This window comes from Triturus cristatus, chromosome 3_1 (assembly GCF_964204655.1).
Source record: "Triturus cristatus chromosome 3_1, aTriCri1.1, whole genome shotgun sequence".
NCBI lineage: Eukaryota > Metazoa > Chordata > Amphibia > Caudata > Salamandridae > Triturus > Triturus cristatus.
The window spans coordinates 1082055865-1082200043 of NC_140583.1; the positions used below are offsets into that span (position 1 = coordinate 1082055865).

The 144179-nt window shown below is 43.4% G+C and overlaps 1 protein-coding gene across 1 annotated transcript; it reads right to left on the reverse strand.

Annotated features, from left to right (window-relative positions):
* Window positions 1-17171: 17171 nt before the first annotated feature.
* LOC146861562 (indolethylamine N-methyltransferase-like) lies at window positions 17172-100385 on the reverse strand. The gene is made up of 3 exons (XM_085645949.1): window positions 100217-100385; window positions 29462-29669; window positions 17172-20212 (listed from the first exon to the last, which is right to left on the reverse strand). The coding sequence occupies exons 1-3, from the start codon at window positions 100359-100361 to the stop codon at window positions 19777-19779; spliced, it is 789 nt and encodes a 262-aa protein (XP_085502075.1). The 5' UTR covers window positions 100362-100385; the 3' UTR covers window positions 17172-19776.
* Window positions 100386-144179: the final 43794 nt, after the last annotated feature.

A 144179-nucleotide genomic window follows, 5' to 3' on the forward strand; every position in this document is an offset into this window, starting at 1 on the left:
ATAATGAGAACTTGCATCTTCTTCAATACTCTTGAAACTTCCAAGGATGCTTCTCCAGTTAGCTTGTTGAATTGTATTTTGTTCTCATGCTCCACTGGTAACATTAGCAAACGATGTAAGGTGATTCCTTTTATGTTATATGCTGCTAACCCAGTTGGAGCAGTAACCACACAAGACAAAGTAGAATCCGTTTTTTGCTGTAGGTAGCTTCTGATGACTTTTATTAGGAAACTTTTTCCAGTTCCAGCTTGTCCGCTTACATACATCCTGATTGGATGAAATGATGTGCATGAGCACTCTTTTTTTACATGTAGAAATCCGTGATCAATTTTGTTTTTGATCTCTTCATAAATTTGTTGCTGCTCTTGATTCAGTTGTCTTTCCAAATTTTCTAAGTCTATAAATTCTTCTTGAGCTTGATTCATAGCCGTTTCCACTTCATTCATGGCTATTGATGCTTCATTTTCAATGATTGGTTGTCCTAGGGGATCTTGACTGTGTGTTCCTGAACTTTGGCTGTCCTGAGAACTGTCTCTAGCTATTTCTGCTGCAATTGTAGTTTCCTGTTCAATTTCTTCATTTAACATTTGCAGATAAGTTGTGAATGTATTGCATTGTATGCTGTCTTTGCAAGCATTAAATGAATCTTCATAGCTTTGAAATTCTCCCAGTAGTTCATCCTCTGTACGCCATGGTTTAAACAACTGTAAAAGAGCCAAGTAGTAAAATTCTTTCTTGTCAGTAGTGTCGCAACTCAGCTTCCGGTGATTTATCAAACTTCCTTTTGTTTGCTTCACCAAACATCCTTCTTCACCAACGACTTTATATTTTCCATTATTGATGTCTTCTGTGGCTTTCCTTGAATAAATGTAGTTCTGCAGCACTTCATAGAGACACATGTTCTCCAGATGTTGACTTCTCTTGGGATAATATGTGTCCAACATGTTTGTTTTCAATATATCTGTACTTTCTGGGTCATTCTCGACCAAATATTCAATTTCTCCTACAGATTTCAGTACCCGATTTCTCATTGCTGCAAGGCCTAAACTTGCCCAAATTATTCTTCTTGACTTCGAGTAGAGACTTGCAGAAGATAACCTATCTGAACATTCGTAGGATCCAATTTCTCGATGCGATAACATCTTCAAACTGAAACTGTACAGCTTCTTACTGACAGTCTTCTCGTGAGAAATCTCTTCCCACATTTCCTTCAATTCTGTTTTTTCTGATTTCGTAATGTAAGACGTTACATATCGTGCAACAGCAATGGAATTGTCAGCTACATACTGTATATCCATGTTAGCGTTCCACATGGATAAAATGACTGGGTTGTAGTCATTTATATTTTTTGATTCTTCTTTTCTTTTAAGGTTGTAGGTATTCTTAGGTGATTTTCTTGTGATAGTATGTCTCACAGCTGACATAAAACTGTTTACTCTTCCATTTGAAAGAACAGGTCTAGGAAATCCAAATCGACATTTAGTGTAGTATTTTTCTTTGCTCTTGTATTTCCGTCGACAGTATTTTCCACACCGATGACTTTGGAAACGTAAAACTTGCTCCTTTAACTTGTTCTCTTCTGTGCTTTTTGGTATAGCACATGTTGCATATTCTTGAATGTAAGATAACACTGCTTCATCAGCATCTGTTCCAAACTTTGGGGCATCCTTGATCCACAACAGCATATGAATATGAGGAGCACCTCTTGCCTGGTACTCTTTTCTCCAAAAGAAATCCACTACTTCTCCAAGGGGTGGATTTTTTTTTATTGCAGATGAAGGACATCATAGCCTCAAATCTATGATTGAAATATCTGCAAACATTAACCGGATCCAATGAGCACAGTTCTCCTGCTGTCTTGTATTCGATGTTTTTAATGTTTGAATTGGCCTCTCGTAGAAAATCCAGTAAATCATCCCAAGCGTACTCGGCACAGCTTAGGGTAAGGAACCATGTTGGTGTTCCTAAATTCCGTAACATGCATTTTAGTTCACCATGGCGTCGGTACCAATATTCATTTGTCCCACGCTGACAAGCCATCAGATTGATCAGTTGTGTTTCCAAATGATCATCTCGGTGCTGCACTTTCTCCATAAAATCCTTAGCAGACACATTTTGTAAATGTACTCCACTTTTTAAAATGTGATTTACTGCATAAGACAGTGCAGACAAGTCGCTTTCAAATAAAAGATGGAACAAATAAGGAATACTTTGTCGAAATCTGGGATCTTCAGCATATAGTCTTGTAGTCCGATACTCTGAAGCTGGAATCTGTTCTGGACGTTCATCGTATCGTCCTCCTTTTCCTTTAGGAAACAGCTGAGGAAAACATCGAGCTTCCAAGCTCTCCTCCCATACACTCACAGGAGTTCCTTTTGCTTTCTTCATCTGAAAGAGATCAATATTGTCTCCCATAACTTCTTTCGAATGAAGAGGATGTATGCTAAAATGTTCATAAATTTCTTCTTCCTTTGACTTGTCCACTTTTTCAATTTGTCCAGTTGGTGTTTCTGTGTCTTCTTGAAAATCTTCTTCTTCTTCTTCTTCTTCTTCTTCTATATAAATTGATTCATACCATTTGTTATTTTTTTTCAAATACAAATTTGCTCTTTGTACTTTCCGCACATCTACCAGCTCCTGCCAAATCTTCTTATTCTTTGTAGGTACACCATTAACCAGAATAATTAATGGTTCAGTTTCCAAAGTATCCGCATCAATAGTTTCCATATTTTTTTTCAAATCCAAGGGCAAATACACCACTCTACCTTTTAAACCTCTCAGTAAATCTGAAGGAGGTAATTTACCAGTTTTGGGCTCCATACGTACTATGGTCTGGAACGGATGAACACATTGAATGAGTATAGACTCATATGTATTTAATTCAGAAAGTTCAGCAGGAATAGCATCCAATTCTAAATTATTATGTACAGCTCTGGTCGGCATTCTATTTTCCTCTAACTTGTTGTAACAGTATTTACAAATACGCTGATCTTCACCCAATTCAAAACAATTTTCTAGAAATATATATGTGGCAAAATCCTTCCACTTATAATTATCTTCATTTTCACTCTTTCTGTAGAGATCAACATTCCTAGTTTGTTTTCTATAATGAGTTCTGCGGCAACAAATACAAGTAACATTTGGTCTTTCATTAGAGACTATTGCAAATTTTGTTATGTGATCATTAAATGTCTTACTTACAGAAGGTTCTACATTCTCTTCCACTTCTTCCTCATTTACTGTGTCCTTCTCTGCACTGTTTTGTTCAGGACCAAAGTAACAAAACTGAATTTCATCAACAACCTTCTCTACATCTGATACCGTTCCTCGGAACAGAGCCCTATTCAATTCATTTAACTTTATTGCTGGACTTTTGGCAAAATACAACCGTCTCACAAACTTTCTCATTTCAGTATGATGAACAGCCAGCATCCTAAAATGATGGAAAACACTATTGCACACTTTTCTAGATAGACAAGCCAGAGAATGACCCTGCAAACCAGTATTCTCTCTCACTCTGCATGGATCCAGACTTTGAAGCACCTTAATCTTCTGTTTTACACTTTTTTTACTATATTCTCTAAGAAACTCTTGAAATTTGTCAATAGAATCCTGACGCACAGTGCAAATACTACTACAATTCCAAGTGTACACTGGGGCTTTAGGACGTCTCCCCATTGCCTCATCTGCCATCACTTGTACCTCATCTCTTGGAACCATTATCTCCTTCTCCATTATGCAACCATTTTTCACTTCGTAAGCACGACCTCTGGTGTCAACTGCATGCAGCAAACTATTACTTTGAAAATAGCTCTCTTCATTAAAAAAAGGTTCACTACTTGAACTATGCATCCACTTTCCTAAAAACACTTTACAAAAGTTTGTTCTGTTCACTACTCTTTTGCTTTTGCTCTGTGATTTCAGTACATTAACCATTTTATCTAATGTACGCATCCTATTCAAAATTAATATGAATAGTTTCCTTTTTAATTCTAATGCCTTTGCTGCAATGGCTTCAATTTCTTTTTTTCTCTTGTAATATTTTGCCTTTTGCTTATATTTCTTCACATCCTTTATCAAATTGGACATAACTCTTCTCTGAAACATTTTTCTACGTATCTCTTTAAACGCTGTTTTTCTGTTTATGTAAATCTTTTCAGTTGCAGAAGGTATATTTGCATTAACTAAATTCTCAATTTTTTCCTGTTCTCTTCCTTTTGTAACATTCTTTCCAGTACAGACATTTTGTACATTTTTCTTTGTTTTGAATATATTTTTAAGAAATTGTTTTTTCTGCTTACCAGAAGATTTTTTCTTTTTCCCAACATGAGCATCTTCTACTAACTTTGGTCCTCCAGTTGTCTTCAAATATAGTTTTTTTTTTAGCGTTTTTTGAACTCTGGATTTTGTAGGCATCTTAAATTTTGTTCACTGCTCTTCAGCAATACCTGAAAAAAACTAAAAAAAAAATCCTTTATTGTATTTAAATATATTACTACATTTCTTTTCACAATAGTCACAAAACGAAATTTCTTTGCCAATTTGAATGCACACGAACTGCTCTTTTTTTTGGGCAAGTGAAAATCACTTTTACAAACTGTCACATTATGAAACCACTTTTCAGATTTTTTAAAAAGCCCATGTCCAGAGTGCTACACTCCAGCAAGGGCAACCAGCCTTAGTGATGCTGAATGTATTTGCATTACAGACTGAAACCTGAAAACCCCACTCGCTTGTAAATACTGTGCATGACTATACATGGCAAGCACATGGGTGTGTGCTAAGACTCTGCTTCTTCCCCCAAAAATTCGCTCCCCCTTTCCATCTAATGTAACTGTGAAATCACCAGAGCAATACGCAATAAATCTCTGCCTATAATTCCTCTCTGCACACAGAGTCATGTTTTCACATTAGTCCCAAAACGAAATTTCTTTGCCAATTTGAAAGCACACTTACTGCTCTTTTTTTTTTCGGGGCAAGTGAAAATCACTTTTTACAAGTGAAAATCACTTTTTCAGACTGACACATTATGAAACCACTTTTTTTGATTTATTTAAATGCACATGTCCAAACTGTTTTTTCAGACCACCACCATGTGTATTCTCGGTGACTGCCTACACTCCAGCAAGGGCAACCAGCCTTAGTGATGCTGAATGTATTTGCATTACAGACTGAAACCTGAAAACCCCACTCGCTTGTAAATACAGTGCATGACTATACATGGCAAGCACATGGGTGTGTGCTAAGACTCTGCTTCTTCCCCCAAAAATTCGCTCCCCCTTTCCATCTAATGTAACTGTGAAATCACCAGAGCAATACGCAATAAATCTCTGCCTATAATTCCTCTCTGCACACAGAGTCATGTTTTCACATTAGTCCCAAAACAAAATTTCTTTGCCAATTTGAAAGCACACTTACTGCTCTTTTTTTTTTCGGGGCAAGTGAAAATCACTTTTTACAAGTGAAAATCACTTTTTCAGACTGACACATTATGAAACCACTTTTTTTGATTTATTTAAATGCACATGTCCAAACTGTTTTTTCAGACCACCACCATGTGTATTCTCGGTGACTGCCTACACTCCAGCAAGGGCAACCAGCCTTAGTGATGCTGAATGTATTTGCATTACAGACTGAAACCTGAAAACCCCACTCGCTTGTAAATACTGTGCATGACTATACATGGCAAGCACATGGGTGTGTGCTAAGACTCTGCTTCTTCCCCCAAAAATTCGCTCCCCCTTTCCATCTAATGTAACTGTGAAATCACCAGAGCAATACGCAATAAATCTCTGCCTATAATTCCTCTCTGCACACAGAGTCATGTTTTCACATTAGTCCCAAAACGAAATTTCTTTGCCAATTTGAAAGCACACTTACTGCTCTTTTTTTTTTCGGGGCAAGTGAAAATCACTTTTTACAAGTGAAAATCACTTTTACAGACTGACACATTATGAAACCACTTTTTTTGATTTATTTAAATGCACATGTCCAAACTGTTTTTTCAGACCACCACCATGTGTATTCTCGGTGACTGCCTACACTCCAGCAAGGGCAACCAGCCTTAGTGATGCTGAATGTATTTGCATTACAGACTGAAACCTGAAAACCCCACTCGCTTGTAAATACTGTGCATGACTATACATGGCAAGCACATGGGTGTGTGCTAAGACTCTGCTTCTTCCCCCAAAAATTCGCTCCCCCTTTCCATCTAATGCAACTGTGAAATCACCAGAGCAAGACGCAATAAATCTCTGCCTATAATTCCTCTCTGCACACAGAGTCATGTTTTCACATTAGTCCCAAAACGAAATTTCTTTGCCAATTTGAAAGCACACTTACTGCTCTTTTTTTTTTCGGGGCAAGTGAAAATCACTTTTACAGACTGACACATTATGAAACCACCATGTGTAACTACAACAAAAACAATTTCCATTTCTATTATTCATTTCTTAAGTTACCACATACATCCCCTCTCAAACTGTAAACTCACCTTTAAAATTAGTTAGTTGTGAAAGAAATGTGACACTCAAACAGCAGATTATCAGAGCCAGGATCTCTGTTGTGTTCACCTCTCTCCTCTCAGCAGAACCAGATAATGGCAAACTTTCCCTCTATTTTTCCACACATATACTTGTAAGTTTCAAATCTCAGTGCTTCCCCCTTTTTTTCAAATGTAATCACACATTTCTATTGGTTGAAAACCAACCCTTTTCCAAAAGTACCCTTCCCCCAACTTGACTTCTGCCTAGTACCCTTCCCCCAACTTGACTTCTGCCTGCTACCATAGCAACAGCTCATGGAACACTGCTGTGTTGAGTTAGGTCAGAAGTTCGCCAAACAATGTTTCAATTCCACAGAGCAAGAGTGCTTGACTTTTCAAACCTAACAGTAAATCCATAGTACTGTTCTTTGGTTACACATTTTTTTTTACCAATACAAAACATGCTTCTATTAATTTACACATACAGCCTAGTTTTTATTCTAGAATGGTATGAAACAGCCAATCAGTTCTTTTTGTTTTGAAAAAAATATGTATGCCTCCATTTCCAAACTGTCTTTCTTTTCATATTGCCATTCTACTGAAAGACACCTCCTGAGTGCATCCAGTTCTCCTTTGAAGATGTTCACAGTGTGGATTGTAGGGCACAGCTATGTCTTCTGGAGTGAAAAGTTTGCAGAGAAAACAGGTATGGTGAGAGACCTTGCTTTGCCAAATGTAGACATTAAATGGATTGGTCAGAGAGGGTTAAAGTGGCACCAATTGATGCCATTGGTGAAATCCTTTATTCAAATCCAACACCCTGACCTCATAATAGTGCACTGTGGTGGCAATGACCTAGGCACTTTGACTGGGGTAGGTCTGGAAATGCTTATGAAGGACACCTTTGCACAACTGTTTACACTTTTCCCTAAAACTGCCTTTGTGTTTTCCAACATATGCCAAAGGCAAAAATGGAACTGGTCCAATCATTTCTGTCCACAGATTGACAAAGCAAGAAAGCACGTCAACAAATCTGTTTCTGCTTTCCTCCGTGACTATGGTATGGGTGCCATTTACCACAACAACTTGCGTTATGACATGCAAGACATTTATAGAGGAGATGGTGTGCACTTCAATGATGAAGGGAACAGAGTCTTCCTCTTGAACCTTAGACTCTGCATCGGTACTTACTTGTAGGTACCACTAAAAAAATGACTTCATAAACACAACAGCTCTTTTTAGAGCTCCCTAATATCTAAACTCTTAAATCTGCTTTTCTTTTATTTATTTTTATTTTTTTTACCGTACGCTTACCGTAAGCTTACCGTACGCGTACCCCGTGATTTTTTTTAAAATCTATAAATGTTTTTTTTGTACTTTTCTGTCCTTCTTTGACCCCCTTACAAATGTTAGGGGGTCTGTAACTCTCCTCATTGCCCCCTTTCCTTGTTTTCACTCTTTTTTTTCAGAGTGAAATACACAAAATGGCGGCCGCCGCTTCCTGGTTTCGACCGATTCGAATGTTTACTAAGATCTAAGAGCCAATCAAAATCGCGCTCGCGCACGCCACCGTACGCTTACCGTAAGCGTACGGTAAGCGTACCGTAAGCGGGCTCAGATATATATATTGATTTAAAGGCTATTTTCTCAGAATCTACTGAACAGATTTACACCAAACCTACAAAAGGCACTTCCTTGACCTAGGGACTACCTCTCTGCCAAATTTTGAGTAATTCTGTTCAGCCGTTCGGGCTGTAGCTCGTTCTAAAGGTCCTATGGAAAAATGCATGGGAAAAACGCGTTTTGGGACCCCCCTTTTATCTTAGCCCCCGCTTGACGGATCCCCCCGAGACTTTCAGGGTAGGAGCGGAGCGTAGCGCCCCACCTATTTTGAGAAATTCGCGAGGATTCGTCGACCGGCGCCAAAGTTATTCAAAATAGAATGTTGAGGTTTTCCTATGGAAACGTGGTCCTAACTATAACTACCTACTGGCGACCGCCAGTAGGTAATATATATATATATGTATATATATATATTACCTACTGGGGGTCGCCAGTACGTAGTTATAGCTAGGACCTTGTTTCTATTCAAAAAGCATTTTTTCTTTTGCCAATATCTTTGGGGCTGTTTGACGAATCATCGCGAAATGTAAAAAAACTAATGGGTCGCTACGGTCAGCTCCGGTCTTGGAAGTGTCAGGGTGATTCGCCAAGGGGGGCCAAGAAAGAAGAGGGTCCCAAAACTGGTTTTCCCCATATTAATTTCGAAAGCAAAGTTTAGACACGGCTGCAGCCCGAACAGCTGAACGGAATTACACCAATTTTGGCAAATAGGTAGCTCTTGGTTCATAAAGGGACCTTTTTTCAAATGGTGTAAATCAGTCTAGTAGTAGTTACAGAGAAATTGAAGAAATTAACAATGTATATATCTGAGCACTGAGGAGGATTCCCGACTCCGCCTGAGCACGAGCTGACTTCTGATTGGCTGCCAATACTCCAAACCACGAAGTGTTGGCAGCCATCTTGTGACTCAGTAACTGAGTCACAAGAAAAAAGGTGAAAAAAAGATTAAAAACAAAACAGGGGTCAGGGTAGAAACTCCCCTGACCTCCTAAGCCTGCTCAGGGGGTCCCACAAGGACCCCAAGGCCCCAAAAAATCATTATTTTTTAATAATTTCAGCCAAATTCATGCTGGGTGCGCAAATCTGGATGAAATTCATTTAAAAAATGAAGCGTGGTCTTCTGCGTTTCGTTTGTTAAAAAGCCCCTGGGTGACAGGTCCCTGGGGCAATACTAAATTATGGTGCGGGGGCCGTACGGGCCCCCACAGCTCCGGGGACCAACACCTCCCAGAGGCTTTATAATTTATGCCTGGGGGCACGTGCCCCCCCAGCAGTCCCAGGGACCACCACCTGGGGCATAATTGAAATAAGGGTGGGGGGCCTCACGGGCTCCCCCAAGTCCCTGGGACTGCCACCTCCCCTGGGCATTGAATATGGTAATATGGTGGCCCGTTATGAACCCTCAGGGACCACCACCTCCCGGGGCAATGCAAATGAACCCTCGATGGCCCTGGGGACCGCCACCCCCCAGGGCCGGCTCCTGCAATGCCCCGGGGTACAAACCCCGGAACATTGCTGTTTGCTATGGCAGGGCGGAAGCCATGCTCCTGCCCTGTCATAGAAAAGTCTTCTTTGCTTTTTGTTCGTGAAAAAAGCAAAGCAGACTGCTTTTGGGCAAGGGGAGCTGCATGTGAGCAGCTCCCCTTGTGCAAAAGCAATGCCGGCTCCCGCTCCCCTTTTGGCGCACTGCTGGTGGGGTGATGAGGTCTTATTGTGTCCTGAGGACCCCAGGACACAAGTGGACATAAGGCCCCAAGCAGCAGTACGCTAGGCGGTGGGTTTGCAGAGTGGTGTAAAAAGGGGGCATGGCCTTGGACCCCTCTCAGCAATCCAGCTTTTTGGGGTATACTGGAGGTACCTGGTGACCTAGTTAGCCCCAATAGACCATCTGATGGCAAGGGGACTTAATTCCACAACTTAGGGGGCGTGTTTTGCAGAGCGGTGAAGAAAGGGGGTGTGGCCTGTGTCCAACTCTCAGCAATCTCACTGTGTGAGGCTTACTGGAAGTAAGAGGTAGGCTAGTTGTCCCCAAAGGACCCCCAGCAGCGAAGGTGACCTTAATGCCCATCCAAGAGCATGCCAGGGAGCGTGGCCTGCAATGAGAACTTAACAATCCTACTGTGTGGGATGTACTGGAGGTCATAAGAGGGGTAGTTGGCTCCCAAGGATGTCCTTGGGGCCAACTACCCCTCTTGGTAAGTCACACAGTGGGATTGCTAAAATGTCTTCGGAGGCCACGCCCCCTTTCTCCACCACTCTGCAAACCTGCCTCCTGGCACACTATAGGTTGGGGGATGAAGTCCACTTTACTCCTGAGGGACTTTGGGGGCCAAGAAGCCCTCATGGTACCTCCTGTAAGTCCTACGCAGCAGAATTCCTGAGCGCTGGTCAGAGGCTCTTTCTCCACCACTCTGCAAACGCGACTACTACGTTATAGTTATAAATTAGCATTTAAAAAAACATAGAAATTCACTGAAAAAAACATAGGTTTGAGGGACGTTATAGGTAGTTGGACATTTTACTCGTACAAAACCAGAGAAATTCGGCCGTTATAGTTAGTTGAGATAACTATAACCCGCGCCCCCTAAATACACTGCTGATGATGTCACATATTACATCACTCATGACATGGTCACTGACATCACTGATGACATCTCAAATGACATCACTGATGACATCATCGAAGTGATAATCTGATGAACCTCCTCACACCCTATAACATCCCTCAAACCTATTTTTTTTCACTGAATTTCAAAGAACCCTAAGATCAGCCCAGCTCTCTTACGTCGTGGTTCCCCGCGCCAGAAAGACCAGATCAGGAGGCTGCTCCTCCTCCTTCCTTTGCGGCCAGAGCATGGAACGCCCTAGTGCTCCATCTTAGAAAGACAACATCACTCCCCAGCTTCACGAGGACCCTCAAAACCTGGCTCTGAGACAGACCCCCTCCTTGAGGGATTGGAACCTACACCTCCCCTCCTCGCTAGCACCTTGAGACCCTTACAGGTGAGTAGTCGAACTTAACAAATCCCTGATTGATTGATTGATTGAGGAGACACATATTGAGGGATCACACATACATTATTGCTTACACTTGCTTTTAAATTAATTGGGGAACATCACAGGGGACTCCTACCTGTGGAATAGCAATATTAGCTCGTAGCTCATATGACCACTTTAAGCAAGTACATAGAGATAAATATGGATGTTGGGCTATTGCTGAATTATAGTATATTACACAAAAATTCACACTATGTTCTGTGTACCGTCGCATATCTGACAATCCAGGGTTATTGTATTGGTTAGCAAATGAGTTGGTTCTTTGGCCCTCTCCTATTATATTTTGTGGGGACCTGAATATTAATCTTCTGGTGAAGTGGTCCCTAGATGATCATTATGTGTATTCTGGCAGGAAGCTCAAAGTATTTCACTCACTAAGGGGGCTCTACAAAGAGCATGTCTGGCTGGATGTTTGGTCGGCCAAGAAACCGTCTGAGTATGTGCTCTTCTAGAGGTCATATGGGACCCTCTGAAGACTGGCATTAGGGGGAAGACTCTGAAATTCACCTTAAACAGAACTATGAAGGAAACAGATACTTGAGGAGCTATATGCAGTGTTAGTTGCAGAAGAAAGGAAACTTGTCAATGCCACGCAGCAAGGCGATAAGATAGCTGAAAGTCAAATGAAGGTTGGAATTTCTAAAGCTGCAATTGTTGCAATCCGTGCAAAGAAAGCTGCAGATAAATATACGGTATGGAAGGAAAAAGTGTATGAGTGCAGCGAGCAGATAGGATACCAATTAGCCATTAAAACACGGGTAGCAAATGCAGAAAGTGAGGTAAAGGAGATAAAATATCCAAGGAGGGATTTGGTATCCGACCACAGTAGCATTAGGGCAGCTTTTCAAGGTTTCTATCAAGATCTGTATAACGAGAGCACGGCGGTGGAGGAAGGGAACATAGTGCACTATCTGAACTCAGATTCCCTGGATAAATTTAGTAAAGAAGAAGAAGAATTATTGAAAGGGCCTCCAGAAAGGATAAAAATTGGGCTTGCAATAGGTAGCCTTCCTAAGGGCAAAGCGCCCGCCACAGATTGTTTACCCACAGAGTTTTATACAAAATTTGCGTCTGTGCTTAAAGAATGTCTAGTTAATCTCCTTGGGCAAATTTATAACATGGCTCATCCCCCAAGCTCCTGGTCATGCACAAAAATTGCAGTATTCCCTGAAAAAAATAAACCTTTTGTGGAGCGCAGGCTATATCGACCAATTACCCTTATCAATGGAGACTCTAAGTTGTAGGGGCTTTGTATCATATTTTGATGGCAGAAATAATTGATGACATGGATAAGCATTCTCAGAGGTGGCAGGAGAAATTAAATGTTCCTGAGATGCTTTTCCAGAAATCCTTTTTACTAGCTAGAACAAATTTACTGAGATCAGAACTGCCAGTGTAATATTATAAAACCTCTTTTAATTTGTATAATACACCCAGTGGGATTATCAAATGGGGGTAAGGTAAAGGGACGTGATGCCCCAGGAGCCAGCTGCATGGTGCAGACAGTGTGCACATATTTGCTACTTGCTGTGCTTTAGCAGGTGTGAAAGAGGAGATTGATAGATTTTCTAAAAATCACTTGAGGTTAAATAGTCAACTAACCCCGGGACTAATACTACTAGGAATGCAAGATCGGGAGGGGGAGAAAGGGGTAGAGATCTCCTATTTAAAGTTATGACAATCTGGCAATTATGAATTGCTTCTGCTTGGCTGAATCCAAACCCCTCAACATTTCAGCAATGGCTGGCCCGGGTGCCAGCGACCTATATTTTAGAAAAAAACATATATGCAAGGTAAGGAGCTCGGGCAGGGGAGAAAGTGTTGAGGAAATGGGCCCGTCTGACTAAGTGACGTGCGAGGGTTCAGCAATATGTGGGTTAGGTAACTGCCTCTAATCAATTGAGAAGAAAAAAATGATGGTTTTGTTTTATGAGTATACTGGTGAAATATTATGGTACATTGTTGCAAAGCATTTTATTATTCATCTTATTGAATAATTTGGAAGTTTAAAAAGTCGGGGCGTTCAATGTGAAGTTTAGGTGGGTTGGGTGGGGGGGGGTGGGTTGATGGGGGAAGGGAGCTGTATATTCAAATTTAAACTGCATAATAAAAATATAATGTTTTGAGAAGGAATGCCAAAGCAAGTTCCTGCATGGCATGGTCTGTAAAGCATCACCATGGTCTGAGGTGTTTCCTCACTGCCAGCAGTTTCATCGTGTGAACACTGCTATGAGACCGCTGTCAGTGAGTAAACTCTAATTTGTTTGGCTGTGCTGCAGCGGCACAATAGAGGTCCAACGGCCGTAGTCATAATATGGCAGTCAGACCACTTGTGAGGCGGTCCCCACCCACCTCACAAGTGCACCTCCACTACCGGTTTGGAGGCCCATCGGACCTCTGAACTTGTATTCAGGCCCTGTGTCTGTACACCCTCTTCTAGTGATCGATCTTGTTACAGATGTGGCAAAGGTTTACTTTCTTCAGCATTGCAACATCCATATCAGAATTTGGATCACATGGAACTCCACTACCTCGACCATATCTCCTAGAGTACCTTGTACTCCAGCTTGTAACCCAACACCTTGCATACCACCTTGATTTCCTGCAAATAACGGATTCTGAAAACTTTCTGAGCAAACTGCGTCTGGGCTAACATGAACAGTCCTTAAGTTTTCTCTGCTTCATCTTTTGTTTATCGCTACTGTATTTTGCACACCTCAGGATCTCATCCAATGTCTAAGGTGGCCAGCAAATGACACTCCGTTGTATATGCGTACTAATCTCTTGTCTCCACCCAATAAAAAACTGAGATACAAAGAATTAATTATCACTTGGTTCAGAATACTCTCTCCCACTGTGCTGTTGAAACACCTAATACAACTGCTCATAGTAATTATGCACTGATTACTTTGGTTCTTGTGAAGTTCTTTCATCTTCACCAATGCAATATCTTTTGGAGGAAGCTTGCCTTTCAGGAAAGTAATCACCACTTCATATTTCCTCATACCCACAGGAGATGGTGCATTAGTGCTGACATCTCTTTGTGGCTCTTCACATGGCCATTGTACAACAACATAACATTCAGCCCACTAATCATTTGGCACTACGTCAAAGAAGATAGTCAAATCAATACACAACACTTTTGAAATTTTGATGAATCTGTCAACCTGTGTGTACTACTTTATGGGCTTGTCTCTCAATTTTGGAAAATTGTTCATAAATGCTGCAAGATCTCCTATGCTCCATGGTAAATTAATGTAATCTCCATCCGTTATCTCTCTCAGCGAATAAGCTGAAGATTCCTCCTCATCCTGAAACCTGTTGATGGCTTTTTATTTTTCCCATCACCTCAGATTGTTTCCTCTTCTTTCATGTTACTTTGACCATTTATTTTCAATTTTTTCAGAATCAGTCCATTGACGTATACATTTTATGAACTTAGGTATATTGGATTGCATTCCTGAAGAACACATTATTTCTATCGCGCCATCATCCAATTGAACCCAGTAACTTCTCTGCAACTATAAACTTTTTGAAAGATCGATATATCTCCTCACCAAATCAGGTCATTTATCTTGTGTAATTGCTGCACACCTTTTAATTTCTTTTTGCAGGTACATCTTCTTTTTTCCTGATACTGGTTAGAATGTTCAAGTTCTAAACATCCCCTAATGAATTCTTCCAATTACACTTTTAATTCTGTTTCCTCCTTAAATCATGGTGGAAAAATACCAACTTCAACTAAATGTGGCGCTCCTTGTGCTATTGATTGTGTAAAGACAATCCTTTTCCCTTCTCTTAATGACTGAATAATTTGCAGTGTTTTCCATTCAACAATCTGTGAATTCTGTGATTTTGGGATGAACCCTGTCACTTCTCCTAATTACTTGAGTTACTGGTATCGAGGCAACATTTCTTTGGGCAATCGCAAGTGGGCTTGGCACTGTTTGTGTTGCTACAAATTGTGCCACTTATAATGGAACAGTTACAACTGAGGCAGTAACACATGCTGTTACCACTGTCTGTGTTAACACCAACTGGTGCAGGAGCAATCTGGAATGTTTGAAATGGTCTCTCAGTCTGGAATACACTGTGCTCTACAGGGACAGTAGCCATTGTATTACTAGCTGTTGTATTATTATCAGCATTCGTTGAGGGGACCACATAAGGTGGTGGACGTGTGCAGCTAATAATGCATCCAATATGTCATCCCTTGAGTCACTATGCATATCAAGCTTCTTTTCACCTTTTTCGTCCTCTTTTTTCTGGAGTTTTGTTCTTTTTCGGCTTTTCAGATGTCTCAGTAATAATCGCTGGGTATAGTCTAGTTCCCATGACTATGGCTTTTCTTAATTTCTTTTGTTCTTCCTCCCATTGAGCATCGGCATAATTACACACTGCTCTCTGAGTCTTACTCTGATATTTCTCCTTTTCTCGTGCTGTCTTTTGCACAATATTTAATGCTTCATAGTGTGTGAGTCTAGGTGGTAGCTTCATTTCACACACCTTCTAATGCACCATATTTTGGAAAACTCAAAAGACCCTCATTCTCAGAGAACATCATTGGCAAAGCCACAAACGTATGCAGCCCCAATTAATGTGCAGGGGTACCCTCGGGAGTAGCAGCTGCAAAGAGCAATGGCAATGGGTTAAAGAATCGCAGTGTAAGAGCCAGCCTATAAAGGATGATCCAGAATACTCTAGAAACACTCACTTTTATAAAACAGATGATAATAATGCTAATGTTGCCGTCTAATGTTGCATCTTCCCCTCCTCTCGTCCAATTGGCTTTTGGTGTTCTCCTGGGAACAGAATCACTCCTCGTCTTCTCACAGACGGAAATCTCTAAGATTGCAACATCATTTTGTTAGTCTAAACTCCATATGAGACAATTCCCCATTTAGGTCCTTATTCCAACAAAAAGACTGCATCTCTGTCCTTCTAATAAATCAAACTGGATGTTTCTGCTAACACTGAAATGTGTAGAAACTGAAATATCCTGCACATGAAAAAAGTTTTTGGGACTACATCATTCTTTGGAAATAAAACAAGTATGTTAACAGAGGTCAAGTGCAGTTTAAATGCTGCATTTTAACATGTGTACTTCTTTACTTTACTAAAAGAAAACGGTTCATGAGTTATCAGTTGTTCTTTTAGGTAGGCAGACACATTTTGCAGAGTTTATGTGAACATTTATTCATTACAAAATCATGTCATGTCAAGGTCAGAAATTAAACAGTGTATGCACCTTTCAGCATTTCTAGTTAAAATACATGTTGGGCAAGGCTGTTTTCCATTTTTGGTTTCTAGTACATCGGCATGAGTACTTAGTACAATTGTAGACATTTGTAAACTTATTTTTAGTTCATTTTAAATTTGCACTTTAATACTGCACGTGTATTTTATCTATATTTTGCATTTTGCCGTAAATGGCCCCTCAGTAGTGTACTTGAACTAGAGACAATTATTGCCCTGAGTATCATTGCACTAATACAACCCTGCAGAAAGGTGGGATCTACAGCCACAGTTCTAGACCACCGTAGTGGAGCATGAACTTGCACTCCCTAATTAGGACCCCATGGTGGATGCAGTCGCAACTTAATTGGTTCTATCTCATAGTGTTGGAGAACCCTTTAACTGAGCTAATTTCTTTGGGTAGTATTATGTTTTTATGTGCTATTGAAATGCTTTTCTTTTTCTAAGAAAAGTACAGAGATGAACTGTATATTATTGTGTCTGTTGGTTGACTGTTGACCTCTGAGCTGTTGCTCTCAAGCTAGGTCCATGGAAAGCCTTGGACTGTTCGCCCTTGGCACTGAGATTTCAATACAAAAGGTGGGTACTTGCCCAGTTTGCAGAGACATTTGAGGACACTGTCCACATCCTGCTAGAAAATGTATGTGAGGTGACATGACTAAAACAATGCAAAACTACCAAAAGAAATCAATACTGAGTAATATATTAAATAACTGCAATACATTACACAAAAAAGAAAAATGCACTAACATTTGGTAGTTAAGTCACTATTTTCTTTATTGCTTAACAATTTGTTGGCAAAGAGGATTTATTATAATCTATTTGGTAACGTGGCAAAACTGAAGGCAAAAATCAAAGCACATACATATGTTATGACGGAGGATATACAGTCCTCTTTTTTCCTCCTCATTCAATGCAATTAAAGATACAAACTTTAAAGTCTACAAACTTTTTTACCATTGTGAGTTTCATTCTACATTATTGAAAGTAGTTTGAGGGAGCAAAATAACATTTGAAAAGACATGGAGTCGTTGCAATTTTGATACCATAGAAGATCCATATTCTGTCATATTCACAATTCTTTATATTGTAGCTGTCTATTCACACACATGGTAGTTCCCTCCTAACATTGAGACACATAATACTGAAAGTTTTCCCTTCATTCATTTTTAAGCTTCCATTGATGAAAACATTAACAGAATTTTACATATCAGAAGAATTTCTTCCTGCAAAATTGCAGGAAGGAATTATAAAGTTATACTTCTGTAGTGAGCACACCTTTGTAAAGGGTGATATTTTATTCATTAACGTGATTATTTGGTAGTTTTAATCTTGGAAATTAAATGAATTGGATTGAAATTTATTTTGTAGCTAATGAGCTTATGCTCTAAAGGCTAGAAGGATTGAATGAAGGGGATGGGTTCCATTTCCATTGGCATGACATTGCGTGAAAGTGCGGTAGCCTAAGAAAATGTGTACATGAACATACATGTGTATGCATATGCAAAACAGCAGTGCAGTGATCATGTAAGCAATCTTTGCCATAACAAAAAAGAAGCAGCCAGGGACAACAAATGTTATCAAAAACATCTTAATCAAGATTATTATCTATGCCTCAGTAACATCATTAGATATTCAATGGAATCATTGCATTTTTGTGGGTTATCTGCAGTAACAATGGATTAGGTCTATTGACATCTTGGCACCCTGTGACAAAGAGCAGCAGAACTTCTCCACTCCTGCAGAGGACGTTATCATGATACAAAAAGAATGATTATGTTTATTCATTTATCTTCTCTAACTTTTAGATAGGATAAAGAAGAGTTACTCTGTGGGCCATAGCAAGACACACAGAAAGGGGCATGGCTGGAGAAGCTGGTACCAGACTGTTGGAAAGAGGAAAGACATTTTGAGGATGGTATGAACCACTGGTATGGAGACTTTAGGGAATGAGGAAAGATAGCTATGATTTTATGAGGAATTTCTTAAAATTAGAAGCTCCGCCGCTAAGAAAATGACTGCTTTTGACCAATTCAATTGTATGTTTTTTCATATTTTACTAGTCTCTTCTTAGATGAGTTTGTCGCTTAAATTTAATATTCCACTTGATTTAGATTTTCCCTGAGAATTTAGTGTTGTTTATAGTGACTGTATTTCTATGCACTCAACCGATTTTTGCAGTTTGTAGTGATGCGAGGTTCGCTTTAATGGTTGCCATTAATGTGAATGATTTATTTAGTATTACAAAGTTCTACACTCATTGGAAATTAGCAGGAAACATCAAGTTTTTTTTGTGACATTAGTTTAGTGTTCTGTATTTTATCAAAGGAGATACAGGGTGCACCATGCGAGCTAATGCATATCACGTTTTCCATACGAAGTAATGACTATATAAATGATTCCAGTTTTGATAAATTAACATCATGCAGCTTACATGACAACCTGGAGTCATTCAGGCCAGCATGGAATAATTTCTGACCCGTACAGGCTGAACTTAGGCAAGAAGAATATTGCACAATGATGGACCAGTAGACCAACATCAAACAATGTATTTCATGCACTGTGGACTGCTTTACGTGCTTATTAATATGATTATTAGGAGCTGCTAGGGTGGATTGGTTCTTGCAATAAACAATACAGATGTCTGTCCTTTCCCCCCATGAAGCTGGAGGTGTCTGGCAACGGCCAGCCTGTCCCTCTGTCGGCTGTGCATTCCCCTCCCAGGCATTGCTTGTACTAGGTGCAGATATGCATCTTACAAAACCGGTCTGCTGAGCCCAGACCCAGCATTGTGAGTCCGAAAGCACCAGAATACTCGTAGCGTGGCAGAGCAATATCCCCCAGAGATACGAGAACGCCAGAACCGCCCGCAGGTGATTTGTGCAGCTCTAGTTTTCACTTATGTGTAACCTTGTCCACACTGGTTTAGGGGGTTCTTAGAAATGAATGCAAGAAATGCGACTCCTCACACGATCTTTCTCTTCACAGTTGTTTACTCAGCTTTGCAAGTGGTCGGTCGGGGTCTGGTCTGAATCACGCTGATGAGTCCCAAACTAGAGTCGAAACACATCCATGATTGTTTAAATTATTTGAGGGATTTACTTCTGTACCTGATGGCATCAACATTAATGTGGGACATTTTTAGGGGGACATTGTTGTAGTGCCTTTGCATCACTTTCTATTTGTTACTTGATTAGGTGCAGAAGCGCCTGATTATGCTTTGAGGGGGAAGGGGTAGATGAAGGACTGTTATAGAAAAAGCTTTTCTTCAGAACATAATAGCATCGCGTGAGCCAATCATCCAGACTCTTTCCTGACACATGGAGTATTTCAAATCTGTTGCCACAATCAAACAACTAAACGCTGCCTTTTTTTCTTGCAACACAGACACAAAACCCTTTGAAGTCGCAGAAGCTAGTATCAGAAGGATCCTGTCTATTCAGGGATGAAAACTCCTGAATTTCATAGTCTATGTCATCAAGAGCTTTCCTCAAAAACGGCTCATCGAAGGCAAAGCAAGGGACCGTCTGTTGGCCAATTTTGAAAAAGGTCACACCAAGGGCTGCATAGATAACTAAATGCCCTCCATCTTTTATATGAGCGACAATCTTTCTCAAATACTTTACACAGGTCTCCTCGTCAGTCCCTGAAATTTCCAAAACCCCGTAAAGGATCACACAGTCTGCAGCCGGCAAGACAACGGGGTCAAAGGGGTTGCTTTTGGTCAGATCGAATGTCAGGCACTGCTTGATGGTTGCTCGCAGGGTTCGCTCCAAGTCTAAATATTTCCCCCTGTTGAAGCAAAAGGACCAACACAACAAGCAATTATTTTGGGTAATACTATAGGGCATCAACATGCACAGTATGCACAGTATGGTTTGTTTAAATATGTCAGATGGTGTCTGAATTAGCACTGATGACTTTACAAGGCATAGATTGAAATGTAATTAGTCATTCTTTTATCACATACAAATAATTGTGTTTATGTTCATAACGAATAAAAGTAAGGGTATTGTTTATCTCACTCAAGGCAAATTGCCATTTGTCAGGTCGAACCCTGGTAGTAGTCACATTTTCACCCATTAGGGACAATCTATCTTGCCCCTGGATGGTGAAGCCCTGCCTCCCATCAGATGTGTATGAATAAATGTATGGAAACGGAACAGTAAAGAGATCACAGATATTGAATGGTCAGTATTTACTTTCAGTTCAGTTTAATAGCCTCTGGCACAAGTGGCAGATGTTCAGAGAAGTCTCAGGAATTTGACCCAAATATGTAAGAGGTTGAAAGAGAGTGATGAGAGAGGAGTGCTATTGATGCCTAATGAGGACAAGGTTTCAAGTACTCAGAATTAATCTGTTGGTCCACAAGACAGAGAACCAATGAACAGCAAAAATAAATGGATGTATGTCTCAGGCCAAAGTGAAAGATTTAAACTTTGGAGAGACATTTGTAAAAGTTGAACCAAAGGTGTTTGAAGTGGAATTGTCTCAGATGTTTCAAGATTTAAAACAATGATCAATAATATAGCTCTTACTCATGGGCACTCTCCATTGTGCAGTTAAGGTGCCTGACGTACAGGAAGATGCAGAGCTTCACATTGATTTAGCAAGGAAGTGAGGTGGGAATGGCAGGAAAGGGAACATAGGATTTAATAACTGGACCTCATATCCTCCAAATATGGTATTAGTTTATGATTTGCACCACATTAATATTACTGGAAACCTTGAGCTCAAAGAATTGACAGTACTCAGCCAAAGGCAAATGATAGAGTGATGGCATCTCCAGATAGCTCACAAAAACCAGGAGTACAGTTCCTCTGGGAAGGGAAAAGGAAGGGGAGGGGAGAGAACTTTATCTCTATATAATGCCCTCACACACCTAGCAAGGTGTCATGCTTCATCATAGGGCTATGCTCCTCGTCGGGCCGGCGCTGCAATGCCCGACAGGCTCCCGCGAAGGGGCTCTTTATCGGAGTTCTTTTTAGAGATAGCCGTATGGGTGCGTGGGGGTAAGTGCAACAACTGTAGTGAGTGTGAGTGAAGTGAGTATAAAATAGGTCTGGTATTGTCAGGCAGAGAACAATTTTATTCTGGTGGTATACCAGCCTAGTTAAAACGATAGGCTCCCGTAGGGATTATAATGTTCCCTCGGGAAGTAAGAGGGTCGACATGTTTCTTGCCGTGTGCCCAGAACGGGTCAGTGGCAATTCTTCAGGACCAGTGACAGGCAGTGCTCAGGTGAGTGAATATATAGTTTCTACTACATTTTAGGTGAAAGTAAATTTATACTTCACCATGTGTGTCCATAAGATCCCACAGGGGGGAGTCAGGGAATGGACCCACTGTTGTCACACCCCTAGGGTACAGCCACTTGCTGTACGGGTTAGCATCAAGACCGGGAGAAACGGGGCTCGCCAAATTTGGGCGCGCTCACTGCCGTTCACCTATTGTGGCTTGTGCTTCCGTGAACTGGGCACACGGCAAGAAACATGTCGACCCTCTTACTTCCCGAGGGAACATTATAATCCCTACGGGAGCCTATCGTTTTAACTAGGCTGGTATACCACCAGAATAAAATTGTTCTCTGCCTGACAATACCAGACCTATTTTATACTCACTTCACTCACACTCACTACAGTTGTTGCACTTACCCCCACGCACCCATACGGCTATCTCTAAAAAGAACTCCGATAAAGAGCCCCTTCGCGGGAGCCCGTGGGGCATTGCAGCGCCGGCCCGACGAGGAGCATAGCCCTATGATGAAGCATGACACCTTGCTAGGTGTGTGAGGGCATTATATAGAGATAAAGTTCTCTCCCCTCCCCTTCCTTTTCCCTTCCCAGAGGAACTGTACTCCTGGTTTTTGTGTATGTACCTTGGAGCGTTGTACAGGACCTCATAAAAAAGCTCTTGGTTCCTCCACCCTTTTGGAATCTCCAGATAGCTCCTCACAAGTTTCCAGACATTACAGAATGCTGCAGTTAGACTCATCCTGGACCTCCCCAAATGAGCCCACATCACCCCCCACCTGAGAGTTCTCCAATGGCTCTACATCCAGAAGAAATGCCAGTTCAAGATCCTCACGCACGCCTACAAAGTAGGGGTGGGCGGAATTCGCGTAATCGCGTTACGCAAATCTCCGCGAAACGGTAAAAAATCTCCGCGAACACGCAGAAATTCCGCGAACACGCGGAATTGCTTGTTCGCGATACTTTTTTCCTGTTCGCGATCGCTGTTTGCGTGCTCGGGGTGAAATATCTCGCGAACACGCATATTGAGAACGCGAACAAGCAAAAAATTTCGCGAAGTCGCGGAACGCAGATTTTTGGGCAATTTCGCGTTCTCCGCGGAACGCGAAATTTCCCAAATTCCGCAACTTCCGCGAACGGAACGGAATTTACCGCCCAGGCCTACTACAAAGCCCTCAACACTCTAGGAAAGGCCTACATCCAACATCAACTGAATGTCATTTTTCTTTGTTTGGAGGGTAAAGGGGATCATTATTTATTAATAATTTAGGCAGTCCTTGATGTAGACTGTTTTATAAAACACTTTCTGTGAAATTGATTGGTTTATGTCATGTAACTTTATTAGTTTCGACCTATGATACCACTTTACGTTATGGCGAGGGCATTGTTTTTGACTTCTCTGTCACTGAAAAATGTGCCTTTTCTTGGATGTGTGCCAGACTTTTTTCAGACTTGCAAGAGTCTCTGACCTTTCATCTTGTTATGTGATTTTTGCTTAGAAGACTTTCCTCGCGTCAAAGTAAACGATTCCCATGTCAGACTGTTATCTGACTTTATAATTTGACATTTGCTTTTGAACTGACGATCTGCAAATTAGACTGGCTGCTTATTTATCTCTTCTGCTTGACTTACGTACTGAGCAGGTTTATGCATGTTCATTACTGAAATATATTTTGATTAAGGGTTATTTCCCCATGACCTCTCTTAACTGGCTTTATTTTCATGCATTATTATTGCTCAGTCAAAACTCACTAACTAACTGATTCTTTGTAATGAGTCATAATTTTGATTACACTTTTTCGGTTTTGCTTTGAATATAGTCCTGTGAAGGTTTCCTTTATTACAAAAGGGCCACCATCCTTTAGGAGTCACACAGCCCTGAAACTGGTGAGTGACTGTTAGAAATGTGGGTCTCTAGTTGGCAGAGGTAGGTACCTTTGTCCAAATAGGGGTCCTTGCTTCAAGTCATGGTAAGGGGGATACACTCCTAAAATAACCCCTGCTCACCCCCTTGGTAGCTTGGCACGAGCAGACAGGCTTATCTCAGAGGCAGTGTGTAAAGCATTTGTGAACACATACAGTAATACAGTGAAAATACTACAAATGAACACCACACCAGTTTAGAAAAATAAGTAATCTTTATCTAAACCAAAACAAGACCAAACAACAAAAATCCACAATACAGTTATCAAGATATCCTTAAACATAGCTTATTCACTCAAAAAGGCTTGTAGCAACAAATAACTCCACATGGAGTTATTATGACATCGTGACAGGTTAAAATCCCAAAGAACGGTGCCGACCGTGAGGTGCGCGGCGTCGGGCCTGGCGTCGGGCCCGGCGTCAAGCAGACCCACAAAGAACAGTCCCTTGGAAACGATGAAAGCAAGGGTGGAGCACAGTGTTGGGGAGGTGATGCTTCTTTGGCGCTGAGCGGTGTCGGTTCTTTACGACCCCAGGGGAGGTGAAGCCTCTGTTCTTTACTGCGGTGCAGGGGAGGTGAGGAGACTGTTCCTTTCTGTGTCGGGGAAGTGATGTCACGAAGGCGGCTAGACGTCTGTGCCTTACGATGGTGCGATGTCAATGGATTTGGGAGTCTCCCACGTCGAGGATCGGCTCCGCACTGATGAAGCACCTGCATTGGTGAGGTCGGGGCTACGGTGCGTGTAGGGACGTCATGAGCGGCGGCGTCAGCTCCGGTGTAGGCAGCGACCTCGATGTCAGCTTCGGAGTTGATGCGGCACGGCGTCAGCAGGCGTCGAGCCTATGGTGCAAGTCGGGGCGATGCGACGCGCTCTTCACGAGTGGCGCCCACGGCTTCAGCGCAGGTTATGGCATCACTTGCCGGCGTCGGTGTTGCAATTTCCTTCTGTGGCAGCTGAAACAGCAGTTCCAGATGCAGAGAGACAGAAGGGGTGAAGTCTTTGTGTCCCTGAGACTTCAGAACATGAGGCAAGTTCAGTTTCAAGCCCTTGGAGATCTTCCTCGAGATGACCAAGCAAACAGCAAAGTCCTTTTCTCCTTTCCTTGGCAGCAAGCAGCCACTGCAGGCCCACCCCAGGCAGCAAACAGCACAGGGGCAGTATTCCTCCTCAGCTTCTCCAGCTCTTCTCCCTGGCAAAGGTATAATTTGATTCCCAGAAGTGATCTAAAAGTCTGGCCCCCAATATTTATACCATAAAATCCTTTGTTCTCTGAAGGTAGAGAGTGTCTGTACCCAGCCAAAACCAGTTCTGTCTTCACTGTTGCAGCTTCTTGGCAGGAAGTGGAGAAAGCATTGTTGTAGGCAACCAGGCCCGTTCAGGTGAAAAGGAAATCTCCTCACCTACTCTAAATGCAGCCCTGGTCTATTCAGCCCAGCCCTGACTCATCAAACGTCTGGAACCACTGCCCCTCTCCAGCCCCTGTCATCCAAAAGCCAGACATGCAATATACAAACCTAGCAGAGGCACACTGGATGGTTGGGCAAGAAAATACCTACTTTTTAAAATTGGAATTGTCAAACACAGAATGTAAAAATCACCCTCACTAAAAGATGTGCTTTAACATTCTGAGATCAGGCATACTACATTTTACTTTTCTATCTTGTTTCCAGGGTTAGTTATGTTTACAACATGTTATAAACAAACTCCCCATTCTGTCCTATGGGAACGGATAGCCTTGCAATAGTGAAAAACTAAATTGGCAGTATTTCACTATCAGGACATGCCACACACATCAGGGCATGTCCTACCTTTCATATACAATGCATCCTGCCCACAGGGGTACCTTGGGCCTACCTTAGGGGTATCTGACATGTAAGAAAAGGGAAGGGTAGGGTCTGGTAAGTGGGTGCACTTGCAAAGTCGACATGGCAGTACCAGACTGCATACAGGCTCTACAATGGCAGGCCAGAGTTACATTTACAGGCTGCTTATGTGGGTGGCACAATCAGTGCTGCAATCTCACTTGCAGCATTTGATTTACATTCCCTGGACACACATGATGCACTGAACTATGGACTGACTAGTAAATCAAAGATTCAATCATGGTAACACCAATCCATAACGGCAATTTGCAAAGGGAGCACTTACACTTTGGTAATGAACAGCGGTGGCAAAGTGCCCAAAGCATCTAGACCAGCAAAACGGAGTCCAACATACAGCAAAAACCCAGGAGGCAAAGGTAAAAAATGCAGGGGAGACTCACGACAATTGTGCCACGTCTAACAGAACCTTCAATATTGCAATGTCATTTCACATGCTGCTATGTTAAAGGTGATAATTATTTATTAATAATTTAGGCGCCCCTGTAGTAGTTTATTTTTATGCATTATTTTTGCTGATTTGAATATGGCTAGCTAACTACTGTTTGCCTTCTATAATGTTTCATAATTTTGAATAAATCTTCATTTTCTTTACTTTGAAATTGTCCTGTGAAGGTTTCCTTTATTGCATGACGTCCCTCGTCCTTTGGGACTCAGACAGCCCCAATCCTTTGTATTTGCCCTTTGGATTTATTTGTGCAAAGTGCCGACACCAAGCAGTTACTTCTTCCTATAAATCAGAGGTCTTCAAACGTTTTTGCTCTGGGACCCTTGAAGCAAAATGTTTTAAAGATTGGCCCCTGTCAAAACTTTATGGCAATAATTAGGGTAGTGGGAGAGCAGAGCTGATCGCAGGGGGGAGGGATTATAAGATGATTTCAGGAATGCTTTTCTGTAGCTCGTTATTGACACTAAGGGGCCGATTCCAATGTTGTTCTGAAGGGCTCCGAATCGGATTCGGGATTGCCGAATCTGATCTGGAGCTCTTGTATACGACCAAATCGTACACACTTCCAAACAACAAAGTACGATGCCTGGAAACTGGTAGGGCTGACCGATTCAGTTAATAAAGGCTTTCGGATGGGTCGCGTCTTTCGGAGCCATATCGTACAGCTCTATGGACTCGGTTTTCTGAGCGAGCGAGAACGATGACCGATTTGGACTACAGTGCCGAATCGGTTTCTCCGGAATGAATCGGATGCCAGAATTGGTATTTGGGGGCCCATGACAGGCCCCCCTTCACTCATTACCCTCCGAACCATGCACAGTGTGGAAGGCACCATGGGGTGCCCGCCACCAGGTGCACAATTTTCCCTAACCACCCCTTTCGTCAATGGGAGCCTGTGTTCTTGTCCGAACAAAGGCTCCCATTGAAGTCAATGGGAGCCGGACCGAATCGTATCTGGAGGCATCCAGATGCATCGTACTCGCTCGGTCAGACTCCCCTGATCCATGTTGTTCGAAAAGCATTCCAGAACCGATTCAGTCGGAATGCTTTCTGAACAAGATCAGAATCGGCCCCTAAATATGTGACTTACAAAACAGCAACAGCATCAAACAAACACAGAATTGACCAAAAGCTCGGGTCCCTGTAATTAAGGGTGCTGTGGGCCCCAATGCATTCTAAATGCTGCACTAATGATGAATGTAGTCCTTCTTTCATTCCCTCCCAACCAAGCCTGACCATCACTTCAATCTTGAAACAAGCTCTTCCTCTATTTGAGAGCAAAAATTAGCTCTAGAATGTTGCCCACATTTTTGCGTTGCCATGGAAAGGATTCCATCTACCCTATTGCAAGCAAGGAAAATTAGCCCTCCTGTCCACTTTCTAAGGTCAAACATTCATAAGTGTGGTGCAAAGAGTTCCTTAGCCCCCTGGCCAAAGTGCCACTGGACCCGCTTCACTAATGATAGCTACTGTCTTGGTAAGCAAGCTGTCTCGTCTGCACTGTGTTAATAACATGGGGTCTCACCCATCCCTCTCCTTCCTATCTCTCATCATACCTCTCCCCTCATCACTCAGATGCCCAAATCAAGTTGTCTCTTCTGCTTCATTTTTCCCCTACAGCTCTGTGAAGCAGACTATCTACTCTACCCACTCCATTGGGCCATCACTTCTAGGCCTGATGCCAAAGCGGGCTTTCTGTTGATTTCTTGAAATGCAGCAACAAAAATCACATCTTAGAAACAAGTAAACCCGCCCACCATTGCTTGGGCCCTGTTCTGTGCACAGCAATGGTGACCTGGGCCCTAATGCAAGCAAGGGACATGCACCCCAATGTCCTTTTTCATAGTAAGACAGCCCTGCTCAGGATCCAGTGGCCACTCACTGAATATAGTGGGGTCGCTGCTATGCGTTGAAGCAGAGAGAAGGATAGAGAACTAAAGAAGAAACCTGCCTTCTCATCAAAGGGCATGCTATCTGAAACAAATGTAAATGTGTGCTGTTGATTAATCATCAAATATAAAGGCTGCTTTGGAGCCCCTGTATAAATTTTAATTGCTGAAGTCTCTTGAAGCTTCATTGTGACTAATACATATACATTTGGTTTTAAGAGGTATTGTAAGTGTCCATTAAAAGGAGAGCATACTTTCAATGGACACATCAAATATTTGCCCTACAGTCCAATTGCTTATTTCTATAATGTATGTTTTTAAGGCACATGTTTCACCTTAAACACTATTTTGTAGCAGCCGGAACTCCGTGAACTCCGCCCAGGCTTACTCATAGCACTCAAACCTGCCTCTGCACTCACTGACCCTGCCCATGGTACTCAGTAGTACAGTTTACACAATCTTTTTATGCACTTAAGTGTTGCATGGTCCAGCTTCCAAGCTATCTTCATTTACAAGTAATTGCAGACTCATTTGTGCACCTCTGGGAGCACTTCAACCAACTACCGAGGTGGCCCACCCCACCATTGGTAGACCTCTGTCATAAATTAATGCAGAGCAGGAATGTCCAACATTGGTCTAAAAAGACTAAATTAATGCCAGTAATACAGAATTACCACTGACTCTCTAAATTATTTCTAATTACATTAATTGTCTGAAAGCCTGACAAGATCCAGCCTATAGTACTAATGTTGGACCCTTATTATGAAAAATTACCATTTTGCCAAGATGAAGAATTGCATTCTAGACAGTACATTGGTAGGGTAAGAACAGTTACTGAGTAAACAGAGTTGTGCCACTTAAAGAATCAAAGGAATTACAATAGGTACACATCAATTCCAAGGAAAAAGCAATGGTAATTCCTGGGCCAGCATATGGATGAACTGCACGGCTGCCCCTGAAAATATAAAGCTCTTCTTGTGAGAACTGGAGAAACGTTTATTATATTACAAGTCTATATGCTAACAAACTATCGGCTTGGTCTGGAGTTCGGCAGTAAGAGTACTCCATGAGGAACATGTCAGAGTACCATGCCTGCCAAATCATTGGCCCTCCTATCTCATTTACAGATGGGTGGACCTAAAGTTTTCCATCAACTGTTGGCACCATCAACAGAAAGATTCCTCCGACAGAGCAGCGGTAAGGACATTACACTGCCCACCCTATCTAGGGTAGCCCAGGTAATGTCTTTGCATCTGTCCAAACTGGCAGTAAGGGACATAAAGAAATGATGAACACCACACCCTGGAAGAAGGCTTCCACGATGTGGGGGTCATTAGCAAACTCCCATTGTTTGTTTCAGAAACATAAAAGCTTTTGAAAAGCTCAGTGAATTGCCATCTAAACGGACAGCAGCTGTCTACCAGACTTTTTGTACATTGAAAGGAAACCATGTGACGGTGGTTCCTTTGAACATTCAGAGATGGCTGCTGGGCTGGTGGTTAATCCTAAATTTGACACATGGTGAAGAAAAGGTTCTCTGTCACCCTGATGGAGTACAACCTGTCAAATTCTAAATCAGGCTATAAGAATTTATATTGCATAAAAGAATACACAATTTAAGAAAAAGGCTTTTGAATCCATACATACACATCGCCTTCCAGGGTACAAAAGCTTTTTATGACTGGAATCCAGTCAAATGCATCTGGCTTATTCTGCAGCCATTTCTTGCATTCTGCTTCATCAGTCTCGCTGTGGGTTGCCAAGTAGATCTCTTCGAAGTGTTCACAGGCTGGCATGACTTGCAAGAACGTCGGACCCAATGCTAAGCTGATCAGGACTTTCCCTTTTATGCCACCTGTTATCAGAAAAAAGAACATCATCGTCATAAGTCAGCAATTGGAATAAAAAGATGAATATTTATGCCACTTATCAGTTAAGCATTTTTTGTACCTAATTTAAAAATTATAAGAAGGAATGTGAGTACATGGAGAATATGTTGTGTATTGGTCTTCTGTCCATTCCATGTATCTCTAGTGTCCTCCTTTAGGCATTTTTACATAGGTAAAATATGTTTCATGTCACTGGTGGGTGACTGGCTGTTGATCTCACAAGAGAAGTAGACTAGAAGGCTAAGCAAGAAGGCATACTTCTATTTGCGAGATGTTTCTTCAAGTTATGGTCAAGTACTGTTAAATTCAAGGATATTTGGTTTGCACCATCTGGGTCCAGACTGAAACCTGCTGAGAGGGAGCAGCAGACATGTTTTCCACATCTCAGCTGCTCAACATCTAATTCACTATGTGCCCAAATGTAAGTGTCCCACGAGTGACGGATCACCCCGAAACTTTCCAGGGAGGAGCTGTGGTGAATGAGACTTTTTGGGACAGTTTCAAGAACATTCATTAAATGGGCGCAAAGTTAAAAACAAGCCAAAACATCCATTGAATATGGAAACGTCGTGTTAAGTATAACTACTCACGGGGGGCGTGGCTAGCGCCCGCGGACAATGGCGGTGTTTATGTGGCTCTCCCGGGCAGCGCCGTGATGTGAAGCCGCGACGGTACTCCTGGCGCCTCATTTTTCATGAAAGGCCATGAAGTCTGCCTTGGGAACGGCTGGGGCATGCCTAGGGTGATTTTTGGATCCTAATACTTACCAGCGGCGCTGCTTTCTTCCGATGAACGATGCGAAGTGACTCCTTCTACAGCGGCCGCCATCTTGTCTCAGCGCTGACGGAGCTCTCCCCTCAGCGCTGACGTAAATTCAGTCACAGCATTTCTTGCGCGACGGAGGTACTGGTGGACTATTCTTTAATTTTACAACCTGCTGCCTGCCTTGATATGCCCTTCTCACCTTTAGGTGCAGTTTTGGCTCTTTTTAGAGCGTAGTCTGTGCAAATTGAGGTACTTGCCTCTTATGGACTGCCCATTTTTCTTTCTTTGATGTTACAACATGTGTGGGTAGTATTCTGAAGGCACTTTTTTTTTCTAATTCATTGGATATGGACCGCATTACATGTCTCACTCCAACGTGACATGTTTTTATTTATGTCCTGAATGTATGTGGAGCCAATACGTTCGACTGTTACAGTTATCCTGCTGATGCTTTAGACTGTGCCCAATTCTTCGCAGTTTCTCGGCGTGGAGGTGGTTCTAATCGTGCTCCATGTTGCTTACTGCTTCAATTTCAGATTGTTTAGCCCTGGCTCTTTCAACTGCATTGGTACTGTATTGACTTCATCATATGTTTGGACGTTAATGTCATTTTTTTTTTTTTTTTTGCTGCTGTCCATTATTCCTCATTCTGCTGTTACTACCTTTGCTTTTGCCATTTCATCTATGGGCAGATTATATAAGGAGCTACGCAAGCCTTCTCCAACTCCTCGTAAATTTCTTCTTCAGACGGGGTCCAGGTATAAGTGTCTGGAGATGGATGACTCCTCCGATCCTTCTGCTAAGAGCTCTTCCTCTGTTGTAGCCCCGCAGATCAGTGGCGTTGCTAAGGCTTCTACCAAACGTCTCAAAAAGGACCCTCCTTCTCCTCCTAAACAATCTTCATCAGTCACTATGGATATCCTTTTGGAGGAAATTAAAGCTTTACGCCCTTTTATTGAAGACACTAAAACCACTCTTGAAGAAACCAAATCCACTCTTCAGATGCTTTCCGATAAGTGGTCAAATATTGATGGTCGCGTAACCCATTTAGAACACCACATAGACACTCTTGCTTCCTCTGTTGCTAAGGTCGATCCACTATGTGTTCAAGTATCTAATCTCCACAAACAAATTGAGAACTTGGAAAACAGAAGTGGGAGAAACAATCTCCACATTTATGGCCTGGCGGAAAATTCAGAGGGGTCTGATGCCTTAGCATTTTTTAAATCTTGTTTGCCGAAGATTCTCCAGTTGTCGGATACCACCAATCTTAATATACAACGGGCTCATCGGCTAGGTCTGCCTTCTACTGGATTTTCTACCACTCAAGCAAGAAAGCCACGAGGTGTTATACTCTATTTTTTGGAATATACTGACCTACTCATCGTTCTATCTGCTGCCAGGGCACTCCCCCGGCTCACTTGGTCTGGTAATCGGCTTTTCTTCTCACAGGATTATGCAAAATGTACTGCAGATCGGCGTAAAGAATTCCTTTCACTTCGACCACAGCTGCGATCTATGGGAGCGAGATATGGTCTTTTTCATCCCCGTCTCTTCAAGGTGACTTTCAATAATAAGACTACTACTTATGATGATCCGCTGAAATTGAAGAGCTTCCTGTACTCCCACAACGCTACTAGTATGGATACTATTGCCTCGCCCAGTTCTTAATATATGGTTACATTTACCTGTTCTGTATTAATGCTTATATGCTTATTTCCTGATTGGTCTTTCGAGATTGTTATGCTTACGCAGTTTTACTAATTGTTTGTTGTTCTGTTACTTTTGTTTCTCCTGCGTATTTAACATTAATTCTTTCTTGCCTCTTGAACAGATTCCTTCCCTCATATCACCATTCACCTTTGTGCCCCTGGAGTTCGTTGCGGTTGTCCTTCTTCCCTGCCTTCCCTTGAGAGCCCATGACTCGTCATTGCTTTATGTGGCCTCCACCCTCCTCTCCTTTTGTTTCTTCTCGACAATATGTAAGTTTATTGTTCTTCCTCTTCTATTCTCTTGTTCTTTCATGTATTTTTTTTTCTTCTTTCTGTTATTTTACTCTTTCTTTATTCTTGTTCCAGTCCTTCTATTTTTCTTCGCTCTTACCCTTGCTCCAACTATTGTTCCTTGCTCTTATTTTTTTTCTTTATCATGTAACTGGTGTAACTGGTTTTTACTTCACGGTTCATTATGACACTATTCTTCTTTATCTTCGCTGTCTCTTCTTGATATATTTATATGCTTTTAATATTTTTCTTTTTGTTTATATCTATGCTATTCCATATGCTGATTTATCGATATGTCTTTCTAATATTATTCTATGCCTTTGAAAATATTTTCTTGGAATGTTAGAGGTTTACATTCGTCGATTAAAAGACAGAGAGTACTCTCTCATCTGGCCAAACTCAATGCAGATATAGCTTGTCTACAGGAATCCCATCTGTCGGACCTTGAGTCTGCCAAATTAAAAAGGGGTTGGGTGGGTGATGTATACTTTTCTCCAGGGGATGGTAAATGTAATGGTGTTTTGATTTTATTAAAAAAATCCCTCCCAATCCAGTCAGTAACGCATTTTGCTGATGTTTCAGGTAGATGGGTGTTAGTTAATTTTAATTTTGATAATGTTCCCATTTCCATTTTAAATGTATACGCTCCCACATGTGGGGACGCCTCTTTTTGGTCCTCTTTAGCTCCGCTAATTACTCAACACTATGTTGATAATTTTATTCTAGTAGGCGATTGCAATGAAGTTTTCGACCCCTTTTTGGATAGGCATTCAGCTAACGCTTATATCCCTCATAAATCACAAAAAAATTTCACTCAACTCATTACACAATTCCAACTTACTGATGCCTGGAGACTTTGCAACCCCACTTCACGAGAATACACCTTCTTCTCACCCCCTCACCATACTCAATCTCGATTAGATTACTTTTTTCTCACACATCGCCTCACTCAGTCCCTTATTTCCTCTGACATTGGCTCCATTTTAATTTCAGATCATGCTCCAGTTTCTATCACATTAGATATATTGCAGAAGCCTATCTCCTTTAAAAAATGGCATTTTAATAACGCTCTCCTTCTTGATGCACAATTTGTTTCTTCCTTCACTTCCTTTTTTCATGAGTATTTTTTGTTTAATCACACCGGCGAAATTCCATTTCCTGTGGTATGGGATGCTTTTAAAGCGTCAGCCAGGGATTTCATCATCAACTATGTTTCACGTAAACGGAAGAAAGCCCAACATGACAATAATGCTATCCTTGCTAGAATCAAACATTTAGAGCACTTATATTATACTTCTAGATCAAAAGATTGTTTAAACGACCTCATTTCTGCCAAACTTGAATTTAATAGGGAGTCTACATTCAACGCCTCTAATTTTCTTTTAAAATCAAGCGCCAAGTTCTACGGTGGACAGAATAAGGCTGGTAATTATTTAAAGGTTAGACATAATAAAGTCATCATTGAATCTGTTTATGGTCGGGACGGCTTGCTGAAACGTAACAGTGAAGACATCTTACAAGAATTCTTACTTTTTTATCAAACCTTATATTCTTCCGAAGCTTCTTCGTCTGAACAATCCATTTCCCAATTTCTTTCCACCATTTCTTGTCCTTTTGATACTCCTCCGGACCTCTCCTCCTTAGAATCCGATCTTACTCATAGGGATCTCCTTCAGGCTTTCCACACTCTTAAGCATGACAAAGCTCCGGGGCCTGACGGTTTTACTGTTGAATTCTTTTCTTGTTTTTTAAATTTGCTAATCCCCAAATTGCATTTGCTTCTCTCTAATTTTCTTCAAACTGGTTCTGCTTCTTTATCTTTTTCTGATGCCCTTATTTGTATTATCCCGAAACCGGGTAAAGATCCACACTATTGTAAAAATTATCGTCCTATTTCTCTTGTAAACATTGATTACAATTTTTTTTCTAAAGCATTGGCATTGCGTTTAGAATCCTTACTCCCCCAGCTCTTAGGGAAAGAACAATCTGGCTTTGTTAAGGGTAGATTGTTATCAGATAACACCAGGTTATTTTTTGACATCCTTTCTAAATCTTCTCATCACCCTCATTCCCTTGCAGCCATAGCTTTGGATGCGGAAAAAGCTTTTGATCGCGTTGAATGGCCTTATTTGTTTAAAACTCTGAAGTGGTTTGGTTTTGGACCAAAAATTTCTTCCTTGATCTCTTTTCTTTATTCTTGTCCTAGAGCTGCTATTTCGGCAAATGGAGGCCTATCCTCTTATTTCTCATTGGGAAGAGGGGTGAGACAGGGCTGTCCACTCTCACCTTTCTTGTTTAACTTTGCTTTGGAACCCTTTCTTTTGCGAATCCGTCAAAATGATAGTATATGTGGTTTTAATTTTCAAGATACTGACATTAAGATGGCAGCTTATGCTGACGATGTCCTTCTATTTATATCCCACCCAGTCACCTCCCTTCCAGCATTCTTAGATGAAGTTCATTCTTTTGCTCAGGTGTCGGGATACAAATTAAATAAAGACTAATGCGAAATCTTACCACTCACTAAAGTAACTTTCAAGGATGACTTCTCTGCCTCAGGTTTTACTTGGAGCCCTAACTTTATTAAATATCTGGGCCTTCATTTTCATTCTTCTCTTTCGGGTACGATCACTAAATCTTTGGAAGAATGTATACAAAAACTAACTACTCTTACTAGCAAATGGCATCCGCTTTACTTATCATGGTGAGGACTATTGGACACGATCAAAATGATGCTTTCTCCTGTTGTTTTGTTCTCAATATCCAACATACCACTTGCTATTCCCTCAAAATATTTCAAGAAGATTAATTCTATTCTCTCTTCCTTTTAGTGGGGGCATAAACAATCTCGTATGTCCTTATCTAAGCTAATGCGCTCTAAGAAGGAGGGTGGGGTGAATTTTCCGAACTTCTCTTTGTATCATAAATCCTTCCTGTTGCACCAAGCTTCTCACTGGACCGAAGGCATCTCTTCAACATCTCCTCTCTGGCTGACCTTAGAACAGTCTTTCATTTTTCCCTTTTCTTTCAAAGAATATCTTATGTTCTCTCGTAGACCACAATCTATTTCAACTCCCATTCTTAAATATACCTCAAAAATGTTGCCTTTATCTACTTCAACCTTTTTTGATCAACCTATTTGGCATAATATGTCAATTCTAATCAATAATAAGCCAATCTTTTGGAAATCTTGGAGAACACATGGTCTTATCTGGGTAAGGCAACTGTTCCATCATACTCAGATTATTCCTTTTGATTTAGCTGCCGCTTCTTTCAATCTCCCTCTCACTTTCCGAACCAAATACTCATTGTTAACGTGCGCATTACAACATGCTTATGAGGTCCATCTTGATATACCTCCTTCATCAACTCCCACACCGTCTGATGCACCCTCGTTACATTCTTTACTCCTTACACATTCTAAAGCTTCTAAGATATATGCTTTCCTTCGCACTTTGCCTCATCCCCGCATTAAAACCAGTATAGAGGAACATTGGGAAAAAGATTTTGGAACTTCATGGTCTATTGCATTATGGGATAAACTGTGGTTAAAAATTCGTAGATCCTCCAGAGCAGCCAATACCACTCAAACACTGTTTTTTATTTATAATCGTTTATTGTTTTCACCACACATTCTCAGTACTCACTTTCCAGATATCTCTGACAAATGTTGGTCCTGCTCTTTACCAGATGCAGATCTCTTCCACATGCTTTTTGTCTGTCATTTTGTTCTTAATTTCTGGAAGCAGGTTTGGTCTCAAATTAATAAGATTTTTTCCTCAACCCACCCCTTCTCTCCATCTCATATTTTTTTAGGGAGCCTATCTCCCATCTGGGAACATTGCACTTGTAACGTTAGGATAATTGATTTGCTATTAGCTGTGGCATTTCAGCAAATCACCAAAAACTGGAAGGATTTTACCAAATTATCTTATAAGGCTTGGTGGTACGCTGTTTGCTACAATCATAGACTAGATACTACTTTTGTATATCCCTTATCCTTAGCTGCTAAACGTAGAGAAGTGTGGAGCCCAGTTACATTATTTTTTGACTTGAGTGCTTGTATCTCTCTGTCTTTAACCCCGATACAGCAAGAAGTTTCTAAACCTCCATGATTTCCTGTTCCTTCTACACAAAGGTATTTCTTTAGTGTTCTTTTCCTTTTTTCAACTTTGTTACTGATTATATTGTATATTTTATATCCCCTTGTAGTACCTTATTTCATACCAATTGCCATTGGGTAATATATATACATATGTGAGTATTCCACAAGTGAGATCATTGTGCCTAAGGACCGAACAAGAGATTCAAAGAACGGACAACAAGGAGCTTATGGCAACAAGCACTCATAATCTTAGAATTCATTGAACGCAAAGCAATACAATTTATAGGTCAAGCTTCATTTTACAATAACATCCTTTAGTTTAACGTTTTTTTTGCTCAATAAGGAGTTATCTCTTACTAAACATATGTCAAAAATGGGACTTTTCAATGGATTAATAAATATTTATCATAATAATCTCCAGATCTGTTGGCTCCGCAGATCTTCTGTGGTGCAAAATATAAATTAATTTTGAGCTTTCATTTCTCTAAAATAACTGACTGGATTTACACCAAATCACAAAGAAAACACGTTTCCTGGACCAGGATCCAGCTTTCTGACCAATTTGCCGAAATTTCATTCATCCATTTTGACTAAAGCTGCGTCTAATTTTGCTATGTAAAGTTGCATGGGTGAAATGTCTTTTGGGACCTCGCCTCTTTTTCAGCCCACGTTTGACGGATCACCCCTAAATATTCCGGGAAGGAGCTGAGGTGGATGAGACCAAAAAATCTATTGCCTAACTATAATTAGCAAGTGGCGAACACCACTGGGCAATATAGTTGCACATGAATTATCTATTTTTTATGTGGTGGTGATCCGCTGCCCCTCTCCCAGAGCTGGTTTCATGCCCAGGGGACCACGTGTCTGAGGCCGAATTTCATAAAAATGGTCGGGGTCTCAATACCACCCTCCCGAGCCTCATTGATACCCAGGGACATTATCCCCTGGGGCCAAGGCTTACATTTTGAGGAGAGGGCACATAGCCATAAATTAGCACTGGGGACCCAATAGGGGGCCGCTATGAACATTGTATTGGGGACCCCAACCCCAAAAACTCTGTGGTTCCCTGCACAGGAAAGTGTCACCATACCCTACTAGCACTCTCGCTGGCAGGAAAAGCATATTTTCTTCCACCCTAGCTGCAGCACAGAAAAATGCTGCTCCTTCCCGGATGAAAGAAAAGCGACTGAGCCAGCAACCAACAGCACCACGATGGATGCAGGTTGGGGAGCCCTCTGTCAATGTTATGGGTGCCCCCAGTGGGCATCAGGGTATCTACTTTCAAATTATATTTTTGAAAAGGCGATTCAAGCTACAGTGGGGACCAGGGAGCCAGCAGGGGCCCCGGGAGGCTAGATCAATGTCGTGGGTGGTCAGGGTTGGCACCCGGACATCCACTTTAAAAATAAAATTGCCTTGAGAGCTGGCAGGGGCCTTGGGGTTCCCCAAGCATACCCCTAAAGTATAAAAAATATGTAAAGTAAGTGTGGGTGCCTCAGTAGGGCACTGAAGCACCCCAAAGGATGTAAAAAAAGCCAGAAGAAGTTAAAAAAATGAGCAGCAGGAGCCTCTCTTTTATTATTCACTGCTCCTGCATGGAGCACTCCATAATACCCTCCGAGGGCTTATCAGTTATATTTTGAAAATCCTAGAAGGAGCATGAGCACCACCAAGTATCTTTTTACTATTCTGGAGGGCCACTGGGAGCGCAACAAGCTCACAGCAACGCAAAAAAAGTAAATCTTCTGTGTCATTGAATTCAAAACTTCAGGACAGCCTACTATATTTTTTTTTAATTACACCGAGCTGGAACAGTAGACTCTTCAGCTGGATTACAAGGGCCCCTTGTGATTGGTTCTATGGCTGCACTAAATGGGCGAAAAAAATGTTTCAAAGAGAATCATATACAGGTTTAATATTTTTATTTAAAAAATGCTTTATTAAAAATATGTTGTTACAATCACTTTTATTAAGCATTGCTATGTGTGAATTTCTCAAATATACATTTGATTATAGTTAGCGGGGACTTCTTGAAAAATAATTTAAGGCTGCTCTACATATGTTGATCTGCTGACCCCTTGATAAAGCCAATAGGTCCACTGTTTTTTATGTTTTAGTGTAATGACCTTTTGACAAATACAGTAGGTCTGCTTTACGTAAAATGACACCATTAATCACCTCTAGGGAGGAGGGTTGCCAGGGCCTGCTCCCAACCCCATGCATGGCCAATGGCAATGAGCTGTGGGGTGTTGGGCACAACCAAGGGGGTTTGGTGCAGGCCTGGCCATAGGGGTTGGCCACCCACGGTGTTGGGTGCCGGAAAGGGAGTGCAGGGCTTCACCCAACCCCACACCATGCAGTACAGGTTACTTTAAATGAAAAAAAAACAGAAATTCACTGAAAAAATAATACAAAGGGACGTTGTAATTATGTGAAAATGTCAGTTAAAACATGCTGTTTTAAATTTAAGAACAAGTGAAATTCACCAGTAGTAGTTTTCTCAAGAAAATATCATTCATGCTCTAAAGTAACTAATTTGCGCCCTTGCCATGCACTGCTAATTACCTCACATATTACTTCACTCATGACATGCTTAATGACATCATTGATAACATCACTGTAACATCTGAAATTACATAATTGATGACAACTCTGTGCATAGCGGTCACCACTGGATGATAGATAGATAGATAGATAGATAGATAGATAGATAGATAGATAGATAGATAGATAGATAGATAGATAGATAGATAGATAGATAGATAGATAGATAGATAGATAGATAGATAGATAGATAGATAGATAGATAGATAGATAGATAGATAGATAGATAGATAGATAGATAGATAGATAGATAGATAGATAGAGATACAGGTTCAGAGTACAGGGTGAAGGTGTAAGAAAATGCCTATGTGTGCATGGTCACCCCCCCAATTTATGGGACTGCAGCTGATGATTGTTTATCTCTGAGAGTGCACTGAATCTGCTAACCAGACCTCAGTGCCTGTGGTCTTACCCTTAAACTAATATGTCAAATTGGGTTTACCAATTGGTGAGCTAGCTTACCTGCTGCCCAGTCTTGGCAATTAACGCAGTGGCAAAGCCAGACTTCCCCCTAGCATATGTATAAGTCCCCCCTATGGCAGGCCTAGTGAGTCCTAAGGCAGGGTGCAACACACCTCATAGAAAGAACATGTTCAGATAGTAAAATCGGTCAACTGTCCTTTTTACTATGGAAAAGCTTGGTAACCCAATTAGTGAGTGCAGAGTTACATGCTGATCTTTCAGAAAACTGCTTCTACACTTGTTGTAACTGTTTCTGAGGACTTTGCTGATTTCCCTGACTGACTCCCTACTGGAGTTGGTTTCCTATGTGATTCTAAATGACCGCATTACAGCTAACATACCTTTTTGGTGACAAACGTTCACAGTGTCAAACTAATGGAATTTGGCAATGCTTATTCATAGTTGATTGAAATAACATGATTTACTATACCTTGTAAATACCATATTTCTGGAAACCTCAGGTGGATCTTTTTCATTGTGGTATTTAAAACTACATAAAGTCTATTTTTTTAAATTGGTTTCGGATTCCTTTTGTGTCTTGTTGATTTCTTCTTCAAGTGTTTTGGTGCTGTTTAGAAGCTTTACACATGTTCCTTTGAGTAGGCCTTGCTGTTCAGACCCACAGCTACTCATGGTTGAGCTGAAGGTTTGAAAAAGGAAACCTAAGGGTCCTAAAGGGGTTGGTAAGTGTATTAAACGTTGAGTTTGCATGACCACACCGTATAATACATCCCATTTCCTCACAGAAGTGTTTTTTATTAAGTGTACAGGATTAAAGTTAAAAGGTTAAGGGGATAGGGTACAAGGTCGAGAACAGAGTAATAGTTTAATATTTAAGCATACATCACTAAGGACTCAGGAACAAAGGTAAAGAATTAAGGGGGCTGATCTAAGGGTAAACGGCCTGGGAATACGAGTACAGGGTTAAGGGCACAATATGTAGAGTATTTGGTTATGGCTGCGCAAATAATGAATGAATGAATGAAATAGATTTTATCACGCGCAACTTAGCCCAGTGGGCGTCAAGGCGCCTAAATCAAAATAATACAGCTCGCAGATCAGAACCAGCAGAATCTCATTGATAAGCCATAGTAAAAAACCACGTCTTCAGAGCCTTTTTAAACAAGTCAATTGAGGGAAGGGTTTTAACCTCAATTGGAAGAGAATTCCAGAACTTGGGGGCGACTACAGAAAAAGCTCTCGCTCCCCATCTGGCTAATCTTGTACGAGGCACTACCAATTGAGATAGCCCAGCCGACCGAAGTGATCTGGAAGGGATGTAACGAGTCAGCAGAGATCCCAGTGCATCGTTAGAGCCAGCCATAAGGGCTCTATAAGCAAGGCAGAGAATCTTGAAGGAAATTCTGTACTGAACAGGAAGCCAGTGAAGCTTTTTTCTAGCCGCCGTGGCTGAGAACGCCAAGGGAAGGGCTAGGACAAAGCGTGCAGCGGCATTCTGCACGATTTGCAGTCGATGTATAAGGCCCTTGTTGTACTCCACATACAGGGAGTTACAATAGTCGAGCCTAGAGCCAACAAGGGCAACTGCAACCTGCATGCGTGCCTGGGGAGAGAGATAGTCACGGATCCTATTCAGGATCCTGATAACCCCCCAACATGTGGCTATTGTCCTATTCACTTGAGGGATCATAGAGAGTGAGGTGTCAAAGATCACACCCAGATTCCTGGCTGATTGGGAGGGGGTGGGGCAAACACCGAGAGATGTAGGCCACCAATCACTCGACCAAACATCATGGTCTTTCCCAAAGACCAAGACCTCAGTTTTATCGCCATTTAGCTTTAGTGAGTTGATAATCATCCTGTCTGCAACAAGTTGCATGCAAGACCTAAAGCCAATGGCGGATGTATGAACAGAGGAATGAGCCAGAGACACCATGATCTGGGTGTCGTCAGCATAGAAGACCACCTCCATCCCCTGAGATTTTACTAGTCGGGCAAGGGGGGCCACATAGATATTAAACAAGGTCTGACTAAGAGCCGACCCCTGTGGCACCCCACATTGCAATGACTTTGCAGGGGAGAGAAAGTCTCCGAGCTTCACTCTCTGTTCTCTCCCAAGAAGGAAGGAATTGAGAAGATCCAGAGCCTGCCCAGTAATCCCCGCCTCCTTTAGCCGAGATGTTAAAATGGCAGGAGACAGGGTATCGAATGCAGCTGTAAGGTCCAACAGGACCAAGATCGTAGTTTGGCCACCATCCACTTTACGACGGATGGTATCGACTACTACAGTAAGTGCGGATTCAGTGCTGTGATGTTTTCTAAATCCGTGCTGTGTGTGGTCGAGATAATCACTGGTCTGAAGAAAAGTGGAAAGATGGAGATTAAGATGAGCTTCCAATATTTTTGCAGGGGCAGGAAGCAATGAGATGGGCCTAAAGTTTTTAAGGAGGCCGGGATCTAAAGAGGGTTTCTTTAGAAGAGGCTTTACAATAGCCTTCTTCCAGATTGAAGGAAATGAACCCTGAGTAATGGCCCTGTTCATAACTCCCAGCATAAGCGGAACAATGCTGTTTCTGCATTCCTTCAATGATTTTAGCGGAAGCGGATCCATAGGGGAGGAAGATTTTGTCTTGTCAAGAAGAAGGTTAAATCCTTCTAACGACAGTAATGGAAACTGCCTAAGAAATTTAGAAGGTCCTTCATCCAAACTGTCCAGCCTAGCTATAGCGGGAGGAATGCTCCTGTCTAGAGAGCGGCATTGGGCTTCCAAAGCAATATGTATATCCGAGATTTTACTAAAGAAAAAATCAGAGATATTATTGCAAAGATCTTGGGAGCTGACTACAGGATCCGGGAGTTGGAGAGAGCAAAGTGAGTCCGCGATTTTAAAAAGTTCACTAGATGAAATAAGGGAGCTTGTAAGATTAGAGAAATATTCTTTCTTCTCCACTAAAACCCTCTGTTTATATTCTCGTAGAACAGATTTATATGTCTCACGATCATTCAGGTCCCAAGACTTCCTCCAGCATCTCTCGCTACGCCTACATTTCTGTCTCAAAAGTCTCAAGTGTTCAGAGAACCAGGGTGCAGTTGGTTTCTGTCGCGCTACATATCGGAGGGAGGCAGGGGCAAGCTCCTCCACTACTTTGATGATAGAATCCGTGAGTTCTTGAGCTGCCTCATCAGCATCTTTCAAAGAAAAAGATTCTGATATCCCAATATGAGAGCCCACAGTATCATCCGTGATATTTCTAAGATTTCTCCTAGGGATAAATCGAGAGTTGATACGTTTAACTGAGGACAAGGAGGAGAACTCGAATTTAAGTGGAACAGCAAAATGATCCGTCCAAATCAGAGGCAGAGGCAGTCCAGCAGATAGCCTAAGATCGCTAGAAAATACCCCATCAAGGGTATGGCCAGCTATATGAGTAGGGCTGCTCACCAGTTGAGACAAATCACAGGCCCCAAGTGACTCTAGTAGTGTTAAAGTATCCTTGGAGTTGATTTCCTCAAGGTGGAAGTTGAAATCACCCAAAACAGAAAAATCCGTTCTCCCAAAGTAGGGCTCCAGAATTCGGAGCAGATCAGAGGGAAAATTGGCCCTAGGGCCGGGGGGTCGATATAGAAGAATCCCAGTAAAGGAGACGGATGGAGTGCAATGAATGCAAAAATAAAGTGCCTCAAAACAATCCCCGGGCAAGGATATAGATTTAACAGAGCATGATAAGGAAGATTTAAAAAGAACAGCAATTCCTCCACCTCTACGCAGTTGTCTATCCTGCCTCAGTAATGAGTAACCATCAGGGATGGCCAGCAGTAGGTCATGGCCAGAAGAATCTGAAGCCCAAGTCTCTGTGATGAAAACCCAATCAGGCTGTCTTTCCAATACAAATTCATGAAAGACAACATTATGCTTAATCAACGATCTAGCGTTGATTAAAAAGCCAGTTTTAAGCTGCAGAACCGGCAAACGTCCAGAGTAAGAATGGGATCTGGTAATAGTAGGGGTAGGACAGCAAAAGGAAACCTTGCAAGTCCGGCATCGCTGAGAATGCAAAATACCTTCAGGAGAGAAGCGGTGATCGCATCGCTGCGCTATAGGTCTGTAGGTCAAGAGTTCCGAGATGGAATAGTGTCTATACGCCTCATTAGATGAAGAACTACAATCCGCCGAGTCCAGCCCGCCCTGCAGCGCGTCCTCAGCGCGGACGGGCGCAGACGGGCTGAACTTAGGCGTAACTCCGGCGGAAGTCAGGCGATGACGCTGCGCGATGACGCTGCGCGAGGGCATGGCTGCTATTTATACAGGTCGAGCCTCCTAAACGAGGACTAGACCAGGATCTGTCTCACCCCTCCCCCAATATGGCCGCCAACGAGACAGTGGCGAGGGACCCGCGAAATGCGGTGAAATCAAATTACTATGCAGGTGAGAGTGACTGCGTGCAGGTAAGCGAGGCCAGCACAGTTAAAAACAGGGTAAATAAGGGCTAACAAAAACACAAACCTAAATAGCAAAAACGGGATATTTTAAAAGCACAGCCAAAGCTAAGCAATGAGAAAACGCTGCAATGAAATGCGCGAGAGCCAAATGGAAGCTTGCCTCAAGATTGCCTACTATTTATACAGGTCGAGCCTCCTAAACGAGGACTAGACCAGGATCTGTCTCACCCCTCCCCCAATATGGCCGCCAACGAGACAGTGGCGAGGGACCCGCGAAATGCGGTGAAATCAAATTACTATGCAGGTGAGAGTGACTGCGTGCAGGTAAGCGAGGCCAGTACAGTTAAAAACAGGGTAAATAAGGGCTAACAAAAACACAAACCTAAATAGCAAAAACGGGATATTTTAAAAGCACAGCCAAAGCTAAGCAATGAGAAAACGCTGCAATGAAATGCGCGAGAGCCAAATGGAAGCTCGCCTCAAGATTGCCTACTATTTATACAGGTCAAGCCTCCTAAACGAGGACTAGACCAGGATCTGTCTCACCCCTCCCCCAATATGGCCGCCAACGAGACAGTGGCGAGGGACCCGCGAAATGCGGTGAAATCAAATTACTATGCAGGTGAGAGTGACTGCGTGCAGGTAAGCGAGGCCAGCACAGTTAAAAACAGGGTAAATAAGGGCTAACAAAAACACAAACCTAAATAGCAAAAACGTGATATTTTAAAAGCACAGCCAAAGCTAAGCAATGAGAAAACGCTGCAATGAAATGCGCGAGAGCCAAATAAGAGTGAAGGGTACAGGGCGCACAATAGTAAATATCTCTTCAATTTTCTTCTTGAGCTCTCAAAAAAGTTGTCAAGTATCTTCTTAACGGGATCCCAGTTAGGAGGCAAAAGCAACAAAAGGTGTAAAAATCTTCCTTAAAAGTACTGGTAATCAATGATTAAAGATGATGTATTATATCTAAAGGAATTTATAAGCAAGGCATTAATATCATTTCACATCAGGGATGAGAATGAACTCAGCAAGATGCATCCAGAAACAAGAAGATTGGGAGGAATAAAGCTGCAGAAAAAGGGGACAATATAAGGGGCAAAAAGACTATTAGGTGACAATGACATCCTTCAAGCCTTCATGCCTTGATCACCACCTTTTAAGGGCAGTTTTCATAGCAAGGTGGGTATGGTGATGTTCCATGCAGGCTGTAATGCAGCCCGTACGGAGAACATGCAAAGTGCGCAATGACTGTTTTGTCGGCCCGAAAGAGCTGGCCAAACAGTCATTGTGCATTTAAGAGACTGCTACCACTCCTCCCTTCCCCTGCGAAAAGAGCAGCCCCACCTGCAAAGCTGCTGCAGAGGTACAAAATAGAATTTTAATAACATTACGTTATTAGCATTTTATTTTTCCTTTGTTGGACTGCTTCAAAGCAGTGGGGCGACGCTCCTCCACCTTAGCGGAGGAGCCGCCACTGTATATGTCACATGCTGAGAGCCTTATGAATTAACAGCAGTGCCAGTAAGAGTTGGATCATGGAAATTGACTTTTCCCCAAAAGGCAGAACCGTGGACAACCGTGAGGCTCTTTCCTGTCCCAAAGCCTCTTCGCCTTCAACGACAGGTGCTCACCATTGTGCTTGACAGCAGTGAGTTTCAGAAGAGAAGCACCATGAAGTGCATATGGGTAGACCGGATGTTCCACCTTTCCCTGGACGGCCCAGAGGGTTAGTGGAGTGTCTCAACAACTACTATACAGCTACTTTTTCACACGTTTATTATATATCCCAGTGTTGGGAGAGGGGAGAGGATGAGGCGTAATGTCTAGAACGGCCAGCCTTGAAGCTGGAGAAATAGGTCAGAGTCTTGGCTTTGGCTCAACATCCCGTGATTCTCGACAAATCCCTTAATCTCCCCGTGGCTAAAAATGAATGTGTCCGCCCATCTGTAATGCAACTGGTGCTGATGTAAAGCACTCTGACACCTTTGGGTCGAGTTCATGCTACATTAAAACGCAAAAACAACAGTCTTGGGTCTTGGCTTGATGGCAGCAAGGCCTAGCCTAATAATAACAAATACCAAAAAATGTGCCAGTGCTGCACCCAACTTAGAGAGAAAAATCTTTTTCTACGTGTATTGATTGAAACAATACCACTGATGACTGCTTTTTCGGTCAGATTTAATCAGCAAAAAATCATTGAATTACAACAAATTTTTTATAACAACAAATATTCCATAAACCGAAAACCACATCTCATAATGATGTCCGCAGTATATTTTAAACATAGATTTTCTTTTTTAATTTTTAGGACACCTCCTAGTGTGATACCACCATCTTAACATACACATCACTCACTTTCTAAACACTCATACCCACTCAAACCCATTCATATTCTTTATCACATTAAAAACAAACTAAGCAGTATTACATGCATAAACAAAAAAGACCATCAACATAGACAAATTTGATCTTTTTCAAAGAACTTGGATCTCTGTTAAGTTTTCACTAATAGATTGGCCTCAATACATAAGGTCTACGCGTTTCGAATCCGTTTTCATCCTGGGATCCTCATCAGGACCAGTTTACACTGCAACTTAAGTGCAGTCAAAAAACCTTCAAGAGTGATAAACGTCCAAACCTTTGCTTGAAATGTCAGCTGGTGGAAAATGCTCGCATCATTCGTTACGTGCAACAGTCTTTTGACGGATCTTAATCCATGGGCCGAGAAGGCTCCGGTGTTGCGATTTTGACTAGTTTCGTAGTACTTTTGGTAAACGAGCGAACGGCGTCTCTATGGCGGGGTTCCGCAGCTGTTCTCTCTGTCCCCTCCTGATCGATTCTCCCCCTCTGCCTCACTAATACACCTTGTGGGGTGAGACAACCAGCAGCCAGAGAAGCGGAGAGGCTGGACAAATGCCAAAGCGGGATCTGAGACAATGGGAGAGAACAGAACTCGGGGCAAGTGGTGGGCAACCTGCACCCGAGCCATGCCAGAGTGCAGTCTAGCTGGACATGCAAGAGGCACAAACGAAGCCAGTGAACCAACGTCAGGTGCCAGAGCCAGCCGGCCCATGGTGGAGACTACAACCGAGGCCCCGCAGGGCTCGCAATCGAGAGCATACCACTGACAGCCTTTCAGAAGGCGGGCCTGGGCTTTAGGTGGGGATATGCTCCCAAGACCTGAGGCGATGAAAGGAGACAGAAGACAAGCAGCCTGGTACGGGCCGTCCACAGGCGGATCCTCCTGCATACACACACGGAGGACAAGAGAAAAGCACACGGCCAGGAAGGTCCGGGGAGCTGGTGAAGTTGCTCTGGAGGCCCAGGGTATCCGGAAGAAAATGGAAGGGAGGTGTTGCCTGTCAAGGGGCGGAAGGCCATGGACCAAGGCTTCTAAAGGCGGTGAGCTTTGTGCTCACAAAAATACACACCAGACAAAGATTAGCCTAAGCTTGTATCACCAGAAGGAAGAGGAGCCTCACTTGGGGGGGCCAGGGCTAGACAGTCAGGCCTGGAAATTAGAGAATAATTGACAACTAAGCTATTTTCCAACTGGTATCCCACAATATTTCCTTCATTTCCAAAACCTTTCTTCTTGATGCCTTCTAACTTGTGCTATTTGGCTTTCTTTTCATGAACATCACGTCTCTTCTGTAATCGTCCATTTTGGACAGATTACCTGTTTCCTATAAATAGGGTACTGACATAAATGAGGAGTGTATAGACTTCTTAAACAATTGTACTCTCTTACAAAGCTTGCATCAGCGCTAACTTTCTTATCATAAAATTCAACTAAAAACAAACCAGACGATGTTCTTACTCTGGATAATGCTACATACCTTCTTTAAATACCGTGGTTCCAACATTAATAAAAGCTTTGTCCACACTGAAACTTTGATATTTATGGATAGTTACAACATATGCTAGAGACATTGGAAACTGTTGATGCCGAACAACTAAGACCTTCACACACAAAAAACGTACACTACATTGGCCAATCTGCTCCACACCATCAATCTGATCAAATTGTATGGCTAAGTACGCAACCTCATCCCTATTTGGAAAATTAATAAAATCAATAACTTTGCCCATAGCAAACCCTTCCTCCACTTTCAAATTACGCCGTAAAATTACTTGACACTTTTTGAACATGCGTAAACACTTTTCTAATCCTGCATTCCTCGATACAGACTTCTCCAAAGAATCCAATTTTGCTTGTAGTTTCTCAGTTAGTAGTATTGTTACTTCTTGCTTGATGTTTCATTTTATCAATAGCTGTACTTTCCAAACTATCTTCTTTCTCCAGCTTCGGTAATTGTTCATAGAAGTTGGAGCATTCTTGAAGTGTAGGCATTAAACAATTGGTATGTCCTTTTCAATGAAATTGTACTGTAGGTGTGCTGCTGTGTTGTCAGATGAAAATAGTTTCTTGGTAAGTGACGTTCTAAAGCATGTCTTCCCTCCTGTGTCAGAACTCCTACTCTAATGTCCATCAGGATAACTCCATACTCCACATAGGATGCTTGGTTCATTTTCTTCACTACTAGTATTCAAAGTTTAATCAAATATTTACATTGCCAATGATACACACAGCATTTCTTGTTTCATTATGGAGACATGTCTTGAAAACAGGCTGTTCTTTCACAGGAGTGAGATGCAGTAGGTCAGCAAAGACAATTAAATGCTTTACTCTAAAAAGCACATCACAGTCTGTTTTAAAAATCTGCTGCATACTTAAGTGTATGAAGGCAAGCATTAAGTTAGAAATCATGCTCACCTCATTGATGATTAAAAGCCTTAGCTTCTTCAATACTTTTCCACCTCATGACAAATTATTCCAGATAACTTCTGGTATTCCATTTTATTGTCATATTCAATAGGTAGCATATGTAGTAGGTGCAAAGTAATTCCTTTAATATTGCGTTCAACTAATCCAGTTGGTGCTGTTACTACGCTTGATAACTTTGATTGTGTTGTCTTCTGTAGGTAAGCAGTGAGAACTTGAACTAAAAAGCTTTTATTAGTGCCAGCTTGACCAGTAATGTATAGCAGAATTGGTTTAAAGGAAGACAATTCACATTCTTTCTTCTTGTGATGAAATCCATGCTCTATTTTATCTTTTACTTCAATATAAACTGCTTTCTGTTTATTGTTTAGTTGTGCCACTACATTTTCAAAATCAAAACTTTCCTCTCTTGCTTGTTGCATTGCAGTCTCCACCTCACTCATGGCTGCTTAATTTTGAATAATCGGTTGCCCAAGAGGATCGGGACTTCTTGCATGGATTCTGTAAAATCACAGAACTATGCTTGGGACCATAGAACTCTAGTAGGCAGGGACTGAGTAATTCTACCACCTTAGCACCCATGGGCCTGGGACAGACTAGCTATAGTGTCTCACTTGCCCTCCTACTCACACACAGAGGAACAAGTGATTAGACACCCCAGAACATAACACTCCCAACCCTCTCAGGAATCGTGGTGACAGAAAACACCCTTTTGCTTTCACACTTGTCCACAATAATATCTGACTGAGACACAAGCAAAGTTAAAAATATTTATTTTAACTATTGTGCTCTTGTATGCAGTATAAGTGCCAAACACAAATATGGTCAACATAGTAAGTAATCCATAAATCAGAAAGGGAGCTGTCATTATTTAAGACAGGGTAAGTTAACCCCCTCCTCTTCTACAGAAGCAAGGTGATTATATATTAAAAGATCTCTGGGTGTTTGCAGCAGGCCCCATACCTTAGCATGCACAGATGAAGGTTTTACATCTCAGGGGCAGTCTTGATCTTGTCTGTGTCCTCTCATGCTTGTGCATACCTATATGACAAATGAGTACTGGTTCTCAAACAACAGCTGCACTTGTGTGTTGTGTCTAGGTGCTAAAGCCTGACCAGAACAGAATATCAAGGTGTATTGCTGTTTGACATTGTCTACGGTGTTCAAACTAAATCCCAGGAAAGAACAGAAAACAAAAAAACAGCAGGTTCAGTGTGAAAGTACAGCCTGGCATGAAACAAGAAGCGTTTGTATAGCAACAAATGCAAAGCAGAGAGCAGCCTTCAATGTGCTCAGGCATAACATAAGGGAAAACGACAATGGGCCTGCACTGGACATATGTCAGCCTTAATGGTCCAGAACTTTGGCTGCTTTGTGAACTCTCTTTCGCTATCTCATCAGCAATAGTTTCTTCCTTTACAGTCTCTTCTTTCAACATTTGCAAGTAGTTTGAACAGCCTCGACACTGAATGGTGTCTTTTGCAGGATTGGAAGAATCTTTGTAGCTGCCAAATTTGCCAAGTAGTTCTGCTTCATCATGCCAAGGCATGAACAGTTGCAGAGGAGCCAAATAGAAAAACTCTCTTCTGTCTGGAGTTTTTCAACTCAGTTTTCTGTTGTTAATTAAATTTCCTTTGCTATGTCTCACCATGCAACACTCACACACAACTACCCCATATTTCCCTTCTTCTGTGTTTCCCATTACATTACTTTTAGATCAATAGTTATGGAGTACTTCATTAAGGCACATGTTCTCTCAGTGTTGACTCCTTCTTGGATAGAAGATATCCAACGTATCTGACTTCACAACATCTCTACTTTCGTGATCAAACTCTGCTGCGTATTGCATTTCTAGGAAAGACTTCAATACTCTATTTTGCGTGCTTGCAAGCCCTAGACTTACCCAAACAATTCCCCTTGACTTCGACAAAAAACTAGCCGAGCTCAATTAATCAATCAATCATGGCACTTATAAAGCGCACTTCTCACCCATGAGGGTCTCAAGGCGCTGGAGGGGGTTGCTACTGCTCGAATAGCCAGGTCTTGAGTAGCCTCCTGAAGCCTAGTAGGTCCTGGGTCTGCCGTAGGAGGATGGGAAAGTTGAACCAGGTCTTGGCGGCGAGATGGGAGAACGATCTGCTGCCGGAGTTCTTTCTTTGGATGCGGGGGACGGTGTCGAGAGCGAGGTCGCGGATCGGGGTGTAGAAGGTGAGTCGACTGTTGAAGTATGCTGATCCTGTGTTGTGGAGTGTCTTGTGTGCGTGGGTGAGGAGCTTGAAGGTGATCCTCTTGTTGACGGAAGCCAGTGCAGCTCTCTCAGGTAGGGTGTGATGTGGCTGTGTCGAGGGATGTCGAGGATCAGGCGGGCGGAGGCATTCTGTATGCGTTGTAGTCGTTTCAGCAGTTTGGCCGGTGCTCCCGCGTAGAGGGTGTTTCCGTAGTCCAGCCTGCTTCTGACGAGGGCCTGGGTGACCGTTCTTCTTGTGTTGGTGGAGATCCACCTGTAGATCTTGCAGAGCATGCGGATGGTGTTGAAGCAGGAAGAGGAGACGGCGTTGACTTGCTCGGTCATGGAGGGCATTGAGTTCAGGATGAACCCCAGGTTGCGAGCATGGTCGGTGGGTGTCGGTGCAGCTCCCAGGGCGGTCGGCCACCAGGAGTCGTTCCAGGCTGAGGGGGTGGAGCTGAGGATGAGGACCTCCGTTTTGTCTGAGTTCAGCTTCAGACGGCTGTTCTTCATCCATTCAGCGACGTCTTTCATCCCTTCGTGGAGATTAGTTTTGGCGGTGAGGGGGTCCTTGGTGAGGGAGAAGATCAGCTGTGTGTCGTCGGCATAGGAGATGATGTTGAGGTCGTGCAGTCTGGCGACGTGGGCGACCGGGCCATGTAGCTGTTGAACAGTGTCAGGCTGAGGGATGATCCTCGGGGTACGCCGCAGATGATCTCGGTGGCTTCGGAGCGGAAGGGGGAAAGGTGGATGCTCTGGGTTCTGCCGGAGAGGAAGGAGGTGGTCCAATCCAGAGCCTTGTCTCGAATCCCTGCGTTGTGGAGGCATGTGCGTAGGGTGCGGTGGCAGACAGTGTCGAAGGTGGCTGATAGGTCCAGGAGGATGAGGGCCGCAGTTTCGCCATTGTCCAGCAGGGCCCTGATGTCATCAGTGGCGGCGATGAGGGCAGTTTTGGTGCTGTGGTTGCTGCGGCACCTGGACTGGGACGGGTCCAGGATGTTGTTCTCCTCGAGGTAGCAGGTCAGCTGTTTGTTGACGGTTTTCTCTATGACCTTTGCCGGGAACGGGAGCAGTGAGATGGGCCGGAAGTTCTTGAGGTCCCTTGGATCCGCCTTGGGTTTCTTGAGCAGGGCGTTGATCTCAACATGCTTCCAGCTCTCCAGGAAGGTCGCGGTCACGAAGGAGATGTTGATGGCTTTTCGGAGATGGGGTGCGATGGTGGTGCTTGCTTTGTTGAAGATGTGGTGAATGCATGGGTCTGACAGGGAGCCGGAGTGGATGGTGTTCATGATTTTGATGGTGTCCTCATCGTTGATGTTGGTCCAGGTGAGCAGTGGGTCATTGTGGATGGTGGCCGTGGGGTCTGAGGTGCCATTGGCTGTTGGGGTGGTGGGGTTGTCGAAGTTGTCATGGATGTCAGCGATCTTGTGATTAAAGAAGGTGGCCAGGGCGTTGCACAGGTCTTGCGATGGTGGGATGTCGTTGGTGTTGGAGAGTTCCTTCACGATGTTGAAGAGCTCTTTGCTGTTGTGTGCGTTGTTGACGAGGCGGTCCTTGAAGGAGGTCCTTTTGGCGGATCTGATGAAGTGATGTTGTTGGCGGATGGCGTTCTTGTGGGCTGCGTGGTTTTCCGGCGTCTGTTTGCGTTGCCATTTTTTCTCTAGTTTTCGGCAGGTTTGTTCGGAGGTTTGGAGGTCTGCGGTGAACCAGCTGGCATTCTTGTTGGTGCGTCTGTTGGAGGGTTTCTTAAACGGGGCCAGAGTGTTGGCACAGTCGTTGATCCAGCATCTGAGGTTGCTGGCGGCGGTGTTGGGGTCGGTGGGGATGGCGGGTGGGCTTTGGGCGAGGGCGGCGTTTAGCTGGTCTTCGGTGTTTTTGCTCCAGCTGCGGTGGGGGATCTGTTAAGTGCGGTGGTGCGTGGTGGGTTTGCGAAAGGTGAAGTGGATGCAGCGATGGTCAGTCCAGTGGAGTTCTGTGGTGTGGCTGAAGGAGACATGGGAGCTTGCGGAGATGATGGGGTCGTGGGTGGGCATTGTGACGAGCTGTCTGAGTCCGAGGTTGGTGAGGTTGTCAATCAGGGTGGTGGAGTTGGTGTCATTGTTGTTCTCGAGGGGGAAGTTCAGGTCTCCGAGGAGGATGTAGTCCATGGAGATGATGGCGTTCGCACTGACGAAGTCAGCGATGGAGTCGCTGAACTGAGGCTGGGGTCCGGGGGGGTCTGTAGATGAGAGTTCCTCTGAGGGTGGTGTTGGGGTTGGTGTAGATCTGGAAGTGAAGGTGTTTGGCAGTGCTGAGAGTGTCATCGGAGTTGCTCGAGACCTTGAGGGTGTTCTTGTGGATGATGGCAATTCAACCTCAAACAATTCCCCTTGACTTCGACAAAAAACTAGCCGAGCACAACCGATCTGAGCACTCATAGGATTGTATCTCTCTTGTGCGCGAATGTATTTTCAAGCTGAAGCAATACAATTTCTTGGTAAGACTCTTTCCTGCAGAAATCTTCTCCCACATCTCCTTCATCTCTGTCTTCTCTGATTTTGTGATATATGAAGTGACGTAACAAGCAACAGCAATAGAGTTGTCTGCAACAAACTGTATATCCATGTTCACATTCCACATTTTCAGATTGGCAGGATTGTAGTCATTAATATACTTTGAGGCCTCTGTTCTTCTCAGGTTGTATGTGTTTTTGATGATTTTTGTGTCAGTGTATGCCTTACTTCAGACAGAAAGCTGTTTACACTTCCTTGTGCCATGACTAAGGGTGGGCGTAGTGGGGCTACGTGAATCAGCCCAAATCTAAGTACACTCGCGCGCTTCGCGTAGCCCCACTACGCGCCTCCCGCCCGCCCTCCTTTTAAATCATATCGTGCATGTAAAATAATTAAAAGTAAAGAGACTTACCTTAAGCGTGGCGTCTCCGGGGCTCCCTCTTCCTCGTTTCCAACTTCTTCTGACAAATGCGCATGCGCGGACGCCCGCGCATGCGCATTTCTCGCAAGGAATGCGCATGCGCGGGCGTCCACGCATGCGCATTTGTCAGAAGAAGTTGGAAACGAGGAAGAGGGAGCCCCGGAGACGCCGCGCTTAAGGTAAGTCTCTTTACTTTTAATTATTTTACATGCAATATATGATTTAAAAAGAGGGCGGGCGGGAGGCGGGTGGCGGGCGGCAGGCAGCTACGCTTCGCCCTGGCGTGTGCGTAGCGCTGCCTGCTTCGCCTATTTCGAAAAGTGCGAAGCAGGCAGCGCTACGTACACTACGTGGGCGAAGCGTAGTGTAACGCCCAGGGTTAGCCATGACCCGTCGTGGGAATCCAAAACGACATCTTGTACTAAATGTACCTTTGTATTTGTATTTTCAATGACAGTACTTTTCATATCTATTACACTCAAAGCACAGAACTTGTATTAAGCTCATTTCATCAATGTCTTTTGGGATAGCAAGTGTCACATACTGTTAGGCCAAAGGTGAGACAGACTCATCAGTCTCTGTTCCGAATTTTGGTGCATCCTTTATCCATGACAGCATGTGAATACAAGAAGCACCTCTTGCTTGGTACTCTTTTCATCAAAATAATTCAGTTACTTTGCCAAGAGGAGGTTTGTTATCTGCAACACTAGGTGGGATCCAAGGAGTAATGTTCTCTGGCTGTCCTCACTGTGATCTCTTCAATATTAGAGTTCTCTTCTCTTCATAAATTCAAGCAGGTCATCCCAGGAGTACTCAGCACAGTTGAGTGTGAGAAACCAAGTTGGTGCAACTAGATTTCATAACAATCATTTCAGTTCTTCATGACAGTGAAACCAATACTCATTGGTGCCATGTTGGCATTCCATAAAATTAATTAAGCTGTATCCTAAGTTTTCACCCTTTCCATTAACTTTGTCAATGAATTCCTTTACAGAAAGATTTTGAAGATTAACTCCTGTCTTTAGTATGTGGTTAACAGCATTTGAAAGTCCGGATAAGACACTCTCAAGCAGAAGATGAAATATGTAGGGACTACGCTGCTGAAATCTTGGTCCCTCTGAGTATAATCCGGTTGACCAGCATTCAGCTGCTGGTATCTGTACAGGACGGTCATCAAAGGGGCCACTTTCTCCAGTTGGAAACAGTTGTGCAAAACAGCGAGCTTCTAAACTTTTCACCCAAACACTCATGGGAGCTCCTTTTGCTTGTTTTATTTGAAAGAGAGCAATGGCATCACTGAAGACTTGAAGAGTTGTGTTGAGATAGGGGATGGGGAGGGCAACACCAAAATTGTTGTGAGACCCTCAACATTGTTGTTCTGCCAAAGGCATGTCTCCCATTGGCGTATTTAGCCACTGATCGTTACATCATTGGGTCTTTTCCTCCACCAGGAAGGATGGTCTCTTGAACCTGAGACCATATGGGATCCACCATGTGAGGAAAAAGAGTTTAAAAATACCTCCTACCTTAAGAAAGGACATATTTTATTAAGAAGATCAAAGGTAGTGGTATTATTAAAAAATGTCAGATGTCTAAAGTGGTATTAGGTGTCTCTCACATCTATCTCTGGAAGAACCAGATCAACATGGTTCGGCCAACTTTGCACACTATGGGTCGAAGGCTTGTGTCAGGACTTAAAGGTTGTTTTTAGGATCCCTTCATGAAGTCAAATTAAATCAAGAAGGAGGGACACTTTCCCTCCTTCTTTTGAAGTTTTTTTCTTCTTTTTTGGTCATACAGGTCTCTTTGTCCAGTCCTTAGTTTCTGTTTTAGGTCTTCATAAGTCTGGGCAGAGGCGCAGTATTGCGTTTCCTTTTATTAGAGAGGAGAAGCTTAGTGCCATTGCTAACTGCATGGTAGCACTGCTAGACTGGCTGAGAGCTAATAGACTGAAATGCAACCCGGATAATACGGAGGTCTTATTATTTGGACGAGACCCCCTTCCTGAGTGGATGAGGGCTTGGTCTGAAAGTGTTCCCCTGCCACCCCCACTGACGGCAGTAGCAAAAAATTTGGGTGTACTGTTCGACACCCAGCTTGCATTTAGTGCACAGGTGTCAGCGGTGGTGAAATCCTGTGTCTGGAGCATTCGCATGCTGAGGAAGCATCTCTATCTGCTCTCTCATGAGGCCCAAATCACAGTGGTTAGATCAATGGTCTTATCCAGGCTGGACTATGCTAATGTCCTGTATCTTGGTATCCCGGAATATCTGATACAGCACCTGCAAGTCATGCAGAACATGGCTATCTGTTTACTATATAAAATTCCAAAGTGCTCATCAGTCACAGCATACCGAGCTAAAGTGCACTGGCTGCCAGTGCATTAGCAAATTAAGTATAAAGCTCTGTCCCTTATAAATGAAGCCCTCCTCGACATGAGACATAGGTACTTAAGGGACCACATTAATGCTCACCTCCCAGGGAGACTGCTGAGTTCGAGTTCAGCTGGTTTTATTGTCTCACCGCGCTTTTGGAAACTGTGGAAGGGAGGCGCTTCTTTCATGCTTATAGCAGCAAATATGTGGAACAGACTCCCTGATCACCTCAGACGGATACATGAAGAAGCTAAATTTGGAAGGGAATTGAAGACATTTTTGTTCAGAGGTTAGTAGTGATTTTTTGCTTCCATCCCCGGATCTTATCCCTTGGGGCATACCTAATAGCGCCGGGACACTCTCTGTGAGTAGCTGTGCGCTTTTGAAATTGACAATTCAATTCATTTCAATACACCAACAGTTTCAATATTCTGTTTAAAATCTAAAGGTAAGTAGACAATACTTCCTTTAAGACCTTTCTGAAAGTCAGTTGTAGGCAGATTCCTTTTCTTTGGCTCCATACAAACTTTAGCCTGAAATGAGTGTACAGATATTATGAGAATGGATTCATAAACATTTAAATTTTGTAGTTTGTGTGGAATACATACTAATTCTAACTTGCTATGTATTTCTCCAGCTGGCATTTTGGTATTCTCTAACTTATCGTCAAAGTACTTACATAGAACTTGCCATGTGGACAGCTCAAATTGTTCTTCTACAAATAAGTATACAGCACTTTCTTGCCTCTATTCTTCTGTTCAGTGTTTGAGATTACAACTACATTGTGGGTTTGTCTTTTGTAGTAAGTGTGTCACCAACAAATACAAGCACTGTTTGGTTTCTCTGAAGAAAATGCATTGAACTTCTTAGACTCTCCTGCTAAGTTATCAACACTAATACCTGTGTCTTGTGTTTCTACACCCACATACCTTCTCCTCATTTTGTCTACACTCCTCTTTAGGACAAAAGAACTGAAACTCAATATCTTCACTAACTTTTTCTACCTCTGCTAGTGTACCATGCAAAAGAGCTCTATACATTTCTCCTCAACAAAGTGCAGAAGTTTTGACATAGTAAAGTCTCCGTACTAAATGTTGCTTTTTTTGAGTTGTAAACAGCTCAAATTCTGAAGTGATGAAAGCTCATTTGACAGACTTTCTTTGAGAGACATGCTAGTGAATGTCCCTGTAAATTTTTATGCTTCCGTACTTTGCAAGGATCTAATCCTTGCAAAATCCCTATTTCTTGTTTCAGACTTTTGCATTGAAAAATATTCAATATATCAATTGATTTCTGACTAACACTGTCTACGTCTTTCATGTACCTCTTCAGCTATCACTCCCACAAACTTCCTAGGAACCATCTCTTCTTTTAGAAAGGGAGTTCCATCTGTCATCTCATAACATTGCCCGGTTGTTTCAACTACATCTACTAACGTGTTCTCTTGGAAGTAGCTTTCTTCATTAAAGAAAGGCTCGGTATTGGAAAGATGCTACCGTTCGCCACTGAAAACCTTGCAAAAACGATCTCTGTTTACAAGTCTTTTCTTTTGGAATCTTTTTTCTCATGCACAACACTATTTTGTCCAATGTTCTCGTTCTGCTCAGGATCAAAATAAATAGTTTCCTCTTCAGGGCAAATGCCTTATCACCTACAGCCTCAACAGCTTCATTTTGTGTCAATGCTTCTCTTCTTCCTTTATACCGTTTCATAGTATGTATAAAATTCTGAGTTACCCTACTACAGAACATTCTGACTCTAATTTATTTAAACTGCCTCTGTATGCTTGTTAAACTATCTCCTTTCTTATAGGATTTATTAGTCTTGCTGTCACTTAGTTTTTCCGTTCCATAGCTGATTTGAAACTCCTGTTTTATTAACTTTCTTTTGTTAACTATGTAGAAACTTTTTTTATTTTCTTACCAGCAGCTCTTTTCCCTTTAATTACATTATACACATTCTGTTTTAAGAAGATAGTATCCGTTTCTCTGTCTTCCTTGTGTTATGTTTGGCATTTTAGGTATCTGCTCTTAACTGTATATGAACAAGATACTTTTCAAATTATGTTTTAATGTATGCAATGGTTTTAATTAATCAAGCATAATACACATTTTCTACCTTTCAGTAGAAGTAGAACTTTGTGAATGAAAAAACAAATAAATATGTTTAGCTTTTTGTTATGTATTGTAAAAATATATAATTTAACCATTTAATTTCCTATACAAACACCTATGGCCTACCTTAAGAGTTACTTATATGTAGTAGAAGAGTACTTTAAGAGCTGACAAAGACTTTTAAATGCAAAGGTTGACATAGCAGTAAAACTGCACACACGGGCTCTGCACTAGCAGCCCTGATAGACATGTAGACATTATTTGTCTCAATGGGTGAGTTGCTTGTCTCAGCACTTGAGTACAAATCTGAATGAGTGTATCAGTTTCTGTATGGATGTGTTAGTGTTTCTGTAAGTAAGAATGTCAGTATTAGAGTGACTCTCTTAGTAACGCTATGGGTTTGTAAATTTATATGCAAGTGGCTGTATGGATAGGTTATTGGCTGTGTTAGTGTTAGAGTACCGAACTGTGTGTACAACTAGCACTGGGACTACTGGATACATAAGTGCTGAGTGAGTGTGTCAGTGAATTTTAAGTACCTCTGTCTTTTTTAACTGGATGTGTGAGTATCTCTATGCTTTAGTAAATACATATCTGAGTTGCAGTATGAGTGACAAACTTGATATATAACTCAGTAGATGGGGCCGATTACGATGGCATTCAGACTGACTGCTCGTCGGTTGTGGTCTGACTGCCTTCTGCTGCTGTGGTCTGAACGATTCAATAAAATGCATGTGGTTGGAGACAGCATGTGGAGGGACCATCCAATGCTTTTCAACAGTGCATTGAAACACCGGTATCTTGTCTTGGCCTGGGCGAAGACTGGGCTAAAAACTGCCTATCTGCACCCTTCTGCAGCCTATTGAGGCTGGGCTGGGCCTACCCTCTTGGTTCTGGTTTCTGGATCCTGTGGATGTTGCAAATTAACACGGCACAGTGACCCTGATTTGGACCTTTTTTTGGTTGGATATTATTTGAGAGGCAAGTGGGCTACATTATGTAGTGTGTTCCCCTATTTTTATGTTGTTTGGTCCTATTTAATGGGGAGGCACGCGCAAGTGGAACTGCACCCTTTTCCTATCTAAAGGTGGTTTGTTGCATCTACTAGCATCCTTTGATAAACATAAAGTTGGTGGATGAAAGACACCTATAGACTTGTAAATAACCACCAAGCATACCACTATGGACTCTTTTTTTAGTGCATGCCATGGGAATTATTCCTAAAGAAATAGATCTAGCAGAGTAGCGCTTATCTTTGGGCATGGTTGGGCCAAATGGGACAGATAAACTTGTTGAGCCTATTGAGAACCCCGGATCTAGATTGGGCAAAGAACAGGAGTCCGTGGAGAGACATAGTACCAGCACTACTAAGGTCTTGGACGGGTCTATCAATCATCAACCTTCTACTGTGCCAGTATATGTGTCAGCTGCTTCACCACCTCCCTTGGCCTCTGCATCTAGAGCTCGCCCACCTGCAGCAAAATGTAAAAGGAAGTCATGAAAAAAAGTAGTTGTTAACACAAGCTCCCCTGACCTCCCTGCACATCATTGGCCAGTTGATTACCCTGTCCCTTCAGATGAATCTTTTTGTACCTCTTTTTTGGGGTAAAGTAATAGCTACTATTAATGATTTACTGTTGCAGCTTAGCGAGAGTTTGGATAGGTTGCTGGTTGAAATTAGAAATGTAACATTATTTTGCCAGGAAAGCAACTACTGAGAATAAAACCAGTACTAGTGTTGTTGAGTCATCTCTACTAAAACCTGGGAAGGTTAATTCTGCTAGTAATCCTGCCTTGATCCATCAGAATGCTACAGTTCAACCTGGGCCGGTACTGCTGCAGGGCAGCCCTTAGTGAGTACTGTGGCTGGTTGTGCAAATGGGGTGAACCATGTGCTCTTCATATAGACACCTATTATGGGCCATCCTCACCAGAGCTACCTACCCCATCTTGCTACACAGTCCCAGTCGCTAGAAATTAACCTTATTGATTACAAAACCATAATGCCTTCTCATGATTCTGTAACAATTAATCTCCCTCCTGCTTGCTGCCCCTATGTGGCTGTCTTGGTTTATTTGCCCCCTTAAAATTTGTTAGTGAGACTTCTGAATCCTTGAGGAACAAGGTTGTACACTGGCTCAGTTCTAACTGTTCTTTTCCACCTGATAAAGCACATCAAATTGTCTTTACTAGGAGAGTGGGATGGATTGGGCCTCTAAGGAAAACTTTTAAGGGGGACAGTGTAGTCCTTAACTTTCAACATCCTAGCATTCCTAGGGATATTCTGCTCTCTGTTTGCACAGGATATGGCCCATGAACTTTATTTATTGTCATTTGCAGAGCCCTGAACACACATATAATGTTGCATGAAAATGTGTGGAGAGTGCCAAGACCCCAACCATCTTTTCACCATGACCTAGCTGTGTCTAATAGATTCCAGGTATTGTCTTCTTTAGAAGATAATAATTGACAAAGTTGTAGCTGGCACCACAATATGAGGTATTGAAAAGAAAATCTTGGGGGCACTTTGATGGCTTTTGATAGTAACTTGTCACACAATGCCTTCTAATGTACCTTTGGGACAGAAACAACCCTTAACATGTGTAAATGTAAGCCTATCAACATCAACTCTGATAGTAACACTAGCCTCAGTTGCCTGCACATCTTTACCTCAACAATGGGTGACATTAGTCGCACTCTGGGTTAGAGATATACCTTTGGAACTTGGAATGTGGGTGGGCTAATGAGCAAGTTAGAGAACGTTGATTGGATTTAATACCATATCTGGCTTTGTTGTTATCTGTATCCAAGAAATGTGGTGTATTAGCCTGATATTAGTGATGGGGTTCTCCTCAAATGTTCTGGGTGCTATAGCCTCTCAGGCTGGCCACGATAAAAGAGGGGCTTCAAATTCTCATCTCTAATAAGCTCTCTGTAAATGTTAATAAGATTTAATTGGTGGATCTACACTTCCAACTGTTGTGGTTGAATATAAAGGGAGGGGGCGAACCTTGGTATTGGTATAGTTTTATAACAATGTTTTTTGATGCTACACATAGAAGAGTGGCTACAGAGCTTAATTGTGGCCTTGTGGCTTTTTACATCCCATTCATACAAACTTTGTATTTTTATAGGCAGGTGATTTTAACTTTCAGGCTTGCGCCCTAAACACGTGTATGTGAATATACCAATCAGAATAGGGTAGGTGTGTTCATTTCTGCCATAATGGGTATGGTGAAGTATTGAATTCTAAAAATGTTAAGTATGACTTGCAGATACTGAGGTTGGCTGTGATACGGGGAGCAAGCCCCATCATTTACTGGGAGTAACTCATCTACAGTAATTGATCATGTAGTGGATCTTCTTCTGCAAAGCCAAGTCTGGAACCCCTAGTATTGTACATTCAGTACTAAGTAATCATAATCATATTACCCTTTTTGTTTGGGGTAAGAAACATGAATAATTTCCTCTAGTAAACATATTACCCCCACTAGTCCGAATGGTGTATGAAGTAAGTGGATTATTCGATCATACTTGTACCAAGGCCTCTCTGCTATTGAAACAGGCTTTATGCAGCTCCCCTCAGCACACCTTGGTCATTAAGTCTCTCCGTCAACAATACAAACAGGCCCTGGTTGCAAGGAAAAAACACTCCAGGCAGAAGCGTGGAATAAACTGGCTTTGCTGCAGAACTTAAGGACACTAAGCTATTAAGGGATACAGTCTAACAAATGACACCATCCCGGAGTTCTATTCGTTTGTCCATTGTGACGCTTGGGCGGCACATTATTCTGACATTTTTAGACAGAGTAATAGGGATGTTGAAAGCGGAGTTTGTGAGGTGATGCATGAATGGGGACCTCTTCCACTGGGCATCACCAATGATGAGGTCCTTTTAGCTTTACAGGTCAGTGCCGGGGAACGGCCCCCAGACCTGACAGGTAGCCAGTAGATGTATTTAAATCTGCCATTGAACTTTGGGGACCCATCCTTATGAGAGTTGTCAATGTAGCTGCTGTTGATATGATTCTACCTTCCTGGGGTACCTCTATACTTGTACCCATTTAAAAAAAGGGTGAGAATGTAGACCCCAAACATTGTCACTCTATTTGACTCCTGGATTCCACAGTGAAAGTAATGAGTAGCGTTTTATTAATGAGGCTGGAGGAATGGGTACAAGAAAAATCTATTTTGTCCCCAGTGCAGTATGGTTTTAGAAAGCAGCTAGGGACCATTGAACAATGCATTAACCTGGAGTTAATAATCTGGAAATATACTAGAGCCAGAAGAGGTGCTCTTTATCTTAGCTTCGCATATTTAAGTAGGGCTTAGTAGATTTGGTTGACCATAACATTCTTTGGTCATCATTGATTTCTCTTCGTGCACCCAAGCCAATTATATGGTTTCATTCCTGCCTTTATGAGACACTATCTAGTAAAGTTTGTTTTGGGTCCCAGGGTAAATGCTCCCCTACTTTCAAAGTAGGGCGAGGCATTTGTCAAGGCTGTGTGTTAACCCCTTTATTGTTTTCGCTTTTTATTAATGGGATGGATAATCTCCTGCACTTTCTGCAAGCTGATGCTCCCTGTGCCTTCTCGCGCCCTATACCAGTATTGTTATATACTGACAATGCTGTTTTGCTATCGAGGACCCCGGTTGGCTTGCAGAAATTGATTAATGCTTTTTGGGGAATTTATGTCCTCCAAGAAAATGGTGATTGATAAATCTAATACTTTGGTTTGCAGGCTGACACATAAACAATGTCGAACTTTTTAAATTGACAATACCACTATTGCTAAAATAAACTTTTTGTGGGATTTGGGCGATTTATTTGCAGGCAATGATTCATGGACACAACAGATTTTAAATACTACAGCTAAAATGTGTAGAGTTTCACATGGGACTTTTATACTATCATCTAAATTAGGTAGCCAACCCATTTTTTAATTTGTTTTTAGAGTTATATATAGTGCAAACTAGACCCTAAGATACTGAGTATCAGAGCACTTTCCATAGCACCAGTTTAGTTACAAAAAGACACATTCATTTTTGTTAGGCACAGGGAGATTAAGTGATTTGCCCATTATCACAGGATGTTGAGCATCGTTGCCGAGACTCAAACTCGGTTCCCCAGCTTCTAAGTCGACGGCTCTAGCCATAAAGCTACATCCTCTCCTCTAATGGAAATGGTTGATATTTATAAGGCTTGAGGGCATGCTACTGCTACATAAGGGTTTGGCATTTGGCGTTACGCCTCTAGCACTGCCGTGCAAGCTGAGGAAAACAGCTTTTTAAAAGGGTTATAATGTTTACCCATTTCTTTTTCAACTGCGATTGTTCACCAGGAGGTCAGTCTGCAGTATTTAGAAGACATACATTTCGTAAGACCTTTGTTATTATGGTTTTCCCTATAGGCAAAAGAGGAAACTAGCTTTACTACATCAATTATTCTAGATTGTCTAACCCTGGATAACAACTCACGTATTCCTCGGTTAGCGTATATTAATTGCTCTTCTAGTAAGCTGTGTAAATTGTCTATATAGTCAGATCCAGCGCAGGTGTTATCATTAACCAAGATGACTAATAAAGAAACGCTTTTGCAGTATAGATTTAATGGGCAAATGGCTGTCGACAGACTAAAATCATCAGTTGTCATACAACATACATGTCATTTGATTTAGAGGAGAGTGGAAATTATTATTTATCAGGTGTGACAAATACGCAGCATCATTTTTGTTGTGGTAAAAAGAGCTGTGGTATCGTGCACCACTTATTGGCCATTCTAAATATGAAATCTTGTCCTTGAGATATGTCCCAGTGCCCATGCAATGCCAAAGCAAACAAAGCACGTTGCCCTTTTTGCTGTTTTGTAATTTGTACCAGAATCTTAGATGTTTTTATCCTCAACCCATCTTAGTTGTACAGAATATCAGATCTTATAAAGTTGCTATGAAATATTTGATTGCACTGAGTGAACCCTCTATGTGTTATATATAATGTTGCCATTTTTATTTTGAAAGCAATCAATGTGAGGAAACGTATTTTATATTAGTGGGTTCCCTACTTTAAACTATACAATCTATGCATATTATCTAATGGATAATAGATATTGAATGGATTTTAATCAGTTAATAAGATGTTTTTACTGTGCTTATTAAATGTTCCATGCACTTTTATGGCCGTTCTAACTAGCCGACTGTTGTTTTATGAACCGAACCAAGGGGTATATTATCAAGCCAGGCGATAAAATTATCGCCGCTTTAGCGGCAGAAAACTGCCGCTAAAACGGCGATAATGGGCTTGATAATATGCTCTATGGAATTGCAATTGAAGCCCATGTTAAAGGTGAAGGACGTCTAACATGGGCTTCAATTGGAATTCCATAGAGCATATTATCAAGCCCATTATCGCCGTTTTAGCGGCAGTTTTCTGCCGCTAAAGCGGCGATAATTTTATCGCCTGGCTTGATAATATGCCCCTAAGTAACCTGCATCAAACGTGACGCCCAAATAGCAGAAATTCTGAACAGAGCCCAGGTGCTGCTCTTGAAGCATTAGGGTTGCCAAGCATTTCCTAATAGGCCCACAAGCCATTATATGGGAGTACCCAAAATTAGTCTTCTTATCAAGATTACTCATGAAGGCCACAAAGGATTCTAAAAGTATACACAAAGCATGAGGTGCCCTAAACATTAACACTTTCAAACACAGGAGGGGGACTCAACCGTCACAATTAAAGTGCTAGAATGAATTTACCAGACTAAGAGCATTCGCTTATTTGAATGTTCTTAAGCATTTATTTGCTTTTCATTTATATTTTTTGCTATTAATTCATTTAGATTTGTAAAAGCATGCCTAACCATAAGACACACCACAGTGATTCACATGTATAATAAACAATCATTTAGAACTTAAACGAAATTCAGACACATTCAATAAAGACAAAAGATCATAAATCCATAAAACATGAATGGTGAAAATGCATTCTAGTAGAATCCAGTCGAATTATACTACAACAACCAGCATTAGTTAGGCAATACTCATTTTATATTGAGAATCAACAGGTTGTTGTCTGCTGGGTATAAACAATTATAGTGCAGGGGGAATTCATTTCTTCTGCCTCCCTGCAACCAAGCATATTTTATAGTTAATTTATTCCAGCAGTATTAAACGCCTAAGCATTAACCCAGAATATAGTAATGTCGGGACCAGGGAATTGGAGCTTTAAGGGACATCCCTAGTAATGATGAACAATTGGGTGCAGAGATTATTTATATAGATGGTAAAAAGCAGGAGTGCCAGAACACTTCTCTGATGCAACCCGCTAGCTGCAGGAAAGGCATCAGATAGTACACCTGCCTGACCATACCGCATTCTAGCCCCCAAGTTCTCATGAGGACAGTGTAAAAAGTTGGGGTAGTTAACTATGTGTGCATCTTCTTCTATTACTACTTGATATATAAGAGCTGTATGTGTGTGGAGTCGAGACAGTGTCTAGAACACGTAGAATCGCTGCAACCCCAAGGAATCACCCAAGGTGAGTAGAAAGGGACCCCAGGGAGGATGGTTGCAGTGTGCTAACACGACCGCGGGCTCCATACAATTCTATGGGGGAGTTGCGGCTACAATTTTAAAGTTTAAGGACCCTTCTCTGTGGACTTCGAGGAAACCCTTTGGAAATTAGGTGGTTGGAGGGCCATCCCACTCTTGGATACCGTAGTCCCGAGTTACTGATCTCAGAGGAGGCGGGTGCGTAGGACTGGTTCAGGGGCGAAGAAAGGATGCTTGACTCTGCAGCCAGTGGGTCCAGGAAACGTTGAGGATGACCAGCAGCCAGATACGAGCTGTTGCACGAAGGATGTAGAGTGCTGAGGGGTCAGTGTCCGGCTGGAGCCCCAAAAACCCTTGGCAAGAGTAACCCACGCAGGAAGGTCAATCTGGACCAGCAAGGTCCAGGGGACTCACCATCCAATGGGGAGTCAGGGCACGTTTTGAGCAGCCAGGAAAGCCCAATAGAAATCAAGATGACCCTCAAGAGGACCCACAGGCCGAATGACCAGGAGTCGTGAGGGGACCTCAAGCAAGATCACAAAGTACCAGCCACGGAGCACTCGGTGTGAGGAGGCCAGATTTCTTTGGTGGAAATACTGCTCTGGGTCAGGACTACACAAAGTCCAATGCACAAGCTCAGGAATCACCAACAAGCATATGCACTTGCAAAAATACGGGGTGCACAGGGGTTCGGGTTATGTAGTCGCCATGAGGGATACTGGCCTCAAACTTATGAGAGGGCAGATCAACTTCAAGGAACTTTGGAACCCACCTCCTGTGTTGCTGGGGCCTTTGGAGTCCGCAGGAGCTCAGAATCAGCCGAACAGTCAGTTGTGTAGCGGTGCCTGCGAATGCAGGGGAGTGACTCCTCCACCCCAAGGGAGATTCTTCAGTTGTCCTTAGTGCTTCACAGTTCCTGAATGGAGCCTGTATGGTGCAAGGGGGTCAAAGTCCAGCAAAGTCCATTTTGTCCAGACGGTCGAAGGTCAGTGGTTTCTTGTTGTAGAAAATTGTCCACATAAAATCTAAAGTCTTACAGCCAGGTAAGCTCTTATGTACTCACTGGAGAGGGTTTGACAGATTCAGGGGACCCTCCCAGGGGAGGGTCAGAACAGAGGGGAGGTTACTCCTTTGTCCTTTGTCCAGTTTCGACCCAGAGCAGAAACCAACGGCTCCCAGAACTGGTTTGAGCTGGACTATGCAAAGGGACACCATATGTGCCCCAGCTGCAGACTTTCTGGCACATTGGAAGTGCACCCACCCAGCCCCAATACACTAAATCCTGTCTGGGAGATGGTCACACCTCTCTGTGACAGGATTCCTATTGTGCTGCCTGCCTCTGTTCAAGCTTGGCTCTGCAGCATGAAGGCATAAATGTGTCTCTGGTCGGCAACATCCATTTTGTACTGACCGGGTCAAAAAGGCTGGCACTGAAACGACCAGTGACCCCACAAAACTCGCTTCAGAAGGATGGAATCATATCTCCCACACCGTTTACCGGTGTGAAGGTATGATTCCATGGTGTTTGATACCAAACACGACATGTTTTATTTCAGCCATTTTCGAGATAGCATTTAACGCAGGGTTATAATCCCCCTCTACCTATATGTCTGGCTGAATCACAGACAACAAAACACACAAGATGATGGACAAAATGTTGCACATTGGCAAAACATTCACCCCCAGTCACAGATCTGGATTTAATCCATCGTTATTTTGCTCACCACGCCACCCCAGTTCAGACATGGCCATATGCTAATCAGTCTTGACCCTGTGCCTCATGGGAACAGTCCAGCCCCAACTGCCAAGCCATGTCTTCCCTGGACTGGAATCAAGCATCCTAGGACCGGTTTCAGGGTTTCACCCCTCTTCAGCCAGGATAGCTTGACTCCATGGTGTAGAGAGCACGGGACCCACGTCTGGGCATACCCTTCCCACATAGGGCGAACAGAAAAACACACAAGATGATGGATGGAATGTTGCACAGTGGCAAAACATTCACCTCCAGTCACAGATCTGGGATTAATCCATCGTTATTTTGCTCACCACGCCACCCCAGTTCAGACATGGCCATATGCAAATCAGTCTTGACCCTGTGCCTCATGGGAACAGTCCAGCCCGATTTGCCAAGCCATGTCTTCCCTGGACCGGAATCAAGCATCCTAGGACCGGTTTCGGGGTTTCACCCCTATTCAGCCAGGATAGCTTGACTCCAGTGGCATAGTGAGCACGGGATCCACGTCTGGGCATACCCTTCCCACATAGGGCGAACAGCAAAACACACAAGATGATGGACGGATTGTTGCACATTGGCAAAACATTCTTCCCCAGTCACAGATCTGGGTTTAATCCATCGTTATTTTGCTCACCACGCCACCCCAGTTCAGACATGGCCATATGCAAATCAGTCTTGACCCTGTGCCTCATGGGAACAGTCCAGCCCGATTTGCCAAGCCATGTCTTCCCTGGACCGGAATCAAGCATCCTAGGACCGGTTTCGGGGTTTCACCCCTCTTCAGCCAGGATAGTTTGACTCCAGTAGCGTAGTGAGCACGGGACCCATGTCTGGGCATACCCTTCCCACATAGGGCAAACAGCAAAACACACAAGATGAGACACAGGGTCAAGACTGATTTGCATATGGCTGGGTTCAAATCGGAATGGCATGGTGAGCAACCAGTCCAGGGAGGCCCTGGCTTCGCAGTTTGGGCTGGACTGTTGCTATGAGGCACAGGGTCAAGACTGGTTTGCATATGGCTGGGTTCAAACTGGAATGGCATGGTGAGCAAAAAAACGATGGATTTAGGCCCAGATCTCTGTACTGGGGTGAATGTATGACATTGTTCTGCATTCTGTCCATCAACTGTTGTTTTTGCATTTGTCACCCCGAGTGGGACGGGTATGCTCAGACGTGAGTCCTGTGCTTTCCATGCCACTGGAATCAAGCTATCCTGGCTGAAGAGGGGTGAAACACCAAAACCGTTCCTAGCATGCTTGTTTCCAGTTCAGGGAGGACCTGGCTTGGCAGTTCGGGCTGGACTGTTCCCATTAGGCACAGGGTCAAGACTGATTTGCATATGACTGGGTTCAAACTGGAATGGCATGGTGAGCAAAAAAACTATGGATTTAGGCCCAAATCTCTGTACTGAGGTGAATGTATGACATTGTTCTGCATTCTGTCCATCAACTGTTGTTTTTACATGAATCACAGACAACCCAGGAGAATGGTCTCTGAAGTCTGCAGAGGGGGCTGTTAAAGATGGCAGGAATTGCTGTTAGCATGAGCTAAAAGCCATTTTGTTCCTGGCAGCCATTTTAGTTAGCCATGTGCTTTCTCCATCTTTCAGAGCCTTGAACATGCTCAGAAAGGTTTAGCTGATAGAATGCACCTGCTCCTAGTGTAGAACTGTCAGGCTATTCTTGCTGATGTAAGGAGAAATATCGCTCCTCCAACTTTGTTAGGCAAGCAAATTTTGTATACCCATATGAGTCAATAAGCATGCTTGTATGTGCCAGGACCTCCCCTTGGTTTTATGCTGACCATGTAACCTATGCATATATAAGGCCCCTGTTCTCTGTACTCCTTAGAATGCCTCCTACAGGGGCCTGAGGGTACTGTGTGACGCAATCTCCCTCATGTGAGGTTAATAACAATGTTTTCTTGATATTACAGCTTCCGTGCCAATCTCTTCTTTGTTGATTTAAAGAACCAGGTGTATCAGTGAACCCATTAGAAGGTTTTTATTTCTTCAGGGTCTGCTCATGCAGGGGAACCCTCTCACATAAAACCAAGCACCCTGCCTTCAGCATTGTTAAGGCCTGCTATAGGGGTGAGACTTATAAGTCTTAAGTGTAGTGACCTATAGATATAGTGAACCTATATCTAAAGTAAGTGGTGCAAGCACCAACTTACACAGGCTGCATTGGCAGACCTGTAGTTCCATTTTGCATGGCCTCTTATGGGTGGCATAATACATGCTTCAACCCATGGGAGGCCTCTAGGGTACCTATGCCCTGGGTGCATGTGTACCGTATACTAGCGACTGATAGGGGTACTCCAGTATCCAATCTGGAGTATACCAAACTACATGGCATAATGTTTTGGAGAAAACAGATAGAGTGGGGTGCTGATTAGCAGTATCCCAGTTAGACTAGTCAAAACAGTGTAACATCAAGCAAAAAGTGTGGGTAACCATAAGAAGCAGATCCTACTTTCCTACATACACACCCCAAACATAAGGAGATGATACTAACATTGCCAAGTTGAGTCTTCATTTTCTAAGTGGAAATATCTGGAGAGTACATCTGCATTGGCATGGTTACTCCCAGATCTATGTTCCACTGAATAGTCCATCCCCTTTAGGGAAATGGACCACCTCGAAAGTTTGGGATTTTCAACCTTTATCTGTTTTAGCCATAAGAGGGTCTTATGGTCTGTCTGAACAATGAAGTGAGTGCCAAACAAGTATGGCCTCAGGTTCTTCAGAGCCCAAACCACAGCAAAGGCTTCCTTCTCAATAGCCGAACAATGTTTCTCTCTGGGGGTCAACATTCTGCTGATAAAAGCTACTAGTTGATCCTGACCCACTGCATTAAGTTGTGACAGCACAGCCCATAACCCCAACTCAAATGCACCTGTTCGGACAATGAATTGTTTGGAATAGTTGGGACTTTTCAGAATGGGAGCAGTGCACATGGCCTGCTTGAGATCATCAAATGCATTTTGACAGCTAACTGTCCACTGAACTTTCTTGGACATTCTTTAAGATGTGAGATCATTTAAGGGAGTCACTATGGACCCATAGCCCTGAACACATCTTCTGTAGTACCCAGTCAGGTCCAAGAAAGCTCTGACCTGAGTCTGGGTAGTGGGAGCAACCCAGTCCATTATGGCCTGGATTTTGCTCTGCAATGGTTGATCCTGGCCTCCACCCACAAGGTGGCCCAGGTGTACAACTTTACTCTGCCCTATCTGGCACTTGGTGGCCTTGATAGTGAGGCCTGCTTTCTGCAGAGCCTCCAAGACAGTTATATCATCAATATATGCTGCACTACAGGCTTCCAGGCCTGTAAAGAGTTTGTTCACCAACCTTTGGAATGTGGCAGGTGCATTCTTCAACCAAAGGGCATCACAATAAATTAATAACACCCACTAGGGGTTGAAAATGCTGTTTTTGGTTTGGAACTCTCAGCTAGTCTAATTTACCAATATCCAGCAGTGAGGTCAAATGTGCTCAAGATCTGGCCAAAGTGTCCATGAGCTCATCTGCCATAGGAAAAGGGTGAGCATCAGTCATAGTGACCGCATTGAGCCCACTGTAGTCCACACAAAACCTAATTTTTCTCTTAACACCTTGGGTATGAGGTTTGGGTACTAGGACCACTGGACTAGCCCAAGGTCTATCTTAGGGTTCAATTACTCCCAATTCTAGCATCTTTTGGACCTCAGTCCCGATGCAATCTCTGACATGGTCAGGCTCCCTGTAAATCTTATTTTTAACAGGTAAGCTCTCACCTGTGTCCACTTCATGGGTACATCAGGTAGTCTGACTAGGAGTCAAAGAGAACATATGCCTGTATTGATTGAGGACCTTCCTGCAATCAATTTGCTGTCGCTCAGTGAGGCTGCCTGCCAAGGCCACACCATCAACTGAGCCACCATCAGAGTTCTGTGAGAGGAGATCAGGGAGTGAGTCACTCTCTTCCTCCTGTCCCTAATCATCAGTAGCCATAAGCAAGCCCATGTCTGCCCTGTCCACATAGGGTTTACAACTGTTTACATGGAACACCCTGTGGGGGCTTCTAGGAATTCCAAGGTCCACCAAGTAGGGACCTCTCCTTCTTGCCCAATGATAGTATGGGGTCTACTACACTTGTCCTGGAGAGCTGCAGGGGCCACAGGCTCCAACACCCTTACTTTCTGTGCTGGCTAATAAACAGTCAGTACAGCCTTTTGGTCAAGCCAAGCTTTTTGAAATTCTTGACTTGCCTCAAGGTTTTTGCTGGCCTTCTTCATGTACTCAGCCATCCTGGAGCGGAGACCAAGTACATAGTCCACTATGTCTTGTTTGGGAGGTTTGAGATGTAACTCATCCCCCTTCTTCACCAAACACAAGGGACCCCTAACTAGATTCCCAAAAAAAGTTCAAAAGGGCTGTAGCCAACCCTTTTTTGTGGGACCTCTCTGTAGGTAAAGAGAAGGCACAGCAACAGGACATCCCATTTTCGCCTAAGCTTTTCTGGGAGTCCCATGATCATGCCCTTTAGGGTTTTGTTGAACCTTTCAACCAAACCATTGCATTGTGGGTGATAGGGTGTGGTGAATTTGTAATTCACTCCACACTCCTTCCACATTGCAGTGATGTACCTAGATGTGAGGTCTGCACCTCTGTCAGTTAAGACTTCCTTAGGGAAACCCACTCTGGCAAGAATTCCCAGGAGGGCCTTGGCCACCACAGAAGCTGTGGAGGTTCTAAGGGGTATTGCCTCTAGACACCTATTGGTATGGTGGTCCACTACCACTAGAATGTAACTGTGCCCAGATGCAGTTGGAGGGTTCATGGGATAAGTTATGTTAATCCCAACCCTCTCAAAGGGAGCCCCTACCACAGGTAGTGGTATTAGGGGGGGCCATTGCGGTACCACCTGACTTACCACTGGCTTGACAAGTGGTACAGGAGCGACAACACTCCTTTGTGTTCTCTGACATGTGAGGCCAGTGAAAGTGAGGGACAAGCCTGTCCCAATTCTTACTTTGGCCTAAGTGACCTGCCAAGGGATATCATGTGCTAGGGTGAGTAGGAAGCCCCTAAACCTCAGACGTATAACCAACCTCCTGGTGGCACCAGGCTTGGTGTCTCTACCCTCTGAGTATAGGAGTCCATTATCCCAATAGATCCTGTGGGACCCACTGATACTCCCAGCAGCCTCAGCAGCAGATTGCTGTCTAAGGGGTTCAAGAGAGGGGCAGGTTTGCTGCTCCTGTTTCAGATCTGCCCTGGAAGGGACCCCTGTCCCCAGGAACTCAACTTGGTCAGGTTCCAGTTCCCTGGGACAGTTCCTTTACAGTGACTGGGATCATCTCCCTCAAGAGACTGACCCTCTTCCTGAGCTTGGGGGACGACAAAGCCTTACCCCTCCTGCTCCTTCTCTTGGAAGGTACCTGGTCCATCTTTTCAGGATATAGGGCCTGTTCAGTAGACATCTGTTTAGCCTGTGACCTAGTCACAGCAAACACATCTGCAGAGATGCCCAACATTACTGCATGTGTCCTGAGTTCCATTTCAGCCCAGGCTGAAGTCTCCAAATCATCGCCCAATAATCATACAACAGGGAGGTCTGAGGTAACCACAACCTTCTTTGGGACAGTTACCCCTCCCAAATTGAAATTAACAACTGCCAAGGAATTATCTGTCCTGACATTGTTAGCATTGGTCACTTGGTACATCTCACCAAGTATGATCTGCTCAGGGTCCACAAGATCTTTTGTCACCATACTGACACTTACACCTGTATCCCTCTATGCCATGGCCTCCTTACCATTAATTAAATGCTGTTGTCTGTATTTGCTCAGGTTACTAGGACTCACAAATAAGGTGGCAACATCCATGCCACCATCACAGACTAGCACAGCCCGAGCTGGAGTTCTGACTAGGCCAGAACCCATCTCAGAGCCCAAGGTTAACCCTACGAATCCCTTGTTCCCTGTATTACTGTAGGAAGGTTCTAACTTCATGGTTGCCCCCACTTTGTTCCTGGTCTTTTGATGGTTTTTGACTTAGTTTGGCGGGGAACCTGCTAATCAGGTCCCCAGCCTACCTGCTTCCTCTCTAAATTGATTCCATGTACCTTAGGTACATCACAGATTGGATTCTGATGTGCCCTTATAAGTCCCTAGTATATGGTATACTATGTACCCAGGGCATAGGCCTACCAGGGGCTCAAGTATGTATTATGCCACCCCTAGAAAGCCCTCCAAAATTACACCACAGGTCTGCTACTGCAGCCTGGGTAAGGTGGTGCATGCACCCCTTACAGAGATATATGTTCACTATATCTCACCTATCACTGCACATAGAAACCTATCAGTCACCCCTATGGCAGGCCTTATCAATCCTGAAGGCAGGGTGCTTGGTTATATGTGAGAGGGTGCCCAGGCATGAGCTGAGCCCCTCTGTAACCTTTGGAATCTATCCTCCGGGGTTGTCAGTAGTGCAGCCAGACCATATACCATTAAGTGCATTATAACTAAAACAGTTAATGCTAACTTTGGACTGGCTGCACGAAAACATGTTGTGTTTGGTGTCAAACACCTTGGAATCACGCCACCACACCAGTAACTGGTGTGGGATTATGATCCCACCCTTCTAGAGGGAGAGAAATGACAGCACCGGTATACCCGGTACCAACTTAAAAGAGCCCTGGCATCACAAAATAGATGATGCAGTTCACAGACACGGGTCTGGCCTCCTGCTGCTGTCTGAAACTCCGGCAGGGGAGGCCTGGAAATTACGTTTCCTGTCACAGGGAGGTGTAACCACCTCCCAGACAGACTGATGTGTATTGCGGCTGGGTGGGAGCACTCTCAGAGTGCTTTGAAGTCCTGCACTGGGGGCACATTTGGTGTCCCTATGCATAGTCCAGCTCAAACCGGTTCAGGGGCTTCCAGCCCCTGCTCTGGCGCGAAACTGGACAAAGGAAATGGGTGTAGCCACCCCTCTTTCCAAACTATCCCATAGGTGGGTCCCGTGAGTTAGTCCAAACCCTTTCTTAGATATAAGTAAGGAACCCCTGGCAAGAGGAATTTAGATAGCCCTGGACGAAACTCTGCAACTGAATCCTGGAACTTCAATGCTCTACTCAAGATTAGAGGACTGAAGAAATCTCCCTTGGAGTCATGGAGCGACTCCCCTGCTTGGCAGGCACCAACAAAACATTTGCTGGTCTGCATCTCCAAAGCTCCTGACAGACTCTGAAGTATCTGCAGCCCAGGAAGAGGATTTCCAGACTTCTCAGAGGCCGACCCGAGTCCCTAGCAAAGCTGAGACCCGCAGCCCTCGTGAGTAATGTGGAACCGGAACTCCTGGTCACGTGCACATTTGAAAGTGCATTGACTTCTCGATGTCTCTTGAAGTTGTGCTTTGGAATATGTGTAGCCCAAGCCCTGAGCACCTTTTGCACTGAAGATTGTAGGGCCTACCCTCCACGAGTGTTTCGTGATCCCTGGTCCATCAACTGGTGTGTCCATGTGAAGGCAACTCTGATTTTCCTTGGGCTTCCCTGGTTCCTCCAGATGTGCCCTGACTCCCCACCAATGGTGAGTCCCTCAGACCTTGCTGGTCTGCACCGAAGCATCTTTCTCCTTTCTGCGTGGGTTGCTGTTGCCAAGGCTTGTTGTGTCCAATCCGGGCACCGACACTGCAGCATTCGACATCCGTCATGGGACAGCTAGAATCCAGCTCCTGGTCATCCTCAATGCATCCTGGTCCCCGTGGCTGAAGAGTCAAGCTTCACCTCCTTCACCTGAAATCACCCGACATCGGTGGGCATTTGCCTATCGTGCCCCAGGTCACTGGCTAGTGACCGAGACTCTGTCCCTTCTGATTTCAGGTTCTTCTTGACTTTGTTCCAGGCTTGGATCTCTTCGGACACTTCTCAAGTTCCCGGCAGCAGCACATCTTTGCCAGCTCCAATTGAAAACGACAACGCAACCCTACACCGTTTGACACCTATGCACCCGGTTTCCCTGGGTGAGGTAACTCGAGTACTCCAGTGCTCCCGTGGGTGTTGACCCTAGAACTTCCTAAGTCCAAAAGGGTTTGGTCCTAGTTCATCTCAAAGTGTCCCTAATCTTTAAAAATCTAACCGCGACTTTCCCCATAGAAGCTAACGGGAGCTCGCAGCTGTGTTCTCACACTGCACACGGCCCATGTGGGTCCCCTGTGTCACTACCATGGGTGGTTCCTTGGGGTCCCAGTGATTCTACAGGCTCTAGGCCTTGTCTCTAGTTAAGTTGTGATTCTTATACCACTATTTTAGTATATGGTTTGGCCCACCCCGAGGGCCTAACGTGTATTTGTGCTATTTTACTGTAATATTTGAAGTATAACTTATGTGTTTGGACCTCTAGCCTCATAAAGAGACTAGTAGGGTGTGTTTAGAAATAAATACATATATTTTATATATATACCTGGTGTGGTTGTCTTTCATTTAGCCATTCAAGAGATTAAAAGACTGGTAAAACAAGCTGCTTTACATTCCTTCAAGACTTAGCCTGAAGGCTGCTCTCCATAGCTACCAATGGGATAACTTTCAATAAAGGTTGTCTTTAACCTCTCATCAATAAGGGGTTGTTTGGACTGGTGCAAGGTGCCCACTATAACTAGTGGACAGCATATACCAGGTCAACTTCTCACAACTACCACTTGAAACTGTACTAGGGGGAGCAGTGGTGGTTGGAGTGGAATCCTTGGCCTTTGGACAACTGGTATCTTTTGTCCAATAGGTCTTTTCTTTACATAAGTAACACCAAGGTTAGCTTTTTCCTTTTCCCTTTTTATATTGTAACTCCCCCCCAGATGCAAATTTTACCCTTGTCCAAACCCTTATCTTGAGCTTTAGAGTCTTGCTTCTTCTGGTCACCACCAGAGTTTTGTTTTTTCCGCTTCACCCTGGTTCTGACCCAATTATCTGCATTATTTCCCAATTCTTGGGGAGACGTCAGATCAGAGTGAACCAGGTACTGAGGCAACAACTGGTTTGGGGAATTATTAAGGGTCTGCTCCGTTATAATCAAACTTGTACCATCCCTTGAAATTATTCACTTTGCTACCAAGTAACCTGCCTTTCAGAACCTTAATAGTGCAATCTACAAAGTCTACCCAGTCTTGAGTCTGTGTCCTCTGGGTGTCTCTGATCTTAATCATATACTGTTCAGTGGTTAAGCCAAACCCATCAATGAGCGCACTCCTAAATACTGAGTAATTGTCAGCATCCTCTTCTCTAACAGTGAGGAGCTTATCTCTACCTTTGTCAGCAAAGGAGAGCCACAAGATAGATGCCCGCTGCTCTTGAGGGACCCTCTGAACTTTACAGGCCCTCTCTAAAGCACTTATTCATTTATGGATGTCATCCCCAACATGGTAGGGAGGGACAATCTTGCTCAGGTTCCTATTGTCAAAAGAATGTTCCTTAACTCTACGGACACTGTTGCTGACACCATGGTACTCTAGTCCCAATTTCTTTCTAGCCCTCTGGACGTCAAGGGATTTCTTATCTAGGATCGACTCCTCTTGCCTGAGCCTAAACCTAGCTTTCTCAAGATCAAGCAGTTGATACTCCCTGTCTAAGGAATGGTCCCTCTAGCTAGATACAGAAGTCCCTACAGACTGTCCTAAGTGATGTGACTCTGCAGAGGGAGTTCTGGATCTCCTTGGTAAGCTCTGCACTCTTCCACGAGGGGTGAATAGAGGTCCATGTTGGCCTTCTTCACCATCTCCCTGAAGATGTGAGTTGTCCAGGTGGGAATCATCTTGATCCTCCTGGCCAGGGTTTGAATCTGGGTCATAGAAGGTGTCACCTACTAACCTGTCTTCATTCCCTGCCCCACCCACTCTATCCTGCTCATCTGACCCAGGAGTCATCTAAGAGTAACACCTCAATGAGGTGTTGAGTGTTGGCAGTTCTCCCTATCTTCAGCTTTCTAGAAACCCACATGGTTTTCACTTTCTGGAATGTAAACTCATTGCACCTAGAAGGACAACAGCAACTGCTGGCTTCTCCTTTAGAAGACATACGAAGTGTGGTGTGGTGTATGCACCTACCTAACCTAGTGGGAACTAAACTCGCTTAGGTTGGAGAAAGGGTGTGCTAGACCCTTGACTACCCAACCCCAAGTTCAGTAGAACTTACTTATTCTAAGCTGGTATTAAATGTACCTAGTACTTCAGTGGTTTTCAGTTAATCAATACAAAGTTTATCTGATAAAACAATTGCAAGCTTGAATCCCAATCGCTGCACACCAATGCGAGCAGTTGGCCTGGTATATGCTGTCCACTAATTAAAGTGGGCACCTTGCACCAGTCCAAATGACCCTTATGATGTATGAGGTCAAAGATAACCTTTAGAAAGCTATCCTAGTGGTGATTGCGGAGAGCAGCCATCAGGCTTAATCTTGAAGGAATGTAAAGCAGCTTGTTTTACCAGAATATCACCTTTAGTATTAACTAATTGAAAGGAGAACCACACAGTATTTATACAAATATGTTTTTATTCATATAACACTCTCTAGTATCCTCTACACTAGGCTACAACATGAAGCATACAATACTTTAGCAAAGAAACAGTTGTAAGTAGCACAATACACAGTGGGCTCCAGGGGGAGCCCAAAGCATATACTAAAATAGTGGTATAAAAGCCATGACTGGAGTCCAGACAGTGTCTAGAACACGTAGATTCGCTGCAACTTCAAGGAATCACCCAAGGTGAGTAGATAGGGACCCCATGGAGGACGGATGCAGTGTGCTAACACGACCGCGGGCTCAGTACAATTCTATGGGAAGTTGCGGTTACAATTTTAAAGTTTAAGGACCCTTCTCGGTGAACTTTGAGGAAGCCCTTTGGAAATTAGGAGGTTGGAGAACCACCCCACTCATGGATACCGTAGTACCCGAGTTACCTATCCCAGAGGAGCCGGGTGCATAGGCCTGGTTTGGTGTCGGAAACCGCCGTCGTTCTCAATGGAGGGCTGCGAAGAAGAGCTGCTGCCGGGAAGGAAGAAAGGGCCAGTAGGAATCCATGGGTGGATTTGTGATGGAAGGAACCTGGAAGCAGAGGGGACAGAGTCTGGGTCACTTCAGGGGGACCAGGGGCTCAGTAGACGAATGCCTACTGATGTCGGGTGCTTCAGTTGCGGAGAAAGGGATGCTTGACTCTGCATCCACGAGGTCCAGGAAATGTCAAGGTCAACCAGGAGCTGGATGCAAGCGGTCCCACAAAGGACGTCGAGTGCTGAGGGGTCAGTGTCTGGCTGGAGCACCAACAAGCCTTGGCAACAGCAACTCATGGAGGAAGGTCAAGCAGGTTACGGTGTGGACCAGCAAGGTCCAGGGGACTCACCAATCAATGGAGAGTCAGGGCACTTCTGGCACAACCAGGAAAGCCCAATTGAAATCAAGATGACCCTCAAGAGAACCCACAGGCTGAATGACAAGGAGTCACAAGGGGACCTCGAGCAAGATTACAAAGTACCAGCCTGCGGAGTGCTCGGTGCAAGGAAGCTGGAGTTATTTGGTGGAAATACTGCTTGGGTCAGGACTACACGCAGTCCAATGCACAAGCTCAGGAATTGCCAACAAGCATATGCACTTGAAAAGTACGTGGTGCACAGGGTTTCGGTTTATGGGGTCCCTATGGGGGATACTGGCCTAAAACTCGGTGAGAGGGTAGATCAACCTCAAGGAACTTTGGAACCCACCTCCTGTGTTGCTGGAGCCTTTGGAGTCCACAGGAGCTCAGGATCAGCTGACCCGTCAGATGTGTTACGGTGCCTGCAAATGCAGGGGAGGGCTTCCTTCACCCCAAGGGAGATCTTCAGTTGTCCTTAGTGCTCCACAGGTCCTGAACAGAGCCTGTATTGTAAAAGGGCACAGATGATGCTTTGGATGGAGAGGGAGACAAAGTCAGCCCAGTAGTAGTCCAGTGAAGTCCAGAGTGTCCAGACGGTTGAAGGTCAGTGGTTTTGTGTTGCAGAATCTTGTCCACATAAATTCTAAAGTCTTACATCCAAGTAAGCTCTTATGCACCCATGGGAGAGGGTTGGACAGATTCAGGGGACCTTCCTGGGCGGGCGTTCAGAACAGAGCGGAGGCCTCTCCCATGTCTTTTGTCCAGTTTTGCGCCAGACAAGGAGCCAAGGGCTCCCAGAACTGGTTTGAGTTGGACTATGCACAGGGACACCAAATGTGCCCCAGGTGAAGACTTTCAGGCACTTTGGAAGTGCACCCACTTAGCCCCAATACACTAAATCTTGTCTGGGAAGTGGTCACACCTTCCTGTGACAGGATGCCTATTGTGCTGCCTTCCTCCGATCGAGCTTGGCTCAGCAGCAGGAGGGCAGAAATGTGTCTCTGGTCTGCAGCATCCATTTTGTGCTGACTGGGTCGAAAAGGCTGGCACTGGAAAGACCAGTGACCTCACGAAGCTCGCTTCAGAAGGGTGGAATCATACCTCCCACACCGGTTGCCGATATGGAGGTTTGATTCCAAGGTGTTTGATACCAAACACGACAAGTTTTATTTCAGCCGTTTTTGAGATAGCATTGACCGTGAGGTTATAATCCAACTCTACCTATATGTCTGGCTGAGTCATAGACAACCCGGGAGAATGGTCTCTGAAGGCTGCAGAGGGGCTCTGCACATGCAGGGGCACCCTTTCACATAAAACCTAGCACCCTGTCTTCAGGATTGTTAAGGCCTGCTATAGGGGTGACATACGTTATAAGAGTAGTGACCTATAGATATAGTGAACCTATATCTAAAGTAAGTGATGCAAGCACCAACTTCCACAGGCTGCAATAGCAGACCTGTAGTTCCATTTTGCAGGGCCTCTTATGGGTGGCATAATGCATGCTTCAGCCCATGGGAGGCCTCTGGGGTACCCATGCCCTGGGTACATGTGCACCATTTACTGAGGACTGATAAGGGTACCCCAGTATCCAATCTGGAGTGTACCTAACTACATGGCATAATCTTTTAAGGAGAAAGCAAATAGACTGGGGTCCTGAATAGCAGGATCCCAGTCAGGCTAGTCAAATTAGTGTAATATCAAGCAAAACGTGAGGGTAACTATTAGAATCAGATCCTACTTTACAACAATGTTTAAAGATCTGCTTGTCTGGATGCATGACTTGTTTGAGCAAGTTCTTCAGTACATCCCTAACTGAGTGTCTCAGTGCCAATGTGAGTGTGATTTAATATGTAAGCAAATATGTTGATATATATCTGAGTTTCTTAGGTAGTCTAGGGGACTCTCAATCTGTTTGTAATGAGCTGCATTGATTGCTGACTGTTGTAGTGACTATTAGGGTATTTAACTGTGTGTGCAACTGCCTCCATTACTACTGGATACATAAGAGCTGTATGTATTCAGTTAATATTTAAGTGCCTCTGGCACTGTGTGAGTAGGTGGATTAGTGGCTCTATACTTTTACACATGGGCATTTGTGTTCTAGTATGGGTAGGGGATTTGATCTTTAACTGGGTTAACTGGACATATGGGTATTGTAGTGTGAATGTAACTCAATCAACTGGAAACAACATGTCTTTACCTGTTAAACTCATAGCTCCCTCCCTATGCACTGTCTACATCCTATTTCAAGAGTGAGTTATTTGTAGTAGAAGAGGAGTGTAAGGTGTAGCAACATATTTTGAAATTCAACTCGGCCAATTAGGAAAACAGAATATACCGGCTCTACTGTTGCAGGCCTGAGATACATTTAAAAACCCCATTGTCTGGACGGATGACTTGGTAGTGTCCGTTTTTCCGTACATACCTAACTGAGTGTCTCAGTGCCAATAAGGGTGTGATTAGATATGTGAGTAAATATGTTGATATATGTCGGGGTCTCTTAATTACTATATGGAACTCTTAATCTGTATGTAAGAAGCTGCATGGATTGCTTGCTGGCTGTGTCAGTGAGTATTTGGGTAGTTAACTGTGTGGGCAACTGCTTCCATTACTACTGAAGTCAAAAGAGCTGTATGTGTGTGTAAGTGAATGTTTTAGTGTCTCTATCACTGAGTTAGTAGGTTAGTTTGTGGCTCTTTCCTTTTAGGTATAGATATGCGTGTTCTAGCATGGTTAGGATCAATAACTGGACATATGGGCCTGGAAGTGTGCATGTAACTCCATCAAACTGGAAACAACATGTCTTATTTGTTAAGCTCCTAGCTTCCAACCCTATGGCCTACCTACAGCCTATCTCAGGAGGCACTTACATGAGCTAGAAGAGGAGTTTAAAGCTTATGAATATGTTTTGAATGTCAACTCATACTAGGAGGAACACTGCATACATGCTCTACTGTTGCAGGCTCAAGATATGTTTAAAGGCCTACTTCTCTGGATGGATGACTTGGTAGGGTCAGTTCTTCAGTACATACCTATATGAGTGTCTAAGTGCCTATGCGAGTATGCCATTAGATGTGTAAGTAAGTAGGTTGCTATATGTCTAGGTCTCTATATTATTCTATGGGACTGTCAATCTGTATGTAAGGAGCTCCATGGATTACTTGTTGGTTGTTTTGGTGAGTATTGGGGTATTTATCTATGGGTGCAACTGACTTTATTACTGCTGCATACATAAGAGCTGTATATGTTGAGTTAATGTCGCTGGGCCCGCTTCACAGAACTAACTTAAGACAAAATCCTAAACTTACTACCATTTTGGTATTCACAGAAAGCACTTACTCATTTCGGTATTCACAGAAGTTAGGAGTCCTAACTTTAGGACTCCTAAATGCCTTCTGTGATACCGAAAGTCTTAAAGTTAGGATTTTTCTCAGTTTAGGAGTAGTAAAGTTAGGACGCCTAACTTTAGGACTCCTAAATGCTTTCTGTGAATGCCAAAATGGTAGTAGATTTAGGATTTTGTCTTAAGTGTGTTCTGTGAATCGGGCCCTCAGTGTCTCTGTCACTGTGTGAGTGGGTGTTTTAGTGGCTCTAGCCTTTCATACATAGGTATGTGACTTCTGGTATGGGAAGAAGAATGGATCTGAAATTGGACATATTGGCCTGATAGTGTGCATGTAACTGAATCAAATCTGGAACATGCCTTATCTTTTAAGCCCATAGCTCCCGCCCTGTAGTCTACCTAAAGCATTAGCAACATGTTTTGATTGTCAACTCTGCCTAGCAGGACACTGTATATACATGTTCTACTATACCAGGCCTGAAACATGTTTAAAGACCTACTTGTCTGGATGGATGACTTGTTAGTGCCAGTATCACAGTATATACCTAACTGTCTCAGTGCCTATGTGGGTGTGATTAGATATTTAAGTAAATATTTTGATATTTGTCTGGATCTCTTAGTTAGTTTATGGTACTCTCAATCTATTTGTAAGGAGCTGCATTGATTGCTTGCTGGCTGTGCTAGTAACACCTGGAATATTTGTCTGTGTGTGCAGCTGATTCTGTTACTGCTACATACATAAGAATTGTGTGGCAGATTTACGAGGAAGTGCTGCAGCGTGGCAATGCAAACCCTTTGGTTGTGCCATGCTGCAGCACTTCCAAAGCACAGGAATGCAAAATATTTACAATATTATGTTGCATTCCTGTGCTCTCCCGTGCGCTGGCACACAAACAGCTGCCATGCTCTGGAACCCTAAAACACAATGGTGCAAGATGCCTGCGTCATGGGGAGATTGTTTTTGTGCAGGAAAGGGCACCTTCCTGGAAAAACAACAATCACTACAGGCATATTCCTCCGTCAATGCGTGCTCTAGAATGCAGCACACATTGAAAGAGGAAAAAGCTAGGAGAAATGAAAACATTTCTCCTCGTTGCGCCTCCCTACGCCTCCTCAGGAGAGGTGTAGCATTCACACGCACTTCCAGATTTACGATTCCTCGTAACTCTGGAAATGGGTCTTGTTCCATGGGTGTTGCGTGGGAACACCCACAGCAACACCCATGGAATGCCCCTTTCACTCAAAGTGCTGCATGTAAAGGGGCCATATTTACGAGGACCGGAAAAGCCACACAGGGTGGATTTTCCTGTCCTTGTAAATATGGGGCAGAAAAATACACCACCAGTGCGTCACAAAAAAAGGGGCTTGTAAATCTGCCCCTGTATGTGTTAAGCGAATGTTTAGGTGCCTCTGTCACTATGTGACTAGGTGTATTAGTGGCTCAATCCATTTACACGTACACATAGGTATGTGAGTTCTAGTATGGTAGTAGGCTGGATCTATAACTGGACTTATGGGCCTGAAAGTGTGCATGTAACTGAATCAAACCTGGTACAACATATCTTATCTTTTATGAACATAGTTCCCTGCCCCAATTACCTACCTACAGCTTATCTCAGGAGTGACGTTTATCTAGTAAAAGAGGACTTTACAGAGCATACAGTTTCCTAAATAGGTATCTCAGTGAGTGCATAGATAGATGACTGGATGTATACCTGGGTATATTGGTCTGTATGTATTTTTCTAAGTCACAAAAAATTAAAACTTCATATTTTTACATGCAAACGCATACCTTCTCAACCTATTTCCTACCTACTACTTACGTTAGGGTTGTTATGTTTTTACTAAATGGAAAGTTTAAGCATTGGCAAACATTGTAAATGACAATTCAACATAGCAGTGTAAACTGAAACATAAGTCCTGCCGTAGCATACCTTAGACATATTTGAATTCCGTCTTATTTGTGTTGCACAATCAGAAGTACAATACCTCCACTAGTATATTATTTACAAAGCACACCCATAGCATCGAAGTACAGCCTTATAAATACATTGCATATACCAATTGTGGATAAAGTAAAGAATCTATCTTTCGGACAGAAAAATATTCACTTGACCACTATCAAAGTTTTCAATCACCTAATTCTAACTACATGACTCAGTACATAACTATATTTGTTAGTGACTGTTTATTATCTAAATGCCTATATGTCAGTCTGTTTACAAATACATATCAGTTACTGATCACGTTTGACTAGTTCCATAAGCACTTCACTGCATATATAAACAAATATGTCAGCGCTATTTAAGTATGTTGCAGGATAAGTAACAAATATTCAAACTTTATTACATTTACCTGACACTTAAAACCCACCGTATTTTTCTATATATACATTATCAATATCCCCTTTTTTATCATGTCTCTCAATTCGCTTTGTTGATCATTAAATTGTAACACACTTTCACTTAAATGTTTCTCTCATGGAAAATGATAACTACCACTCTCTATAAGAAAGAACCAGTAATGGCAACATTTCCCTCTCTTTTTCCAGTGATACTGATGTAGTTACCAAGTCAAAATGTTCCTTCATTTTTTCCCCAAATCTGGTAGTGTCTGTGGGTGGATTCACAACCCTATTGGGAAGCAAGCATGTAACTTTGCAATGGAGTTGTGAATCCATACAAGAGTCTATTAAAGCATTTACAATGATAGTATCTTTTTTATCAACATATACGATCCTATGATAATACTGAGTTAGAAAATTGGTGTTTCATAATACATGCTATCTCTAAACTACTCTACTTTGTAGTTTTAAACTACAGCATATTTGGAACATTTCCCCCACACTGCTTTACCTCAGTTCCCATAGCAACATCCTTTGAAACACTCTACTGTACCAGTAAGTCAAAAGTTCACAACACTTTCCAATGGTAGAATGCCACTTCAAGCTCAACTATAGCAGGTGCAGTCGACTGCTTGATAATGTAAGCATATCCACAATAGTGTAACTCGTCGTAAATGTATCCAGAGCCATTCACAGATCTAATTACTTTACCTATGAAATCACTACCTATTTTTAGCTGCCAAATTAATACCCCCACCCCATAAAACACATCCTTTTCTAAAACCAGGTGCACTTCTCCATTTTATCTGCCTTTCATTCTACCAACCATCACATTCAGCTGCAGCCCTCTCCTGTGTGCTACTGCTCCTTCCTTCAAAATGGTTAGAGTGTGGATTGTGGATCATAGCTAGGTTTTTTGGGCCATACAGTGTGCCAGAAAGAGCGACATTGACAGGGACTTGGGTTTGCCTAATGTGGACAGTACTTGGATTAGCCAGAGAGGGATAAAGTGGCAATTGCTGCCTTTAGTTGAGAACATAGTTGATTGGCAACATCCAGACCTCTTAATTGTGCAATGTAGTGGCAATGTCCTATGCACTCTTCCTGGGTTGGGATTGGAAATTGCAATCAAAGAGTCCTTTCGGCAATTAATGCCACTTTTCCCTTGCACTGCCTTGGTGTACGCCAACATTTGCCAAAGGCAGAAATGGAAATGGTCAGAAGAATTATGTCCACAAATAGACAAAGCCATGAAACATGTTAATAGAACTGTTTCTGCATGTCTTAGAGACCACAACAGGGGCTCCATATACAACAACAATGTATGATCTGATATAGAGAATATATTTAGAAGTGATGGAGTACATTTCTCTCAGAAAGGCAGCAGGAAATTCATTAACAACTTGAAAGACTGCATTCTCATTTATGTGCAGTTAACATCTACACACAATAAACCCAAATGCTCTTTAACCCCTTGTGTGCCCCGCCCTTTCCCCGCCCTGTGCCGGGCGTTGAATTAGCGGGCAGGGTTCATGACGAGATAGTCTCGTCATGGGCACAGCACAACCGCGGCCCATGACGAGACTATCTCGTCATGGGCACTCAAGGGGTTAAAGAGCCACCCTATTACCAAACACTTTATAATTTCCAGTAAAAATCCTTTAAAACAAAGATATTTCTAGTCCTGACTCTGTTGTGGATCCCTAAAGCAAACGCACAAAGGCAATGCACAACAGCACATTTAAGATATATAACTCTCAATCTGAATCTATGCATTTGACAATGGCACTGTCAGTACTCTTATGAGTGTCTAAGTGTGTGTAAGTGGGTGCATAAGTTTCTCAGTGAGCCTATGAGTACATGTTAGAAAGTGCCCCTTTTGTCATGGTCACCCCCACTTTTTGCCTAGCTGCTGTCTTTTTAAGACTGGAAGTGCACTGGGGCCTGCTAACTAGGGCCTAGTGCCAGTGCTTTTTCCCTTAATCCATAACTGTGAATTGGTACACCCAAATGGTAAGCACTTATCTCTCCTTGTAAGTCCCTTGTAAACGGTACCAGTGGTATCCAATGCAAATGTGATGAGAGGTCACCAGGGCTGCAGCACTTTATTATGCCATCCTGGGTGACCAGAATAAAAGTTTGTTTGCAGGTCTGCCATTCCAGCCCTGCATGAGCACCCTGTCTGCTCGAGTAGGGCTCTGCACACCCCACATGATGCATAGCCACCTCACTGCCTTAATGTAAGTAAGTCACTCTTAAGGATATCCTTCTCAGCCCTGGAGGTAGAGTGCATTATGTTAAAGGTGATAATATATATGTTCCCACATATATTTCCCTACAGTAACCCTTTAATGCAAGGTTTTACTGTAAGTGACCGGCATCCCATGGAGTTACATTAGCTGGCTACTGACAAACTCAAGATAGCCAGCTCCATTATGGAATGACCGAATTGTGTCGTGTTTGGTATCAAACACCCCAACATGATTCTCGTGTCAAGGGTGAGTTGGCGCACACAGGGATGCCACCCTGCTTGGGTGCCTGCCAGGACACAAAGCTCTAATGCCTTGGCGGACTTCCTCAAGCCAGTTTGCTGTCAAGACCAGAATCCGCTCTCCTGGTGGCATGTGCAAGCACTTACCCAGGATGAAGACAGAGGCCTGGGCAGGAGGAAGGTTTTACCTTCACCCTCAGAGAATGGCTACTGATTACAGCTTGAAGCCAAATCAGTTCCCACCTTGCAGCTCTGGTAGGTGGGAAAATTAGTTATGCAGCAGGTGAACACTCTCCGAGACCTTGTCACACTTTTAAGGGCCGGCTAGTGTGAGAAGTTGGCCAGGTATATGCTGTCCACTAGTTATAGTGGGAACCTTGCACCAGTTCAAACAACCCCTTATTGATGATAGGTTAAAGACAACCTTTATTGAAAGCTATCCTAGTGGTAGCTATGGAGAGCAGCCTTCAGGCTAAGTCTTGAAGGAATGTAAAGCAGCTTGTTTTACCAGTCTATAATTTCTTGAGTGGCTAAATGTAAGGAGACCACACCAGGTATATATATAAAATATATGTATTTATTACTAAACCCATCCCTCTGCAAAAGCACATAAGTTACACTAGAATCGCTGGAACACCAATGAACCACCCAAGGTAGTGACAGAGGGGACCCAAGGGGGCCATGTACAGTGTGAGAACACAGCCGCGAGCTCCCGTTAGCTTCTATAAGGAAAGTCGCGGTTAGATTTTTAGAGTTAAAGGACGCTTAGAATGGACTAGGACCAAACCCTCTTGGACTTAGACAGTTCTAGGGTCAACACCCATGGGAGCACCGGAGTATTTGAGTTACCTCACCCAGGGAAGCCGGGTGCATAGGTGTCAGATGGTGTCAGGTAGCGTCGCCGTTTTCAATGGAAGCTGGCGAAGAAGTGCTGCTGCCGGGAAGATACGAAGTGTCCGAAGATATCCAAGCCTGGATCATAGATGTGAAGAACCCTAAAGCAGAGGGGACAGAGTCTGGGTCACTTGCCAGTGACCAGGAGCACGATAGACGAATGCCCACCGATGTCGTGTGTTTCAGGTGAAAGAGGTGAAGCTTGACTCTTCAGCCATGAGGACCAGGAGGTGTTGAGGAGAACTAGAAGCTAGATTCGAGTGGTCCCACAAGGGATGGCGAGTGCTGCAGCATCGGTGTCTGGATTGGATACAACAAGCCTTGGCAACAGCAACCCACGCAGAAAGGAGAAAGATGCTTCAGTGTAGACCAGCAAGGTCCTGGGGACTCCCCAAGCAATGGAGAGTCAGGGCACTTCTGGAGCAACCAGGAACGCCCAATCAAAGTAAAGTTACCCTTCTCAGGGACCCACAAGTTGACAGAAAAGGGATCGCGAAGGGACCTCGAGAGGAATCACAAAATGTCGGCCCACGGGTCACTCGGAGTGGGCAGGCCAGCAATCGTCAGTGGATTCACTGCTTGGGGTCTAGGCTACAAGCAATCCAATGCACAGCCTCACGGCACGTCGAAAAGCTATTGCACTAGCAAATGTGCACGGTGTCCAGGGGTTCCAGTTCCATGGTACCCACGAGGGCTATGGGTCTCAGCTTTGCGGGGGACTCGATTTGGCCTCTAGGAATTCTGGAATTTCACCTCTGGTAATGCAAAGTCTTTGGCGTCCAGCGGGAGCTTCGGAGATGCAGACCGGACAGATGTGTCTTTGGTGCCTGCTAAGCAGAGGAGTAACTCCTTTACCCCAAGGGAGATTTTTCAGTCATCTGGGATTAAACAGATCATCGAAGGTCCAGGATACAGTTTCAGAGTTTCATCCAGGAATACCTAAAGTTCTGGTTACAGAGGTTCCTTCTTTATACAAAAGGAAGGGGTTGGACTAACTCAGGGGATCCACCTATAGGAGGGTTTGGAAAGAGAGGTGGCTACATACAATTCCTTTGTCCAGTTTCGCACCAGAGCAGGAGCTGGTAGCCCCTGCAACTGGTTTGAGCTGGACTATGCACAGGGACACCAAATGTGCCCCCAGTGCAGGACTTCAAAGCACTCTCATAGTGCACCCACCCAGCCCCAATACACTAAAGCCTGTCTGGGAGGTGGAAACACCTCCCTGTGACAGGAAACCTATTATCCAGGACTCCCCTGTCAGAGTTTCGGTCAGCAGCAGGAGGTCAGACTTGTGTCTGTGGCTGCAGCATACATTTTGTGATGCCAGGACTCTGTTAAGCTGGTACTGGGTATTCAGGTGCTGTCATGTCTCTCCCTCTAGAAAGGTGGGATCATACTCCCACACCTGTAATTGGTGTGGGGGTATGACTCCTAGGTGTTTGACACCAAACATGACATGTTTCCGTGCAGCCAGTCCAAAGTTAGCATTTACCGTTGGGTTATAATGCACTTAAGAGTACATGGTCAGGCTACATCACAGACAACCCCGGAGAAGAGATTCTGAAGGCGGCAAAGGGGCTCTGCTCAAGCATGGGCACCCTCTCACACAAAACAAAGCACCCTGCCTTCAGGATTGATAAGGCCTGCCATAGGGGTGACTGATATGTTTATATGTGCATTGATAGGGTGAGATATAGTGAACCAATATCTCGGTAAGGGGTGCATGCACCACCTTACCCATGCTGCAGTAGCAGACCTGTGGTGTCATTTTAGAGGGCTTCCCGGGGGTGGTATAATACATGCTGCAGCCCCTGGTAGGCCTCTGGGGTACTTATGCCCTGGGTACATAGTATACCACATACTAGGGACTTATAAGGGCACCTCAGAATCCAATCTGTTGTGTACCCAAGGTATTAGGAATCATTTAGAGAGGAAACAGCTAGGCTGGGGTCCTGAATAGCAGGGACCCAGCCAGACTAAAGTCGAAAAACAGTGTTACAGCAGCAAAAAGTGGGGATAACCATAAGAAGCATATCCTACTCTCCTACACCCCCCCAAACACAGGGACATAAACTAACCTTTACCAGTTGAGCCTTCATATTCTAAGTGGAAATATCTGGAGAGTCCATCTGCACTAGAATGGTTACTCCCAGGTCTATGTTCCACTGTATAGTCCATCCCCTGTAGAGAAATGGACCACCTTAAAAGCTTAGGGTTTTCACCCTTCATCTGTTTTAGCCATAGGATGGGCTTATGGTCTGTCTGAACAATGAAGTGAGTACCAAACAAGTATGGCCTCAACTTCTTCAGAGCCCAAACCACAGCAAATCCTACTCTCCTACAGCTAGGGGGTCTATACAGCCAAGGAAGGGTTCTACCATTTTGACAGACCCCAAAATAGAGTATTCTGGGTAGCAAAGTGACGTACACCCAAAGGATGGTGTCACTGCAGGGTGTGGTTAGCCGCAGGGACCAGTAGTGCATTGGCCACTGTCCCTCATGCCCCAGACACCCCATAAGCTAGGATTTATGGGGCTCCCCTGGCACCAGAACCTCAGTTCTACCTTGACATCCAAGAAGAGGCCTGAAGAATATTCTGTCACCGAAATCAGGAGTTTGGACTCTGATGCAACACAAAGAGAGGACCCTTAAGTGCTCGGAAGGGAGCATATGCGGAACCCGAGTGTCGACGTGTGTCCGTGGTGAAAACTCATTGCTTCCAGCCTGAGGGACTTTAGTGGGCACCAGACAACTGCAACCTGCTGGGCTTGTACCAAATTGCTGTGTTACAATAATTGCAACCTGCTGGGCCTGTTGAGAGTGAGTCCAAAGGGAAGTGGTGTCCTGCAAGTCCAGTGTGGTGGCTAATCCCAAGTCAAGTTTCGAGCCACTAGTCCCCTCCTATCAATCTCCAGCTGCCGAAGACTTCAAATACTAGATTTGCCGCAGCCAAGGTTTGGTGATCCCCAGTTGAGAGCGACCCCTCCATTGACATCTCTAGGTCAAGAGCTCCTCACAGTGACTGATGTTGGCAATGACCCCACTGCTCTGTTTTTGCATCCTAAAGAAGCATCAAGCATGTGGTACAACATTCTGGGGTGACCTGCACTGATGATTGACAGCTGCCAGCCACCTCTGCACCCTGATCCACTGAGCAAGGTAGAAGAAATCCAGTAGTTGAATCCATGTCCAGGGTCCCCAAAGGCCACAACACTCCAAGGGTAGAGTGTCTCTTTATTGAGAAGTGTGTTTTGCTAATTGCTGAATTTCAACAGCTACCTCAGATCCCGTCAGCACCAAGGACAGCCAAGTGACCTCTGCACCCAAACTCCCTGGGCAAGGTAACAGAAGAGTGACTATTGAGTCATGATCTAGGGGCCCGCAGAACCTTAATTGCGAAAGAGCTCTGTTGAGCTCCGCCCGCTGGTAATGTATTACTGAGTGAATTTTTCCCCCATTGAATTTAATGGGGAACATTTGACAGCTTAAATTGAATTTAGTTCCTAATGTTATGAACTTATCTGCAAAGTAGCAAGTTAATTTTGATATCAATATTTATATAAAAATACATTTTATTTTTCTAAATTGGAGTCGAGTTTTCTTTCGAGTCGTGTCACTTACTTTTTGTCAATGTTGCTACTATGAAATGCTTAACGCGTGTTCCTCTGAGTATGCCTGACTGCTCAAGCTGTACAGAGGGTGCATAAGTCTCTCAGTAACTATGGCTGCATGTGTGTTTTAGTGGGCCTTTTAGTGAGTGCATGAGTATGTGAGTGGGTCTTTGAGTAAATGCTTGAGTGTCAGAGTGGGTCTGTGATTGGTTACATGAGTTTCTGGTTGAGTGTATGAGTGGGTGCATGTGTCTATGACTAGATGTATGATTTGGTGCATAGGTATCTGAGTGGTGGGTCTGTGAGTGGATGTGCAAGTATCTGAATGACCATGTGAGTGGGCCCATAATTCTCTGAGTATGCCTTTGAGTGGGTGCCTAAGTTTCTGAGTGGGTGTATGACTGAGTGCCTCAGTGTCTGAGTGGGCCTCTAAGTTGGTTCATTAGTCTTTGACTGGGTCTGTGAGTGGGTGCATCAGTGTCTGAGTTCATCAGTGAGTGGGTGCATGAGTGTTTGAGGGGTGTCTTAGTGGGTGGATGAGTGTCTGAGTGAGTCTGTGAGTGGGTGTGTCAGTGTCTTACAGCATCTGTGAGTGGGTGCATGAGTCTCTGACTGGGTATGCAAGAGGGTGCACAAGTCTTTAAGTGAGCATGTGAGCAGGTGCATGAGTCTGTGACTGAATCTATGAGCGGATGCATAAGTGTCTGAGTGGGTCTGTGATTGGGAGCATGAGAGATTGAGTGGGTCTGTAAGTGAATGTGTGCATGTCTGAGTGGGTTTGTGAGTGAGTGCATGAGTATCTGAGTAGATCTGTAAGTGGGTGCATGAGTCTCTGAGTGGGTCTATGAGTGGATACATGAGCTTCCAAGTGAGTATTTGAGTAGCTACATGAGTCTGTGACTGGATATATGAGTGGCTGCATAATTGTCTGAGCAGGTCTTTGAGTGGGCACATGAGTGACTGAGTGAGTCTGTGAGTGAGTGTGTAAGCGTCTGAATGGGTCTGTGAGTGGGTGGATGAGTCTCTGCCTGGGTCTCTGAGTGACTGCATTACTGTCTGAGTGGGTTTTTGAGTAAGTGCTTGCGTATCTTAGTGGGTTTCTAAGTGGGTCCATGATTATCTGAGTGGGTCTCAGAGTGGGTGCAAGATTCCCTGAATGGGTCTGTGAGTGGCTGCATGAGTTCCTGAGTGGGTCTGTGAGTTGGTTCATGAGTCTCTTAGTGGGTATGTGAGTAGGTGCATGAGCCTGTAACTGGATCTATAAAGGGTCTATAATCTTTGGATGAGGGTCTGTGTGTGTCTCTGAGTCAGAGCATAAGTCTGTAAGTAGGTACATAAGCCTCTCAGCAGGTCTGTGAGTGGGCGCATGAATCTCTGAGTGGGTATATGAGTCAATCTGTAAGTGTGCATATGAGTCAATGTGTAAGTGTATAAGTGGGTCTGTGAATGAGTGCCTAATTGTCGTACTGGGTCTGTGAATAGGCAAGTGACTGTCTTAGTAGCTCAGTTAGTGGGTGCACAATAATATGAGTGGGTCTGTGAATGGTTGTGTGAGTGTCTGAATGGGTCTGTGACTGGGAGTGCGGGTCTCTGAGTGCATGCATTCATGTGCTAGCAAGTGTGTAAATATATATGCCTCACTGAGCATCGCAATGGGCTTGTGACTCTAAACACATAAAAAAAACAGTTGGTGACATTTTAAAACTTATATGGGATCCCTGAAACACCACTACAATGCACACATGGGGTCGGGGTACCGCTATCCTGACCCCTTCTGCACTTTTTAAGCTTTCTTTACACCCTGGGACCAAGTCTCGCTTTTTAAAATGGCAGCTGCAACTTTCTACACGGGTTGAGGCCAGCCACGTCGATTTGCGAAGCTCCACATAGGCGTTGTAAATGGTTTTTGCCTCTAGATATCCACATTTGTTTTTCTTTAAATAACTCTAAAACTACTGAACGGATTTAAACCAAATAACAACAAGCATTTGCAATGCAACAGGTCTCGCATTTGCAAGAGTTTGAGCTATTGGCATTGTAAATGACAATGCCTTTTATTTATATGTTTTGACAAATGATAGGGGCTGGGTAAACATGCACTTTGTACTTATAGTCGCAGACGAGAAGCAAGGCTGGCAGTAACTGTGCCTCTTTTACTGCCAGCCTTGATTTTTGTAAGCAAGAACTATAAGTATAAAGCTTGTCTTTATGCACCGCTTATAGGTTTTCAAAACACATATATAAAAGGCATTGTCATTTACAATGCCAATAGCTCAAACTCTCGCAAATGCAAGAGCAATTGCATTGCAAATGTTTTCTTATTGCAGATAAACATTTAGCTTATGTGTGCGTCCAATTGTCTCAAAGTCAGTTTTGTACTTCTCGGTAGCATCATTTTGATACTTCTGCTTTACCCACCCATTGAGGGAAATATGTGCCTTTGACACAGGGCAATCTTGAGGTCCCGTACTTGAACCAATCAGTTGCATTTTTAAGCAAGCACACTTTGCTTGCGGGGACATTTATCTTCTAATTACAAAGTAACCAAAAAAAATGAAATAATGCAAATCTTCTGACTTGGCATGGTGAGGAAAAAACGATGGAGTGAGGCCCAGATCTCTGTACTGGGGTGAATGTATGACATTGTCCTGCATTCTGTCCATCAATTGTTCTTTTTGCGTTTGCCACCCCGAGTGGGACGGATATGCCCAGACGTGGGTCCCATGCTCTCCATGCCACTGGAGTCAAGCTATCCTGGCTGAAGATGAGTGAAACCCCGAAACCGGTCCTAGGATGCTTGTTTCCAATCCAGGGAGGACCTGGCCTGGCAGTTCGGGCTGGACTGTTACCTTTGGGCACAGGGTCAAGACTGATTTGCATATGGCTGGGTCCAAACTGGCATGGCATGGTGAGCAAAAAAATGATGGATTGGGGCCCAGATCTCTGTACTGGGGTGAATGTATGACATTGTTCTGCATTCTGTCCATCAATTGTTCTTTTTTCATTTGGTTTTTAAAAACAAACACTGCCTGGCATCTCACAGGTGACATGGTCTATGAGCATTTTGTTTGTTTGGTTTAGCAATGCTGATGAAAGTCATATGTAGCACCAAGTATGCGTCCATATACACAAAGGTAGTTCATAAACTGACACTTTAAAACGCATTACAAGCTCTTACACAGACATCACCCGCAAAAGTAATTCTAGTGTGGGTAAAAGTATTGCATTACTGGTTGGTACCTAAGCACATCAGTGAAGTAAGTTATTCTGTACCCTGGCTCGACTTTATAGATGGGTAAAGAAACACTACCAGCATGTGGAAAACTACAAAACGTCAAAGAAATTATAGTATTAAAACATTGTAAAATTAGTAAACTGTGGTGCTTCATTCTGTTATTCTACAACAACATTTACTTATGCTGTACTTCTCCAAACTCCCTGACAAAGTTTGAAGGTGAACATGGGTTATATTTTGCAAAATAAAAGAACAGGAAGAGAAGCTGCATAGTGTGCATACACTGAGCGAGTCGCCCTTACCCTCTCCAAAACATGTGGCCACATAAAGACATGAGGCAGGTTGTTGTCATTCACCGTGTAGTCTTTATTAAATCTTAAAGCAGTGTAGTTAATCCTTTATTCATTTTGATTAAAAGGTACTTGACCATTTTTGCAAGGCAAAGATATACACAATATTATTTACTATCCAATCATGGCCATATCTCTTCGTCCTGGCCCCCTGTGCTTGTTGTGCCAGCAGGCCCCAACGTGCACTGTTTCAGTTGTAACTTTCCGTGCTAGTCCTCCTTCCAGAGAGAGGCACTACCACCGGGGCACTGCTTCCGCCTTGGCCCCACCGTACCGGGGTATACCCCCTCAAATGTTCTTAGACTTACACACCGGCATCCTGGGTAGGGCAGGAGAGTCCAGGACCACCAGCAGGTCAGTCCCCCCTCCCACCAGCCCAGAGCCCCACAATGAAAGCTTGCCCTGTCCAGGGTCAGCCAGTCCATGGCAAAAAGGAAGTCCACACCCTTTTCTTGCCTGGGACCCCGCCATGCTCGTCCTTATTTTTAGGGATGGGTGGGTGGGTAACTCATCGCTGGTCCGCTGCCGCTGGAGCTGCTTGGAGAGGACAAAGAGGGTTAATTCTGCTGTGCCCAAAGTTTTATACCCCAAGAGGTGGGGAGGACGACCCTGCCTCTTCCGATGACGTTGTGCTCGCATGGGCACGCCTCCCCTTCTACCTCTTCAACCTCGCTGGCTGTTTCCTCCCTGTCCCCTTCGACGACATCTTAAGCTGGCTCCCGCTCGGGATGCCACTAAGGGCGCCACGCCCCTAGGTGCGGGTGGCGCCGCTCATTCTCGCGGTTCCTTAAAAACAGACCTTTGGAATATATGAGTTAAGTTCCTTATAAACATTAACTGTTTTGAAACAAGCTGTAGGCCACTAAACTACTACAAGATTTAACCCTGTTATGCAAGTGCGGTTCGTTTATTTGTTATGATCAATAGAGACACAGAAGGCCATTTTCATCCACAGCTGAAGAAAAACACACCTTCCCTGAAAATATGGCATAGCTCTTCTGGGATTTGCGTGCAGATGGCAGACAGGAAACCACGAATGGTTGACTCGTGGGCACATTTTTCAAGGTGAATGCAGCAGTAAGAGCCATTGCAGAGCTGTGCTCACTGGCATCTATGGAAGCTATCGCTAAAGACATCTGTTACAGCAGATGTAGTGCTCAATTAGAACAGCGTTGTTGTGACCTCGAAAGAGGCTTCACAAAAGGGGTGGCAAGAACGCATTTTTTTACTGTGCTGTGTGCCAACCAGAAGCCCATCAGTGCCTATTCACTATCACCGACAGTCATTGCAGGGCAGGATCCTGTGGCTGCGGGAGGCGGGGGGGAGGGGTGGGGGGTCCAGTGCTGCTCAGTGTAAACCAGGCATAACTGCAGTCCACACGGCGAAAAGGGAGGCGTGGTGTAAAACTTGACTCAGACACAGAAGAAGCGGCCATGGCAACATAGCTAAACTATGGATAGGAGTTTTTGCATGGATGAAAAACGTCTGAGGATTGTAAACCTGCGTTCAGCCCCTTTTAACCCCTGCTACTGAATGGTATAGCCTACTAAACACTGCTTTGGCAAAGCAACTTCTTTTAAACAAACAACTTTATTAAGGAATGTATCGCATTAGCAAAGAAACAGAATGGGTCAAAGGGATTAAAGTGAAAAGCACTGTCACGGATAAGGGAGATGGCCTGAAATACAATGCATTTAAGCTGCCACAAGGAATCCCAAACAAGAGCAACATGCTTTCTGAGGGAGGCTCCAATGAAAGGATCAGCTAAAGTAAACAAACCTTCTGCCTCTGTCTGTGATGTGTGCAGGGGCTCCAGGGATCTCAACGCTACCTACGTCCAGGCAACACAACAGCCATGGTCATGTACTAAAAGTGGGCAATGGTGAACTGCTGACAATAGGCAAATGGGTGCCAATGTTAAAGTTAAAACGTACATAAACAAACAAATGCAGCCGGGGTCACGTGGGAAAAGAGGGCAAAAGCGAACTGCTGATAATAGGTGCGGATGGTAAAGTTAAAGCAAACATAAACAAACAAATGCATTCGGGTCATGTAGGAAAAGTGGGCAATGGCAAACTGCTGACAATAGGCGCACAGGCGCCATTGTTAAAGCGTACATAAACAAATGCGGCCGGCAAAATGGGCGGCAGCTATTCTAAAGTGAAAATACGCTGTGCCACACACTTGTATGAAATTAAATAAACAAGCTGTCCCCAACAAGCACATAACATTTAGGAATGTAAGGAAACTAATTGGCCAGTGCTCCTTGCGTAAAACTGGAAATGATGTATCGGAGCGTTAACCTATAAGAAGCTGGGAAATTAAAGCAATGCAGGAGTAAACCAATTGCAAGCAGCTGGCTGGATTAAACTCGATAGAGTGATTACAGCAGGTCTTGCAGAGAGTGCTTGCGCACTGATGCTCAACCTAAAAAGCACTCTTGTGGACAAAGAGCTAGCTTTCTGCCAAATTTGGTGTAAAAACATCCAGTAGTTCAGCGTGTTCAAAATCCCGATGGGAATTAACATAGGAAATGCACATTTTTTGACCCCCCATTTGTCTCCGTCCCCGCTTCATGGATCACCTCAAAACTTTCATATACAAATAAAATCCCCAACACACTTATTTTTTAAAGTTTTGTGAAGATTCTGCAAATGGCGCTAAAGTTATAAGCGAACCAATTTTTTTTTAACTTTAAATCGATTTTGAAATGCACTGTTTTAATTACATTTGCGGGTTTCTTCCCATTAGAGTCTGGTTTCTACCATACTCTATGTTAAACCTTTCTGACCACAGGTCCTGTGTTTGAGGTGCTCTTGCAGGAAGAAAACAGTTTCTGCCTTGTGGCCCATGGAGTCATCAATACAGGGCAGAAATCTAGAGTGACAGAAAGGCAGGAGACATACACTCTAATTACAAAAGCAAGGCCTAAGTCCTAAACTGTACAGATTTGATCACGAGATGTGTGATAATATTCACACTCTTGCAGTTTCCTCAATAGATTCCAGCAGGTTAAACCTGCTGAAATATATAGGGGCAAAAGGCCCATTAAGAAGGCAAAACATGCGGAATTGAGTGTGAGAAATACCAATTCTGTATGTTATGCCTTATTTGTAAGTTAGAAACTCGGAATCAGAGGTTTTTGCCTCATGTGGTACGTACCTCGTCCTCTGGTAATGATATTTACCAAATGTGATAAATAACTCGCCCTATTTCACTTAGTTTATAGCGGATTAAATGAGGAGAAAAGCTTTATTTTGCATTGTGCAGCACACATAAAAACAGCAAACTGCCATTGATTGTTTATGTGCGTGAAGGGATCACTGATGATTTGCAACATTTATATGTGCTGCATTAAGCAGTACACATAAAAGTTACAAAACATCATTTAAAGATGGTTTATTTGCAGGAAGGGAGACCTTTCTTCACATAAACAATCTTCCCCTCAAGGCAGACACCCTTCCACTATGGTGCAAGGGTGCCTGCTTTGGCACTAAGCTGCTAAGTTTAGCGCCAGCGCAGGGGAGAAATGCAGGGCTGCACCATATTGTTGTACATTTGGTGCAGCACTTTGTTTCTAAAGTTGTCAAGTGCAACATTAAGAAAAGAAAGCTAATGCCACACTCCGTCACTTCATTGTAAACATATCCCGTAGAGTACTCCAATTAATGAAAAATAAAGCATGCATAATTCCTAATGGTTGGAATATTATTCATTTATCAATGTGGTGAAAATGTAACTTGTCACATGTAACATTTTCATTGTTTCTTCCAATGACATTTTGAGTGTTCTTAGAGAATAACGGAATCCCTTGTTTTCCAATTAAATATGTAAGTGTTGGCTCGCAGTTTCCACTCCCACCTTTGACCAAAACACGGTTGATAACATTTTCAAGATGAGAAGCTGCCTGCAAGAAGCATGTGTATGTCTACAAATACAATACTATTCGTGCTCCACTACATGAGCCTGGTGTCCCAGGCAGAATCGATCACAATCGCATCTTATACCCAAACTTGTAAATGCAACGGTTCCAATATAGTATTGACTTGCAGCGTACGTAAACACACTTCACAGATGCAAAATATCACAAATCTCAACTCTGTGAAAAAGGATTGGGTATTTAGATTTACAAAGTGTTTTGTTCACCCGAGTTGTTTTTATGTGCACAAAGGGGTAGATTCACAAGAATGTGACGCATCTGTACAGATGCGTCACTTTCTCTGCGCCACCCTTAGAAACCCTTGCGCCACCATAGATGCACCGCATTTACAATATGGCGCACTATGGCGCAAGGATTGAAAGATGCGTCAGAAATTCTGACGCATCAGTTGGCGGAAAAGTCACGCATTGCTGGAGTCGTGTCGCAAGCATGACGCAACTCCAGCAATGCTTGTTGAGGCCTATTTCCACTATACTGCGTCACTACTTACGCCTGCTTCAAGCAGACGTAAGGTTTTGACGCAGTGGCGTCCTTAAAGTGGCGCAGTGAAATCTTGTAGATTTCACTGAGTCACTTTTACGAGGCCTTTCTGCGTGGGAACGCCCACCCTGCATAGATTATACCTGACGCAGGTATAATGTGACGCAGGGCTTTACAACGTGACGCATCGCCCTAGATGTGTCAAGTTGTAAGTAGGCCGCATTGTTTGCGCCGCTGTTGCGTCTAAAAAGTGACGTAACTGCAGCGCAAAAGTCACGCAAGGGGCTTGTAAATCTGCCCCAAAATATTTTGTGAATCAGGATCATTTTAGAATATTTTTTTAAAGGATGTCTCTACAAAACATGTGAGCCCTGTGACAGGAGCTTTTCACCTACCTGGCTTAAACACTTCATGTAGGCGTTCGAGAGGGAAATAAAATATTTCTTGCTTGCTAAGAACAGTGTGTTCAGAAAAAAATGTGTCTAAAAAAATTCTTGCACTGTTGGCTTCCTGTTGGACGTCACTTGAAGCTAGCGCCATGGTGCTTCCTTGCAAATGATGAATCCTTGTGATGACATTTGCTAACTCACTCCCCTTTATAGGACATATTGCTCCTCAGGCGGTACTCATGCTTACTGCTGATCCTGCTGAGGTATGAAAAAAACTGTTGTTACCACATTGCTTATGCAAACTCTGCTTCAATAAACTTTAGTGCCTCCGTCACCAAATAAAGCACTGCCACAGGGATGGCTCTTGGCAAAGTGGACCTGTTATAAATGTTGACAAAACATTTTACGAGGTCAGGTCTCAATACCTGATTAAAATGCATACCTAATTAATGTGTACTTTATACAACAGAGTGGTGATTTAACCCCTTAAGTGCAGAGGGTAATCACCTAAGAATTGTGTGCTGTTTTGAGATTTGGAGCAGTTCGCGCCTAATCAATCCAAACTAGGGGCCTCATATATGGAATTTTTGCCTTGAGCAGCGCTGCAAGTCACCTTGCTGTGCCGCCCTGTGCCTTAGTGAAAGGGCAGGAATGCATTGTAGTTATGCAAAACGGTGCATTTCTGCCTGTGCTGTCCCTGTTTCGGCAGCCTAGCACCAACATAGGCACCCTTGCACGACTCTGCAAGGGTGCCTTCGTTTCAGGCAGGACTATTTTTGTCCGAAAATAAAAACTCGATATTATGTCTGTGCACCATTAATCTGCAATCAAGATGGCCGCTAGAAGCAGATTTTACAATTGTGCATCTCAGTTTGATGGGAGGAATCCGCCTCTCACCACGGAACAGCAGACCATCAACTTTAGGAAGTTTGTTGGCAATTTTGCAATAAAGTTGAAGAACAGATTCCAGCTTTTTTATTCTTTGGCCACCCTTTAATCATGAGAAGAATTCATCTTTGAATGATATCTTCCTGGGACAACTCATACTTTCGATGTGCTCCCGTTTCGCAAACAACAGCATTAGTCTCACAGCTGACAATCCCTTCTTTGTGTCAAGAGAATCATCATCTACTTCACACTCAAAGGGTAGACAAGACAGCCAATCAGCCTGCACATTACAAGGAGCTGGAATATATTCTGTTCTGAAGTTATACTCTAGGGGGCAGATTTATAATAACTGGCGCATCCCTGCATATCAGCAGGGATGCGCCAGTTATTTTGCGCCCCAGCTCCGCCATCATGAATGCGCCGCATTTATAATGCGGCGCACCATGGGGCAAAAACGGCACAGATGCGTCACGCATCTGTGCCGTAAAAGTGGCGCATTGCTGGAGTTGCGTCGCAGGCGCGACGCAGCTCCAGCAAGGCTCTGGGGGGCCCTATCTGCACAATGCTGCGTCAATCCTTACGCCTGCTTCAAGCAGGCGCAGGGTTTTGACGCAGCATGGGCTCAAAAGTGACTGAGTGAAATCTTGTAGATTTCACTCAGCCACTTTTAGGAGGCGTTCCTGCGCCGGAACGCCCCCACCTGCCCTGGAACGCCTACATGTGGCGCAGGGCTTTACAACGTGACGCATCTCCCAGATGCGTCACGTTGTAAATACACCGCACCATGGCGTAGGATTTGCGCCGCTGCTGCGTCACAAAAGTGACGCAACGGCGGCGCAAAAGTGGCGCAAGTGCAACATAAATCTGCCCCGAAGTGCTATATAGCTAACCTGACCGACCTTGCCATAGCAGTCTTTATTTTCTCACTGGAAAGAATGTGATCTGATTGGATTACAAATGGATGGCCTCAAATGTATGGGTGAAATTTCTCTACCTCCCATAAGCATGGGAGCATTTCTTTTTTATTTACAGAATACCAAGTGGCGGCTCGCTCGGATTGCAGGTTGGGAATGGGGGACGCTGGAGAAGAGGGTGTAAATTAAAAAAACTGAAAAGAACTTACCTACTTGTCGCTTCCTCGCTGCATCTCTTCTTGTCGCCCCTCTCTCTGGCTGGACCAGGAACCACACCCAGGCTCCCAGTCATCCAATCACGACACTGCAATGCAGTCCTATGATTGGTCTGAGCATCTGATTTGGTACTCGGACACTGACAGGGAGCCTGGGCATGTTCTCCACGCAGGCTGTAATGCAGCCTGCGTGGAGAACATGCAAAGTGTGCATGGATATTTGGTTGACCTGAAACGGCCAGCCAAATATTCATGCACACTTACAGTGTGCTCACCACTCCTCCTTTCATGAGAGCAGCCCCACCACGCAAAGCAGCTGGACAGCAGGACAAAATAAAATGATAATAACGCCTTCGCGGAGGAGCCACCCGGAGAATACCTGCACTCAACCAGGCAAAGAATGTGAGAGGCAAACATAAACGTTTTTGGTTTTTGACTGTCAAACTGTGAGGCGCTGCACTGTGACCATAGGAACTAGAGTTTACAGTTATGTGGCAAGCTTTATCTTCTGTGAATAGTTGTAGATCAGGGGCTTCTGATATTAATTTCTTAATTTATAGGAATGTTGCCTCACATTCTTTATTTCTTACAAAATCTGAGCCTTGCCTTTATGATGGTCTGAAACATTCAATCATGGTACCAAACATTTTGTGAAATTTGAAATAGAACTTATGCATCTCAAAGAAATACATATGTTGATGTGGGTAAGGGGGAATAGTGAATGCTGTCTACTAGACCTGGTATGGTTTGATTCCATTCTCAACCTCATAGGTTCTTAACACACTTTTCATTATGTTAAATTGCATGGTTTTTCTGTAGTAAAGGTAGCACATATTCTACACTACTATTGTGTTTTACCATAGGTTAGCATAGTGACCTGAAATTGCTATTACATTGCAAACTCCTCACATAACACTGGTGACAATCCTCTGAACTGTTGATTGCGCAGATGACAACCCAAAAGGAAGATGGCAAGATTGGTAGGAGTCTGTGGCTGTGAAAAAAGCTGTGTAGTGTCTAGAACCAGGATGCAAGAGGACTGGATGGTATGCAGATCTCAAATCTAGCTGTCACTGTAGAGTATGTACATTTTCTTTTTTTAGTTAATTTGGCTACACATTTTGGTAGATGTAATTGTACCTATAATTTTCCTTTTCTTTTCGCCAGTAGGTGGCACATAAACTGGAATCCATTCATCTGCGGGAGGAGGTGTTTTCAAGACTGGGCTAGGTTTGTTTGCTCCTTAATATGGCAGGGACATAAACAACGTGATCCAACAGTGCAGGAGAGGCAGACAATACAGCAAAATATGCAGCTGATGAACATAGGTGACGGCTGCAGAGTATGCAGCCTATAAATAGAATGTAAACATGGACATCAGTCAAGCGTTGATATAGAAAGGAGAAACAAACTCACAGATGAAGTGCATTGTACTTGTGCAAGCAGGAACCAGTGACAGGGGTCTATTTGCTAAGATTTAGCACTGTGCTTGCGTCACAAAAGTGACACAAAATGATGCAAAATCTTTTTTTACTAAATTACTTTCCACTGCTAAATTCGTTAAGCGCTGAAAAACACTCGAAAGTAGCGCAAAGCAGCACATATTGTTGCTTTGCATTACTTAGCGCCAAGGGGGTGTACCATGGGTTTGATTTACAAGCCCCTCGCGCCACCGGTGCGTCATTTTTTATATGGGAAAAAAGTGATGCACCAGTGGTGCAAGGGCATGTATATAAGCCCCCATGAGTGGTACATGAGAATCCCCATGCAACCACCTAAGGTTTCTGATGCTAAATCCTATTTACTTGAAAAATTAGACAGGGTTTAGCATGAGATGATAGCGCCCATTTCAAATAGGTGCTATGAATTAGTAATGATTTCATTTCTCCTTCTTTTTCCAACTTTGTATTTGTGCTGTACTGTACAGCACACATACAAAGTGGGAAACGGGTTACAGTTAGTCTGAGCATAGTATTTTGTACTGGAATGCTATTCTTCCAGGCTAAAACCTATGCTAGATTCATGCAACCAGCCTTTCACTATGATGTAAAGGTGTGTGAGTGGCACAAGGCAGCTAATTTCAGCTCTGGTGCTAGGGAGAGCGGGGAAGGGTGCCGTATTTCTGTAAATGTGGTGCTCTCCTGCTCTCTTCTTCTTGCGCAACATCGTGCTGCTTTTTTGGCGGCTGCTCTGCGTTGCATTGCGTGATGTTTTAGTAAATCTGTCACTTAGTTTGTTGTACTCTGTGCTAAGTTCATAAAGCTCAGAAGTGCACCTGGAAGAACCTGTAAACGTTCACGCGAAGACCTAGCTGATATTTAAATGGATTTACAAATCACTGACAAGGAATGTAGAGAAAGGAGATTGTTCCTCTGACGTTTTGGTTGAATCTTCAATCATGGTATTTAAGAGAGCTCTTCACCAAGTGAAGTGCTCTAGACACAGCTGAGAAAATAGAAAGAGAGATTGAAAATGTGACTTGAGTGAAGAGAGTCCTTTATTTGAGGCATGACCTGCCCGCAACTCCAGGGCCAATGGTCTCAATAGTCTTCCACCTCTTGCGTGAACATATTCCTTCAAAAACATCCTACTGAAGCTTTTCACATCAGTCACCAAAGTATATTTCTTCTCTTTCTGCCTGCAAAGCATTTGTCATCTGCCATAGCCTGCTTTAATTGTAGTATAGTGCCTCCATACGTTTATAGTATAAATTGCTGTTAATAACACCATAATAGGGAGAACATAGATTTGAGGAGAGATATTGTAAAAAAATGTGTGGGTGAAAACCAAAAGAACAATCGAAGAGTGAATAGCCCAGGGAAGATTGAAATGACTTGTTGTATGCTATCTCAACCAATGGCAACCCAGTAACCCATTGCTATTGTTGCTTTTTAACCTAGCAGCGGAGGTAGTGTTCTAAAGTTTGGTTGATTCCGTCCAACTGTGCATCAGATTGCGGTTGACAGCTGGTTGATTTAAAGCTAGCCATGCCCAAAGATGGAATAGTGTGTTCTAGAATTTGGCAATAGGGCTTTTTTGCCCTGCCAGGGTCCCTCTGGGACCCCAGGACCAAGACTACAGGGTTAAGGTATTTTTACCTGGCTCCCTTTGTTTTTTTCCTGTTATTTTTGGCTGCCAATGCTTCCTGGTTGAAGTGTTGGCAGCCAATCAGAGTTCTGCAGATCTCTACACAAGCCCGTTATTATTAAAGAACGCTTCATGACCTCACAAATAAGTGAAAGCATAATCTCTGAAACAAAAGCTACCTTTCTGCAAAATTTGGTATAGTACCGTCCAGCAGTTTGGGCTGCAGGCGTGTCTAAAGATGGGGTCCCGGAGGCCGAAATCGGCTTGGGGAGGAGGGCTGCGCAGTCCCCTCCACGTTTTCTTTTGTGGTATGTAAAGGTCTTCCCCTTTTCCAAGCTAATGGACAGCTTAGCAAAAGGGCCCCCGAGCGCATTTCCAGTCAATTTTGATGATACTTTATTGATGCAGAGGAATGTGAGGCCATCTCCACCAAACAAAGAAGCACTTACTTCATTTAATTAAGAGGAAGCAACTGTATTCGGTGAATATTAAACTTCTCTTGACGACGATTCACGTTATCATAGATTTGTGGATGAAAATGTTCGAGGAACAATCACATTGCCAAAATTACATGCACACAAGGTTGAAACATAACCTGTGGTCCTTTATGCAGCTGTAGTGCAGAATATGCACAAGACAATTATCCGATGAGGTAGCACATACTAACTAACCAGATGAAGGTACTCCATTTGGGTAGAAGTGTTTGGCAAAAAATGAGGTTCCAATCATTCCCTACTGCACAATTCACAGAAATTAATCCTCAACGGGGAGCACTTACAAATATAAACATTGCAGGTGCCCCCAGTAGAAGCTCTACTTTAGTAAAGCACAAACTAACCTAACTTTTTGGGCTTGGCAAAAGCAAAGCATGTGTGTTTCCTTTCCATTTAAAAAAATATTTGAAATTCCTAATGTGGGTGACTGCACCATTGATCTATTGGAGCGTAATCTGATCTGGGTGACTGTGGCAAGTGATTTCTTTCTCATTGTGTACTGGTAAGAGCAGAGTCCATGATTCTCCCTTTTAAATACCCTAAGTATAAAAATGCCCACAATGCATAGTACCACTCACACACCAACTCGCAGTCATACACAGGCACTCACATAGCCACTCACAGACCCACACAGGCACTGACAGACCCACTCACAGAGCTACACAGGCACTCGCAAACATACTCAAAAAGTCACACAGGCACTCACACACCCACTCAGCCAATCACGCACCCACTCTTGAAGGTGACAGGCTACAGTTAGGATTAAATCATTTTAATACATAGAAATTCACTGAAAAAAACAAAGGTTAGAAGGACGTTATAGTTGGAAATAAAATGTAAAACTTTTTTAGAAATTCAACGAAAAAATCAAAGGTTAAAGGCATGTTATAATAAGGAAATAGACTATAAAAAACCTTAGAAATTCACAGAAAAAAACAAAGGGTACTGGGATGATATAGTTAGACTCATATTACACTCATACAAACCTTAGAAATTCAGCATTTATAGTTACCTGAGCAAACAATAACGTACCCCCAATGCACTGCTTATGTGGTGGTCACTGTTGTCCTCCAAGTTTCTGCTTCATGCAGAAAGACTGATTTTACGTTGGTGTTAAAAAGGCTGTTCTTGGTTTGCAGCTTTAGTTCTTGGAGCTACAGATCTTCTTTAGCTCAATGAAGGCAGCGCTTACTTAGCCGATTCTGGCCTTGGCGTCGATGTCTGTGCCGCCATGTTTGTCTATGACACTGCCCAGGTAGTTGAAGGCCTCAACCCTCTTCCAGTGCACATCTGCAACATTGACTGCAGTTGTGCTGGCCATGTTAGCATTTGGGATCTTAGTTCTTCCCCTGTGGATGTTGAGGCCAAGTTGACCTGATGTTGCTGCCGCTTTGTCTTCTCTTGCATCTGCAGATTCGTATGGGAGAGTAGGGCCAGGTCATCTGCAAAGTACAGGTCATCGAGCTGCGTTCAAGGTGTCCTCTGGATTCCATTTCTTCTCCTTGAAGTGAATCTCTTCCGGAATCAGTTTATGACCACAGGAAGAGAAAAGGCAAGAGAAACCAGTCCTGGCAGTCTCTGATTCTCACTTTGAAGGCTTCCATGGGTTGTCCTCCACGGACTTTCTTGCAGGTCATTCCTTCTTAATAGTTCCTGACGATTGTTCCAAGTTTACCTGGCACCCCGTAGGTGGGAAGAAGTTTCCAAAGGGTCTCTCTGTCCATGCTGTCAAATGCCTTCTCATAGTCTATGAAGTTGACATAGAGGCGGGAGTTCCATGGTGATGCGCAGTGTTGCAATCTGGGCTGTGCAGGATTTATCTTTGTGGAAGCCAGCTTGCTGGTATTGCAACTGAGCATCAACTTGTTCCTTCATTCTGTTCAGGAGGACTCTGTTGAACACTTTGCCTGAGGTTGATAGAAGAATTGTATCTCTGTCGTTTGTGCTTTTTAACCTAGCAGTGGAGGTAGTGTTCTAAAGTTTGGTTGATTCCGTCCATCTGCCCAACAGTTTCCGGTTGACAGCTGGTTGATATAAATCTATCCATGCCCAAAGACGATGATTAAAAGAATGATGGCTGATTTACAGGCATATGCTACTTTTAATAATAACAATCCATATATTTGAATTCAGTAAATTAGAAAGAAATGTATTGTGATCACCATTATGCACATTATTTCATACATAGGACTAGCTAACCCGGAGGAATTCACAACTACACACAGTAGGTAGATTGTGAGGCTCTACCCCCTGAGAGCCATTCTAGTTTCCCTCATTTCCAGAATGCTGACAGATCACACCATTCAGCCTTCTATTTTACACAGAAGTCACATCAGCTTCCAAAAACTCAACAAGCTGATTTACTCCACTGAGTTTAGTCAAATGCTGATGAAATAAGTATTTGGGGAACCAAATTTAGGCAGATCCAAGGCAAAGAAGCCTTATTTTGAGCCTGTATATTGCCAAAAGATATGGTATTTCTAAACAAAACTATCCAGTAGACTACTTGCCTGAGATTCAGATCAGTGTTTTATTCTAAAAATCAATCTGACCATGTTTGATAATTGCCAATTTCAAATTAATATGTCTGAAATGAACATAAATGATATGATACAGGATGGAACCTATAATTCAACTCAAATCCCTATTGAGTGTTTGGACTTATGGCCTTTTAATTCTGATACCTGTATGCAGCATTTCCTTTCCAACACTCCGGGACCTAAAGTTAATCGCCCTGATCCACATTACAATACACAAACACCTGTAGTAGTTACCACATATAGTGTAGGAAAGCTATATCAATGAAAGTTGGAACACTCTAGCCTTTCAGCTGTGAATGAACATTTTCTCCTTAACTAATGAAAGCATTGGTATTTCTGGGACTGCGTCCTAAAAGAAAAAAATATTCCTTGCACAGGAATATTTGCAATTTACTATGAATTGAATACTTATACAGAGAAAGAAGATGAAAAAGAATTAGGCAAATAGATTAGGAAAAGATACACATATAGACAATGGAATGCACATGCTTTCTGAAACAGTGCACTCATTCAATCACATTTTGTACTCAGCTTAGACCTCCTGAAAGAACAGCTGAATTTATTACAACACAGGCAGGATCAGTTAAGAACGATTGTGCAACTTAATTGGGCACTGCGAACACTTAGAACAGGTTTCATGCCTTGGCAACTTCTCACTGAAACTGCTCTGTTTGAACTATAGAATTTGATGCTCAAGCAGAAAACAATGGCCAAGGAAGAATCAACATACACTAAATTAAGTGTAGAACAAGTTGAAGATGCACTGTTTTCAGTCAGTGACACTCCACCTATTACCTGGTTAATACACTGTATCACTTCATTACCTGTTACAATTTGTCGTTTTCACAAATGTCACAAATATAAATCCATTGGCTGGTATGAAGCTATGCACAATTAGCAATAGTACCGTACATGGAAGTTTCCTTTTTCCCTCATCTGTTTAAATGAAAATGAAGATGACCATGTGTATATCAGTACAGAAAATTGTAGACATCCCCTTGGACACTCCCTTCTGTGTGACACCATATCATTCTTTGCATGAAATGTGTAGAGCTTTGATGCCATGGTTAAATGGTGTTTTATCATTTCCCCCATTGCATCATGTTCCCACACATCATGAACTTCTCAATAACAGGTCTCATTTATTTTTAACAAATATTTCTTGCTGTGGGTTGGATACCAGCCAGCCATACCTGATAATAGTTTCAGAAACAATACAGTATTGTGGATGGACCTTATATACTCTACCTAGAAATATCATTAGACACATCCCTTGGCCTAGTATAAGCAATAAATCAATGTTTTTGACTATTTTCTGTTCCATTGCAAAACTAAGCCCCTCTGACTTCACTGATTAAAGTTTATAATCTGCAATTAGCCAGATTATTAAACAGTCAGATATTCAGACGCTGTTACACACACACACTACCCCATGCATTTTGCAGATATCATACAATCTTACAAATTATATTTAATTCACCTGTGACAACTGGTGTTGTGCATCTTTATAAGAAGATTAGATATGGTCTTGTGACTGGAGTTAAAGCTGTATTTGGACTGATGCTGTCATTATTTTCTTTCTCTGTTCTCCAGCCTTTTTGGAGGATTTCCAATCATCGTACTGCTAAACGTCTGTCGTACTGCTAAACGTCTGTGGTATTATCACCTTTCTCCTGTTCCAATAAGGAAACAACATGGAGTACAAATATCTTGCCAAACAGAGCTGCAGAAAGACTTTAACACACTAGGACATGCTTAGCTATCTGAATTCAGTGAACACTGGATGCTTGCCTTTCACAAAATGGATTCTACCCAAGCAAAACCTGCGTTCTGGTATATAAATTGTCCGACTGAAATTATCTTGGACTTATATCTAAAACAGTCCCCGGTGGCTTATATTGATATGAAAACATTCCTTCAACCTCTACAAGAGCACTGGAAACGATGCCAAGTAATGCATCTGTCCCTTCCACAGGATGCTAGCCATGACAGAGCAATATCACTACTAGCAATTTTCAATGCAGCTATTGATGAATGGCTTGACTCAGTGCTTTCTTTCGAACCCCTGGAAGAGAGCCAAAACTGCAATAAAGTGCCAAAGATAAGCAAGCAATTGCTGGCCATCAAACACACAGATTGTCAACTATAACATGCTCAATATGGTTTTCGTACAGATCACATGTATGCTGCATGTGCACCCGACAATATCAATTGTCCACTGATGAGGAATGAACTCAACAAGTAAGTCGAGCAATGACAATAACAAAAATTTTGCAAACATACCACAAAACCCTGAATTAACTACATTCAGGCTTATTAGACTCTTTTTAATGCTTGTTTTTTATTTCATGTCGCATATTTTTAATGTGGCACATTCATTACTGGATTGTTTAAATCGCCATCTTGAATTCAACATTTTAGATGGACTTAGGTATATATAGATTATCTGAAACAACAAAAGGTGTGAAAGTATTCATGCTTCGCTATAGTGTTAAATGTATCATTTTTAGGTCTCGGCTAGACAGCCCAGGTGCTGTCTCTAAGAGGGATGTTATGTTTCATTTATGGGCTTTGGTTCACCAACAGGCTTTGAATTTGCTCGCTCCACTGTCTGTCTCATATTTGTCACCATTTGTCCCTGACTTGCATGGTCATGCTTCTTCTTGTGTTTAGCCCTCCCCCAGAGCACCGCCCTAAAACCTGTAGCCTTACACTTACCCCATTATAGCACATTCTTGAGGAACTCTTTTTTTCTTTCTCTAATAGCACTTAAAGGAGCAGCTTGGGGTTTCAATCGCTCTGACCGCCTGTTAAACAGGCCTGTAAATCTTGTTATCTCGTCACATTTGTAGTGAATTCAAAGACCGAGATCAAATGCCAGATGCTGTTTTTGGAGGGCGCCTGTTTACCTTTATTTCTCAGACTTCAAAGTGTTGTTTGTTTCAGTAGATATTGCAACACAGAACAAGAACCAATGAGAAAGAAAGTAAGAGGGAACTTCCAAGTAGTCTGATCCTGTTCTCTCCCCAACCTATATTTTCTGAGAAGCCTTAGCACTTTGCCTCTGACTGTCTCTCCTCACGTGTACACAGTGACCTTGAATTATGCATGTATGATTTCCACTGAAACCCAAACCTGCAACATCAGACAGTGTAGCAACATATTGCTTCTCATAGATGAGTACAGGGAAGCATGTGATGAAGCTTCAGTGACTCTTATGCTCCTTCACTCACCAGTGACCACTGTCCTCTCAAGCACCGCCCACTGGTGCAGATTGCCAGTGGTTCTCCTGGATTTGACACCTCGGCTGCTGCTGGATCATTCACTTTACTGTTGGTAAAATTCTCAGCAATAACTGCTGCTCTCACATCACTAAGATCCTGGGCAGTGCCCTAGTGCAGGCAGTCTGCAGAGAGGGGCTTGGTAAGGGAAGCTAACTGGCCATGTGTGCCACCCACCTAAGTCTCCTCTCACCTTCCTGATGCCAGCTTTTTAATCTGGGATAAAATGACCCGGGTACCTGGAAATTACTTTCTAATGTCTTCTTCAGCAACTGGCCTAAAATCTGTCTAGATTTGGGCAAAAACTCTTCTCACCTTGTGACCTTCCATGTAGTTCAGTGCAATGTGGATTTTATTCAGTAAACACTGCCATATGCTCTCTGTTGCTGCCTCACACCTTCCCTACTCACTCCACGCACATCTTTAACCCTTTCTCTCTGAAATCTTGTTGTAATCAAACCCCCTTCAGCACTCTGTTCCCCTTATTCGAGTTAAACACTACATGAAATGCCTAGAGAGTACAGATCAGTTCTTGTGTGAGAGCCTCATTTGTCAGAGTTGCGCTAAACCTCCCTGGGCACCCCGGATGGAGGTTGGATACACTGCCAGCAAGCCAGGGCTCTTCCTTAAGCTTGGAAACCCTGTCTTAATAGATGGAAGGTGCCGGGGGCACCGTGTGGCCTGGTCCAGGTAGAGAGTGAGTCTGTGCCCTGGACACCCACAGGCAGAAGGATGCTCTGGTGTGGATTATACACCGAGGATCTTACTTCCCTCACATCCCTTGTGTACAGACTCCCACGTCTCAACCTGTGCCTGTACTCATATGAGTTTTAAAGTGGTTTACCTTGCATCAGTGGACTCTGATGTAAAAGGTAAAGCTGAAGCAGCAGAAGTGCAGAAGTGTCTTCACACCTGCTGCTTACAGTACACCGAGTGCTGGAGTGCACTGCCTTTTATTCACCTTGGTGGGTGAAAGACCGAATTGGACTTCTGGGGTTAACGGGGATTCCATGTTTGTACATACATGTTGCATATACTATGCAGTAATCTCATTAGCCAACTGAGCTGTTTTACCTGGCTTTCCGTATATGTGTAGATGCACAAAGTACAGTGATTCAGGGCCCCTCGAATGCACAAACACACACAAACCTGGTAGTCAGGGCGATGAGCGGTCACCTTCCAGGGCAGAATATAGGTCTTTGTCCCGCAGTCTATTTTTCCGCATGGAATCACAACGCGGTCGTTACGACGACCGCGTTGTGATTCTGCATACCATTGCTCCGCAAGTCGGAACAACGACTTGCGGAGAGGGGGCGCTGGAAGTTGGAATAGTATAATTTACTATTCCAGCTCCAGTCTGTGCGGACACTAGGGAAGGTGTTGGATTTTAAATCCAACACCTCCCCCCCTCCGCAAGTCGTTTTTCCAACTTGCGGAGTAATGGTATGCGTAATCACAACGCGGTCGTTACAACGACCGCGTTGTGATTCCATGTGGGAAAAAAGTTTCGTCATAAACGTTGATTACCCCCAAAGTGTGCGCTGTCAGAGCCATTGTTGATTGTGGCGAGCAGGTGACAAGGCTCCACTCACGCTGAACAGTGCTAGGAATATTTATTTCACTCTCCATGACACTGCTTACGATATTTTATGAGGGATAGTTCTGCGAAGTGAGAACAAAACTTATCAAATCAAATGGGTAAGGGTGAGACCTGATGTTATTGTCAGTAAAGTGATTATAAAATGGTTTCTGCGAGGAAATAAACAATGGTGTGCCAATTTTTTCTCAAATAATGAATGTGTGATTGTGCATTAGTACTTACCAGATATCTATTATTCAGAGATAATGATACAAAAGTACTATTCACTATGCTAGTGAAGATTAATGTCCAGTAAACCATGTTATTCAAAGCAAGTCTAGCAGCAAACTCTTATTCTACACAGTTGCACAGTGTAGCATGTTTGACCCACTTCAGGCTATGCCTTTGTGAGTCTGGCCACTGCCACACTCCACAGAAATAATAAACAGCACATACACTCAGAAAATCTGTTCATGCTACAGATTAGATGAGAACTGTAGTGTAGGTATGGTTCAGCTGCCACCTCCAAAATAAGATTTGTTTGATTTTTAGTAAATTTGCCCTTTTGACCAGTTAGCATGAAATTTGTTAGTGACCCACTCTGTCCTGGCAAGGGTTTTAATTTTTACAAACAGAACTAAGATAGCAGAACTTCACTAAAAATAGTCCTTTTGTGGTTTGATTACTTAGGGCCTGATTTAAATGTCAGGCAAAAACCCTCTAACACTCTGTTGAAGGGTTTCCCACCCAACATCGAGAGTTTCCCTCAGTGCGCCGTATTACGATGGCGGCGGATGAAGGGAAACCTGCCAGGGATTGCGCTCCACTTCTGACGGGCTCACCAGGAGCGTAACACATGGCCCCGCATCCCCCGCAGTGCGGGGGGCCCCCAGCTGCAGGGGGGCCCCTCAACACATTATTCCGGTAGGAGCGCTCCGGATAAAATCCGGAGAGGGGGCCCCTCCGTGCACATTGCAGGGGGGCCCCTTAAACTATCGTTACACCACTGGGGCTCACAGAACCCATCAGAAGAGGAGCGGAATTGTAATCCCTTGAATGACGACGGAGCCAACATTGGCTCTGCCGTCGGGATTACAATGTTGGTTTCTGACAGCCTTTCCATGTGGGGTTTTCCGACATAAAAAGGCTGTCGGAAAGTGTCTTTGGGGGCCCCTAGCAGTGCCCCATACCTCCTGGCCCTCTGCTATGGGGCCTGGGGGAAACCTACGGTTCCCCCCTAAACATTCCTGCACCATGTGGCAGGCATCACGTGGTGCCTGCCACACAGTGCATGGATGTTTACAAAAATCAATTTTCCAATGGAAGATTGTGCTGCCGGCCTTTTCCGCCTGCCACACAAGCTTTCATTGGAGAATGGATGTTTGGAAACACTCTATGGGCGCTTGCATCCTAATACTGTGGTAGGAACCACCGACCTATGGGTTGGCGGTTCCAAACTGCAATGGTGTTGGTCAGACGTAAGTCCGCCTGACATCGTAATGAGGCCCTTAGTGATGTATTGATGCACGTTTTGTGCTGGTACTGCGAACCCTAGACACACATTCTCAGAAGCAGCATTCTGTCTCTGTTCTGGTTGCTATGGAAACAGCTAGGCTGGCTCAGAGAAATAGTGCTTGCCTGACTAGGAGCTAGTTTTGCATGCTGGTAGGAGAGATAAATTACCCTCCCCCACAACTGGCTTCCTATACTTTCCAAAACACTGACGTTTTCACCAATCACTGGATCTTGGACCTTGGCTAGACATACCTCTCTGACACTTGTGGCTTTAGATGGCAGCACCAGGATGCCCTTCAGCTGGCTGCAAGCACTATAAATGCTGCCTTTCACCCTATTGCCATCATTCTGAACTGTCGCTCTGTCCTGTGTCACCCTATCTTTCATTTACCCTGTGTCTTTCTTTTCCTCTATTGCAGTCTTTTTTTATACCTACCTCCCTGCCAGCTGTCCAAGCTTTCATCTCCTGCCTTCCTCCTTTGATCTGGCTCCTCTCTCCTACCTGCTTTCATTTTAAGGTCTCCCATAGACAGCGCATGTGCTGTCTCTTGGAGCCATTTTGTTTACTGTTAGTGGGGTTGGAGCCCTCCCATTATTTACCTTTGGTGGGCTTCAAGGCCATTCTCGATTGCTTGCTTCCTGCTGGCCAGTTATGCTTTCTGCACTTCCCTCTTCTTGCATGTGACTCTCCCCTGGAGCATGGCCCAAGTACTTGTGTCCTTACACTGCTTGCACTTTTAGGACCTATTTTTTCTTTTTGTTGATCCACTCTACAGAGTGCAATTTTTCCTAGCTGACTATGTTGCTTGCTTGTTGTTTTTGGCTGGCCAGCTTGAATTTGTCTCTCCTGTGAGCATTCCTTCTTTACTATATCCTCCCCAGTACTCGGTATCTGTAAACAGGCCTCTAAATCTTGTTCTTATCTTGTCTCATTTGCTGTGCATTCAAAGACAGAGGTCAAATGTCAGGCTCTGTATTCCAAGAGAACCTGGTGTTTGTCTTACTTTTGCTGACTTCAAAGTGAGAGAGCTTATGTGATAATCCATTCTGCTGAGTAACCATGCAAGAAGACAGATGTGCGATGTTATCTTTTCTTGCATACAACAAAAATGTACTGTGCTGATATATTTTAGAAACATCAGAATGAGAAAAGTAGAAATTAGGCACTTTTTTGTAATTCTGAAGAGTGGTTGAATTAAATACAATCAAAACAAATCAATATTTTATCTGATGACATTTCCACACATTGTCATGTGTGCGCAGTAAAACTGTATGTCTCTGCAAATGTAATGGCCATTTTCAATTGGAAGTGTATTGCCTGTAATGGCACTGCATCACCACACCCTGCATACCCCACTCTATGCCACTCCACTTTATATTACTCCTCTCTAAAGTCTCTACACCACTTCACTCTACAACACTTTGCTCCACTCTATGCCCTTACACTCTTTGCCTTGCCACTCCACGCCACTCCAATGTAAGACGCTCTACGACACGGCTGGCCACTCCACTCTGTGCCCCTCCTTTCTATGCCCATCCACACCCCTCTACTCCATTCTACCCCATACCACTCCAATCTACCCCCCTCCACTCCAATATACCCCAGTGCACTTCACTACAATCTGCCCTACTCCACCACATTTCTGCCATACTATAATGCACACAATCTGCTCCACTACAATTTACTCTACTCCACCCTAATCTACCACCACTCATCTCCACTCCATTCTACCCCACTCTACTCTACTACAATCTACCCTACTTCACTCTATCCCAAATATCCCACTCCACTCTACCATACTCAATCCACCCAATCTACCCCACTCCACTCTACCCTACTCCAATACATCCAATCTACGCCACTCTACTCTACTCCAGTCTAGCCCACTCCACTCTACCCAAATCTACCATGCTCCACTCTACCCCAATCTACCCCTCTCAAATCTACCACACTCCACTCCAATCTAACCTACTGCACCCCAATCGACCCCACTGCAGTCTAGCTCAATCTGCTCAACTCTAATCTACTTCACTATCCATTACCTCACTCCAATGTGCTCCAATCTACCTCACTCCAATCCACCCTATTCCACCCCACTCCACCCTACCCTACTCTACTCCAATCTACCCATCTTCAAACTACCCCACTCCAATCTACCCCAGTCTACACCTCTGTACTCTACTACAATCTGCCTCAGTCCATTCCAAATTTCCCTACTCTAACCCACCCATTCTACCCCACTCCAAGTGCCCCGGTCCACTCCGATCCACCCCACTCCAACCTACCCTACTCCATTCCAATCTACCTTACTCTAATCTACCCAATCTATTCCACTCCAAGTGCCTGGCTCCACTTCAATCCACCCACTCCACCCCCAACATTCTTCACTCCATTCCAATCTACTCTACTAAAATCCACCCAATCTACCCCACCCCAAGGTACCCCACTCCACTCCAATCTGTCCCACTCTACTCCAGTCCACCCCAATCTACCCCACTCCACTCTTCCCCAATCTACCCCATTCTAATCTAACTCAATATGCATCTCTCCACTATACCCCAATCTACATCGATCTACTGCTTGCATATCTACTGCAATCCACACAAATCTAATCTACTCCTCTCTACTCCAAATCACCCAAATCTACCCCACTCTACTCCACCCCATTCCACTCCAATCTACTCTAATCCACTATGATCTACCCCACCCCTACACAATCTATCCCACTCTAATCTGCCCCACTCAACTCCAATCTACCCCACTTCACTCCAATCTACCCCTCTCTTCTCCACTACAAACAAATTGACTCCACTTCATGCCACCTAAATCCACCCCACTCAACACTCCTCTAAACCAACGTACACCCTCCAGGCTAACCCAGTCTACTCCTCTGCATGCTACTCCAATCTACCCAATTCAACTCTACACCAATCTATCCCACTCCAATCTATCTCAACCCACAACACTAAGGTTTAGTTATGCCGAACTGCAGTCACACTGGTGTACAACATGGATAAAACATATTTTCCAATGCTTGTTATCATTTACATCTGTGTTGTATAGATTGCCTTTGTGTTTCGCATATTTGTTTAATATTGAATGCTTCATATTTTTCTACGCACATGGGTTGATTAAGTGTATATTTTATGTAAGACCTCAGTAACTTGAGATCACAGAATTCCATATACATTAGAAAAATCCCTATTGGTTAGACCCGCCCCATGACATCACATTCAGATGCACAAGCTGGGGATGGCTTAAAGACCCTGGAGTCTTTAACCCTTCCTGTTTAGGCCTTGACTCCATCTTGGCTAAAGAAGGTCACCATCTTCTCACTCTTAAACAAAGGAAGTGGCCATATTTTCCGATTTATGCAGAATCATTGTCATGTCTGCCATTAGACACAGATGTCCTACCTTATCTTTCTAAGAACTGTGAAAGTGTCAAGCCATCTGGATTGATGACATTAATGCAACATTTGATGCAACATTCGTCCTAGTCAAATGTCTGCTTTTCACAATGTCATGGATAAATAAGAACACATACTGACATATAACCAAAATAGTGTAGTCTGAATTTACATCCTTTTACCTTAAGTGTTTGTAAGGAAACGTTTGGGGCACGCACCACAATGCATGTAATCTGTCAGACTTTCCTCAATTTATGTAAAAAATTTCAAGATAAAATTTACTATATAAGGACTAGCACTTGAACACTTGTCAGGAGAGGTCTTTTGGCCAGCTTATTACCTAAGATTCTTCCAAACACAGTCTCACCTACTGCCAGAACACTTCACACTTCTAAGATATTACATCTCACATTAACCTCTTCAATGCCCGTGACGAGATGGTCTCGTCATGGGCCGCGGTTGCGCTGTGCCCATGACGAGACCAGCTCGTCACAAACCCCGCCCGCTAATGAAACGGCCGGCACAGGGCGGGGAAAGGGGCGGGCACTGAAGGGGTTAAGTCCAAAGCCCATAACGCTGGGTCCTGGAGGAAGACTGCAGTGTGGTTTGCACTTATCAGGAAACACTGTCTTCATGCCTCCACTGATAAAGACAGCCATTGCTGTCAACAAGGTATGCAGTGCATTTCTTCACATTAAGAAACTTTAGACTGCAAGTTGCTCTGCCTTCCATGCTCTCTTAGTGTAGCACATAGAAGTAGGCATTAGAGTATGAGAGTTAGAGTACATTTTAAAACATGTTAGAAATGTTCATTTTATTCTTGTTTCTTAGAACGTTTTATAAAATGTTTTATAAAATTCTGTGTAGTTGTTTTAGATATACTGAGAAACAGATTTTTCTTGAAGTAGAAACACTTTTAACTTAAAAGTGTTCATTCTTCTTAGGACAGTGTGTGTGTGAAACTGTGGAAATAAGGTTTGTTGCTGTTTCCATGGTGCCACTTGATTACACAATGGATAGTGTTTTGTGGGACTACATTAACCTGTTTTTCACATTCATAACTGATGTATTGAACCATCTTCTCTCATGTCACCCGTAGGTGGCAAAGAACACCTGATAGAGTCGTAACTTACACACACCTTGGGAAAGCACAGTGGGACTCATCTATAATTTAAGGAGGTCCAGAGGGCTGTGTTCCCGGGCCACAATAGGCTTGGGGAGTGGGGCTGCATGACCAACCTCCCCTTTATATTGGCACTGTGCCCCTGGGATGAGGTCCCTGGGCCTATTAAGTCATGTGGCCCTCCCCTCTTTTTATTGACTTTCAGCTACAATGAATGGAGTCCCTAGGGCCTAATAAGGCTCCCCATTGTAATGTTATGTGGCCCTGAAGGTTGGAGTACCAGGGGCCTGATTTACTTGGACAGAGGCTGTACCCCCTCCCCTTAAAGGCCCTATTGTTGGGGTCCCTGGGGCTTCTTGTGGCTTGGGGAGGGGAGGCACGCACCCCCTCACAAATATCGTTTTGGACCGATGGTATGGGGACCCTGGGATCTAAAGTGTCTCAAGGAGGAGGAGCCACATGTCCCCTCCCCTTAAAAAAAAGGTCTTGGGGGAAGGAGTCCGCGTTTTAGACCAATGATTTAAGTTGGCGTATAATTACTACATTAGTACATGGTTTGGGTTATCTGTAAACCCCATTCACGTCCATGGTCCAAAGAATGGTCTCCCAAAACAACTTATGAGACTGAAATGTTGAAACTGCTCCACCTCACATTTTTTACTGACTGAATCCAGAAATTGTTGGATGTGAATTGAGGACTGTTCCCAGTTATCAAGAAAGTGGACATGACATGCATTAGTATATGAACTTTGGATAGGAACTATGTGATTAGAATTGGAAGATTAATGTATGCTGCTTTTTTTCTCATTGTACCCTACAACTTAGTTTCTTTGAATGCTACCCAAATACATGATCTGTTCATATGTTCTTGTGTACACCTGTTTCTCCTTTTTGACTTTCCTTGATTTTATTAATAATACAAGCCATAGTTTGAATTAACTCCTCTTAATAATCAATAATTTGAGATCTAAGTATCCTTATAAACAATCCGCTTGTTAGCACTTTACCTCATGTATTATAGATAGAAGGGGGATGAGAGCACACTGCTTCACCTCCTAGCACAGTTCACCCCTTAGCATTATGGTAAATGCAGTTCATATTAAATGCTTATTGAGTTTTTGCTGAAGTGTTTTATAACAAAGTTGGTGCAGGTTAGTGCTGTCAATCTCTAGACACATGTGTTTCTGGATATTATCTTTCATCAGTAGAGATAAAAACGACATTTATCTGAGGTTGCCGAGCAAGCTGCCACAATCCTTTCAGGTCTCAGTACCTCTCACAGGCGCACAGTTGCATCTCCAAAAGCTCTTCAGCTTAATGGCTCAAAGGAGCCTTTTCAAACAGAAGGGGGATGGCAGCACACTGCTTCACCTCCTAGCACAGTTCACCCCTTAGCATTATGGTAAATGCAGTTCATCCCAGATAAATTTCATTTTTTATCTCTACTGATGAAGAATAATATACAGAAACACGTGTCTAGAGATTGACAGCACTAACTTGCATAAACTTTGGTGAAACACTCCAGTAAAAACTCAAGCAAGCATTTAAAATGAACTGCATTTACCATAATGCAGTGCCTGAAACATGATCTCTGTTAGGGGCAAGAACATATATTGTCTATTTGGTCCGACGGACAACTACACATTAAAGTAAACAAGGACAAAGGTGCAGAACTTTCTTGTTTGCAAGCCACTCAGTAAAGCCCAAAAATACCATTAACGTGAAAAAGTGTGTGACGGTATAATTGTCTGGAGGTCCGAATTGAACTGTAGCCTAGAAATGACTGGGGACATCCTGAACCTGCTTCAGGTAAAACATGTCTTAATGTGTGGCAAACAGCTGTAGGGTGGGCTCAGGGGCAGGCTCTGTGCTGTGATTTGCTCTTGGAGGAGGTTTGCTGTAATCTGCCCATGTTTCTCCAGAGCAATGCACACACTATACCCCGGAACACAGAGTGGCTACAGGAGGGAAGAGGAAGGCCAAAGCAAATCCTAAAGCACACCTTCAGTACTCCCTGATAAGAGTTTGGGAGGGGGATAAAAAGGTTTCTGAAGTTGCAACTTATTGATCCCAGACCAAAGCTCTATGCTCACTCCTGGACCTCCCCTCACTCCTCCTCATTTGCTCTCTTTGATCTGCCCCACCTTGTGGTATTTGTTTCCTGCCCTTCAGATGCCTGTCCCCTCTTGGCCCTATTCCATTTCTCTTTGCTCGCCCGCTTTGCCTTTGCTTTCAAACCCTCACCACATGGGAAGTATGTGCCTACAAATTGGCCTTTAGTGTTTCTCCCTTGGGCGCAAGTCACTGGTCCTTTCGACAATCGACTTAGGTCCCTGGCCTCACTTCAATTTCTCCTACTATTTGACATTGGTGGGCTAGGATCACTTTTTTACAATGTTATACAGTACTGGAGTGAGCGGCAAAGCTCAAAGTTTTTTTTCCAAGGTAAACAGAAGGGAGCTGCAGCAGTAGAAAACGTATCTAAAAATACTCCTTTTGAAACACCTTTTGTGTCCTGCTGTGTGCAAAAGTATCATTGCCAAGAATACTGATTTTCTGTGCTCTTAATATTGATGTTAAAAATATCTGTTGTTAATATCGTTTACAAAAAGTTTGGTGCTAATATTGTTTTAAAATTATTTTCAAGTATTTTAGTGTAAATGTAATTTGAATGTACTATTCATTTTGTGTATAATTATTGTTAATGTTTTTAATATAGTTTGTAAATTGTACTTGTTTTTAAATGTAATTTAATAGTTTATTGTCATATTTAGTGCCGTAGCAGGTTTTGGAGTTTTTGGGGGTATAGGGTGGAAAGTAAATTAATTATATTTAAATGTTAATAAAGGTTTAGTCAATATTAATAATTTAATTGATAATTAATTATATTAATTGTGTGTATTTTTTATTAAGTTACGTTTTAGGTGCGTGTTGCAGGCTTTGTAGGGGTGTAGGATGGGAAGCAATTTAATTATAATTTAGTAATAATCAATATTTAATTTTTATGATTTATTTAATTGCTAATTAATTATGTAAATTGTGTAATTAGTTTAATTTTTTATTTATATTTTTGATATGTGTTGTGGTTTTTGTAGGGTGTGAAGGAAATTAATTATAATGATCAATGTCAGTTTTAAATAATGAATTAATTGATAATTCATTATGTAACTTGTGTAATTAAGATATATTTTAAATGATATATCAGGTACGGGTTGTTGGGTTTATGGGGGTAAAGGATGGGAAGTTAATTAAAAACAATTATTTTATTATTATTTAATTAGTATGAATTGTTTAATTGATAATAAGTTATGTATATTATGTAATTGAGATGTTTTTTGATTTATATATTTGGTGCGGGTTGTTCGGTTTGTAGGGCTAAAGAGTGAAAAGTTAATTCAATAAAATTATTTTATTATTAGTCAATTTTCATAAATTATGTAATTGATAATGAAATATGTAAAATGTATAAGTATTTAAACTTTTGGAGATATATTTTAGGTGTGTGTTGTTTAGTTTGTAGAGGTATAGTGTAGGAAGTTATTGAAGTCATAAAACACGTAGGGGACAGGATTTGGCCTAACGACTAGGACGGTGGATCTCAAATCTGGGGAACAAGGTTCAATTCTCGGCAATGACGCTCAACATCCTGTGATTCTGGGCAAATCACTTGATCTCCCTGTGCATAACAAATATGAATGTGTCCTTGTGTAATGCAACTGGTGCTCATTTAAAGCGCTCTGATACCTGATACCATCGGTTCAAGATCGTACTATATATAACTCAGAGAAAAAAAGAAATTTAAAAAAAATTATTAATTCATTGAAAAATGTGATATTCTTTATATTATGCGTTAATTGTGTTATACTTTTTAATTGTAAATAATATTCTATTGGTTTGTTGTTATGATTGTGAAAATATAGTTTGGTATTTTTATTATATTTAAATTATTTGTTTTAATTTGGAATATTTGTTAAATATTGTAACATTGTACTTTTAAAAAACAAATTATGTATATATTTAAAATTTGAATATTTCTATTTCTTGTTATTTCATATAGTTGTTAAATTATTTTATTTGTTTGAAGTGAACTGCTCTCTCATTTCTGTTGCACAGATTTGAGTGGGAACAGGCAATTTTACCCCTCCATAATCAAATACCTTCCCTACTCTTGTACAGACTGGAGTTGTAATAGCAAATTGTACCCCTCCTGAGTCCAATACTTTCCCTACTGCTACACAGACTGGAGTGGGAATTGTACATTTTACCTCTCTGCAATCCAAAACCTTCCTTTCTCTTGCACTGACTGGAGTGGGAATAGTTAATTTTACCACTCCTGAGTCCATCGCTTTACCCTCTGTTGAACAGATTGGAGTGGGAATAGTAATTTTTACTCCTCCAATGTCCAACCCTTTCCCTACTGTTGCACAGACTGGAGTGGGAATAGTCATTTTTACCCCTCCTGAGTCCAACCCTTTCCCTACTGTTGCACACACTGGAGTGGAAATAGTAAATCTTACCCCTCTACAATCCAACACTTTCCCTATTGTTGCACCAACTGGAGTGTGAATAGTAATTTGTACTTCTGCTAAGTCCAACAATTTCCCTATTGTTGCAATGACTAGAGTGGGAGTAGTACATTTTACCCTACCTGAGCCTAATGCTTTTCCTATTGTTGCATAGACTGGAGTGGGAATAGTAAATTGTACCCTTCCAATGTCCAACTCTTTCCCTACAGTTGCAGAGATTGTAGTGGAAATAGTATTTTTTACCCCTCCAGAGTCCAACCCTTTCCCTACTATTGCACCTACTGGAGTGGGAATAGTAGAATTTTATCCCTCTGCAATCGAAGACTTTCCCTACTGCTGCATCAACTGGAGTGGGAATACTAATTTGTATTTATGTTGAGTCTAACGCTCTCCTTACTGTTGCAACGAGAAGAGTGGGAATAGTACATTTTACCCCTCCTGAGTCTAACGCTTTCCCTACTGTTGCAGAGACTGGAGTGGTAATAGCAATTTTTACCCATCCTGAGTCTAACCCTTTCCCTACTATTGCACCGACTGGAGTGGGTATAGTAAGTTTTACCCCTTTGCAATCCAACACTTTCCCTACTTTTGCACCGAGTGGACTGGGAATAGTAATTTGTATTTCCGTTGTATCTAACGCTGTCACTACTGTTGCACAGACTAAAGTGTTAATAGTACATTTTACCCTTCCTTGCAGAGATTAGAGTGGGAATAGTTTACGTATTAGTCCTACAGTTTTATAGTTTTGTTTATATTGTTTAAATGTATACTATTATAATTATTTTTCTGTGTATTTAACATATAATATTTTTATTTAGTAATGTTCATAAGATGTTTCGTAAAATAAAAAATGTGATATTGTTTACTTTGTTATTGCTAATTAAAATGGCATGTTTTAAGAAAAATTGTAGTTCACTTGTTACAGTTTTCAATTTATTGTGAATATATATATATTTGTATCCAAAAGCGAGTAAGACACACTCTCAGGGAAAATATACTGGTAATTAGATTTCATTCCAGTTACGCGTTTCAACTGCGAAGCAGTCTTGGTCACACATTGAAATTACTGCAGACCTCACAGTTACTTAGAAAAGACTAGACATGTGGATGGACAACTCTGAGTACTGAGGTTTGTCTACCATGCTAATGTGGCAGACATTTTGTAGGATATAGAAAGTACTTGTTGCAACTCTCAAATGTCACATTTCTCTTCCTAAGATCAATGCATTCGCCTAGTGGCAATACTTAATATGTATTTACAATACTAATAGGTATTGTAGTATACCACAAGTGCGTGTTACAACTTTCAAAAATCATATTTCTCTTCCTGGTATACTTTACCATAATGACATTATGCTAGAGACACTGGTACAGTTCTGTGTTTCTATTTTTGGTTCATGCGCCAAGTGGTGATATTCTGGGATACATCCATAGTAATGCTGTATACAGATACCACAGATCTGACTTATCAAGCGGTCATCTTTGTCATCCCCTCTTAGTATGGCACAAAGTATTGTCCACACAATGTTCAAAACACATATATCATATGTTCTGTGTTCCTATTTTTTGGTGCATGCGCCAAGTGGCGATATTCTGGGATGCATCCATAGAGGCCCATTATAATGGCGGGCGGACAAAGTCTGCCCGCCATCGCAAGGGAGCCAGGGACCACCCGCCGAAGGTGTGGCAGTCCCGCCAGTTGCATTAGGATGCACCCGCCACACTGGCGGGCGCATCGCACATTTTTTACATTGCGGCAGGCGGTGCTGCAAGCAGCACCCGCTGCCAGGTAAAAAATGCATGTTGTGCATTTGAATGCACAACATGACAAGTAACGCGCGGTGCCTGCCACCTTGTGCATGCAAATGCTGGGGGGTACTATAGGTACCCCCATGTGCACCCTCACCCCCCAACACCCTGGGGGCCCGCAACGGGCCCCCAAATGCAGAAACCGCATGCGTTTTCATGGCGGCGTTGCAGCCATGGAAAGGCAGATCTCCGCAATCATCGTAATATGGATGGCGGTGTCTTGTATACACGGCCACCATATTAAACAAGTTTTCCGCCCGGTCAACGAGTCGACTGGTGGAAAACCGGAAGACGGTCTTTCCGTCAGCCGGGGTCCAACCCACCATCGTAATGTGGCGGGGGGGAAATGGTAGGCGGGCGATCCGTCCGCTAGCATAATCGACCCCATAGTAATACTATGTATAGATACCACAGATCTGATTTATCAAGCGCTCATCTTCGTCATCCCCTCTTTGTATGGCACAAAAATACATGATGCAGTCACGAACTCCCATTTTAATGAGAGTTTGTGTAAATCCCTGCACCATGCATATGGTGCAGGGATTTTTAAGGGGCACCATAGGTACCCCTCACTGGTGCCACAGCCGTAGGCCGTGCAGGGATGGGGGCCCTGCTAGGGGCCCCCAAAGTCACCTTCCGACAGCCTTTCCATGTTAGAAAGGCCAATTTGGAACAGCTGTCAGAAACTGACATCATAATCCCGACTGCGGAAACGCTGTCCAGAAGGGATTATGGACGGTATTCGACTGGTCGTCGAAACCGAGTCAGATTGACCAGCCGGTTCACACTCCAACCGCTGACATTGAAATTTGGCGATAGGACTGTACACATACCATGGCGGTCGGTAAGCCTCAGACAAGCAGTCTGATACTTGGTGCAAGAGTACGTCCCACATATTTTGAGCATTATATACTTGTGCCGTTTGGGGTAGAGCACGAGATCAGTCTGCACACCACTACATTGCCATGAGCAGTTAAAATGTTAGTAGTGCAGGGTGTGCATCCTAGCATTTGTTTTTTCATTGAATTCACATACTCCTAACATTCCCTTTGTGGCCTGAAAAGAGTCAAAGATGTACTTCCACCAAGTGGTGGCATAAATCCCTGTCCAGGTTTGGAATGGAAAAATATGTCTGCACATTCGTTGGGAATGTAGATGAAAGGGTTTCTTTATGGGGAAAAATAATTTGCCCTCGGAGAAATAAAAAGTTTAAAAAATTCAAAATGTGCATTTGCGCAGGGATTTCCATTCCCCCGTGTGAAGTTCTCTCTTACTGGGGAAGTGTCCCAGATGTAACTTTCCATGTGGATTCCACACAGTATTTGTGAATTGTCGAAAGTATTACAACTACACTCAGATGTAGATGTAAAAAACATGTGTGAGGTTTTACAACTGTCTTTGTGAATAGAGCCCAATATGTCATGTGCACATGCCAGCAGTGAAGAGTGAGTTGAGTCTGTCGTGTCCAGCTGATGTCTATTCTTGACAGCAGGTATTTAAATAGGATCCCCAGATGTGTAGCAAGAAGGTAATATATAGGTGACTGGATATCACTTTAATGATGTTTTACAAATCCTCATCAAGACAGAATGGTAGGCGGGCGATCCGTCCGCCAGCATAATCGACCCCATAGTAATACTATGTATAGATACCACAGATCTGATTTATCAAGCGCTCATCTTCGTCATCCCCTCTTTGTATGGCACAAAAATACATGATGCAGTCACGAACTCCCATTTTAATGAGAGTTTGTGTAAATCCCTGCACCATGCATATGGTGCAGGGATTTTTAAGGGGCACCATAGGTACCCCTCACTGGTGCCACAGCCGTAGGCCGTGCAGGGATGGGGGCTCTGCTAGGGGCCCCCAAAGTCACCTTCCGACAGCCTTTCCATGTTAGAAAGGCCGATTTGGAACAGCTGTCAGAAACTGACATCATAATCCCGACTGCGGAAACGCTGTCCAGAAGGGATTATGGACGGTATTCGACTGGTCGTCGAAACCGAGTCAGATTGACCAGCTGGTTCACACTCCAACCGCTGACATTGAAATTTGGCGATAGGACTGTACACATACCATGGCGGTCGGTAAGCCTCAGACAAGCAGTCTGATACTTGGTGCAAGAGTACGTCCCACATATTTTGAGCATTATATACTTGTGCCGTTTGGGGTAGAGCACGAGATCAGTCTGCACACCACTACATTGCCATGAGCAGTTAAAATGTTAGTAGTGCAGGGTGTGCATCCTAGCATTTGTTTTTTCATTGAATTCACATACTCCTAACATTCCCTTTGTGGCCTGAAAAGAGTCAAAGATGTACTTCCACCAAGTGGTGGCATAAATCCCTGTCCAGGTTTGGAATGGAAAAATATGTCTGCACATTCGTTGGGAATGTAGATGAAAGGGTTTCTTTATGGGGAAAAATAATTTCCCCTCGGAGAAATAAAAAGTTAAAAAAATTCAAAATGTGCATTTGCGCAGGGATTTCCATTCCCCCGTGTGAAGTTCTCTCTTACTGGGGAAGTGTCCCAGATGTAACTTTCCATGTGGATTCCACACAGTATTTGTGAATTGTCGAAAGTATTACAACTACACTCAGATGTAGATGTAAAAAACATGTGTGAGGTTTTACAACTGTCTTTGTGAATAGAGCCCAATATGTCATGTGCACATGCCAGCAGTGAAGAGTGAGTTGAGTCTGTCGTGTCCAGCTGATGTCTATTCTTGACAGCAGGTATTTAAATAGGACCCCCAGATGTGTAGCAAGAAGGTAACATATAGGTGACTGGATATCACTTTAATGATGTTTTACAAATCCTCATCAAGACAGAATGAGTCTTTGTTCAGTTATTACTTCTCAAAAGTGGTCTGAAATGGTTCTGCAAGGAATGCAGATAGGGCTGTCAGGGGCATCATGCTGTCCAGTGATGAAGGGCTGCACCGATGAGGTTCTCTTTGGACCTTCGGTTCAGTTCTTTGGTGGTCATTTTTCTATGTAGACTCTCAGGTCTGGACTTCCAAACCAGACCTGAGTGCACGTTGGCGGGGGGGGTGGGGCATTTCTGGATCCTTAGCCACACAATTGACCTCATATGGTTCTGTAGAGACTGCACACTTGTGTTATCAGGAACATGTTTATATTTCCTGTTTTGGGGGCTGGTCTGATAAGGTTGTAGCAAGCCTGACGGTCTAGTGCTTTGAGGATCATTTATCGATCATGTTACCTGTCAAAAAAACAATGATGCATGTGCCCCTAACTCCTACATTTGATCAAAACTGATTTGAGAATATTTTCAAGGTGTGAAGCTCTCTGTAAGAGGAATTTGGGTGTCTACAAATACAAGATTACTGGTGCTCCCCTACGTGAATTAGCCTGGTGTCTCACCCAGAGACTTCCATAATCCCATCTCAAATCTCAGTTCTGTAAATACTATTGGGTATTTAGATTTGTAAGGTGTTCACCTGAGTTGTATTTATGTGCACAAACTATTTTGTTCATCAAGGTCATTTTAGACTATTGTTTTAAAGAATGTCTTTACAAACATGTGAATCCTGTTACAAGAGCCTTCACTTACCTGGCTTAAACACTCCATGTAGGTGACCTAGAGCAAACCCAATTACTTCTTGCTTGTTAAGAACAGTGTTTTCTGAATATTTTTGTGTCTAAAGTCTTGCAGTGTAGGCTTCCTGTTGGACGCCACTCGAAGCTAACGCCATGTTGCCTCCTTGTAAATGTTGAAACCTTGTGATGGCATTTGCTGACTCACTCCTCTTCATAGGACATATTGTTCTTCAGGAGGTAGTTGTGCTTACTGTAGACCCTGCTGGGGTATGAAAAAAACACTGTGGTTACAACATTATAGATGCATAGTCAGTGCAGTGCTCACCAAATAAAGTACTGCCACTGGAATGCCTCCTGGCAACTTGAGACTGTTGTGAATGTTAGAAAGCCATGTTATTCTAACAGTTCAATACTCTATTAAAATAGTACCTCACTTGCCTTAGTGATTTAAATAATGTACAGAGGGCAACCCCACAAGAACTTTGTGCTTTTTTGAGATTTGGAGCAGTTCGCATATAAGCAATCAAAGCTTAATTCTTATTCTTTTTTACACATCCACATATCAGTGTCATGTTTAGGATTTGGGGAGCGCCAGCCAAGACATATTTTTCGGGTGCTGGTATAGAAAACTAAGGGGCAGATTTATGTTTTACTTGCGCCTCATTTACGCCGCCGTTGCGTCACTTTTGTGACGCAGCAGCGGCGCAAATCCTGCACCATGGTGCGGGGTATTTACAAACGTGACGCATCTCCCAGATGCGTCACGTTGTAAAGCCCTGCGCCACATGTAGGCGTTCCAGGGCAGGTGGGGGCGTTCCGGCGCAGGAACGCCTCCTAAAAGTGGCTGAGTGAAATCTACAAGATTTCACTCAGTCACTTTTAGGCCCATGCTGCGTCAAAACCCTGCGCCTGCTTGAAGCAGGCGTAAGGATTGACGCAGCATTGTAGAGATAGGGCCCCCCAGATCATTGCTGGAGCTGCGTCGCGCTTGCGACGCAACTCCAGCAATGCGCCACTTTTCGGCACAGATGCGTCACGCATCTGTGCCGTTTTTGCCCCATGGTGCGCCGCATTATAAATGCGGCGCATCCATGGTGGCGCAGCTGTGGCGCATAATAACTGGCGCATCCCTGCTGATATGCAGGGATGCGCCAGTCGTCATAAATCTGCCCCTTTATGTGTTTCTCATGTCATGCTAATAAAATCCTGCATGATGACAAATATTTAAAAATCACATGTTAAACTGTAACACAAAGACTGTTTAAATATGTCTTGCCCGGGAGCCCAAAAATGCTCAAGATGACCCCAGATAGAGTGACGAAGTCAGAGTTAGAGGTAGGACGAGTGTGAGAGATACTTAGACAAAAAGAATAAAAAGGGGCCAAATATAGAGAAAGTTAGAAGGTGGGGGCCCTGTGCAATTGCACACTTTGCCCATGACATAAAATGTCTCTGCCGCATATGGATGTGATTTACTCAGAAGAGACCTGAGATAGTAGCAAAAATATGCAAAAATTTTGTTTTTTCTGAAATTTGAGCAAAAGTTGCTCTGCAAGAAAGTCTTTTTAGTCTAAATATAGCTTCAACAAACGTTTGCTGTTTTAAAGTCACCCACTTCCCTGATTCCAGAAACAGGCAGTGAGGAAGAAATATTTCCTCTTAGTGAAGGTGAAAGAAACCGGGAGGCTAATTTGAAAAGGAGATACCTTTATTTTTAACTTTATTGATTTTTAAGAACAGGCAAATAACAGAACAGCATGTTTGACCAATTGTCCATAGTACTATATGCATAAGCATTTCAGTCCCCCGGGGAGGGCAGAAAAGCCCACTAGAGCCAGGGATGCATTTACATTAGGCTTGGGGGCAATCCCTTGGGCAAGGATAGCACTCCTTTTATTTTGGGCACTTGTGGCTATTTTTTGCTCCCCCTGAAGGCAGTTTGGCCTGTTTTCTAGGCCAATCTGCCCCCGGAGGGGGGGGGGGGGGGGGGGGGGGGCAGAAAACAGCCACAATCACTGGATCCAGTGATTTTTGTTTTGGTTTCTGTAAATGGAAGTGACCCCTTGGGCAAGAGTCGCTTCCTAGGGGCCTATTTTAGGTGTATGTTTCCCCCCCCCCGGCGACAGATTAGCCTCTTTTGTGGCCCTTTTTGCCCCCAAGGGGGGCAGAAAACCCCACTAAAGCCTGAGATTTGCTTTTATAGTGCATGGAGGCGATCCCTTCGGAAGGATCGCCGCCTAATTTATTTTTATACTTGTCGTCACCGGGGGTAGGTCATCCCTATTTGAAGACCCACCTTCCCAGGAGGAAGGGTAGAAAACCCACTAGCACCAGGGATGTGTATACATATTCATGTTTCGGCATTGCCCCTTGGGTAAGAGTTGCCCCAATGGGATGAGGCATCAGTTATTATTTAATTTTGGCTGTCTTTCTATACCCCTTGGTGGCAGATTGAGTAGTGACATAGCGTGTTATAATGTTAATTGTTTTATCTCTTGTGAATTGCGATTGTTACATTTTTGTATTTGCTTCTGCTTCGGATGTTGCATTTTGTCGATAATGGTTTAGCGTTGCCACAAGCTTACCCTGATTGTGACCGTCTTTTTAAGATTCGGCCTGTCATTGATCACTTTGTAGATCGATTTTCTGAGATATATGCTCCAAGGAAACAAATAGCAGTGTATGAGCCTTTGGCCTTGTTCAAGGGCCGCTTGGTTTTTAGGTAATACATTCCTAGTAAGAGGGCATGCTATGAATTAAGATGTATATGCTGTATGACAGTAGGACTGGATATGTCTCTAATTTCATGGTGTATACCAGTAGGGATTCCAGGATTGACCCCCCTGGTTGTTCATCCACTTTTTGAGTGACTGAGAAAATTGTGTGGGATCTTGGTAGAGGACTTTTTAACAAAGGTCACCATTTATATGTAGATAACTTCTACACTGGTGTGCAGTTGTTCAGGGAATTGGCCAAAGTGGACACTGTTGCTTGTGGCACAATCAACTTTAACCTTAAAGGTTTCCCAAAAGAACTTGTTTGTCAAAAGCTTGTGCGGGGACAGTGCAGTGCGCAGCGAGGAAGTTTTCAGACAGGTGACATGTCTACATGCTGACTACCATCCATGATGAAAGCACTTCACCTGTGACTGTTTGGGGTCAGGTTGCTGAAGTGCGCAAACCTGTGTATATTTTAGACTATATTAGATACATTGGTGGTGTTGATAGAGTAGATCAGAGGTTGGAACCTTAAACTGCTCTTCGTAAGGCTTACATTTGGTATAAGAAGTTGGCTATCTAACTTTTACACTTGGCAACCTTTAATGCTTTTTTTGCATTTAGGATTGTTGTCCTGAGTCAAAGTTCACTTTTGCTAAGTTTCAGGAGTCTGCAATAGGCAGCCTTGTTGTAGTGGAAAAGGCAAGTGTTCCTAGAGTTGGAGTGGTGGAGGATGTGGCTTGATTAAAAGATCACAGCATATAACCAGTACACTGACTTGGATGCAATGTGCACTGTTCACTTTGAACTAAATTCACGTATTTGTTAATAACAATACAAAACACAATGCGCTTATTACTGCATTCTAATACATATATTTATTTCTTCATTGTATATTGTTATTTCAATGTGCTTGGTCCCATACTTCTAGTACCTCATATTCGTTTGTAACAACAAAATCCTTACATCATGGATTAATTAATACAAGATGTCAACATAAACATGAAATCATAACATTTTATGCATTACACAAAATATTTAAATTCTGTTCAATTCCATGCCCGAAGTATTTCGGGACTGCAGGGGGTCCCTTCCTCAGGGGATATATCTGAAAACCCAAAGAGAAATGTAAATGTTTAAACACATATAATACATGGAGTATCATATATGGCCACCAACCTGCTTGTGCTGAGGGTTCAAATGAACCATCGTTATTTTTGTCCCTTTCCTTGTTGCATGCACAACCTGATCAATTCAAAACTGCTGGTATGTACAATCAGTGTTGTGTTGAGGTATCCATACAAAATACCAATCATGCTTTAGTGAACTTCGATGAGCTGGCGCTATTTTAAATTACCCGGTGTGTGTCACTCACATACTCACATACTCACGTTATAATTCATGTTATTAGACAGTCCTACCTCATGTAGTGCTAGTCAGTGGAAGATCCATGCCAGTCACGGTGCCAATTGGTCTAAAAACAGTCTATAATCACAATAAGCTAAAGAAAAAAACGTGGTTTAACATTTCTGAAAGTAGTCCTAAAGTCACTAAAAAATCCAAAAACAACCATGTCACTATACATGTGTCCTTGCTCACCTAAGATGAAAAAATGAAAGAATGGTCATATTCGATGTGTACTTAACACTGCCACAGTTCTGTGTCTGAAATAGAAAAACAAGGTCCACAATAAAGTGGATGCAACAAGATTGACATGGCATCATGCACATGAAATGAACCTCTCAAGTCCTTCAAGTAAACTACATATTGTCCGCATACCGTTAATCACAATGTGAAGTCACACAAGCCGATTCACCTCAATTCAGTGAAGTGACTCGTGTTCTCAGCCGTGTAAAAGCGAGCTCGCGATGCTAACAAAGACGACGGACAATGATGGGGGGTAGAACCAAAGCACTCTGAAAGTCATGATCGCCATATTGGAATATTGAAAGCAGTGAGCAATATTTGGTCCTCCCGACTCCGTAATAACTGAAAGGGGTTCAAACTTACTCAGTTACCAAACCAACATAAAAAATAACAGTAAAACATGGTAAAAAATAGCAATGCAGAAGTGTGTAATAATAGATAAGCTACCCGAGCAGATCACCAAGTAATTACAACCATGAGTTGATAAATACGTCAGTTGCTTAAGAGATCGTTACGTGGAGCGGTGCAATGAACAAACTGTCATTGAACCGCGAAGATAGAGAACAAGGATGTTAATACTCCAAACAGACAGTGTTCCTCCGTTCACTCAGATGTACATAACGGCCGCCATCTTAGAAAAAGTTATACTGGTGGAACACTCCTCAAACCCGGGAAGCAGAAGCCTCAGTAGTGTATTAACTCATACAGGACCACTGGTTATTGTGCACTATAGATGTCACAGCATTAGATTCATCAATCCCTCATGAGGCTGGAATGGAAGCAGTGGAATGGGCACTATTGCAATCACATGACATCAAAGCAGAAAAAGTATTTCTACTAGAACTACTGCACTTTTGTTTAAATCACAGTTACTTTTCATGGCAAGGAAACTTTTTTGCTCAACTCACAGGAACATCGGTGGGTTTTTCGGGAGCACCTGCATGTGCCAATATCTTCAAGGTACAGTTTGAAGAACAACACATTATGAGTAACCAAAGGTGGTGGAGATAAATAGCCTTATACTGCAGGTACATCGATGACATATTTGTGATTTGGACTCACCATTGCTGTTGGGGACTCACCGTTGCTGTTCTGCTGCTTTCCTCCTCCGCTGCTTGGGGCTATCATCAACATCGCGCCGGACCAAAGGGGAACCGGAGTCCCAGCGGTCATATCCGGCCATATAGCGCTCTCTGGCTCTATAGCGCTGTACCTCTGCACGACGGATTACAAGTCCCAGCCATCCTAGTGCTCACACCAGGTGCTGCGGGTGAGGGGGAGGCGTGGCCATCGGGCTTGTAGCACTGCATCTCCCATCGTGGTGCGGGACTAACCATTGCTGTTCTGCTATGTTCTGCCCCCTCTGCTTTGGGCTATCATCAACATCGCGCCGAACCAAAGGGGGACCGGAGTCCCAGCGGTCATAACTGGCCATATAGCACCCTCTGGCTCCATAGCGCTGTACCTTTGCACGACGGACTACAAGTCCCAGCCATCCTAGTGCTCACACCAGGTGTTGATGGTGAGGGGGAGGCGTGGCCATCATGCTTATAATGCTGCCTCTCCAACCGCTGCACAGGACGAGCGCGGGCGGTGCACGGGCTAAGGTCGGGCCCATCCTTGCCTGTCATTGCCAGGAACAGGCAGGGCAGGGCCACCCTCTTTATATTCGCATTCAGGACTATGCTGGTCATCGGAGACTGCCCCGAAAGGTACTGTGTGTTATGCTTCACTGCTTACCTCCTGAAACTAAAACTTAACTATTACGTGGGATTGCTCCATGACTATTTCCTGTTTCCTGGCTCTTGAAGAACTTTTGCCTATATATTTATCTGCTAGGCTTGTATAATCTGTTGCGACTGCGTAGTACATGTAGGTTCTCCCACTGTAAGCATACTGTGTTCCATTGGCATTGGCAGTCTTTTGTGAGTGGAATGTGGAAAAGAGGAAAACCATGGAAGCCGCTACGGGAGGCGGGGCGACAAAGCAGTAAAAGGGAAAAGTGCTAGGAAGACACCTAAGCATTTAGGTAGTAATTGTGTCCTCGCCCGGATAGATACCTTGATCAGCGAGTGTGAGGACATTCTCGTGGACAGTCAGTCTGTGCCCCCAACCTCAGGTGGGACAGAGGGTAGATCACTCCCAAGCCCTCGCTCAAGCTCAAGTTTAAGTCCAAAACTTCCTCCTGTTATTCCAACAATGTTTCAGAGACAATCCACCATGAGGGCAACAATAGCACCAAATGAGTTGGCATTAACCACCGAGGGAACTCCACAATCTCTTATTACTTCTAATGCCAGTGCTGATATTAGTACTATACAACTTTTTTTTTTTGGTCCTCATCCTGCCAATTAACCTGTTGGTGTTACTCACTTTCCCCTGCAAAAGCGAATTGGGAATAGAGTCTATCCAGACAAGAAATCTAGCTGTTTCCATTCCAACCCCTCTTACGCTTGACACGCAAAAATACAAACGAGTGGGACTAGGACTGACAGCTATTTGTTGGCTTAATCATTGGACCCCATTCCTCTGGCACCACTCAACCAACATGGCCCATATCTTTTCCCCACTTCTAGAATCACATGCCATGTCTTGTTGACTTATATAAATAATCCTGTTTTTACAATCAGAGAAAAGGGGTGGGACAGCCGATTTCCAAGCTTTACAGATCTCTCTTCTTCCCAATAAAATAACATAAAATATTAGCCTTGCCGCAGGTTTATTTGAAACCAGAATACTATCCTGGCCCAAACCAAAAAATATAAGCACAGGGGTTGCTTCTATTCGGATTCCTGTTACATCCTTCAAAAATTCACATAGATCCATCCAAAATTTTGTGATTACAGGGCAAGTTAAAAACATGTGACTATCATTAGCTGAAGGATCCTGACATCTTTAACACATATGCTGAATTCCTGTAAATTTTGTTAATTTCGCCGGAGACCAATAAACCCGGTAAAAAATAAAAAGATGGTTTCGCTTAAGGTAAGCCGGTTTAACTGTCTCACAGAGCAATGCGAACAAACTCAACCAAACATCTCTCAAATTAGTAGTATCTACAACATCACTCCAGAGTTTTTGGATATCCTGACTCATATCATCTTCTGATTCAATCAAAGTTCGGTACCACAAAGCCACCTCTTTTTTGATACTCCCAATTCTCATAGCTTGAATTAGCCAGGCATCATCCATCTGTTCCTCCCACTGTTGCCGAGCCTACCAAGCAGACAGTTGATAGTATTTGAATCTGGTTAATTGACCAGAAGTACACGATGTCAAAACTTCCCAACTCATCAGATCCATACCAATTTTTAAATCTCCCCAACAAGAGATACCTGCTTGTTTCAATGGCAGGCTGAGTAGATCGTCTAAACATGCTGGAGTGCCTGGGGAACCCCAAATTGGTGAATAATCTGAATAATATGAGGTTCTCAATTTTTTCCGTATGAATACCCAATTCCTTGGCGCCTGAAGGAGAATTTTTAACCTTACACTTATAAAAAATTTCGGGTCTCCGAACTTAAAAAGGAACTGATCTTGTCAGTCCCCCAAATCACTGAGTAATGCCCCATAGATTATACCTAATGCAGATTCATCCAGTTTATTTAATAACATCCGAAAATTCTTTAAATTAAATACATGTGCCTAGACCCATAGGTCCGGAAGGGCGAGACCACCACTCTTTAACCTTCTCCTCAGCCTTTTCCAAGATATACGCGGGCCCTTTGACGCCCAAATAAAACTTCCTATCTTGCCCTGTAATTTTGCAACCTCATTCTTATCAAATGGGAGGGGTATATTATTAAAAAGAAAAGTAATCTTAGGGAATATAATCATTTTAATCAGATTCACCCTTCCGTATAAATTAAGGGGAAGATTAGCCCATCTGATCAATAATCTTCCAACCTCCTGGCTGATCTTTCTCCAGTTAACCCCGGGGAGATCTACTAACTTTTGCGTGATTGTAATGCCGAGATATCGCATTTGGGTTTTCACTCCAGGGGTCTGAGAGGATTGATTCCACTTCATTACCTCAGTCTTATCTCTGTTTACACAATATCCGGAGACCTTCCCAAATAAATCTGCTTTATCCCACAAATTAGGAATAGCCTCCTTAGGATTCTTAGTATAAAGAATGAGGTCATCCACATATAAAGCTACTTTAACCACAAGATTTTTTATATATGAAGGGGAGGATGGAAAGGTCTTGCCTAATTAAGGCTGCCAACGGTTCAATATATATGTTGAACAACAAGGGGGACAACGGGCATCCCTGCCGTGTTCCCCGCATAATACTGAACCAATCTGTTAATTCTCCTTTGACTAAAACTCTGGCTTTAGGTGCACTATAAAGCAACTGTAACGCTTTTATTAAGTTTATAGGGAAACCATATGTTCTTAGAGTTTCCCAAAGATACGGCCAGTGAACCTGGTCAAACGCTTTAGCAGCGTCTACTGCCACCATAGTCACTGGAAGATTAAAAGATTCTGCCAAATCTGTTATACCCAACATAGTAAAGGTGAGTTCATTAAGCTGCCTTCCAGGGATAAACCCCCTCTGGTCTCCATGAACTTTGCTCTTTATAATCTTAGCGACTCTAACTGTCAATATCCCCGTGAACACTTTATAATCGGTGTTCAACAGGGATATTGGCCTGTGGAACTCTCTTGCCAGCGGATCCTTATTTGGTTTCAAAATTGAGACGATCGTTGCCTCGGCCCAAGAGTTCGGAGGGTCCTCCCCTTCTATCAAGATCTTATCAAGCAACTCTTTAAATTCTGATATTAGATTGTCCTCAAGAAATCGATACATTTCTATCGGAAGGCCATCTGGCCTGGCCGCCTTCCCTGTCGACAATCTTCTCAACTGTACTCGAATCTCTTCTTCTCTTATTCCCGAGGCAAGATAGACTCTTTGATGTTCATTCAAGGAAGGAAGCTCAACTCTACCCAAAAATTCTTTAATCTTTTCCAACCCAGGTGTAGTATCCTCTTTATATAATTTGGCCATATATCCCCGAACTTCAGCCCCTATTTTTATACTTGTATCTAAAATCTGGCCCGTAGAACTCTCTCTCAGGGTATTTATATGATTACGAACTTTATCAGTTTTGACTTTAAAAGCCAGGAGCCGACCACTCTTCTCCCCGTATGAAATTGTTTGCAATTTACTGACCTTCCATCTATTTATTATGATCATATCCAAAAGTCCCCGTTATTCTAACTGAAGGTTCTCCAACTCCTTAGTAAGACGAGGGACCTCACTAAAAGGCTCTAAGTAAGCCCTCTGTAATTCTAGCTCCTTAATTTGGAGATTTTTTTTAGCAGGTCATTCTCACGTTGCATAGAGCTGCGCTTCTTCCCCCCCATTATTGATCTTCCCAAGGCCCTAAGAAATGCCTTAAACGCATCCCAAATAACCTGGCTTTTTGCTGACCCATTATTATCTTTAAAAAAAGTTATTACCTCTTCTCGAATCTTTAATTGGACCTCCTCATCTAGTAAAATTGTCCGGTCTAGAGTCCATCTAGTTATACCCCTTTTTCCTGTAATGTCAACGAGAGGCATATACCGCAGAATGATCAGAAAGTGTAGCAGGGAGATGTTTGACCCTTTCAACTTCCTCCAACAAGCATTGATCTATTAAAAAATAATCTATACGAGAATGGTGACCGTATTTTTTCCCGTCGGAGTTAACCCTACTTCGTCATGCGATAAAGACAACGACTGAAATTTGGTGTTCGGAGCTGCAGGGTCTGCAATGGATGTCGTTGGGGACTACAATGCTTCAACCTGAACCAAGTTAAATGCATTTTTGGCTCGGTTATTGTTTTGTTAAGTAACGGCGGCTGTCCCTTTAACTAACGGCGAGGATGCATTACCGTGTTTCTCAATCGGACGCCCCACGTTATTCTGCCTGCCTGCATTCTGCTTACAGCTTTCACCCGTGTGAGTTCTCGCTTGATGGTGGTTGCCGAGTTTTTTCTCCCCCCACTGTCTATGTGGTGAGTGTCATTTCTTCGACAGAGGCGAGAGTGCTTCAGTGTTCCTCGAAGAAGGCATCGCCCCGGGAGCTAGCATCTGGCCAATTTGGTTTTTTTTCACCACAAGACCCCCCGGGGAAGCCGAGGCTACGTCTTTGGTCAGCCCCGCTGGAGCTAAGGCGGGGGAGAAAGTTGCGGAGCCTGGTGCAGTCACTTCATGGTCCTGCCTATGTGGCTAACTCCAGAGTCGTAGCTACTAAAGCCTCTTCAGGCGGGTTGCAGAAATCTGTGCTGTCGCTGTCGCCTCCTCGCGGAGAAGCCGAGGGAGGAAGGTCGGCGACAGAAATTTTTGCCTGCGGTGAAAATTTTGAGAGTGCTGGAACGATGGCTGGACTGCCGCCAGGGAGCGTGGTTATTCGTGGGGGATCTGAGGACTTGTCATCTACCATTGATGGGGAGCAGGTTATTCAAGAGTCAAGTAAGGCAGTTTTACTAGCTGTTGGGGGGGCAGGCACTGCCCAGAACTCTCAGGTATCGGTTAGAGGTAAACCTTCTTCCTATTTAAATACAGAAGTGAAAGCTAGAGGAAATAAACAAAAGTCTAAATCTAAATCCAAAGTGAAGGGTCCTAAGGTAGTACTATCTCTGGGCTCCAAGATCACTCCATCACTTAGATCTTATTTTAAAGCGGTCCCCCAGATTCTCAACCTTGTGGAAGATCACAATATGGCTGGGGTCTTGATTGTCCCAGACACCCTCCACTCTCCAACTGATAATGGGTCATCATTATCCCTCCGCACATCGGGTAGGGACGAAGTCACAGTAGAGGGGTCGGGTACACCATCACAGTTTACCCCACAAGTGAAAGATTTAGAAGAAGCTGGAGCAGGTCAAGAGGTGGTGTTGGGGGTCCAGGCATCAGATGGTTTGTCTACCATCGAACAGTGTCCTCCTCTGAGTCCCCCACTAAACCTGACAATGTTGGTAAGATCAATTTCTGACGTACAGGGGGCAGCAACATCGGTGATGGAGGGGGCAGTTGGTGGAGAGCGTGGAGAGTGTGCGGATGAAGAGAACATTAAGGCTCTGTATCAGAATGCTTCTGCTGGTGCGATTACTGCCAACTTTGACGCTGAGTCTCCTATTTCTGCCGCCTCCTTGTTGGGGATGTTCTCTGCGCTTACGCTGGAGATCAGGAAGGGGTTTTCTGAGTCCTCTGCAAATCAGTTAGAGATAAGCAAATACTGTGAAGCTCTGGACAATAAGATTGAGGGGTTGACCGTCAGAACAGGAGCTTTGGAAGAGACCTCAGTAGCACTCTCTACTAACTTGGAGCAAGTTAAGGATGATATAAAAAAGCTTACTAGAGTGGAGCAAAGTCTAAACGAGAGATTGGAGTCGTTAGAAAATAATGCCAGACGGGGAAATATACGGATTCTCAACATTCCGGAAGGAACTGAGGGCTCATATATAAAACATTTCATTTCTGTTCTGTTAAAGGAGTCCCTGGGCTTAGAGCACTCAGTTGAGGAGTTAGCCATGGATATACAGCGAGTCCACAGAGATCCCTTTCGGCGGAACCCCCAGAGATCGAAGCCGCGTAAAATTCTGGTCAACTTTCACACGTATGTGTTGAAGGAGCAGATTCTAAATTTGGCATTAAAACAAAAATCTCTCGCAGGGAGTGGGTTTACTTTCCTAGTCAGGTTTGACCTCTCCAGAATTACATTGGAGAAGCAATGGGAGTTTGGGAGGCGACTGGATGCCTTTAGGAAAGTAGGAGCAGCAGCTCAGCTCATGTTTCCGGCAGCCATCAAAGTTATGCATAATAATCGGATGTATAACATCAGGTCAGTTCAGGCAGCCGATGAGCTTTTGATGATGTTAGGCAAGGAGCACAAATAGTTTATGTATACTCTGAGATAGCCTTGCTGATTCTCTCTTGATAAGCCTTACAGATAGTGTTCACCTTTATTATATAGGTGTAGGCTCCTCACCTTATGCCACCTTTTCTTATCTATACCGACTAAAATGTTATTTTTTTCTATCTCGGTGCAGCTAATTGGTTATAGTAATTTTGGTTACTTTCTTTCCTACTGCTTGTCGGGTGGGGGTTTCACTTTATCGTCGTGTATTTTTCATTTTCTATTTTTCATCGTTGTATGGGAGGGTTGTTTTTCCCTGACGGGAGCTTGTCATAGGGGTGCTATCTACCGGATCATTTTCCGGTTAGATAACACAAGAGTTTTCCAAGGGACGGGCGGCGGGTTTGAGGTGTTGCACGGGGGTAGGAGGGGGGTTGGGGGGTTGCATAAATATAAAATGGTCATCATTGTTCGAAGCAGTACTATTAAAGATGGAAGTAGGCAGATATTGACCCAAGAATCAATGCAACTAATGGTAATCTTGTTTTTTTTTAACTTTTTTTCTTTTTAAGTATGGGTAGTATAAAATATATCTCCTGGAATGTTAATGGCCTCCGCACCAAGCCTAGAGCTAACAGAATCATGCAATATTTGCGGGACTTGGATGCGCAGGTCTTGGTGCTCCAGGAGACACACCTAACTCACACTGAAATGCTTACCCTTATTAAGAAAAATAGCTGGATAGACTTCGCAGTTTCAACTACCCAAACAACTAACACAAGAGGGGTCTCAGTTGTATTTAAAAAAGGAGCTAAAGCTAGGCTGATATCACAGGCGGTCGACCCAGGTGGCAGATGGGCCATAGTGTCAGTTGTTATGTCTGGTAAACAAAGTACAATTTTAGGATATTATGGTCCGAACCAGGACGACCCCTCCATTCTGGAGTATATATTTTCACACTTGCTTACCTTCCCTGAACCCATTATTGTTAGAAATGAGGGGGCTCTGGTTGACGCAGGTGTGAACCCACAACAAGCAGGGACCCTTTACTTCTTGTCAGGGCGAAGGATGACTCCCCAGAATAACCCCTGCTCACCCTCTAGGTGCGTGGCGCGAGCAGTCTAGGCTAAGTCTCAGGCGTACACGGTTAAGCAAATGCAATTACACATACAGTAACCCCTTGCATGCACCACAAACGGACACCAATCAGGAAGTATATAAAAATAAGCTTTTATGTAGTTTCAGCAGATTCAAATACAAGGCCCAGTAACGTTGAACTGATGGGGCCACAATTCTTGGAAATACGGTCAAGTTCTCTTTGTTTTACGGAAAGTTCTGTAGGCGGGCACAAGGTAACTGTAGGCCTCAGCGCACTTCGTGCTGAGGCAGCGCCCAGGGAGCACACAGCAGATGACAGGGAAATAAGAACGTTGTGGACCCTGGATCCGATGCGAGCTCGCGGTCGAGTTCGTAAGTACAGTACCTTGTTTCTTGACGCAAAGGCGGGTGCGGGATTTCAGCGGCTCTTCGATAGAAGAGCGAGGCGGCGTCCGGGGCTCCCACACTTCACGAGGGTGTCTGATCTTCAGGCTCACGACAAGAGCGGGGTGTTGCAGGTAGCGGGTGAACAAAGCGGGGCAGCCGGGCACGCAGGTTACGTCCGGGCCGTCCGAGGCTTGGAGATGCTCACGACGCTGATTCCGGCGGGAGGGTGAAGGTGCACAGCGAGCCTCCAACGAGCGAGGTGACGGGGCAGCCCAGCACAGCGTAGGGGGAGCGGCTCCGATCGAGCGAGGCTCTTCCCAAGGCGGGGGCGGCTAAGCAGTCCTGGTCACGGCTCAGGGAGGGACTGGGCACGAGGGTCACAGCTCCGGCGAGGGAAAGGACACCACAGTCCAGCAGCAGGCGAGTGAAGATCAGGTAGAGCCCAATGGTCCTGGGGCTCAGTTCAGGGGGCAAGCTCAGTTCCAAGCCCTTGGAGATCGTTTTGGAAAAGCACAAGTCTTGAAAGTAAAAGTAAAGTAAAAGTCTTCAGCAACAGTTTCTCTTCTCTCCTTTGGCAGCAAGGTCACCACTGCAGGCCAATCCCCCAGGATAGGGACAGTCTTCCTCCTACAGCTTTCCCGGTGCCTCCTCCTCAGGCAGAGATTCTTCTTGGTCAAAAGCGGATCTAGTTTCTCAGGAGCAGGGCTCCTCCATTTATACAGCAAATCTTTTGTTCTCCCAGGCCAGGGGGGCCCTTGCCTAGTTCAGTCCGGTTTCTGAGCACTTTGTTTACGCGATGCAGGCTTCTTCTTTCAGAGTGCAGGGCAGAGTCATCAGACGCTCCACAGGGGGCGGAGCCGGCATTGAGGTAGCAGAGCACTGTCCTATTCAGAGCCTAGGAGCACTCCTCCCACCCATCTACCTGTCGATCGTCCTATTCACCACCAGGCTACCTAGCCCTGCCCATCTGGGTTCCCCCAGCCCTGTCACTCACACCAGCCAGACATCAGATACACATCACGCAGAGGCGGCTGAAATGTTTAGGCAAGCAAAGGCCAGCTTTCTAAAAGCGACATTTGCAAACCCGGAATATTAAAATAAACCTTGCGAAAAGATGTACCTTATTATTCCGAGTTCAGGCATACTAAACTCGATCTTCTACCATGTTCCCTGGGTCGGTTAGGATCATAGGGTGTAATAATCCAGGCCGCCCATACTGGCCTATGAGAACAGGGTAGCCTTGCAGTAGTGAACAACAAGATGGCGGTAATTCACTACTAGGACATGCCACGCATCCAGGCTTGTCCTACCTTAGGCTTACAACGCA

What these genes read in the sequence shown, in the direction of transcription:
- LOC146861562 (XM_085645949.1), bottom strand. Translation starts at nt 100,361, where the DNA reads ATGGCGCTAGCTTCAAGTGACGTCCAACAGGAAGCCAACAGTGCAAGA. An exon ending in ACATGAAGTGTTTAAGCCAG is followed by an intron (nt 29,670 to 100,216) that starts GTAGGTGAAAAG and finishes TTCTGATAACAG; the next exon opens with GTGGCATAAAAGGGAAAGTC. An exon ending in TGTACCCTGGAAGGCGATGT is followed by an intron (nt 20,213 to 29,461) that starts GTATGTATGGAT and finishes TTGCTTCAACAG; the next exon opens with GGGGAAATATTTAGACTTGG.